We start from the raw sequence: 122,106 nt of genomic DNA on the forward strand, positions 1-122,106 counted from the left end.
CACTATAGAGGTCAGTATTGGTAATATTATATGGTCGTTATCTATGTAGGATCTACTCTGTTAATGACACATGAAAAGGTTAATTGTATGGATGTAAAATAAATAGAGAGAGGAGATAATTGGTGTATGAGTCAGTAGTGATTACTCATGAAGTAGTAGTTGGAATGTGGTTGACAAGCCCAGGAGAAGTATATGCCATGCTTATCAGACTTCGGCTCCAAGAGACTAGTCAACAACATCCAGACTAAAAAGTAGACTAATTAGATTCTAAAACCCATTAGAGCAGGGGAGTCAAACATCCGGCCAGCGAGGGGTTCCAATCTGGCCCGCGGTTGGTTTGAGTAAATGTTATATATATATGCATACATACAGTCAGGTCCATAAATATTTGGACATTGACCAAGTTATTATTATTTTAGCTGTTTACCACAGCATATTGGAGTTTAAATTAAATAATGAATATGAGCTGAAAGTGCAGACTTTCAGCTTTAATTTGAGGGTATTTACATCCAAATCGGGTGAACGGTGTAGGAATTACAGCACTTTTTATATGTGGTCCCCCCTTTTTAAGGGACCAAAAGTAATTGGACAATTGGCTACTCAGTTGTTCCATGGCCAGTTGTGTGTTAGTCCCTCATTAGTTCATTTACAGGTAAGCAGATAAAAGGTCTAGTTGATTTCAAGTGTGGCATTTGCATTTGGAATCTGTTGCTGTTAACCCTCAATATGAAGTCCAAAGTGCTGTCACTGCCAGTGAAGCAAGCCATCATTAGGCTGAAAAATCTAAACAAACCCATCAGAGAGATAGCAAAAACATTAGGTGTGGCCAAATCAACTATTTGGTACATTCTTAAAAAGAAAGAACGCACTGGTGAGCTCAGGAACACCAAAAGGCCCGGAAGACCATTGAAAGCAACTGTGGTGGATGACATAATAATTATTTCCCTGGTGAAGAAAAACCCCTTCACAACAGTTGGCCATATCAAGAACACCCTCCAGGAGGTAGGCGTATCTGTGTCAAAGTCAACAATCAAGAGAAGACTTCACCAGAGTAAATACAGAGGGTTTACCACAAGATGTAAACCATTGGTAAGCCTCAAAAACAGGAAGACCAGATTAGAGTTTGCCAAAAAAACATCTAAAAAAGCCTGTACAGTTCTGGAACAACATCCTATGGACAGATGAGACATAGACCAACTTGTACCAGAATGATGGGAAGAGAAGGGAAGGAACTGCTCATGATCCGAAGCATACCACCTCATCTGTGAAGCATGGTGGAGGTAGTGTTATGGCGTTGGCATGTATGGCTGCCAATGGAACTGGTTCCCTTGTATTTATTGATGATGTGACTGCTGACAAAAGCAGCAGGGTGAATTCTGAAGTGTTTAGGGCTATATTACCTGCTCAGATTCAGCCAAATGCTTCAAATCCCATTGGACGGCACTTCACAGTGCAGATGGACAATGACCCGAAGCATACTGCGAAATACTTTTTTACGGCAAAGAAGTGGAATGTTCTACAATGGCCAAGTCAATCACCTGACCTGAATCCAATTGAGCATGCATTTCACTTGCTGAAGGCAAAACGCCCCAAGAACAAGCAGGAACTGAAGACAGCTGCAGTAAAGGCCTGGCAGAGCATCACCAGGGAAGAAACCCAGCATTTGGTGATGTCAATGGGTTCCAGGATTTGCAACCAAGTATTAAAACTCACAATTTAATTTGATTGTTAGTTTGTCCAATTACTTTAGAGCCCGTAAAATTGGGGGGCTATGTGTAGAAATTGTTGTAATTCCTACACGGTTCATACAATAATTTTGACAAATCCCTTAAATTAAAGATGAAAGTCTACACTTAAAGCACATCTTGATTGTTTCCTTTCAAATCCATTGTGGTGGCGTACCTAGCCAAAATGATGCAAATTGTGTCACTGTCCAAATACTTATGGACCTGTGTGTGTGTATGTATATACAGTGGGGAGAACAAGTATTTGATACACTGCAGATTTTGCAGGATTTCCTACTTACAAAGCATGTAGAGGTCTGTAATTTTTATCATAGGTACACTTCAACTGTGAGAGACGGAATCTAAAACAAAAATCCAGAAAATCACATTGTATGATTTTTAAGTAATTCATTTGCATGTTATTGCATGACATAAGTATTTAATACATCAGAAAAGCAGAACTGAATATTTGGTACAGAAACCTTTCTTTGCAATTACAGAGATAATACGTTTCCTGTAGGTCTTGACCAGGTTTGCACACACTGCAGCAGGGATTTTGGCCCACTCCTCCATACAGACCTTCACCAGATCCTTCAGGTTTTGGGGCTGGCGCTGGGCAATACGGACTTTCAGCTCCCTCCAAATATTTTCTATTGGGTTCAGGTCTGGAGACTGGCTAGGCCACTCCAGGACCTTGAGATGCTTCTTACGGAGCCACTCCTTAGTTGCCCTGGCTGTGTGTTTCGGGTTGTTGTCATGCTGGAAGACCCAGCCACGACCCATCTTCAATGCTCTTACTGAGGGAAAGAGGTTGTTGGCCAAGATCTCACGATACATGGCCCCATCCATCCTCCCCTCAATATGGTGCAGTCGTCCTATCCCCTTTGCAGAAAAGCATCCCCTAAGAATGATGTTTCCACCTCCATGCTTCACGGTTGGGATGGTGTTCTTGGGGTTGTACTCATTCTTCTTCTTCCTCCAAACACGGCGAGTGGAGTTTAGACCAAAAAGCTATATTTTTGTCTCATCAGACATTACCTTCTCCCATTCCTCCTCTGGATCATCCAGATGGTCATTGGCAAACTTCAGACGGGCCTGGACATGCGCTGGCTCGAGCAGGGGGACCTTGCGTGCGCAGCAGGATTTTAATCCATGATGGCGTAGTGTGTTACTAATGGTTTTCTTTGAGACTGTGGTCCTAGCTCTCTTCAGGTCATTGACCAGGTCCTGCCGTGTAGTTCTGGGCTGATCCCTCACCTTCCTCATGATCATTGATGCCCCACGAGGTGAGATCTTGCATGGAGCCCCAGACCGAGGGTGATTGACCGTCATCTTGAACTTCTTCCATTTTCTAATAATTGCGCCAACAGTTGTTGCCTTCTTACCAAGCTGCTTGCCTATTGTCCTGTAGCCCATCCCAGCCTTGTGCAGGTCTACAATTTTATCCCTGATGTCCTTACACAGCTCTCTGGTCTTGGCCATTGTGGAGAGGTAGGAGTCTGTTTGATTGAGTGTGTGGACAGGTGTCTTTTATACAGGTAACGAGTTCAAACAGGTGCAGTTAATACAGGTAATGAGTGGAGAACAGGAGGGCTTCTTAAAGAAAAAAAAACAGGTCTGTGAGAGCCGGAATTCTTACTGGTTGGTAGGTGATCAAATACTTATGTCATGCAATAAAATGCAAATGAATTACTTAAAAATTATACAATGTGAGTTTCTGGATTTTTGTTTTAGATTCCGTCTCTCACAGTTGAAGTGTACCTATGATAAAAATTACAGACCTCTACATGCTTTGTAAGTAGGAAAACCTGCAAAATCGGCAGTGTATCAAATACTTGTTCTCCCCACTGTATATACACACACACACACACACACACTACATGACCAAAAGTATGTGGACACCTACTTGTCGAACATCTCATTCCAAAATCATGCTCATTAATATGGAGTTGGTCCCCCCTTTGCTGCTATAACAGTCTCCACTCTTCTGGGAAGGATTTCCACTAGAACATTGCTGCAGGCACTTGATTCCATTCAGCCACAAGAGCATTAGTGAGGCAGTCAGCGTTCCAATTCATCCCGAATGTGTTCGATGCGGTTGAGGTCAGGACTCTGTGCAGGCCAGTCAAGTTCTTCCACACCAATCTCGACAAACCATTTCTGTATGGACCTCGCTTTGTGCATAGGGGTATTGTCATGCTGAAACAGGAAAGGGTCTTCCCCAAACTGTTGCCACAAAGTTGGAAGCACAGAACCGTCTAGAATGTCATTGTATGCTGTAGTGTTAAGATTTCCCTTCACTGGAACTAAGGGGCCTAGCCCGAACCATGAAAAACAGCCCCAGACCATTATTCCTCCTCCATCAAACCTTACAGTTGGCACTATGCATTCGGACAGGTAGCGTTCTCCTGGCATCTGCCAAACACGGATTCGTCCATTGGACTGGCAGATGGTAAAGCGTAATACATCACTCCAGATAACGCGTTTCCACTGCTTCAGAGTCCGATGGCGGCGAGCTTTAAACTACTCCAGCCGACACTTGGCATTGAGCATGGTGATCTTAGGCTTGTGTGCGGCTGCTCGGCCATGGAAACCCATTTCATGAAGCTCCCGACGAACAGTTATTGTGCTGGCGTTGCTTCACACACAACAAATTAAGAACACCTTCCTAATAGAGTTGCACCCCATCAATTTTGTATGATATGTTACGAATTACAATGTGTGATATGTTACGAATTGCAATTCGTCAAAAATATGTTACGAATTTGCAAAACGTGTGATATGTTATCAATTCCAATTTGTTGTGGCTAACGTTTTTGGGGGGAAGCGATCTCAATATACTTTAAAATGACTCAAATTAAATCCAAACTATGTAGAAATGATAATGGACCTCTGTTCATACCGTTTCTTGACTGTCCAGCTCACTAATAATCACTAGACAGTCGGGGGACATCAAATATTCAAAAAACAATGGATAGAGCACAATTTTTTTGCACATTTTGACTGCAAGGAAATATTACATTTTACATTTTAGTCATTTAGCAGACACTCTTATCCAGAGCGACTTACAGTTTGTGAGTGCATACATTATTTTTTTATTTTTCATACTGGCCCCCTGTGGGAATTGAACCCACAACCCTGGCGTTGCAAACACCATGTTCTACCAACTGAGCTACATCCCTGCCGGCCATTCCCTCCCCTACCCTGGGCCAATTGTGCGCCGCCCCATGGGTCTCCCGGTCGCGGCCGGCTACGACAGAGCCTGGATTCGAACCAGGATCTCTAGTGGCACAGCTAGCACTGCATCGCATTAGACCACTGCGCCACTCGGGAGACAATGTGTATATAACACATTTTCAGTGCGGCCCTCCGGGGCAAAATGAGTTCGACACCCCTGCATTAGAGGTTGACTGATTTCCCCTTCCAATCTTCCTTGGGAGACTTCCTCCTTGAAACATCTTGACTGGGGGTTGAGTGGGGAAAGATTGACAGATTGCACCAGTTGGCCCAGCTCTTCTTGCGTAACCAACACATGTGACACACACACACAAACCATCAAGAGGCTAATAAAAGTACCCGGCCTTGGACTAACACTATTTAACACCCCCTATAGAGGACAATAATGACATTTCCTGCTCATCTCCCCTTCAACTATTCACTCCATCCCTCGTCACCAAAACCAATGTATAGACTTTTCTATGATCAATTGAGTAATAGTAGTAGTGATTGATTTAGCAATGCAGTTGAACAAGACTTTTGAATACATAAACATGGGGGTTCGGTTAAATGTAAAAAGTAAATAATTAAAAGCTAGCCAGTTTTGTGGACAAATCGTATAGGTTTCCTGTCGAAATCACTCTCAAAAGCCCTGCCATAAAGGCATTCAGAAATAACTCAAGCATACGCACCACATAGCCTACATAGCCTAAAAATAAATAAAAGCCAAGTAGTTTGGAGTTTGGGGCCCATATCATTATCTTCAGCCAATAACCCGTTTCATTCCATCTTTATCTTGGTCTTGGTCTTTATTGTTAGTCAGGCATCTGCCAGACTGCCACGGCACTGTAAAGCTGCTGGACACTTCCTCCCAGCCTGCTTTTTTTTATGGAGAATGTAAACTACATTTTTGCGCATGCCCATTAAGCATTGGAAGCCATGTTGAAGTTTCAGTGGAGGTTGGCTGTGATTTTCTGACGCTGTATGTTTCAAGGTTTGTTTTCGTCGATTTTTAGTATTGGTGACGTTCAACCATACCAGTTGGAACCATAAATCGGAGTTCTAAAGATGAATTCCAGCGTCGACCTATCCAGGCGCAATCCGCAGGAGGATTTCGAGCTAATTCAGCGGATAGGAAGCGGCACATACGGAGATGTCTACAAGGTAACTGCAGCAATAGCAACCAATAGCTAACTTGCTTAGCTATTTTGATACATTCTTACAATAAAACAACACGCACGTTACATTCATTGTTACGACGCAGAGTATTCAAATTTACCTAATGTCACACTAGAAAGCATACTACGGGGTTGACACTAAAAACCTGTCGCTCAAATGCTGGTGAGTACCTTTGCTTAGAGCGGTGGAAGGTACCTGGCCAGAATTTCATATCGCAATAGCTCTCAACAGATAATCCCTCTCTTGTTCTGTTTTGATCAACAGAATTACACAGCCCGTCGCCACCCTTGGTCATTGGGGGGCTTTGTTACAATGTTGCGTGCCTGTTTGTGACAGTGTCGTCTTTATGTTATGGTAGAATATCCCCGAAGGATTCAGTCTGGTTCCACACAACAGACAAGGCCCAACGCCTATAGGCGCAATCGGGCAGCAAGGGAAAGCTATGAATATTCCATTTAATTTTAGCCCTAAAAACAGTACATTGGATCTTATTTAATGAACTCAGTGATAGTTTTGCTGTTTTGGGACTTTACAATACAGTTGATGTACAATACAGTTGATGGTGTCATTACTGTCTTTCCTTTGTTGATTAAACCATTCACTCCTACTTGTTATAAATTAACCACAATATTGTGGTATTTCATTGTGGGAGGCAATGACAATCATTACAGATTAAATTGTCAAACACTGATTTATTATGCAGATTCAGTCAAATAAACAACTGGAATATTTAGCAATTTGTCTAGCTAGTATAATCTTCACTTCACCCAGAGTAGGGTAATTAACAGTCTTGTTGACATGATGCAGCTAGTGTAGGGATGGGAAACTCCAGTCCTCAGGGGCTGGATTGGTGTCACACTTTTTCCCCTGCCCCAGCTAACACACCTGACTCCAATAATCAACTAATCATGTTCTTCAGTTTAGAATGCAATTAGTTTAATCAGCTGTTTGCTAGAGATGGAGAAAAAGTGACACTACTCTGGCCCCCGAGGACTGGAGTTGCCCATCCCTAGTGGTTTGTCTAAGTATTTAGAGTATTGGATGACAGTTCATTGGATTAAAAGGAATTTGAAGAAGGGCTACAATGTGAAGACTTCAAAGTATTTGTTTACAGACTATGACCCTGACAAATGTAGCCCACAGACAGAGACATTTTAGCGTAATGACATTTGGCGCGCTATGCTTTTAAGAATGCAATTGTTTTCCCCCTTGATCATAGTGAATGCATGTGAAATGTGCATGGCACAGCTGGGAAGGCATGGTCTGGAATGCAGTGGTCCTGACTTCCTGTGTGTGTGCGTGTGACTGTGTGTGCGATCCATTGTTTAAGACTGATCCTTTAAAAGGAAGAGGTAGAGTAGAAAGCCTGGTCAGACCCTCAGCTGGATGTGTTCACAATTGTACCTTGCAGAACTGTCCGCAGTGGCCATCCTGTTTGGACCAGGATTGTTCTGTTTTCTTCTAGTTTGCTCATTAAAACTGTTGGACTTAAGCCCAAACTCAGTTTCGGCTATCTTCAGGGATGTTCCTTGTCTTTTTGTATCTATTGTACCAGTGTAATGTTCAGTACACAAGCATTTCGCTACACCCGCAATAACATCTGCTTAACACGTGTATGTGACCAATACAATTAGATTTGAGTAACAGCCTAATATGTTTTACCTTGGATTATCAAGAAAACACAACACACACTAAAACATACTGAGCCAAGCATTTCTCCTTCCATAAGGTAATGAAGTTGCTCATACAGCCTCAGTGTGGTGCGCCACTGTACTTAATAAATTGCGTAGTGTGCCGATTAGACCAGTGCTAGGTGTGGACAATGGGGAGAGAATCAGGAGATATGACAGGGTGGTGATATCTGCCTCCCGTCCCAATAAGAATGTGTTTGTTGTGGGCTACAGTGCGTCACTGTTGTTGTCTTGTCAGCTGTGTCGGACAGATAGCCGTGCTTCTCTTTCGAAATGATGTCACCTCAGTGTTATTGTCAATTCCATTCGTTAAGATGTTATAAAACATGCATTAATTAGTGTTTAATCCAAGGCTACCCTCCCCCCATAACAGCATTCCTATATTTGAATAATGAGGCAGTAATATCATCCTAGACTGCTGTGTTTTACTGCCCTGGTTCCATGCTTACTGTTTCTGTTTCGGAGGTCAGAAGTTCAGTAAGGTTTTTTTTGGGTTGGATTGGGAGCAGGACATTATAAGGTTGGCAGTGTAGACCATTTTAGTTTGTTCTATGCAGGTTAAGTAGGCCTGTTGTCTGTGAATGACAGGGTTAGCAGATGAGACACAGCAGGGGATTGTTTTCTTTGGGTTCCTCAGGAGTTTAGCATTTCCTTCTTTTCGGCGCATGTGCCTCTATTCACACACTGTTCTGACGTAGCGTCCACTTGTGAAGTGTGGGATATGAAACTTCACAGCCCAGTACAAGACTGCGAAGAGGGGGTTTTAGTTAGGCCATTCATTGTGAAGTGCTGTCAAAGAGTCTGCTGAATGCTGTCCATGTGCTGACCACTGAGCTGTCTGATTGGGTAAGTGTTCATGTGTTGTCCTATGTTATCAGTGCATGGTCCATGCTTTAATAAATCCTCAGTCTTAACTTGACTCTGCATATTGTTCTGGCCTTCCAATAGGTGATTCCATAGGTCTAGCAGCTGGTTTAGGATCTAGATATTAAGCCTGAACAAGCATTAGGAAGGAGAGAAACTAGAAACATGTCTCTAGCGCGCATGCACAGACAGCTCATTCCCTCCTGCCGCACACACTGAGACCAAGCTAGCATCTGCATGTTCCTGTCTTGCTTGTCAGATAGCATTTGTCTCCAGCCCTTAAGTGTTCTCTGTGGGGTGTGTGTTGGTGGGAGGACAGATCACCTGTTCATTTTCAGGGTCTACATATTTTTTTTACATTTTTAGTCATTTAGCAGACGCTCTTATCCAGAGCGACTTACAGGAGCAATTAGGGTTAAGTGCCTTGCTCAAGGGCACATCGACAGATTTTTCACCTAGTCGGCTTGGGGATTAGAACCAGCAACCTTTCAGTTACTGGCACAACGCTCTTAACCACTAAGCTACCTGCCGCCCTAAAGTCTAGTCTAGGGCTAGGAGGCCTATATGGCGGTGTTAAAGAGAAGGTGGTGCCAGGCCGGGGATATGGCTTTTAAGTGCAAATGTGATTCATTTAGTTAAAAGTGCAATTGTTGGGCCCTTTTTATTTATTTCCATTCAGGTTATGTTTATTGTTTGGCTCGTACACATTTGAGGTCCAATGACTGACTGTTGCGTGGTTGGTTTCTGTTTCTATGGCCTGGCTCAGTAGCAGGGAGGGGGAAAGTTCAGTGACCCAGTTTTCCCAGGATAAGCCTGGATTTTAAGGCTGTCTGCCTGGGCTGATAGAGGGAGCCAAACTTGCAGCCTGGATTTGAACCCTATACGGAATGAGCTCACAGACGCTGGGCATCATGGCTCTCGGTCCAATGGTGCCCACAATCACGAGATCCAATGACTTAAACCTTAATACTTACTGACACAGTTTATTGAAAGCTCACAGCCACAGATATGGATGTAGGCCTAGATCTAGATACTCAGCCCAGTGCAGTTCCACATTTGAATGGCAATATTCATATTTATTCTGTAGAGAGAGACCAAGAGAAAGAGGGTAAGCCAAATGCCTCACCGTTATTAAATTCAGTACGCTATACAGTGAGGGAAAAAAGTATTTGATCCCCTGCTGATTTTGTACGTTTGCCCACTGACAAAGACATGATCAGTCTATAATTTTAATGGTAGGTTTATTTGAACAGTGAGAGACAGAATAACAACAAAACATCCAGAAAAACGCATGTCAAAAATGTTATAAATTGATTTGCATTTTAATGAGGGAAATAAGTATTTGACCCCCTCTCAATCAAAAAGATTTCTGGCTCCCAGGTGTCTTTTATACAGGTAACGAGCTGAGATTAGGAGCACACTCTTAAAGGGAGTGCTCCTAATCTCAGCATGTTACCTGAATAAAAGACACCTGTCCACAGAAGCAATCAATCAGATTCCAAACTCTCCACCATGGCCAAGACCAAAGAGCTCTCCAATGATGTCAGGGTCAAGATTGTAGACCTACACAAGGCTGGAATGGGCTACAAGACCATCGTCAAGCAGCTTGGTGAGAAGGTGACAACAGTTGGTGCGATTATTCGCAAATGGAAGAAACACAAAAGAACTGTCAATTTCCCTCGGCCTGGGGCTCCATGCAAGATCTCAAGAGAACGGTGAGGAATCAGCCCAGAACTACACGGGAGGATCTTGTCAATGATCTCAAGGCAGCTGGGACCATAGTCACCAAGAAAACAATTGGTATCACACTACGCCGTGAAGGACAGAAATCCTGTAGCGCCCGCAAGGTCCCCCTGCTCAAGAAAGCACATATACAGGCCCGTCTGAAGTTTGCCAATGAACATCTGAATGATTCAGAGGAGAACTGGGTGAAAGTGTTGTGGTCAGATGAGACCAAAATCGAGCTCTTTGGCATCAACTCAACTCGCCATGTTTGGTGGAGGAGGAATGCTGCCTATGACCCCAAGAACACCATCCCCACCGTCAAACATGGAGGTGGAAACATTATGCTTTGGGGGTGTTTTTCTGCTAAGGGGACAGGACAACTTCACCGCATCAAAGGGACGATGGACGGGGCCATGTACCATCAAATCTTGGGTGAGAACCTCCTTCCCTCAGCCAGGGCATTGAAAATGGGTGGTGGATGAGTATTACAGCATGACAATGACCCAAAACACACGGCCAAGGCAACAAAGGAGTGGCTCAAGAAGAAGCACATTAAGGTCCTGGAGTGGCCTAGCCAGTCTCCAGACCTTAATCCCATAGAAAATCTGTGGAGGGAGCTGAAGGTTCGAGTTGCCAAACGTCAGCCTCGAAACCTTAATGACTTGGAGAAGATCTGCAATGAGGAGTGGGACAAAATCCCTCCTGAGATGTGTGCAAACCTGGTGGCCAACTACAAGAAACGTCTGACCTCTGTGATTGCCAACATGGGTTTTTCCACCAAGTACTAAATCATGTTTTGCAGAGGGGTCAAATACTTATTTCCCTCATTAAAATGCAAATCAATTGATAACATTTTTGACATGCGTTTTTCTGAAATTTTGTTGTTGTTATTCTGTCTCTCACTGTTCAAATAAACCTACCATCAAATACTTTTTTCCCTCACTGTATGTTCGCCATGTGTTCACTGCCCAGCATGGCGGTGCTCATGGCGTCGAGCCTCCCACACAAAGCACCATGTTAAGTACCATCATACCTTGAGTCATCACTGGAAATGCACCACCAGTGGAGGGCCAGACATCTACAAGAGGGAGAGAGCTAGAAAGGGAGGGAGGGAAGTGGATTTTAATCCAAGGATTATCCTAGGCCTACTACTACACACCTATCCAGCCAACAGTAGGGTTAAGTTAACCTATCAATGGAAAGGCTCACAGTCTACAAAGGCTTACATAACCTATAGGTCTTATATGTGTCTTGCGTCTTCAAGTGACTCATTAGCCAGGGACAAGTGGTAGCAGGCCTCTGCTGTGCAGAAAGATTAGGCCTATGTTTGCAACATAGCTATGTCTTTGATTACAGATGGCCCACAGACTGAAGTTTGTGTTCTCACTCTGCCTTCAACAGAGGGGTGCTTGTTCCTCTGGCGTCTGGGTGTAAACCTGGTATGCTGGGTGCGGATCAGGAAGTCTGAGCTGTAGCTTAAAGTCCCAGTGCAGTCAAAAACGTGATTGTCCTGTGTTTTATATACACAGTTTATTAGGTACGCCCATCTAGTACCGGGCCGGACACCCCTTTGCCTCCAGAACAGCCTGAATTCTTCAAGGTGTCGGAAACATTCCACAGGGATGTTGGTTCATGCTGACGCAATGGCATCACGCAGTTGCTGCAGATTGGATGGCGGTACATTATGCTGATGGCATCACGCAGTTGCTGCAGATTGGATGGCAGTACATTATGCTGCGAAACAACAGCCCGTTCCATCTCATCCCAAAGATGCTGTATTGGGTTGAGGTCTGGGGACTACGCAGGCCAATCAAGTAAACTGAACTCGCTGTCATGTTCCAGGTGATGTTTTTCCACTCCTCAATTGTCTATTGTTGGTGATCGCGTGCCCACTGGAGCCGCTTCTTGTTGTTTTTAGCTGATAGGAGTGGAACCCGGTGTGGTCGTCTGCTGCAATAGCCCATCCATGACAAGGATCGATGAGTTGTGCGTTCCAAGATGCCGTTCTGTATACCACTGTTGTACTACGCCGTTATTTGTTCTGGATCTGGCGCTCCTAGCACCAACGATTATACCATGCTCAAAGTCACTTGTTTTGCCCATTCTAACGTTTAATCTAACAGTAGCTGACGGCCTCGATGCCTGTCTGCTTTGTATAGCAAGCCACGGCCACATGACTCACTGTCTGTAGGAGTGATCCATTTTCGTGAACGGGGTGGTGTACTTAATAAACTGGCCGGTGAGTGTATATTTCCACATTGAGGTTGGAATATGAAATTATGAAAATGCCCTTTTAGTGTAAGAGCTGTTTGAAAAGATTGCCTGAAATTTCAGCCTGTTTTGGTGGAATGGAGACATTACCAGGCGGTACATTAATTGATCGACCAATAATCGAGTCCCAAACCTCTCTGCCAATAACTACTGGTTTTCAGTTTTCCCCTTCCCACTCAGACCACTCCCAGACAGTCCTAGCAAAATTCTTGCTTGAGAAACTGCTCTTTGCTAAGAAGCTATTTTAGTTGATAAAAAAAAAAAAAAACATTTTAATTGAAAACAATCACAGTAAGGTTCTTAATTGTTACCCAGAAATGCATTAGGCATTTTCAGGTGATATGCGCTCATAGCCCACCAACAGAGCTCAGCAAATGAACCTGTGAGTTTAGATCACAGAAACCTTTGAGACCACAGGAGGTTGGTGGCACCTTAATTCGGGAGAAGGGGCTTGTTGTAATGATTGGAAGGAATAAGTGGAATGGTATCAAATACATCAAACACATGGTTGCCAGGTGTTTGATGCCATTGCATTTGCTCCGTTCCGGCCATTATTATGAGCCTTCCTCCCCTCAGCAGCCTCCTGTGTTTGAGACACAGGACACACACACACCTTTCGCACCTAATTGAGTCTCTTCTCTCTCCCCCTCTCGAATGAGTGTGCTGTGTTTGATGTCTTGCTACACTTTCAGATTTGGCATTCACGCTCATGGGATCTATAGATTTAGGTCTAGGCTGGCAGTTAGCGTGCCTTCCAACATTGGCCTCCACTATAGCCTCTGCAGTCCTCTGCTCTGTCCAGCTAGGCCCATGTCTACTTTGTAGCCCTCACACAGCTCACTCTGCCTGGAGTGTCGGCCTGCTGCTTTCTTTCCCTTACAAAAGGTGTCTCCTTTTCCATATGGTAAATGCCTGGTTTTCCATGAACAAAGTTCCCAGTTTTCCATGTACCACATTGTGCTCCTTTTTTCCATCCCATGATGTCCCTGCACTCCACAAGCTTCATGAATATTGCAGCGCTGCAGTCCTAAAGCTGGTCCCCGATCACAGCTAGTCAGCTGTAATGCTACAACGGCCACCTCTATATTCAGAATAGACCCACTGCCGGGAAAAGGCAAGTTGGTTTCTGCAGTCTACATCAGTGTTCAGTGTATCTAGAGTACATTCCTGTCTATCTCCGCATCAATGATATGTGGCTTAGTGTAGATCTAGCTGGCTGTCCGTTGAGATTCTAATATTGATGAGAACTTGTCAGTCCCTTGTCTGTTGAAGTAGTTTTTTTGTAATCCTCTTTGTTTTTCTCTTTGTGCCTTGTCTTGTCCTCCCATGGGTGTATGGTGGGCTCTCTGTCTTTCCCTGTCTCGCTCTATCCCTCTCGATCTTTCTCTTTCTGTCATTGCCTCTCTGTGGTGACATCAGAACTAAAGCCTTTTAAGTCAGCCTGCCAACTATTCTGGGATGGTGGAGTCGTATAGTGCAGGGTTCGTATATATGAATATGGCTTTGTTCATTATGCTCAGTGAGCCCTCAGTGTTTGTCTGAATCTGAAGGCTGGTGAATCTAATAAGGCAGATGTTCCATGACTGGCTTCAGCTCAAAATAAGGGCCTTTATGAGAGGTTATAAATAATGTCACATGGCTTCTGTGGATGTCAGTCTTCATACTTTCTCCCACACTGTTTTATCTGTTCCTAGTTGTTCTGGTGTATTCCCATCCTGTCTGATCTTTATAAGTTTTCTGTCCCAGTTTGAAATAGGCTATTCTGACTATGTCGTCTAGGGGGTCTGTCTGTGTCCAGACGGGGTGTTCATCCATATAATTAGAATTGCGGGTCTCTGTCCAGACTGGGTCTATAGGCTCCTGCACCTAGCTGTCAGATCTCATTTAGTCTCTCTCAGGTTCCATCAGATCGTCTTTTACAGACACCATGTTTATCATTCTCATCCTCTTATATCCATGCTGTTACTGCAACGTCAAGGCTGCATTTGACTGTCCTGACTCCTGCATACAGGTGTCTTTCCAGAAGTGTGTCCCTCAGTGATGGAGGCTTCATGGTTTCAGTCCAGGAACAGGGTGGTGAATAGTAAATACTAGTGAGATGCAGCTTAACTTACTGTAAGGGTGACCCAGAAAATTGAATGTTTAGTGACAGCCTATGAACAAATTTACAAACCTGGAACAGATGTAGTCTCAGACCATTATGCTATATGATATAGTATAGTTTTCATTACTTTTTGACAGCAGATATTATATGATGTACTCTGACCCCCTTTGATTAGATGGAGATAAGTTTACTCTGTTAGAGTTCCTTGGCTGCCATGTCACTTGGCACAGACAGGCATTGTGGGTGTATCGATGGGAGGGGTGCATGATTAATCAAATTAAGTGGTTTTGCACCTCTAAAGTCATCTCTCTGTAAAGGAAATGGTTTATGATGGGGGGGTCGATACAGTTATATATAATATCGGCCAAAAATAATATATTGATATTTGACTCCCAAGTATCAATGTTTTATTTTTTGCTACTGTAGGTAGCGTTAGCGTCGGCTTTACCTGCGCCAAAACGCTGTTATTTTTCATCCTATAGCTTGATCTCCATCTTTTTAAATAGTGAGCCAACATTTTTTTATATTTTACTTCCCTGACTGTTCAAAACTAGTTTTCTCATGCTCTCTTGTCTCTCTGCAGCAGACATATAGTAAGCAATATGTTTGGAACATCAAATCGCAATATCGAATCGCAATACATAGAATCGCGAGAGTCTTGAGAACCGCAATACATATCGTATCAGCACCCAAGTATCGTGATAATATTGTATTGTGAGGTCCCTGGCAATTCCCAGCCCTATAAGACCGTTTTTTTTTTTTTTTAAGGAACTCAGTCCGGCTTTCAACTTACTCTTGAAAGGTGCAATTTCGAAATTGGGTAGTGCATCATCAGTTTTCCTCTTGTCATGTCAGTCAGTCATTGCATACCTTAGAGAGCTATTTATAAATTGTCAGAAATGTCCAGATCAACTAGCCCATGTCAGCTAATGTTTTTTTTAGATAGGTTTTTTTAGCCCATAGATTTTGTTGTAATATTTGAGTCACTCAAATATCACATGAATACACATTAGACATGGCAAAATGTATTGAATTGCAGGAAATAAGCTTTAAACCTGCAAAATTCTCTCCACCAACAAGAGGGGTGTGAACAGTTTGTGTCATGAACAGTGCTTGTGCCCATATAAATAATGGCGGCGTGTGTGCGCACGGGATGTTCCGCAATGCTGGAAGGGGGGCCTGAGTGAAAAAGCTTGGGAGCCCCTGCTATAAGAAACCTGCCACATGTATGTGGACACCCCTTCAAATTAGTGGATTCAGCTATTTCAGCCACACCCGTTGCTAACAGGTGTATAAAATCGAGCACACAGCCATTCAATCTCCATAGACAAACAGTGGCAGTAGAATGGCCTGTACTGAAGAGCTCAGTGACTTTCAACGTGGCACCGTCATAGGATGCCACCTTTCCTACATGTCAGTTCATCAAATTTCTGCCCTGCTAGAGCTGCCCCGGTCAACTGTAAGTGCTGTTATTGTGAAGTGGAAACGTCTAGGAGCAACAACGGCTCAGCAGAGTGCGTAGCGCGTAAAAATAGTCTGTCTTCGATTGCAACACTCACTACCGAGTTCCAAACTGCCTCTGGAAGCAACGTCAGCACAATAACTGTTCGTCGAAAGCATCATGAAATGGGTTGACATGACCGAGCAGCCACACACAAGCCTAAGATCCCCATGCACAAGCCAACCGTCGGCTGGAGTGGTGTAAAGTTTGCCGCCATTGGACTCTGGAGCAGTGGAAACGCGTTCTCTGGAGTGTAGAATCACGCTTCACTCAGACAGACGAATCTGGGTTTGGCAGATGCCAGGAGAACGCTACCTGCCCGAATACGTAGTGCCAAATGTAAAGTTTGGTGGAATGTAAAATAAGGGTCTGGGGCTGTTTTTCATAGTTCAGGCTAGGCCCCTTAGTTCCAGTGAAGGGAAATCTTAATGCTACAGCATACAATGACATTCTAGACGATTCTGTGCTTCCAACTTTTGACAACAGTTTGGGGAAGGCCCTTTCCTGTATCAGCATGACAATGCCCCCGTGCACAAAGTGAGGTTCATACAGCAATTGTTTGTTGAGGTCTGTGTGTAAGAACTTGACTGGCCTGCACAGAGCCCTGACCTCAACCCCGTCGAACACCTTTGGGATGAATTGGAACGCCGACTGCGAGCCAGGCCTAATCGCCCAACATCAGTGCCCGACCTCACTAATGCTCTTGTGGCTGAATGGAAGCAAGTCCCCGCAGTAATGTTCCAACATCTAGTGGAAAGCCTTCCCAGAAGAGTGGAGGCTGTTATACATTTTACATTTTAGTCATTTAGCAGACGCTCTTATCCAGAGCGACTTACAGTTAGTGAGTGCATAATTTTTTTTTTTCATGTATATTTTATAGCAGGGACCAACTCCATATTAATGCCCATGAGCAGGTGTCCACATACTTTTGGTTGTGTTGTGTACATGCCTGGTATAGCAAGGATACAGTCTATACCACAGGAGGTTGGTGGCACCTTAATTAGGGAGACGGGGTTTGTGGTAATGATTGGAGCGGAATTAGTGGAATGGTATCAAATACATCAAACGCATGGTTTCCAGGTGTTTGATACCATTCCAGTTGCTCTGTTCCAGACATTATTATGAGCTGTCCTCCCTTCAGCAGCCTCCACTGGTCTATACTGTAGTTATGGAAAAGGAGTACAATATACTGTACTTTGTTATAGGAAGGATATACCCCAACAGGCTCAAACCAGGTACCAGGATTTAAAGTAAACAACCAGTGTTGATGAAGGTGACGGTGAAGCCTCACTCAACTAAGGAGTTGAATCTGTAGCAATAGAGAGGGGATGAGCAGAGAGAACTGACTCTGCTGTCTGCAGTTTGTGCAGACTGTAAAAGCCAGAGCTCTGTAGAGGAAATGCATCCTTTAAACACTGTTTTTCCACCCAACATTCTGAGGCCACATACTTTCTTAATTATTTGTAATATATTATTACTCCTGCCACACTATTTCTAACACCACCATCCTACTAATATCACTAATATTGTGCATATTTTTTTCAGTGTCTTTCTCCTTGTCTGATGATGACCATTAGCCTATGTTATCATGTTATGATCATGTGTTGACTTTATTTATGGTTATAGTGTCATAGTTTAAGAATAGGAAGTAGGTCTATAGTGAATAGCCTAAAGATGTGTTATTTGTATGTCAAAATATTGGGGTATTTCTAGTATTCCAACCGGCCTCACAAACGCAGACCACATGTAACCACGCCAGCCCAGGACCTCCACATCCGGCTTCTTCACCTGCGGGATCGTCTGAGACCAGCCACCCAGACAGCTGATGAAACTGAGGAGTATTTCTGTCTGTAATAAAGCCCTTTTGTGGGGAAAAACGTATTCTGATTGGCTGGGCCTGGCGCCCCTGCCCAGTCATGTGAAATCCATAGATTAGGGCCTAATGAATTTATTTCAATTGACTGATTTGCATATATGAACTGTAACTCAGCAAAATCGTTGGAAAATGTTGCGCTTTATATTTTTGTTCAATATAGTTAGGGATGGGCATTTGACTTTTTTGGGGTGTTCAAGTACTCACAATTTTTTTTCGATTAGTCGAATAAAAAATCAGCTATTTTTTTAACAAGGGTGGCACTGGAAAAAGATATGTGCGCATTTAACTATATGCCAACAGTGAACAACAATGCCTAATTTATCATAAGAATTACAGATAACGGAACCTAATTGCTAAATTGCCGCATATATTCAGTCATATATTCAGTCAATAAAAAAAAGTGTAATTTAAGATTAATTTATTGAAACTGTAATATCAATTGAGTATAGTATATCGTGGAACACAATATTGAAAAAGGTAGTAACCTCAGCAGTGTGGCGCTTGCTTGTAGAAGCCTATGGCTGTGCAATGGCATAGACTTGTTTTGTTAATTTAGCAGACAAGACGCTCATATTTCCCAAGTCTTTATCACAGTCAAGACACCTATTTTCTAGTAAAAAACATTATGTAATATAACAGAATAGTGCGAAATGATTAAATTCTGGAACAGTTATTCTCTAAGAGTGACAATTTGAAACGGGGCTCAATTTGGCAAGTTGAAAGACAAAGGTTACAAACCAGAATCTATCTTTTCGATATACAGACATTCGATTTAGTTTATTATGCCTATTCTTTGGAATTTTCTAAATGGATTAACTATTCTACATTGAACACTGCATGGCGATGAATTATAACGAGGACATTTGTTTGGTGAGTAGGCCTAGGCTTAATGATTCTGATGAAAATATGCTCTTTGTCTTTATCAAACTAATGTTTTTGCATATTTTCAGCGTGGAACCTTTATGTTTAGGTGGGTAATAGCCTAGACCAGTGGTTCACACATTTTTTATAGTCCCGTACCCCTTCAAACATTCAACCTCCAGCTGCGCACCAGGGTCAGCGCATTCTCAAATGTTGTTTTTTGCCATCATTGTAAGCCTGCCACACACACTATACAATACATTTATTAAACATAAGTATGAGTCTGAGTTTTTGTCACAACCCGGCTCGTGGGAAGTGACAAAGAGCTCTTATAGGACCAGGGCACAAATAATAATAATCCATAATTTAGCTCTTTATTTAGCCGTCTTACATATAAAACCTTATTTGTTCATCAACAATTGTGAATAACTCACCACAGGTTAATGAGAAGGGTGTGCTTGAAAGGATGCACATGACTGCAATGTTGGGTTGTATTGGAGAGAGTCTGTCTTAAATCATTTTCTACACACAGTCTGTGCCTGTATTTAGTTTTCATGCTAGTGAGGGCCGAGAATTTACTCTCACATAGGTACGTGGTTGCAAAGGGCATCAGTGTCTTAACAGTTGTTTGTGTCGTCCGTTTCGGGAAAGTACCTGCTTAATTGCGCACCCAGCTCACTCAGGTGCTTCGCTATATCACTTTTGACATTGTCCGTAAGCTTGAGTTCATTTGCACACAAAAAAGCATACAATGATGGAAAGACCTGTGTGTTGTCCTTGTTAATGCAGACATAGAAGAGCTCCAACTTCTTAATCATAGCCTCAATTTTGTACCGCACATTGAATATAGTTGCGGAGAGTCCCTGTAATCCTAGATTCAGATCATTCAGGCGAGAAAAAAACATCACCCAGATAGGCCAGTCGTGTGAGAAACTCGTCATCATGCAAGCGGTCAGACAAGTGAAAATTATGGTCAGTAAAGAACTTTAAGCTCGTCTCTCAATAAAAAAAAAAACGTGTCAACTTTGCCCCTTGATAACCAGCGCACATCTGTATGTTGTAAAAGCGTTACATGGTCGCTGCCCATATCATTGCATAATGCAGAAAAACACGAGAGTTCAGGGGCCTTGCTTTAACAAAGTGAACCATTTTCACTGTAGTGTCCAAAACGTCTTTCAAGCTGTCAGGCATTCCCTTGGCAGCAAGAGCCTCTCGGTGGATGCTGCAGTGTACCCAAGTGGCGTCGGGAGCAACTGCTTGCACGCGCGTTAACACTCCACTATGTCTCCCTGTCATGGCTTTTGCGCCATCAGTACAGATACCAACACATCTTGACCACCAAAGTCCATTTAATGTCACAAAGCTGTCCAGTACTTAAAAAAGATCCTCTCCTGTTGTCCTGGTTTCCAGTGGTTTGCAGAAGAGGATGTCTTCCTTAATTGACCCCCCATAAACGTAACGGACATATACCAGGAGATGAGCCAGGCCGCAACGTCTGTTGACTCATCCAGCTGTAACGCATAGAATTCACTGGCTTGTATGCGAAGCAGTAATTGTTTCAAAACATCTCCTGCATTGTCACTGATGCGTCGTGAAACAGGGTTGTTTGATGAAGTCATTGTCTGTACCGTTTTTTTTGCCTTTTCCCCCAGCATTGTCCCAGCCATATCCGCGGCAGCAGGAAGAATTAAGCCCTCCAAAATAGTATGGGGCTTGCCTGTCCGAGCCACTCGGTAGGCCCTTCTTATTAATGGTATTTGTTGCTTTTATACATGTCTTACTACTCGAAAGTCGTCTTAATTCTCGCTCAAAAAACTCCCGTGGCTTATTTTTCAAATTGGCATGTTTCGTTTCTAAATGTCTGCGCAAGAGTGAATGTTTCATCAAGTTGTGAGATAGTACTTTTGCACATATAACACACTGTGGTGGAGGAAAGGCACTACTTCCAATAAAAGTGAACCCCAAATCAATGTAGTTCTCATCATATTTGCGCCTCTTCGATGGTCCAACGTCTCTGTCTGTTGTTCGGTGCTTTCCCGTGTAAGGGAGCAGTAGCTCTTCGGCTGCATCAGATTCACAACTGTCAGTGTCCATGCTAGCTGGGCTATCAACAAATGTAGAATTACTGATGCTAGAATTGGATGTGCTCGTGGAAGCAGAACAACTTGTCGTCGACAGGTGCAGGTGAAGTACTGCAGGTAGTAGCAGTACTACCAGTAGAGCTGGTATGTGTCTCTATGGACGCGGGCCTTATGTTTTTTTAACCATATATCAATTTTCGAGCAAACGGAATGAGCAGCAGCTAAGTTTGGCTAGTTAGTGAAATTCCCGCGAGAGAGTAACGGTTAATGTGATTGGATGTTAATTATTTGACTAGGCTACCTGTATTTGACATTGTGTTGTTATTTCGCTGAACAGTAGATGGTTTCATTTGGCAGGGAAACTACTCAGGCGAGAAAAATACATCACCCAAATGTATAGCCCCGTTGGAAAATCTAAATGGACTGTTTGAAAATGTGAATCATATTTTTATTTTGCGTACCCCGGATAGCATTACCCAGTTTGGGAATAGCCGGCCTAGACTGACTGACTTCTAAATGCCACTAGCAGTTCGCAAAGTAGGTCGTCACTAACGTTAGTTACCACAGCCACAAAGTCATAAACCCTGCCTGGTTCTACAATTTCGCTTCTTAAAATCTGATTTGAAACCTAACCATTAACCACACAGTTAACCTATAACGATATAACCCATTTTGACTTTGTGGCTGTGGTATCTAGTGACACCCGCAAAGTAGCCTGTAAACTGAAAATGACGCGGTTATTTCAAAACTGCAGCTCATTGTTGGAACAAATTTCCCTACTTCAATCAACCAGTCCATTTAGTATTTGTGATAAAACTGTCATAATTTGGCAAGGAATGTAGCTTGTGTATCCCATCAGTTAGATACGTTTTTATAGGCATTTATTTATGTAGGCGCACACAGCACCCGTGTGTAGAGGGAGCGGTCAGAACGCAATTGAGTGAGTGAGACACGGAGGGGAAAGGGGATTTCATGATGGTGCAATTCTCATATGATGGAGAAATGGTCTAGTAACTAAGACATTGTGACAATTCTATAAAATAATTATGGCTGTCAAACTATTAAAAAGGTCCCAATGGTTAAGTAGGCCTACTCCCTCTTATTGATGTTCTTGAAGTTTAACATTTGCGTCTGCACACACACACACATACTCAAGTACTGGTCCGCCCGCAGGTGGTGAAGGTAGGAAACAACATCTCCACTTCGCTGATCCTCAACACTGGGGCCCCACAAGGGTGCGTGCTCAGCCCCCTCCTGTACTCCCATGACTGCGTGGCCAAGCACGCCTCCAACTCAATCATCAAGTTTGCAGACGACACAACAGTAGTATGCTTGATTACCAACAATGACGAGACAACCTACAGGGAGGAGGTGAGGGCACTGGGAGTGTGGTGCCAGGAAAATAACCTCTCACTCAACGTCAACAAAACAAAGGAGATGATCGTGGACTTCAGGAAACCGCAGTGGAGAAGGTGGAAAGCTTCAAGTTCCTTGGCATGCACATCACTGACAAACTGAAATGGTCCACCCACGCAGACAGTGTGGTGAAGAAGGTGCAACAGAGCCTCTTCAACCTCAGGAGGCTGAAGAAATTTGGCTTGGCACCTAAAACCCTCACAAACTTTTACAGATGCACAATTGAGAGCATCCTGTCGGGCTGTATCACCGCCTGGTACGGCAACTGCACCACCCGCAACCGCAGGGCTCTCCAGAGGGTGGTGCGGTCTGCCGAACGCATTACCGGGGGCAAACTACCCGCCCTCCAGGACACCTACAGCACCCGATGTCACAGGAAGGCCAAAAAGATCATCAAGGACAACAACCTCCCGAGCCACTGCCTGTACAGGTGCATCAAATCTGGGACCGAGAGACTGAAAAACAGCTTCTATCTCAAGGCCATCAGATTGTTAAATTGACTTCACTAGCACATTAGAGGCTGCTGCCTGTATACATAGATTATAAATCACTGGCCACTTTAATAAATGGAACACTAGTCACTTTGATAATGTTTACACATCTTGCATTACTCATCTCATATGTATATACTGTATTCTATACTATTCTACTGTATCTTAGTCTATGCCGCTCTGACATTGCTCGTCCATATTTGTATATATTCTTAATTCCATTCCTTACTTAGATTTGTGTGTATTGGGTATATGTTGTGAAATTGTTCGATATTACTGCACTGTCAGAGCTAAAAGCACAAGCATTTCGCTACACCCGCAATAATATCTGCTAAACACGTGTATGTGACAAATAAGATTTGATTTGTTAAAACTTCAGGCATTCTAAAAATGTTCTCCCAATTTCTAATTGGAGGGTTGACTATAGGAAAAAATAAGTGTCTCTTTGGATACCAAGAACAGCGAGCTTTTAAACCTGTCCAACAATGTTATGAATTGCACAGAAGATAATACCATATCAGCCAGGTCTGACTAAAGGTAAAATATAATAAAGCTATAAGATCTAGCATAGGCTACTTATCTATGTTCTTCAACATGAAGTAGTCACAAGCTGCTACTAGTAGAATTGGGATCATTAGCTTAAATATTTTGGCCTCAGAACTACAACAACCACAGTAGCTAAATGGAATGGATGTCCTGTTCTGATTTAATATCATTGTGGGAAGTTGGTTGAATCAAGAGGCATTCATACGTGCGCTTAAAATGATCCGTGCAGTGACGAAATGGAGATGCGATTAATGGCATTTTAAAAAATGTACGCCATAAATGTCACACGTTAACTTTGACAGTCCTAAAAATAATGCCATTATAAACCATTGCATGACAGTCATGTTTTTCAATAAAATGATTAGAAAACATCTTTATACGTAGTGTGATTAGTGACATTTGCCATTAAACCCAACCCAATGCCATTGCAAAACACTATACATTGTTGTATGGGACTTTTACCATTTGAAGACCTTTACAGATCATAAAATTGAAACCATTAGAGCTGCAGTAGCTTAATGGTTTGCTTGTTCACCAGGAATGGTCTAACTAATCCAGACCTTTTTTTAAGGGAGTAAACCGTGCACATATGGGCTGTTTCCTGGACACAGATTAAGCCTAAGAGAAGGACGAACTGAATTGCTTTCATGGAGGTCTGGCTTGAATTGTGAGGATGACCACACAATTTATTTTATCATGAACAAAATCTATTGGTTTTCTACCCAAAGTTGCAAAGAAAATGTTATGATCCATTTAATACACACGAGACCAGCAAAATAGATTAAATTATGTGGCAGTAGCAGGAACAGCGGCATCTAGTGGAACATTTTCCTCATGTCTTACTCATTGTTAAGAAGAATGATGGTACAAATCGGATGTTCGGTAAGATTATATTAATCCTATAAATTAAAATGGCCAATTTGGGTGCAATCAATTAGCTTAATTTCTCAGATCAATTTATATTCCAACAAAATATTTTTTCAAGAATGCTAATCTTATCGTTTCTAACTACAGAAACAATTTCAGCACAATCTGAGATGGTGGGTGTCAATTTTATTTTCTTGTGCTTTTTGAGGTGGAATGATCCTTATGCCGCCTCATACTGGTTCATAAGAAGTGCGGCTTAGTCTTTAGCAGTGACTATGTCACTTGCTTCCCTGTAATTAGTCCAGTGATCAGTATTCCTGGATGCTCATGCTGTTTTCTCTCCTCTGATGCTGGGAGCATGCATATGATATGTAAATGCTGCCCCCCAGTGATGGTGCTAGCTGAGCACTGACCTTGCGATTGACTTGCTCAGTGCTCCCAAGCAGTGTTAGCAGAGTGCTGATAGGGTTTACTGCTTGACCAGTCACGCATCCCCGCTTTCTGTAATGAGTGGATTCAAGTGAACACGGTTAGGAGGAGTAATGTGTAGTCACTCCATTACACAGTCCCTGTGTGTGTGTGTGTGTGTGTGTGATGTTTGATAAGACTTGATCTGGATACTGCAGCACAGGGCTGGGCTACTGGAGCTACCCTGAGAGTATATGTATAGCATCAAAGGATCAGCTTCCAAGAGGGAAGGGGAGAGTGAGAACGAGACTGGTAGAGAAAGGAAAGGAGGGAAGGAAAGATTAAAATGATTGAGGTTAGCTAGCTTGAATGATGATGATTACAGGGGGCTCAGTAGAGCTCAACGCCGTTGTGCATCGTTCAGATATATCATGTAGAATAGTCTACATCAAAGGAATCCGCTCCATTCATTAGTTATAGCTGCAGCGTTCAGTATGTGGCACACTCCAGAACGTGACCTTGATGTTGAACTGACAGACAATAACAATCAGTGTGTCAGAGAGATGGAGGGGTGGGCAATGAAATTATGCGTCGTCAGACCAGAAGACTAATGAGATCTTGGATGTATATTACAGGGTTGATAAGATTCTCCTCCTTCCTCCTAGCTGTTCCTAAATTAACTCTAATCTATTGTTTGTGTCCAGTCTTAACTGCATTAGGCCTAAGCCAGGATGTGTGATGGGGGAATAACATCTATCAATTTTGCTCATCAAACTCTCACAAGATTTGAATCAACTCTCTTCAGACAGAGAAGCCTGACTATGTGGAGTTTGAAAAGACTGACACAGAGAGTGAGTCATCTTGCCTACTCTGGTGTGCTGTGTTGATGAGTTAGAATTATAGTCAAAGGGAGTGTTTGGAGTGGCTTAGACATTTGACATAAGGGGATCAGTCACCATAACCAGGTTCCCATCCAACCTTGTTATGCGAGTAAAGTACGTTGGATAAAAATTGCCACACATGCCTGATGGATGTAAACGTTCCAGATGTTGACAAAACAAAATCCGTTAGACAAGGTGGGTTCTTTTTGTCTGTAAAATAAATGATGCGAGAAATGGCTATGGGAAACACCTTTTTAATGCGCGAATATTGATATAATAACCATCTAGGGCTGTGACGGTAATTGAATAACCGTGTAAATGATGGTTAAGGATGAAGACCGTCATGAAAATAAAATAACCGTCAAATGTTTATAGGCCTACATTCATTTTTTTTGGATTTCTTTTTTTTATTAACTTTATTTTAATATAGATAAACTTTACCTAATAGTGTTTACTAATGATTATAAGCAATTGTTTTACTAACTTAGTCTGTCTATTAAACTGTCTACATCTCCTCCTCTTTACAACTGTCGTTTTATGTTTGAGCAGCTAAACCGCTAGATGTGCAGGGGTGTATAGTGCTATAGGCTATGTCACTTTAGTAAAAAAATGTTTGTATGGACTTTGTTTTATACAATGTACATTTTCATTGCTTGCTAGTAAATAAATAAATCGGTCTTCTTCAAAAAAAGGTTGGATTTGTCTGACTTAATTAATTGAGGTCTATAATGTGCTGCTGTTGTGTCAAATGGACAATGCACCAATCCTCGCCAACCTGGCATGGTATAATTTGATACTTTTCTTAATTTATAGACTAATCAACTCTGATCAGGCCCGGTCCTGGCCGATATGCCGCCCTAGATGATACAAATAAAATGGCCGCCCTCCTATCCCCGCAATGTAGAATAGTAGCCTAGGCTATACAGTGTCGGGCCGCAATGCACTTTTATGAATGCCCATGTGGTAGTCTACTGTTTCTAAAACAGGCAATTTACCATTAATCCCTGTCATTTGGTTACATTAATTAGTGTTAATGCATGTATTAATTACAGTAATTTACCATTCTCATTCTCGCAGTAGAAACGTTGTTTGTAGAGTTCACAACCTGCTACATTTGTGAGAAACAAGTTTTTTGATTTATTTCATATCATTTACGCGCTCCATGTGAACAACGAGCAAGTGTCTGGTTTCTCTGTCCTGTTAATATTGATGGAGCGCTTGCGCTTGAACACGCATAGAAGTACCTGGCCTGCTTCTCGCGAATATCAAAATGTAGGAAAGTGTCCAGCTGGGCTTCTCAGTAATTTTTTTCTTCACCTCACAGCCAAGAGGAAAGTCTTTGTCCTCAGGCCTGGAGGGAAGCCAAAGTCATTCCGCTACCCAAGAGTGGTAAAGCGGCCTTTACTGGTTCTAACAGCAGACCTATCAGCTTGGTGCCAGCTCTAAGCAAACTGTTGGGAAAAAATGGTGTTTGGCCAAATACAATGCTATTTTTCTGTAAACAAATTAACAACAGACTTTTAGCATGCTTTTAGAGAAGGGCACTCAACATGTAGTGCACTGACACAAATGACTAATGATTGGTTGAAATAAATTGATAACAAGAAGATTGTTGGAGCTGATTTCAGTGCAGCATTTGATGTTATTGACCATAACCTGTTGTTGAGAGAACTTCTGTGTTATGGTTTTTCAACCTCTGCCATATCATGGATTCAGAGCTATCTATCTAATAGAACTCAGATTTCATCAGACCAGAGAATCTTGTTTCTCATGGTCTGAGAGTACTTTAGGCGCCTTTTGGCAAACTCCATGTGGGCTATCATGTGCCTTTTTACTGAGTAGTGGCTTCTTTCTTGCCGCTCGAACATAAAGATCTGATTGATGGAGTGCTGCAGAGATGCTTGTCTTTCTGGAAGGTTCTCCCATCTCCATAGAGGAACTCTGGAGCGCTGTCCGAGTGACCATCGGGTTCTTAATCACCTCCCTGACCAAGGCCCTTCTCCCCCCGATTGCTCAGTTTGGCCGGGCGGCCAGCTTTGGAAGAGTCTTGCAGGTTCCAAACTTCTTCCATTTAAGAATGATGGAGGCCTTTGTGTTCTTGGGGACCTTCAATGCTGCAGAAATGTTTTGGTACCCTTCCCTAGATCTGTGCCTCAACACAATCCTGTCTCGGAGCACTACAGACAATTCATTCGACCTTATTGCTTGATTTTTGCTCTGACATGCACTGTCAACTGTGGGACCTTATATAGACAGGTGTGTGCCTTTCCAAATCATGTCCAATCAATTGAATTTACCACAGGTTGACTCCAAGTTGTAGAAACATCTCAAGGACAATCAATGGAAACAGGATGCACCTGAGCGCAATTTTTAGTCTCATAGCAAAGGGTCTGAATACTTATGTAAAGGTATTTCTGTTTTTTCTAAAAACCTGTTTTTGCTTTGTCATTATGGAGTATTGTGTGTAGATTGAGGGGGGGGAAACAGTTTAATCCATTTTAGAATAAGGCTGTAACATAACAAAATGTGGAAAAAGTCAAGGGGTCTGAATACTTTCCGAATGCGCTGTAACTCCACCAGTCCTACTTATGATCTCGTTTAAAAAAGATAATGTAGTTTTTTTAATCTCCAAAAATAAATAGTATATTTGAGTTTAACCATAATATTTGTTGTAATATTTCTCCTGTCTATTCTGGTCGATGTAAACTGAAATTGCAACCAACTTTCTATGGCTTGTTTTAAAAATAGCGAGATTTTAGAGATTTCATTTTCAAATAACCAAAAGTGGGAAGTGGTCATCTGAATAAAGGGAAAAAGGCCATTCTTGAACACAGGGTGAACAATTCTTACTAATCTGCTAGAGAACCATTTCGGATTGAAGTATAGCTTTTTTATGACTAAAGCCTTTAGTCAGAGGTCTAACGCTTTAATATTTAATAATTTCTGCCCTCCGAATTCATATTTATTATATAAATAGGCCCATTTAAATTTGTCTGGCTTGCCATTCCAAATAAAATGGAATCTTTTTTGCTCATAATTTAAAAAAACAAGTCGATAGGTGTAGGCAGAGCCATAAGCAAATAGGTAAACTGGGATATGACTAAAGAGTTAATCAGGGTCATTTTTTTCCACAAATAGACAGGTATTTTTCTTGCCACGGTAGCAAGATCTTATCTATTTTTGCCAACTTTCTATTAAAATGTATTGTAGTGAGATCATTTCTTTCTTTCGGGATATGAATACTGAGTATGTCCACTTCACCATCAGAACATTTTATTGGTAAACTACACGGTAATGTACATTTTTATTTTTATCCAATACATAATATAGTACACTTATCATAATTTGGTTGTAATCCAGAGAGGTTAGAAAAAGTATCTAGATCATCTATGAGGTTGTGGAGGGATCCAAATTGTGGATTTAAAAGAACATGAATCATCACTGTAAAATGACACCTTTTTGTTTTTAAGCCCTGGATTTCAAGCCCCTTGATATTATTGTTGGATCTGATTTTAATAGCGAACATTTCGATGGCCATGATAAATAAATATGCCGATAGTGGACAGCCTCGTTTTACTCCTCTTGACACTTTCTGAGAAGTAGCCATTATTTACTATTTTACACACAGGGTAACTATACATAACTTTTATGTAGATTCTCCAGAATTGAAATATTCCAGGCATTTTTATATCAATTCCAGTCATACTTTATCAAAAGCCCTTTCAAAGTCAGCTATGAATACCAGGCCTGGTTTCCCAGAGTTTTCATAGTGTTCTATTGTTTCCAGTACTTGTCTTCTATTATCTCCAATGTATCTTCCATGTAAAAAAAAACCTGTCTGATTAGGATTAATAATATCCGACAATACCTTTTTTAATTCTACAGTGAGGGGAAAAAAGTATTTGATCCCTTGCTGATTTTGTATGTTTTCCCACTGACAAATAAATGATCAGTCTATAATTTTAATGGTAGGTTTATTTGAACAGTGAGAGACAGAATAACAACAACAAAATCCAGAAAAATGCATGTCAAAAATGTTATAAATTGATTTGCATTTTAATTAGGGAAATAAGTATTTGACCCCTTCTCAATCAGAAAGATTTCTGGCTCCCAGGTGTCTTTTATACAGGTAACAAACTGAGATTAGGAGCACACTCTTAAAGGGAGTGCTCCTAATCTCAGTTTGTTACCTGTATAAAAGACACCTGTCCACAGAAGCAATCAATCACATTCCAAACTCTCCACCATGGCCAAGACCAAAGAGCTCTCCAAGGATGTCAGGGAAAATATTGTAGACCTACACAAGGCTGGAATGGGCTACAAGACCATCGCCAAGCAGCTTGGTGAGAAGGTGACAACAGTTGGTGCGGTTTATTCGCAAATGGAAGAAACACAAAAGAACTGTCAATCTCCCTCGGCCTGGGGTTCCATGCAAGATCTCACCTCGTGTAGTTGCAATGATCATGAGAACGGTCAGGAATCAGCCCAGAACAACACGGGAGGATCTTGTCAATGATCTCAAGGAAGCTGGGACCATAGTCACCAAGAAAACAATTGCTAACACACTACACCGTGAAGGACTTAAATCCTGCAGCGCCCGCAAGGTCCCCCTGCTCAAGAAAGCACATATACAGGCCCGTCTGAAGTTTGCCAATGAACATCTGAATGATTCAGAGGAGAACTGGGTGAAAATGTTGTGGTCAGATGACACCAAAATCGAGCTCTTTGGCATCAACTCAACTCGCCGTGTTTGGAGAAGGAGGAATGCTGCCTATGACCCCAAGAACACCATCCCCACCGTCAAACATGGAGGTGGAAACATTATGCTTTGCGGGTGTTTTTCTGCTAAGTGGACAGGACAACTTCACAGCATCAAAGGGACGATGGACGGACCATGTACCGTCAAATCTTGGGTGAGAACCTCCTTCCCTCAGCCAGGGCATTGAAAATGGGTATTACAGCATGACAATGACCCAAAACACACGGCCAAGGCAACAAAGGAGTGGCTCAAGAAGAAGCACATTAAGGTCCTGTAGTGGCCTAGCCAGTCTCCAGACCTTAATCCCATAGAAAATCTGTGGAGGGAGCTGAAGGTTCGAGTTGCCAAACGTCAGCCTCAAAACCTTAATGACTTGGAGAAGATCTGCAAAGAGGAGTGGGACAAAATCCCTCCTGAGATGTGTGCAAACCTGGTGGCCAACTACAAGAAATGTCTGACCTCTGATTGCCAACAAGGGTTTTGCCACCAAGTACTAAGTCATGTTTTGCAGAGGGGTCAAATACTTATTTCCCTCATTAAAATGCAAATAAATTTATAAGATTTTTGACATGCGTTTTTCTGGATTTTGTTGTTGTTATTCTGTCTCACTGTTCAAATAAACCTACCATTAAAATGATAGGCTGATCATTTATTTGTCAGTGGGCAAACATACAAATCAGCAGGGGATCAAATACTTTTTTCCCTCACTGTATACGCTATGCATTTTGCTAGAATTGTTGCGTCACAACACTGAAGTGGAAGAGCCATCCAATTTTTTTAAATGGAATGGATCTTTATATTTACCACCTGGGTCCTCTTTCAGTAATAGTGACATCAGACCTTCTTGTTGAGTATCTGATGATCTACCATTTGTATAGGAGTGGTTAAAACATGCTAATAACGGTCCTCTGAGTACATCAAAAAATGGTTTGTTATACCTGAACTGGTATGCCATCCCAACTCTGGAGTTTTCCCAGAATTAAAGTCTTTAATTGCATCAAGAAGTTCCTCTTCTGTAATTTGGCCTTCACATGAGTCTTTCTGTACAGCTGTTAATTTTACATTATTAATAGCAAAAAAGTCCTTACGATTAACTTTGGTTAGTGGAGATGGAGGAAACTGAAACGAAAATATATGCTTAAAGTACTTTTGCTTCCTCTTTCAAAATATAGTTTGGTGAATCATGGGTGACTGTAATTTGTAAAAAGTTTCAGTAAATAATTTTTGGTAGCATTTCTATAATTTGATAATTTTTTTCTCATATTCCTTCCAGTTCGCTTAATTTTTTATAATATGTTACACTTGATCTTTCTTGATTAAGTTCCTCCAGTTCTTTTTGTTTTTCCTTTAACTTATTCTGTGCCTCTATGGTACAGTTTTTATTGCTATCTATCTGTACTGTTAGTCCCTCTATTTCCTTTGTTAATATGAACTGTTTTGACCTAAATTGCTTTTGTTTTACAAATGAGTATTGAATTGCATGCCCTCTAAAGGCACATTTAAAAATTTCCAATACGATAAGGGGATCTGCTGTTCCTATGTTATGTTGGAGAAAGTCAGTTATAAATGATTCTGTCCTGGTTAAAAACAAGTTGTCATCCAATAGGCTTTAATTACATTTCCAATATACTCGCCTTTGCACACTCTTGGCATACTCTCAATCAGCTTCACCTGGAATGCTTTTCCAACAGTCTTGAAGGAGTTCCCACATATGCTGAGCACTTGGCTGCTTTTCCTTCACTCTGCCGTCCGACTCATCCCAAACCATCTCAATTTGGTTGAGGTTGGGGGATTGTGGAGGCCAGGTCATCTGATGCAGCACTCCATCACTCTCCTTCTTGGTCAAATAGCCCTTACACAGCCTGGAGGTGTGTTGGGTCATTGTCCTGTTGAAAACAAATGATAGTCCCACTAAACCCAAACCAGATGAGATTGCGTATCGCTGCAGAATGCTGTGGTAGCCATGCTGGTTAAGTGTGCCTTGAATTCTAAATAAATCACAGACAGTGTCACCAGCAAAGCACCCCCACACCATAACACCACCTCCTCCATGCTTTACGGTGGGAACTACACATGCGGAGATCATCCGTTCACCCACACCGCATCTCACAAAGACACGGCGGTTGGAACCAAAAATCTCAAATTTGGACTCCAGACCAAAGGACAAATTTCCACCGGCCTAATCTCAATTTCTCGTGTGTCTTGTCCCAAGCAGGTCCCTTCTTCTTATTGATGTCCTTTAGTAGTGGTTTCTTTGTAGCAATTCAACCATGAAGGCCTGATTCACACAGTCCCCTCTGAACAGTTGATGTTGAGATGTATCTGTGACTTGAACTCTGAAGCATTTATTTGGGCTGCAATTTCTGAGGCTGGTAACTCGAATGAACTTATCCTCTGCAGCAGAGGTAACTCTGGGCCTTCCATTCCTGTGGCGGTCCTCATGAGAGCCAGTTTCATCATAGCGCTTTATGGTTTTAGCAACTGCACTTGAAGACATTTTCCGTATTGACTGACCTTCATGTCTTAAAGTAATGATGGACTGTCATTTCTCTTTACTTATTTGAGCTGTTCTTGCCATAATATGGACTTGGTCTTTTACCAAATAGGGCTGTCTTCTGTATACCCCCCACAACTGATTGGCTCAAAGGAAATACATTCCACAAATTAACTTTTAAGAAGGCACACCTGTTAATTGAAATGCATTCCAGGTGACTATCTCATGAAGCTGGTTTTGGTGGGCGGCTCTCTCTTGGCAGGTTTGTTGTGGTGCTATATATAATAATGGATTTAATGGTGCTCCTTGGGATGTTCAAAGTTTCTGATATTTTTTTATAACCCAACCCTGATCTGTACTTCTCCACAACTTTGTCCCTGACCTGTTTGGAGAGCTCCTTGGTCTTCATGGTGCCGCTTGCTTGGTGGTGCCCCTTGCTTAGTGGTGTTGCAGACTCTGGGGCCTTTCAGAACAGGTGTGTGTATATATACTGAGATCATGAGACACTTTATTTAACTAATTATTAAGGTAATTGGTTGCACCAGATCTTATTTAGGGGCTTCATAGCAAAGGGGGTGAATACATATGCATGCACCACTTTTCGGTTATTTATTTATTTCATTTCACTTCACCAATTTGGACAATTTTGTGCATGTCCATTACATAAAATCAAAATAAAAATCAATTTAAATTACAGGTTGTAATGCAACAAAATAGGAAAAACGCCAAGGGGGATGAATAATTTTGCAAGGCACTGTATACACACACACACACACATAAATACATATACAGTATCTCACAAAAGTGAGTACACCCCTCACATTTTTGTAAATATTTGAGTATATCTTTTCATGTGACAACACTGAAGAAATGACACTTTGCTGCAATGTAAAGTAGTGAGTGTACAGCTTGTATAACAGTGTACATTTGCTGTCCCCTCAAAATAACTCAACACACAGCCATTAATGTCTAAACCGCTGGCAACAAAAGTGAGTTACACCCCTAAGTGAAAATGTCCAAATTGGGCCCAAAGTGTCAATATTTTGTGTGGCCACCATCATTTTCCAGCACTGCCTTAACCCTCTTGGGCATGGAGTTCACCAGAGCTTCACAGGTTGCCACTATTAATATATCTTTATTTTGACTCCGTTAATGTTGTCAACACAAATGCCACATCCTTTCCAACCTGGCATTTGTTAATTTAATATTTATGAATAATAATGAAATGCCATGAAAATAAAGAAGTGTAATGGCTTGTTTCAGATATGTTTTATTAAGAAGCATATCCATGTAAACAAGTCTACAAACAAAATTGTGACACCCCCCCAAGTAAACTTGGAGTCACGTGATGATACTGTGTGGTCCTTCCGCTACGACTCGGGAAAGCATGCCTTTTTATTAGGCTACAGATTAAATAAGATATGATGAACTTCACAGGGTGGTGAAAGTGCACGGTGATGAGGTTGATACTCCAATAAATATTGATGGTCTTATTCTGGTGACATGATAATCGATGCTTGGCTGCCGTTTGACAAATTAAAATAATCTTGCTCTTTTTGTCCATAATAATCTCATCATGTCGGCTATACCCGCACTGTATCTGCGAGCTGTTGGCTCGAGCGCACGTCCCAAGACCAGAGTGGAAAATGCGATGGAAACCCATTGAACAGTTTTTTTTATTCGATACATGGGAATTTAACCGCAAATATAATTTTATGTGCACTACGTCATCACCGCATAGAATTTTACTTGCAACAAATCAATTTGATGGAAACACTTCTGGTTGGAAAATGTACATATATTTTTTAATGAGGATTTTAGAATATTTGCATGAAAATCTGTCGCCAATTAGATGGAAACATAGCTCATGTTAGATTTTTCTGAGGCAGAAAATATTCCTTGAATTTCAGTCTCAAGGAATGACAATGTTTTCAGTCTGTTTCATTCTGTTTGGGTTTATTTTTCATTTAGGTTGGGTGATTGTGCAACGACTGTAACACATTCTCACAGTCTGATGGTTGGAATGCAATACGCTTCTGTTTGAATTGGTAACTGCTAACAGATTAAGTGTTGTAATGTCTTTGAATTTATTTTGCTTTTCAAAGGTGAATCATCCATCTTCAGTAATATCCATGTTCAAACGAATTTGTTAATGAATGTTTACTTGCCTCTTGAACTCACACACATCTCTTTGTATAGATGCTGGCTTAAGCTACAATAATATATTATTCTATTATCATACAATACTTTGGACATGTGCTAGTGTTGTTTAGTGTTGTTAGCCTGCAAGGCCAGTTGGCAGGTAAGCCATGTTATCCTACAGTAGCAGCCTACTTACGGATCTAGCCTACACTTTCTCAGGCTTAAAAACAGTGTTGGTCTGACAGAGGCCAGTCCTCTCTAAAGCCCAGTGTGTTACCCCTTACTGACAGCTGGCTAATAAATGCTCTCTCCTTTTTTGTCTCTCTCTCATCTCTTCTCCAGGCCCGTAATGTCAACACTGGGGAATTGGCTGCCATTAAAGTCATTAAGCTGGAACCTGGTAAGCCCTCTTCTCTCTCTGCCATGTGTCATCATCACTAATGTTTCCCTCTCCCTACTTCTCCCCTTTGTCCCTTTCTCCTTTCTCTTTTCTCTTGTCTTTTATCCCGGTCTGTCTTCCACTGTTACCCAGGTTTTCGCCAGTCTTTTACGAACCCATTTACAGTAGGCCGTCTCTTGTCGTCTTCTGTTGCAGAGGCATAATCACGTTTATTTTGTTAATCTCACCAGCAGCTGAATCTAATTATCCCTTAGAAAGACAAGGTCTTGTCTCTGTCTTAGTGAACAATTTAACAGTCAAATGTATGCCTTTTATGGTTTTCTCTCTCGTTATCTGTCATGATTTCCGCCCGGATGTTGGTTCACAGTACACTCAATTAATTATTTAGTTGGAACTATAAACATTGATTTGATGTTTTTGCTTTTAATTTATGAGCATTGTCATTCAAACACATCTCTCCTCTAAAGAGTTGATTTTCTGCCTATATTTAATTATTGAGTGACATTTTCAAAGCCCTTTAATGGAAGTGTATGGTGGCTGGTACATTCCGATCCGTTTCCAAAGTCTAGAGCACAGCTCGAGGGCCAAAGGAAATATCATGCAGCATGTGCAAACTCTCACACGCAGTGTCCCAGTTTCTGCTTCCTCCTTCATATACCTATCTTCAAACAAATGACGCTGCCACCTAAATATGTGTGTTTGCTTGTTTGAATGCATGTTGCCTGTTGAGTTTATTTTTGTTGCACACTGTAAATATATTTTTGTTGAGCACATGAATCTTCATTCATGCATCACAAAGAGGATTAGGCTAAGTTTACAAGATAACATCCTGATCTCAGTTTTTCAGTTCAAGTGGACTAAATCTCCTCTGAGTATTGTGATGGCATGATCCTCTTAAGTGATGCATCTGTAGAAGTGAGGGAGTAGCCTTGTCTGTCTACTGTACCAAGATGCTTTTTAGACTCTAAAGCTGTGTCTCTATTGCCTGTATGTGGGCCTTGTCCCATGATGTGCATCTAACCTGACGAAAGATGTTCACTCATTGAGATTTATATTTTGATATAGTCTAGCTTTTAAATTGCTATGAATTTAATCTGAAGGAAAGAATGAGCTTTGCCACCTAATGTCTCTGTTATAGGCCTAATAGTTAAAGATTAAACATTAAGAGAGATCAGGAATTGGAATGCACCCAATGTATGCTAGGTACCAGATAAGACATTAGGAACACATGGAATGCTTCCCACATTGTTTTAATTGGCAGTGAAATCCATTTTTAAAAGGCTGACACATGGAGAACGGTATGGTCTGTGTCCATTTGTATCAGCCCCTGAACTAATATCAGTCAATCAAATGTATTTATAAAGCCCTTTTTACATCAGCAGATGTCACAAAGTGCTATACAGAAACCCAGCCTAAAACCCCAAACAGCAAGCAATGCAAATATAGAAGCACGGGCATGTTTATTGGTATTTTTTTAAGGGGGGTCAAAAGAAACCAGGAACTCTGGCTGATGTGACGTGCTCACGCTGGGAGCGATTACAGTGATGCCCCGGTGGAGTCAGGCCTGTCTCAGCTGATTTGATAGGGACAGCTCAGTCTCAGGCCTGCAGAGAGCATTAGTGCAGTGTTGAATATACTCGCTACACAGACACACACACACACACACACACACACACACACACACACAAACCAACTCTCCCTTCTGCATCATTGCTTCCCACCTGAGGAGACTGCAGTCACATACAGTTTGTGCAGGTAGACTGACCACCACATGGGTTCACCTCTCCCTTTTAAAACCTGCTTGGAAAGCCCTGCTCACCTGCCCCTGGAGGTATTCTCCTGGTTGGAGAATATCTTATTGCTGACTGTATTGGAGTGCAGCCTGTGTAGTTGTCATGCCCAGCTGAAACCCTAGAGTCATAACCTAAATGTGGGAAAAGAGCTGACAGCCAGCGGTTTTCAATAGCATTACGTTTGATATCTTAGCCTAATATTACATACTGTCTAGACGGGCACACACGTGTGTCCGCCATCGCGCGCATGTTGATTTTGTACATCCACACCAGACTCAATCCAGACAAGCAGGTTGAAATATCAAAACGAACTCTGAACCAACTATGTTAATTTTGGGACAGGTTGAAACATAAAATATTCATGGACATTTAGCTAGCTAGCTTGCTGCTGCTAGCTAATTGTCCTGGGATATAAACATTGGGTTGTTATTTTACCTGAAATGCACAGTCTTTTTTTTCAGGATCTTTGTAGAATTTTGACCCATTTTTAAGTCACAAAAACATTGTGTTCTCTACTCCGACAATTAATCCACAGATAAAAGGGGAAACCTAGTTAGTTTCTAGTAATCTCTACTCTTTCAGTAGTAGACGGCTTCTTCTTCTTCTGTGGACCTCAGTTTATCTTTCAATCACCCACGTGGGTATATGCTCCTAAAAACCAATGAGGAGATGGGAGAGGCGGGACTTGCAGCGCGTCAAAAGTCAAAAATAGAACCAAGTTCTATTTTAGCGCCTGGCTATGCAGACGAGCGTGAGCAGTTTAGATGAAATTATTGAATAACATGTACAGTGCATTCGGAAAGTATTCAGACCCCTTCCCTTTTTCCACATTTTGTTACGTTACAGCCTTATTCTAAAATTGATTAAAAAATCAATCTACACACAATACCCCATAATGACAAAGCAAAAACAGGTTTTTCAAAATCATCCTTGATGTTTCTACAACTTGATTGGAGTCCACCTGAGGTAAATTCAATTGATTATATAAGGTCCCACAGTTGACAGTGCATGTCAGAGCAAAAACCAGGCCATGAGGTCGAAGGAATTGTCCATAGAGCTCCAAGACAGGATTGTGTTGAGGCACAGATCTGGGCAAGGGTACCCAAAGAATTCTACAGCATTGAATTTCCCCAATAACACAGTGTCCTCCATCATTCTTAAATGGAAGAATTTTGGAACCACCAAGACTCTTCCTACAGCTGGCCGCCCGGCCAAACTGAGCAATCGAGGGAGAAGGGCCGTGGTCAGGGAGGTGACCAAGAACCTGATGGTCACTCTGACTGAGCTCCAGAGTTCCTCTGTGGAGATGGGAGAAACTTCCAGAAGGACAACCATCTCTGCAACACTCCACCAATCAGGCCTTTATGGTAGAGTGGCCAGATGGAAGCCACTCCTCAGTAAAAGGCACATGACATCCCACTTGGAGTTTGCCAAAAGGCACCTAAAGGACTCTCAGACCATGAGAAACAAGGTTCTCTGGTCTGATGAAACCTGGATTGAACTCTTTGGCCTGGATGCCAAGCGTCACGTCTGGAGGAAACCTGGCACCATCCCTACGGTGAAGCATGGTGGTGGCAGCATCATGCTGTGGGGATGTTTTTCAGCAGCAAGGACTGGGAGACTAGTCCCAGTTAAGAGGGGAAAGATGAACTGTGGTTTGTTGTTGTTCTCTCTCTGTGTTGTCACTACGCTAGCTGTCAGGCTGATTGTTCTGTAAAAAGGCCATTGCGGATGCACACTCCATGGAAATATAGTTGTCACAGTCGGAGGATTGTGTTATTGTTCACTAGCGCAATAACTTTATTTATATTTTTCTCTGAAGGGTGTTCGAGAATGTACTCACATTCTTTCCAATGTCTCTGTTCCCTCTTGCGTGTGTGTGAGCACGTTTTTCAAATGGCTGTGCTTCTAAGTAGGTTTGTCACGATGTGGGTGTATGTTTATGTTTGGTGTGTGTTACCCTCACTCTGTATTTATATAATGGGATGACTACAGCACAAGTTTATGGAGTTTGGCTTCAGGAGATATGGAAATGTCATACTTCACACTTGTGCTTTTTCTTACATGTTTCAAGGTTTCTTCTCAAGCTTCCCTTCTGTTGACAACTGAGTTGCTTAGCTTTGAGAAAAGGTCTTTAGCTTTGATGACTTCAGACAGTTCTCAAACAGTAAGCTGGAATAAGCAGCTGAAATGGGGTGTTTTTCACATCCATCCACGTTTACGTATGCAAATCCTTACATGTCTGACTGCCCCAAAAACACAGCTGCCACACTTTTTATTTAGAAGAAAGTTAGACTTTTTGTTTTGACTACTTTGTCAGGAGGCAGGACTTGTATTACCTAATGTTCTTCTACCTGCAGCAGCATTCTGAAGTGAAACTGCTAATGGTATTTGACTGATTAAACATGAGTCCCTATGGAACCATCAGGGTGTTCTGTATGTTTTGCTGTTTGGACTGGAGCACCCATCAGAACATGTCAGGATTGACTGTCTTAAATAATAATATGCCATTTAGCAGACGCTTTTATCCAAAGCGACTTACAATCATGTGTGCATACATTTTTACCTATGGGTGGTCCCGGGGATCGAACCCACTACCCTGGCGTTACAAGTGCCATGCTCTACCAATTAAAGCCCGGGTTCTTGAATAACAAACTAGTGTGTGATAAAGATCTATTTTAAATCCTCACAGTGAATAGGCTACTATCGATTATAGGTGAATCCAGTACTATACGGGCCACAGGGTCGTTCCATGTCATTTCAGAAGGCCATGACACGCACCATCTCAGATTGTTCTGAAATCATTTCTGTAGTTCGAAACATAAGATTAGCATTCCTGCAACATTATTTTGTTGAAATATAATTTGATCTCTGAGAAATTAAGCTAATTGATTTAATTTATAGGATTCATAGAATATTCAATAAATATAGTACCTAACATCTGATTTGGACCAAACTTTTTTCTTACGATGGGTAACTTATGAAGAATCCAAAGAAATTGACAAGAGCCACCCACGGACCCCCCCACACCCCATGCCAATCCCAACCCAACAATGAGTATACAGTATTAGTTCTCTATGTCTGACAAGTAGTGTGGAACTGCGGCTCGATGTATTGTTTATTCATCCTATGTAACGTATTCTGAGTGAATTTGGTGATGTTTTTTTCCCCCCCTTGTTCAGAGAAATGTCATTGAAGTTGTTAGGTTTATGTCCCATCCTACATCCTGATATTACCAGCTTCTGACCAATAGATGGTGGTGTTCCTGCAATGTTAAAGTGATAGTTCACCCAAATTACAAAATTAAATTGGTTTCCTTACCCTGTAAGCAGTCTATGGACAAGGTATGACAGCAACCCATTCTTTGTTTTTGTTTACCTAGCCACTGTTTCAAATGCTAACTTTTTAGCATTTTTGGCACAAATCCAATGCAAGTCAATGGCACCTATTAGCATTTTTGCGCTTCATATCCAAATCATCTATAAATAACATCCATTGAGTTACACAATCCATTTTTAGATACTTTAGGATGATTTGGACATAGTGTGAAAATGCTAACATGGGTACCATAACCAAAGCATTGGTTGCTGTCATACCTTGTCCATAGACTGCTTACAGGGGAAGGAAATCAATATGTAAATTGTGTGAACTGTCCCTTTAACATTGCTGGAACAGCACCGTCTTGTGGTCAGAACCTGCTAATTATCAGGAGGCCCCACAGGGGTCCGTGCTCAGCCCCCTCATGTACTCCCTGTTCAGCCATCAACACAGCAATGGTAGGCCTGATTAACAACAACGACAAGAGCATTCTGTTTGGCTGTATCACTGCCTGGCATGGCAATTGCACCGCCCGTAACCGCAGGGGTCTCCAGAGAGTGGTGCAGTTAGCCCAACTCATCACACTGCCTGACCTCCAGAGTCCAATGGCGGCGAGCTTTACACCACTCCAGCCGACGCTTGGCATTGCGCATGGTGATCTTAGGCTTGTATGCGGCTACTCGGTCATGGAAACCCATTTCATGAAGCTCCCAATTAACAGTTATTGTGCTGACGTTGCTTCCAGAGGCAATTTGGAACTCGGTAGAGTTGACATACTGACTTGTTGAAAGGTGGCATCGAAAGTCACTGAGCTCTTCAGTAAGGCCATTCTACTGCCAATGTTTGTCTATGGAGATTGCATGGCTGTGTGCTCTATTTTATACACCTGTCAGCAACGGATGGGGCTGAAATAGCCAAATCCACTAATTTGAAGGGCTGTCCACATACTTTTGTGTATATATAGTGTATCTCCAGGCCATCCGACTGTTAAACAGTCACCACTAGCCGGCCTCCGCCCAGTACCCTGCGCTGAACCTTAGTCACTACTTGCCGGCTACCACCCGTTACTCTACCCTGCACTTTACACTGCTGCCCTATGTACATTGCATTCGGAAAGTATTCAGACCCCTTGACTTTTTCTTAATTTTGTTACGTTACAGCCTTATTCTAAAATTTATAAAAAATATACAAAAATCGCATCAATCTACGCACATTACCCCATAATGACAAAGCAAAAACAGATTTTTAGAAATGTTTGCAAATTTATAAAAATTAAAAAACAGATACCTTATTTACATAAGTATTCAAACCCTTTGCAATGAAACTCGAAATTGAGCTCAGGTGCGTCCTGTTTCCATTGATCATCCTTGAGATGTCTCTACAACTTGATTGGAGTCCATGTGATAAATTCAATTGATTTGACATGATTTGGAAAGGCACACACCTGTCTGTATAAGGTCCCACAGTTGTCAGAGCAAAAACCAAGCCATGAGGTCTAAGGAATTGTCCGTAGAGCTCTGAGACAGGATTGTGTCGAGACACAGATCTGGGGACGGGTACCAAAACATTTCTAAAGTATTGAAGGTCCCCAAGAACACAGTGGCCTCCATCATTCTTAAATGGAAGAAGTTTGGAACCACCAAGACTCTTTCTAGAGCTGGCCGCCCGGCCAAACTGAGCAATCGAGGGAGAAGAGCCTTGGTCAGGGAGGTGACCAAGAACCTAATGGTCACTTCCAGAGTTCCTCTGTGGAGATGGAAAATCTTCCAGAAGGACAACCATCTCTGCAGCACTCCATCAATCAGGACTTTATGGTAGAGTGGCCAGACGGAAGCCACTCCTCAGTAAAAGGCACATGTCGGCCTGCTTGGAGATTGCAAAAAGGCACCTAAAGGACTCTCAGACCATGAGAAACAAGATTCTCTGGTCTGTTGAAAACAAGATTGAACTCTTTGGCCTGAATGCCAAGCGTCACGTCTGGAGGAAACCTGGCACCATCCCTACGGTGAAGCATGGTGGTGGCAGCATCATGCTGTGGGCAGGTTTTTCAGCAGTAGGGACTGAGAGACTAGTCAAGATCGAGGGAAAGATGAACGAAGCAAAGTACAGAGAGATCCTTGATGAAAACCTTCTCCAGAGTGCTCAGGACCTCACACTGGGGTGAAGCATGACCTTCCAGCAGGACAACGACCCTAAGCACACAGCCAGGACAATGCAGGAGTGGCTTGGGGACAACTCTGAATGTCCTTGAGTGGCCCAGCCAGAGCTCGGACTTGAACCCGATCTATGATCTCTGGAGAGACCTGAAAATAGCTGTGCAGTGATGCTCCCCATTCAACCTGACAGAGCTTGAGAGGATCTGCAGAGAAGACTGGGAGAAACTCCCAAAATACAGGTGTGCCAAGCTTGTAGCGTCATACCCAAGAAGACTCAAGGCTGTAATCGCTGCCAAAGGTGCTTCAACAAAGTATAGGGTCTGAATACTTATGTAAATGTGATATTTCCGGGTGTTTTATTTTTTATACATTTGCAACAAATACTAAAAACCTGTTTTAGCTTTGTCATCATGGGGTATTGTGTGTAGATTCATTTCAGAATAAGGCTGTAACGTAAGAACATTTGGAAAAAGTCAAGCGGTCTGAATACTTTCCGAATGCACTGTATATAGAGTCATTGAACACGGGTCACTTTAATAATGTTTGCATACTGTTTTACCCATTTATTTGTATATATTGTATTCTAGTCAAGGCTCATCCTATATAACTACTGCTGTACACACCTTTTTCTATTCATATGATGTCCATACTGTCTACACACCGTTTTATATATATATATATACAGTACCAGTCAAAAGTTTCATTCAAGGGTTTTTATTTTTTAAAACTATTTTCTACATTGTAGAATAATAGTGAAGACATCAAAACTATGAAATAACACATATGGAATCATGTAGTAACCAAAAAAGTGTTACACAAATCAAGAAATATTTTATATTTGAGTTTCTTCAAATAGCCACCCTTTGCCTTGATGACAGCTTTGCACACTCTTGGCATTCTCTCAACCAGCTTCACCTGGAATGCTTTTCCAACAGTCTTGAAGGAGTTCCCACATATGCTTAGCACTTGTTGGCTGCTTGTCCTTCACTCTACCGTCCGACTCATCCCAAACCATCTCAATTGGGTTGAGGTCGGGGGATTCTGGAGGCCAGGTCATCTGATGCAGCACTCCATCACTCTCCTTCTTGGTAAAATAGCCCTTACACAACCTGGATGTGTGTTGGGTCATTGTCCTGTTGGAAAAACAGATAATAGTCCCACTAAGCCCAAACCAGATGGGATGGCCTATCGCTACAGAATGCTGTGATAGCCATGCTGGTTAAGTGTGCCTTGAATTCTAAATAAATCACTGACAGTGTCACCAGCAAAGCACGCCCACACCATAACACCTCCTCCTCCGTGCTTTACGGTGGGAACTACACATGCGGAGATCATCCGCTCACCCACACCGCGTCTCACAAAGACACAGCGGTTGGAACCAAAAATCTCCAATTTGGACTCCAGACCAAAGGACGAATTTCCACCGGTCTAATGTCCATTGCTCGTGTTTCTTGGCCCAAGCAGGTCTCTTCTTCTTATTGGTGTCCTTTTAGTAGTGTTTTTTTTTTTGCAGCAATTCGACCATGAAGGCCTGATTCACACAGTCTCCTCTGAACAGTTGATGTTGAGATGTGTCTGTTACTTGAACTCAGTGAAGCATTTATTTGGGCTGCAATTTCTGAGGCTGGTCAGTCATGGTGTGGGGTGGCATTTCTTTGGGGGGGCCGCACAGCCCTCCATGTGCTCGCCAGAGGTAGCCTGACTGCCATTAGGTACTGAGATGAGATCCTCAGACCCCTTGTGAGACCATATGCTGGTGCGGTTGGCCCTGGGTTCCTCCTAATGCAAGACAATGCTAGACCTCATGTGGCTGGAGTGTGTCAGCAGTTCCTGCAAGAGGAAGGCATTGATGCTATGGACTTGCCCGCCCGTTCCCCAGACCTGAATCCAATTGAGCACATCTGGGACATCATGTCTCGCTCCATCCACCAACGCCACGTTGCACCACAGACTGTCCAGGAGTTGGCGGATGCTTTAGTCCAGGTCTGGGAAGAGATCCCTCAGGAGACCATCCGCCACCTCATCAGGAGCATGCCCAGACGTTGTAGGGAGGTCATACAGGCACGTGGAGGCCACACACACTACTGAGCCTCATTTTGACTTGTTTTAAGGACATTACATCAAAGTTGGATCAGCCTGTAGTGTGGTTTTCCACTTTAATTTTGAGGGTGACGCCAAATCCAGACCTCCATGGGTTGATAAATTTGATTTCCATTGATAATTTTTGTGTGATTTTGTTGTCAGCACATTCAACTATGTAAAGAAAAGTGTTATTTTAGTGTTCCCTTTATTTTTTTGAGCAGTGTATATAAACGGACTCTGACATTGCTTGTATTACTACACTTTTGGAGATTGAAACCCAAGCATTTCTCAGCACTTGTGATAACATCTGCAAATCTGTGTACTCGACCAATAAACTTTGATTTGATTTGACATAAACCTAACAACATCGATGACTAATTTCACATCCCCAAATGTGGGTGGCATTTTACCATTTCTTTGCATTCATAATGTCTAAGTAATTGTTAGAAAAAAGTTTGGTGCAATTCGGATCTTAGGTACTATATTTATTGAATATTATATGAATGCTATAATTTAAAATGGCCAATTTGGGTGCAATCAGTTAGCTTAATTTCTCAGATCAAATTATACAGTATTTCAAATTATATTCCCACAGCATTTGTAGCTACAGGGTTTATTGATGTATACATTGAACGGTCCCTTATAGTAGTGTATGTATGTATGACAGAACAAAGTGTTTAGTACTGTTTTGGCTTAGTCTTCAGTGATTGATTGTCTGGAATGTTAGTTATGCAGGACGGAGCGTCTGATGGGCTGGGTATGGATTTCAAAGGCAGGAACGGAATACCTGAACCCTGCAGTGAGGATTATCAATCCTCCTGAAATGTTGATATTTCATGTGAAATACTTCCTATCCAATTGAATTCTCTTTTTCTCTCTGCTCCTCTCAGTGATTATGAACTCTCCCACTGGTAAGCTGTGTATCATTACCTTGACATGCTTTTTAAAGACCTTGAGCTTCGTTTGATAAGCCTTTGCACCGGTGCACCTGTCATTTTCAGCAGGCATTAAAAGACAACAATCGAAGCCTAAAAATACGGCACTGTGTTTGCACATCATCTTCAGATTTATTTTACTTCTCCCAGGGTTGAGTCCAAGGAGATCCGCGTGTACAACTCCAAATGTTCATGGCAAGATCTTATTGACATCAATGCATGATTTAGGCAAAAGCCTGTAAATGGCAATTGGATCTCATTCAGGATTCGCCCCACAATCCTTATTTTACCTCTGTGCTGTAACCTATGATTTTCCCTTATTTTCCCTTTTGTGTTGCCCTTTGTTATGCTTGAGAGGTGACCTATCAGAGCCATTTCTGACACAGAGCCAAGTTGTGATGCTGCAGCTTCGGGGTGTAAACACTGTGGTGTAGCTGGAGGATATACAGTACCTAGAGAAATTATTCACACACCTTTACTTTTTCCACATTTTGTTGTGTTACAGCCTGAATTAAAAATTGATTAAATTGAGATTTTGTGTCACTGGCCTGCACGCAATACCCATAAAAAGCTGAAATGTCTTGAGTCAATAAGTATTCAACCCCTTTGTTATGGCAACCCTAAATTAGTTCAGGAGTAAAAATGTGCTTAACAAGTCACATTAAGTTGCATGGACTCACTCTGTGTGCAATAATAGTGTTGAACATGATTTTTTAATGACTACCTCATCTCTGTACCCCATACATACAATTATCTTTAAGGTCCCTCAGTCGAGCAGTGAATTTCAGACACAGATTCAACCACAAAGACCAGGGAGGTTTTCCAATGCCTCGCAACGATGGGCACCTATTGGTAGATGGGTAAAAATAAAAAGCAGACATTGAATATCCCTTTGAGCATGGTGAAGTTATTAATTACACTTTGGATGGTGTATCAATACACCCAGTCACTACAAAGATGCAGGTGTCCTTCCTAACTCAGTTGCCGGAGAGGAAGCACCATGTGGCCAATGGTGAATTTAAAACAGTTAGAGTTCAATGGCTGTGATAAGAGAAAACCGTGGATGGATCAACAACATTGTAGTTACTCCACAATACTAACCTAAATGAGAGTGAAAAAAAGGAATCCTGTACAGAATAAAAATATTCCAAAACATGCATCTTGTTTCCAATAAGGCACTAAAGTAAAACTGCAATAAATTGGGCAAAGACATTAACTTTGTCCTGAATACAAAGCGTTATGTTTGGGGCAATTCCAACAACACATCACTGAGTACCACTCTTCATATTTTCAAGCATGGTAGCTGCATCTTGTTATGGGTATGCTTGTCATCGGCAAGGGAGTTTGTTAGGATAAAAAGAAACATAATAAAGCTAAGCACAGGCAAAATCCTAGAGGGAAAACCTGGTTGTCTGCTTTCCAACAGACACTGGGTGACAAATTCACCTTTCAGCAGGACAATAACCTAAAACACAAGGCCAAATATACACTGAAGTTGCATATCAAGATGTCATTGAATATTCCTGAGTGACCTAGTTACAGTTTAGACATAAATCGTCTTGAAAATCTATGGCAAGACTTGAAAATGGCTGTCTAGCAATGATCAACAACAAACTAGACAGAGCTTGAAGAATATTAAAAAATAATACTGTGCGAATATTGTATAATCCAGGTGTGCAAAACTCTTAGATTTACCCAGAAAGACTCACAGCTGTAATCGCTGCCAAAGGTGGTTTTAACTTGTATTGACTCGGGTGTGAATAATTATGTAAATGTGAAAGTTCTGTATTTCATTTTCAATACATTTGCATAAAAAATCTTTTTCACTTTGTCATTATGGGGTATTGTGTGTAGATGGGTGAGGGGGTAAAAATGATTTAATCCATTTTGAATTCAGACTAACACAGCAAAATGGGGAATAAGTCAAGGGATATGAATACTTTCTGAAGGTACTGTAGCCTAGCCTACCATGTCCCAGTGACAGTGTTCGCACTTAGCAAGCTGTGTGGCTGCTTGACAGCTCAGGGCACTAGAAGGATATAGGTGGTTATTCTGGGATTTGCATGGATTAATCATTTGGCTACTGACCCACATTAATGTATAGCATGTTTTAGTGACTGGAAAGGGTTAAACCTCTTCATACATAACATTTTACATTTTAGTCATTTAGCAGACGCTCTTATCCAGAGCGACTTACAGTTAGTGAGTGCATACATTTTTCATACTGGCCCCCCGTGGGAGTCGAACCCACAACACTGCCGCTGCAAGCGCCATGCTCTACCAACTGAGCTACAGGAGGCCTAGTTTATAAGGCTTATGTGAATGATTGTAGATGTGTCCTAGCATGTATGCCTTTTTGTCGACTGTGCTTCTACACTTCCTGTCAATAGAGCTGCTGGGGGCCTCGGGTCAGACTCCTTACCATAGTAACAGAGATTTGCCTTCGAGATATGGGTCAGGAAGGGCACTAATTCGCTCAGACATTCACAGATCTGAAGGACTTGACAGTGACAACCAGATAAAGACTGAGATCCCAAGCCAGGGTATCCATCAGACAGTATAGCTTCACCTCGGGGTCAAAGGGTATGATGACAGTAAGGGGGCTATGTAGGCCTACAGTTGAAGTCAGAAGTTTACATACACCTTAGCCAAATACATTTCAACTCAGTTTTTCACAATTCCTGACATTTAATCCTAGTAAAAATTCCCTGTCTTAGGTCAGTTAGGATCACCACTTTATTTTGAGGATGTGAAATGTCAGCTTTTATTTATTTAATCACATTCCCAGTGGGTCAGAAGTTTACATACACTCAATTAGTATTTGGTAGCATTGCCTTTAAATTGTTTAACTTGGGTCAAATGTTTCGGGTAGCCTTCCACAAGCTTCCCACAATAAGTTGGGTGAATATTTTTAGCCCATTCCTCCTGACAGAGCTGGTGTAACGGAGTCAGGTTTGTAGGCCTCCTTCCTCGCACACGCATTTTCAGTTCTGCCCACATTGTCTATAGGATTGAGGTCAGGGCTTTGTGATGGCTTTGTGTTGTCCTTAAGCCATTTTGCCACAACTTTGGAAGTATGCTTGGGGTCATTGTCCATTTGGAAGACCCATTTGCGACCAAGCTTTAACTTCCTGACTGATGTCTTGAGATGTTGCTTCAATATATCCACCTAATTTTCCTTCCTCATGATGCCATCTATTTTGTGAAGTGCACCAGTCCCTCCTGCAGCAAAGCACCCCCACAGCATGATGCTACCACCCCCGTGCTTCACGGTTGGGATGGTGTTCTTCGGCTTGCAAGCCAACCCCTTTTTCCTCCAAACATAACGATGTTCATTATGGCCAAACAGTTCTATTTTTGTTTCATCAGACCAGAGGACATTTCTCCAAAAAGTACAATCTTTGTCCCCATGTGCAGTTGCAAACCGTAGTCTGGCTTTTTTATGGTGGTTTTGGAGCAGTGGCTTCTTCCTTGCTGAGCGGCCTTTCAGGTTATGTCGATATAGGACTCGTTTTACTGTGGATATAGATACTTTTGTACCTGTTTCCTCCAGCATCTTCACAAGGTCCTTTGCTGTTGTTCTGAGATTGATTTGCACTTTTCGCACCGAAGTACGTTCATCTCTAGGAGACAGAACGCGTCTCCTACCTGAGCGGTATGATGGCTGCATGGTCCCATGGTGTTTATACTTGCATACTATTGTTTGTATAGAAGAACGTGGTGCCTTCAAGCGTTTGGAAATTGCTCCCAAGGATGAACCAGAATTGTGGAGGTCTACAATTTTTGGCTGATTTCTTTTGATTTTCCCATGTTGTCAAGCAAAGAGGCACTGAGTTTGAAGGTAGGCCTTGAGATACATCCACAGGTACACCTCCAATTGACTCAAATGATGTCAATTAGCCTATTAGAAGCTTCTAAAGCCATGACATCATTTTCTGGAATTTTCCAAGCTGTTTAAAGACACAGTCAACTTAGTGTATGTAAACTTCTGACCCACTGGAATTGTGATACAGTGAATTGTAAGTGAAATAATCTGTCTGTAAACAATTGCCAAAACTATAGTTTGTTAACAAGAAATTTGTGGCGTGATTGAAAAATGAGTTTTAATGACTCCAACCTAAGTGTATGTAAACTTCCGACTTCAACTGTATGTGTGGATATGCCAACTACAATATTCACCCACATCCATTCTGACTGTTGTCAAAGATGGTTCTGAGTTTGGATGGATGTGAGTGTATTGTATGTGGATGTGGATGTGTGTGTGTGTGTGTGTGTGTGTGTCTCACAAGTTTCACTTTAAAAGTGTTTACAGCATATAGATGGTCCTGTGTGGCTCAGTTAGTAGAGCATGGTGCTTGCAATGTCAGGATTGTGGGTTCGATTCCCACGGGGGACCAGTATGAAAAAGTATGAAAAGGTATGCACTCACTACTTTAAGTCACTCTGGATAATAGTGTCTGCTAAATGACAAAAATGTAGATGGAGCAACCGAAATAGACATTTAAATAACATATATTTCTAAGCTGGTACCCCACTGAAATAGTCCATTAGCTATTTTATCCATGCTGAGATGTGCTGTCATTTCATATAAGCCTGGGTTCTTAGTCATGTCCCAGTGTTTTGAAGGCATCCTAAAATAGCGGGATCTGATGCAGTTAGCGCTGCAGTGCCTTCACTTCCTGCATCAATATATTTACTGTAGACACTACAGCCTCCACCAGCACACAGCCTAATAGTGATCAAAACAAGTTCTATCATGTTTACCATCTGCATGAATTTGAAATGATGTAATGTGTTGGTGTCTATATCCTGAGATTAAAATCGGCAGTATTGGCCTGGTAGCCATGTCTGTTTCTGCTTAAGCTACCATCTCTATTGTTGTACAGCATGACAACAACATGTCAGAGGCGTTGGCTAAAGCACAAACAGATCTAGCCACCAGGCTAATTCTTTATGGCTTGATCATGTATCTCAACCGGCCGTGATCGGGAGTCCCGTAGGACGGCGCACAATTGGCCCAGCTTCGTCCGGGATAGGGGAGGCTGGGGTAGGCCGTCATTGTAAATAAGAATATTTTTTGGTTTTTTTAAATGTAATAATGAACATGGAACTGATCGGCTGACAATGTGATTGACAGGTGAGGACTTTGAGGTGGTGCAGCAGGAGATCATCATGATGAAGGACTGCAAACACTCCAACATCGTGGCCTACTTCGGTAGCTATCTCAGGTAAGACTGACATACTGATAGATCAGGTATGGATAGACAATACATCTCTCTGTAGTTGGACTAAAATAATACAGCTATTTCAGGTTGCTATGCCAGAAATGGACTATGTTGTAATTTTCGGTGGAGCAAATTTTCAAGTACAGCTAAAACGTCCATCTTTGGTCTAATCGAGTCCTGTTGTCTGACCTGATGCTGTGAGTAGGGCTGGGCGATATGGCCTAAAACTCCTATCTCTATTTTCAAACTTATGGGCGATTCACGATATGTATCTCCATTATTATTCTTTTTTAATGATTTCTCTAAATAAGCTTTGTTGTACAATTAAAGGTCAAATACACTGCATTTAAAACAGGTCAGCAATAATCTAATGAATTCAGAGTTTGTGAAATTATACCTAGGCTGAATATATGCCTTCCACAAACATAAGACCCACAGATAATGTAATTATTTTATCAAAATAGTTGTACATGCTTTTTTTGCAATAATCACTGATCTGGCTTTCAGGTCTGTCTATAAAAATGACATTTTTGTTACAAATTTAACCAGAACCATGCATAATGCACATTCACTAATAATGTACCAGGCATTATAGAAAATGAACACGGGTCTCATAAGCAATCTCTCATAAGCTGGCTACTCACTAGCCCACGTGCTAGTGAGTAGCCAGCTAATATTTATATTTAAAGTTTAGCCAACTTAGATCTAGGTATAATTTCACAAGCTCTGAATTCAGCTAGCAAGGCAAACCAGTTGAATTGTTATGAACACAACCTCATCTTTGTTGTTGTGAGTGGGAGGAGCTTGGGAGAAGGAGGCGAAGCGAGAGGTTTCACTCTCGCAAAAATCGGTCCAAAATAAGCCCAATGCGTTTCTATGGGCTTATTTTGGACCTAAGCGTGTCGCCTGCCTTCCCAGCTTTGGGACAACGACTCCCATTGTTAGGGCGGAGACATGAGCATCTTGTCATCATATTCAGATCTCTGGTGTAAATGGGAAGGTGCACAGCACACAAGGAGCAAACGAGACGAGACCAAAAAGACAACATAAGAACAAGAGGACATAAACGCTCATAAAAAAACGAAAAATACAAAAAACCTTGATTATGCGATACAGGCATTTGGAATATCGCGCAAAAACATACATTCTAATTAATCGAATTAATTTGATATATCGTCCAGCCCTAGCTGTGAGTCTTGCATTCCCTGTCTTGTGGTCTGTTGAGGGATATTTACAGTGAGTGTATCACTTCCCTTCTCCAGGAGAGATAAATTATGGATCAGCATGGAGTACTGCGGAGGAGGATCTCTGCAGGATATTTATCATGGTAGGATACACACACAGTCTCTCAAGCACACACACATTCCCACACTCACAAACTTGCTGTGTTTTCATCTAAAAACAGACCATGAAGCACAATAAATGAAAGCTTGTTGCAATCAATATCCACTCTTTTCACTCTCCCACTTAAGCCATCATAGCCAGCTAGCCAGAACAGTAAATAACACTCTAAGTGAAACAACTGGTGTTAAACTCTAAATTATGTATGAAATGCTTGAGATACATTGGATTGCTCTTAAACTCTGCCCTCATCTCTTCCTCCCTCCTCTCCCTCCTGTCCAGTGACTGGGCCTCTGTCTGAGTCTCAGATTGCGTATATGTCACGGGAAACCCTTCAGGTGTGTTTTTTTCCTTGCTGCCAGTGCCATGTGAATCTATGGGTCAGATCGAATAAGAATGTGTTTGTGATTTGTTTATTTCCTTACTTACAGGGTTTGTACTATCTCCACAACAAAGGCAAAATGCACAGAGACATTAAGGTAAGGCCATGTCAATGATAGTAATAAGCTTTTAAGTAGAGATGATTTCCTTTCACTCCTTACTCATCTTTACAAAATATCTCTGAAATGTTGATGTTAATTTTTGCCTGACCCTATTACCTTTCCTCATAGGGAGCAAATATTCTATTGACAGACAACGGCTATGTGAAATTAGGTAAGGCCATGGACAACCACTACTTTCCCCTCAACCAGAGTTCCCAAAGCCTCACCTTGACTATCTATTAGAATGAGATCTCACAATACTTCTTATTTTTTGCTCATTTTCCTTCTCTCCCTCTCGCTCCTTAGCGGACTTTGGTGTATCTGCACAGATCACTGCCACGCTGGCTAAGAGGAAGTCCTTCATTGGAACTCCATACTGGTGAGCTTCTCCCCTGGTCCCTCCCCTCAGTGTCATACTCTGGATAGGCTCTGACATAATGTTATGGTTTATTGACTTATTGATCTAAGGATGTAACAGACCATTCATATTGCTTTGGACAGTGTTATGATGGTAATTTATTGACTTGAATGATTGTTGGTCTATGACTGATGTTATCTCCGAGTGGCGCAGTGGTCTAAGGCACTGCATCGCAGTGCTAGCTGGGCCACTAGAGATCCTGGTTCGAATCCAGGCTCTGTTGTAGCCGGCCATGACCGGGAGACCAATGGGGTGGCGCACAATTGGCCCAGCGTCGTCCAGGGTAGGGGAGGGAATGGCCGGCAGGGATGTAGCTCAGTTGGTAGAGCATGGCGTTTGCAACGCCAGGGTTGTGGGTTCGATTCCCACGGGGGGGCCAGTATGAAAAATAGAAAAAATAATGTATGCACTCACTAACTGTAAGTCGCTCTGGATAAGAGCGTCTGCTAAATGACTAAAATGTAAATGTAGAAATGTTAAGTACTCTTTTTTCCTTTTGTCTCTCTCGCCTCGCTCCCTCCCTCCTCTCATCCTATCAGGATGGCGCCAGAGGTGGCAGCCGTGGAGAGGAAGGGGGGCTACAACCAGCTGTGTGATATCTGGGCCGTGGGCATCACAGCTATCGAGCTGGCTGAGCTGCAGCCTCCCATGTTTGACCTGCACCCCATGAGGTGAGTCTGTGCAGGGGGATGTGTGAATGAAGCCTTGTGACTGTGATGCTGGATATTTATTTAAGCAAAAATGCACGAGGCGGTGTGGTATATGGCCAATATACCACGGCTAAGGGCTGTTCTTAGCTGTTCTAAGGGATGGATACAGCCCTTAGCCATGGTACACTGCTCAAAAAAATAAAGGGAACACTAAAATAACACATCCTAGATCTGAATGAATGAAATAATCTTATTAAATACTTTTTTCTTTACATAGTTGAATGTGCTGACAACAAAATCACACAAAAATTATCAATGGAAATCAAATTTATCAACACATGGAGGTCTGGATTTGGAGTCACCCTCAAAATTAAAGTGGAAAACCACACTACAGGCTGATCCAACTTTGATGTAATGTCCTTAAAACATGTCAAAATGAGGCTCAGTAGTGTGTGTGGCCTCCACGTGCCTGTGTGACCTCCCTACAACGCCTGGGCATGCTCCTGATGAGGTGGCGGATGGTCTCCTGAGGGATCTCCTCCCAGACCTGGACTAAAGCATCCGCCAACTCCTAGACAGTCTGTGGTGCAACGTGGCGTTGGTGGATGGAGCGAGACATGATGTCCCAGATGTGCTCAATTGGATTCAGGTCTGGGGAACGGGCGGGCCAGTCCATAGCATCAATGCCTTCCTCTTGCAGGAACTGCTGACACACTCCAGCCACATGAGGTCTAGCATTGTCTTGCATTAGGAGGAACCCAGGGCCAACCGCACCAGCATATGGTCTCACAAGGGGTCTGAGGATCTCATCTCGGTACCTAATGGCAGTCAGGCTACCTCTGGCGAGCACATGGAGGGCTGTGCGGCCCCCCAAAGAAATGCCACCCCACACCATGACTGACCCACCGCCAAACCGGTCATGCTGGAGGATGTTGCAGGCAGCAGAACGTTCTCCACGGCGTCTCCAGACTCTGTCACATGTGCTCAGTGTGAACCTGCTTTCATCTGTGAAGAGCACAGGGTGCCAGTGGCGAATTTGCCAATCTTGGTGTTCTCTGGCAAATGCCAAACGTCCTGCACGGTGTTGGGCTGTAAGCACAACCCCCACCTGTGGACGTCGGGCCCTCTTACCACCCTCATGGAGTCTGTTTCTGACCGTTTGAGCAGACACATGCACATTTGTGGCCTGCTGGAGGTCATTTTGCAGGGCTCTGGCAGTGCTCCTCCTGCTCCTCCTTGCACAAAGGCGGAGGTAGCAGTCCTGCTGCTGGGTTGTTGCCCTCCTACGGCCTCCTCCACGTCTCCTGATGTACTGGCCTGTCTCCTGGTAGCGCCTCCATGCTCTGGACACTACGCTGACAGACACAGCAAACCTTCTTGCTACAGCTCGCATTGATGTGCCATCCTGGAGGAGCTGCACTACCTGAGCCACTTGTGTGGGTTGTAGACTCCGTCTCATGCTACCACTAGAGTGAAAGCACCGCCAGCATTCAAAAGTGACCAAAACATCAGCCAGGAAGCATAGGAACTGAGAAGTGGTCTGTGGTCACCACCTGCAAAACCAGTCCTTTATTGGGGGTGTCTTGCTAATTGCCTATAATTTCCACCTGTTGTCTATTCCATTTGCACAACAGCATGTGACATTTATTGTCAATCAGTGTTGCTTCCTAAGTGGACAGTTTGATTTCACAGAAGTGTGATTGACTTGGAGTTACATTGTGTTGTTTAAGTGTTCCTTTAATTTTTTTGAGCAGTGTATATTGGCCATATAGGTGCCTTATTGCTGTTATGAACTGTTTACCAACGTACTTAGAACAGTAAAAATAAATGTTTCGTCATACCCAGGGCTCGAAGCACCCAGTTTATAATGTACTTTGTTCTAGAAACTAAGTCTGTTTTCTTTCTTCCCAGGGCCCTTTTCTTGATGACAAAGAGTAATTTCCAGCCGCCCAAATTGAAAGACAAAGTGAAATGGTAAGGGTTCACCTCTCCTCTGTGACTAGTGAGGAAAGTGTTTAAGTCTCAGTTTAACCATTTTCTATTCATATTATAAACATAAATGCTCTAACATGTATCTATCTTTTCTATCTCTTCCTATGAAAGGGGAAATAATTTCCATCATTTTGTCAAATTGTCCCTGACGAAAAATCCCAAGAAGAGGCCAACAGCAGAGAAACTATTACAGGTACTCCCAGTCTAGAGGGAAACACTAGAAATGAGTCTCTGTCAAGAAAACATGTTCATCTGCCAATCATTGATTAGCAGTTCAGAGCAGTGGAAATGTAATGGCAATCCTGTAGGCTGTGACCTCGCGTCCCCTTCCTGTGTCCACAGCACCCGTTTGTGTCACAGCCTCTCAGTCGAACCCTGGCCATCGAGCTGCTGGACAAATCCAACAACCCAGACCACACCACATACAACGACTTTGACGATGACGACCCAGAACCAGAGGTAGAGTCACCCCCCACCCTAACCTACAACTCCAACCTCTATATCTCTTCAGGTTTCTCAAATCTAATAGCAGGATGAAGACTGACACCTGTCCTCATTGCTCTCGACGCATTCAGTTCGTACAATCATGCTGATCTCTTAACTGTCAGAGTTCTACATCTTTCCTCTCTCGTTCCTCCCTCCTCCATTACCCCTCTCTCTGCTCTTCTTCCTCCTCTTCCTCAGTTTAAATATAGAGGCCACTTCCTTCCCATCAGCCCTGGTGCTCGGCGAGCACCTCACTTTGCCATGCGCAAGAAGGTACCAGTGTGGCCTACATTAGAACTGCACCAGTATCACCGTGATCAGTACCTGTAGTAACAGAGAACTAACTAACACCGGTCTGTGTGTGCTCAGATAGACTGGACTGGGTCTTGTCATTGAACCCCGCTTATGGAGTTGCTGTTACTTCATTTGTTAAATGTATCTGCATGTGGGATTTTGAAGTGTTTTGGGTGTGTTTTAGGCATGAGTAGGAACACAGTTAAACTGTGAGAATAAGTTAAGATGAAAAATGTTTTGTTTGTGTTTGTTACATGCATATCTTCTATTATGTATGTACATTAGTTTGTTAAAGCTAATGCTAACAAGCTTGTGATTTGTCTAGCTAGGCCAAGGGTGTGTGTAGTGCATAAACATACATATAGAAACTAGAGCTTGTTTGGTATGCCGAGGTGAGGTCAAACTGAGGTGACAAATGGTGGCACACCACTCTTCTTTTCACCTCATTTGACACGAGATGTACTTAACAAAAGGCACATCTCAATAGGTGGTCCAGGTATGCCATGACATGGCACAAGTGGGGGGTGGGCCTTTCCTCTTTTGTTCTCTATTGCTCCTCTATTGTTCATCAAGCAAGGGGGAAGCTGATGACATCACGACTTCCCAACAAGCCAACTCCTTGAATGCCCTACTCCTTGAAGTTTGCAGTTGTCTAAAAAACACTATTTTGCACTTATTTTTATTTACCCTTTAGTGTGTGTAATTTACTTTATTTGCACTTGGGATATCGCTTTTCAACAGGAAAGGTTAAAAAAAATCACTGAAGGATGTCTTTAAGTACAGTGGGGAAAAATGGTATTTAGTCAGCCACCAATTGTGCAAGTTCTCCCACTTAAAAAGATGAGAGAGGCCTGTAATTTTCATCATAGGTACACGTCAACTATGACAGACAAAATGAGATTTTTTTTCTCCAGAAAATCACATTGTAGGATTTTTTATGAATTTATTTTCAAATTATGGTGGAAAATAAGTATTTGGTCACCTACAAACAAGCAAGATTTCTGGCTCTCACAGACCTGTAACTTCTTCTTTAAGAGGCTCCTCTGTCCTCCACTCGTTACCTGTATTCATGGCACCTGTTTGAACTTGTTATCAGTATAAAAGACACCTGTCCACAACCTCAAACAGTCACACTCCAAACTCCACTATGGCCAAGACCAAAGAGCTGTCAAAGGACACCAGAAACAAAATTGTAGACCTGCACCAGGCTGGGAAGACTGAATCTGCAATAGGTAAGCAGCTTGGTTTGAAGAAATCAACTGTGGGAGCAATTATTAGGAAATGGAAGACATACAAGTCCACTGATAATCTCCCTCGATCTGGGGCTCCACGCAAGATCTCACCCCGTGGGGTCAAAATGATCCAAGAACGGTGAGCAAAAATCCCAGAACCACACGGGGGGACCTAGTGAATGACCTGCAGAGAGCTGGGACCAAAGTAACAAAGCCTACCATCAGTAACACACTACACCGCCAGGGACTCAAATCCTGCAGTGCCAGACGTGTCCCCCTGCTTAAGCCAGTACATGTCCAGGCCCGTCTGAAGTTTGCTAGAGTGCATTTGGATGATCCAGAAGAGGATTGGGAGAATGTCATATGGTCAGATGAAACCAAAATAGAACTTTTTGGTAAAAACTCAACTCGTCGTGTTTGGAGGACAAAGAATGCTGAGTTGCATCCAAAGAACACCATACCTACTGTGAAGCATGGGGGTGGAAACATCATGCTTTGGGGCTGTTTTTCTGCAAAGGGACCAGGACGACTGATCCGTGTAAAGGAAAGAATGAATGGGGCCATGTATCGTGAGATTTTGAGTGAAAACCTCCTTCCATCAGCAAGGGCATTGAAGATGAAACGTGGCTGGGTCTTTCAGCATGACAATGATCCCAAACACACCGCCCGGGCAACGAAGGAGTGGCTTCGTAAGAAGCATTTCAAGGTCCTGGAGTGGCCTAGCCAGTCTCCAGATCTCAACCCCATAGAAAATCTTTGGAGGGAGTTGAAAGTCCGTGTTGCCCAGCGACAGCCCCAAAACATCACTGCTCTAGAGGAGATCTGCATGGAGGAATGGGCCAAAATACCAGCAACAGTGTGTGAAAACCTTGTGAAGACTTACAGAAAACGTTTGACCTGTGTCATTGCCAACAAAGGGTATATAACAAAGTATTGAGAAACTTTTGTTATTGACCAAATACTTATTTTCCACCATAATTTGCAAATAAATTCATAAAAAATCCTACAATGTGATTTTCTGGATTTTTTTTCCTCATTTTGTCTGTCATAGTTGACGTGTACCTATGATGAAAATTACAGGCCTCTCTCATCTTTTTAAGTGGGATAACTTGCACAATTGGTGGCTGACTAAATACTTTTCCCCCCCACTGTATGTAGTATGTAAATGTCTATGTGTTTGGTCTCAGAAGAAGACTGGTAAAGGGAACGTCCACTAAAGTGAATTTGAGCGCTCCTTAATCTGCATTTGTTGTTGTTGCTAAGACATCGCTTGCTGCTTTGCGTTGCCATGGTTTAATTGCCTGTTTTCAATGTGGTCTGTCTTTGTTGTGTTCTGTTGCTGCCGTGGAGGTTGTTGTGACTGTCTGGGTCATTGTTCTCATTTTCCCTGACTCATACACTATATATACAAAAGTATGTGCACATCCCTTCAAATTAGTGGGTTCGGCTATTTCAACCAAACCCGCTGCTGACAGGTGTATAAAATTGAGTACACCGCCATGCAATCTCCATAGACAAACATTGGCAATAGAATGGCCTTACTGAAGAGCTCAGTGACTTTCAACGTGGCACCGTCATAGGATGCGTGGTCCTCTGTAGCTCAGCTGGTAGAGCACGGCGCTTGTAACGCCGAGGTAGTGGGTTCGATCCCCGGGACCACCCATACACAAAAAATGTATGCACGCATGACTGTAAGTCGCTTTGGATAAAAGCGTCTGCTAAATGGCATATTATTATTTATTATTATGCCACCTTTCCAACAAGTCAGTTCGTCACATTTCTGCCCTTCTAGAGCTGCCCCGGTCAACTGTAAGTGCTGTTATTGTGAAGTGGAAATGGCTAGGAGCAACAACGGCTCAGCCGCGAAGTGGTAGGCCACACAAGCTCACAGAACCGGACCGCCGAGTGCTGAAGCGCGTAAAAATTGTCTGTCCTCGGTTGCAACACTCACTACCGAGTTCCAAACTGCCTCTGGAAGCAATGTCAGCACAATAACGGTTTGTCGAGAGCTTAATGAGATGGGTTTGCATGGCCGAGCAGCCGCATACAAGCCTAAAATCGGTGTGGAAGAACTTCAACAACTTTGGAAAGCTGACTGCGAGCCTGGCCTAATCGCCCAACATCAGTGCCCAACCTCACTATTGCTCTTGTGGCTGAATGGAAGCAAGTCCCCGCAGCAATGTTCCAACATCTAGTGGAAAGCCTTCCCAGAAGAGTGGAGGCTGTTATAGCAGCAAAGGGGGGACCAACTCCATATTAATACCCATGATTTTGGAATGAGATGTTCGACGAGCTGGTTTCCACATACTTTTGGTCATGTAGTGTAGGTCAGAGGTCAGAACGGGTTAAGTCCCTTCTCACCCTAAAAAACAGATTGGGTTTGAGACTCCTGTAGATTATGAAAACATACAGTGTATTCAGAAAGTATTCAGACCCCTTCCCCAGCCTTATACAAAAATAATAATAATCCTCATCAATCTACACACAATACCCCACAATAACAGAGCGAAAACAGGTTTTTAGAATGTTTTTGTACTTTATTAAACATTTAAAACAGATACTTTATTTACACAAGTATTCAGACCCTTTGCTATGCGACTTGAAATTGAGCTCAGGTGCATCATGTTTCCATTGATCATCCTTGAGATGTTTCTACAACTTGATTGGAGTCCACCTGTGGTAAATTTGATTGATTGGACATGATTTGGAAAGGCACACCTGTCTATATAAGGTCCCACAGTTGACAGTGCATGTCAGAGCAAAAACCAAGTAATGAGGAATTGTCCGTAGTGTTCCGAGACAGGATTGTGTCGAGGCACAGATCTGGGGAAGGGTACCAAAACATTTCTGTAGCATTGAAGGTCCCCAAGAACACAGTAGCCTCCATCTTTCTTAAATGGAAGAATTTTGGAACCACCAAGACGCTTCCTAGAGCTGGCTGCCCGGTCAAACTGAGCAATTTTGGAAGAAGGGCCTTGGTCAGGGAGGTGAACAAGAACCCGATTGTCACTCTGACAGAGCTCCAGAGTTTGTCTTTGGAGATGGGAGAGCCTTCCAGAAGGACAACAATCTCTGCAGTACTCCAACAATCAGGCCTTTATGGTAGAGTGGCCAGATGGAAGCCACTCCTCATTAAAAGGCACATGACAGCCCACTTGGAGTTTGCCAAAAGGCGCCTAAAGACTCAGACCATGAGAATCAAGATTATCTGGTCTGATGAAACTAAGATTGAACTCTTTGACCTGAATACCAAGCTTCATGTCTGGAGGAAACCTGGCACCATCCCTACGGTGAAGCATGGTGGTGGTGGTGGCAGCATCATACTGTTGGGATGTTTTTCAGCAGAAGGGACTGGGAGACTAGTCAGGATTTGAGGGAAAGATGAATGGAGCAAAGTACAGAGAGACCCTTGATGAAAACCTGCTCCAGAGCACTCAGGATCTCAGACTGGGGTGAAGGTTCACCTTCCTACAGGACAACAACCCTAAGCACACAGCCAAGACAGCGCAGGAGTGGCTTTGGGACAAGTCTCTGAATGTCCTTGAGTGGCCCAGCCAGAGCCCGGACTTGAACCCGATTTAAAATCTCTGGAGAGACCAGAAAATAGCTGTGCAGCAACACTCCCCATCCAACCTGACAGAGCTTGAGAGGATCTTCAGAGAAGAATGGGAGAAACTCCCCAAAGTAAAGGGCCTGAATACTTATGTAAATGTGATATTTCCGTACATTTTTAATACATTTGCAAAACAAATCTAAAAAACTGTTTTTGCTTCATCATTATGGGGTATTGTGGGTAGATTGATGAGGGGGAAAAAACAATTGAATCAATTTTAGAATAAGGCTGTAACGTAACAAAATGTGGAAAAAAAATTAAGGGGTCTGAATAATTTCCGAATGCACTGTATCAAATATATATTTTCGAGACAGGAATATCTATTGGATGATCAGTACTCTCCTTTCCTCTCAATGAGAGAGATGTTTGATGTTTTTTGTTGTTTATTTTACTATGAAGCGAAGTTTGCACAGGAATTAATAAGACTACAGTTATTGGACTGAGGGTTGCATTATGAGTGGGGGAAAGGTTATTTGTGCGTGATGATGATCTTGGCTGTTAAGGTTGTATGTTTTGTTTTCTTCCTGACAGTCTCCAGTGTCTGTTCCCCATCGGATTCGCTCCACCAGCAGGAGCACCAGGGAAGGGAAGACGCTGTCTGAGATCAACTGTAAGTTTCTATATGTGTGGCTAAGGGCTGTTTTCCCGGACCCAGATTGAGCCTACTCCTGGACTACAAATCATGCTTAGTGGGGAATCATCAGGACACACACACACACACACACACACACTCCCCTGTTAGAGCACCTCGGCGCTCTCACTCATCTCTCTACCTGCAGCTGTACAGTTAAACTTCAAATCCTATTAGAACACCAGTCAGCTCAGACAGGTTAATGTTCCTTACTAAAGTGCATGGCTGATGTTCCTCTCTCTTCCTCTCTTTCCCCTCTCCCTCCCTCCCTCTTTCTTTCTGTCGTCTCCCCTCCCCCTCCCTCTTTCTTTCTGTCATCTCCCCTCCCTCCCTCTCTCTCTCCCTCCCCACTCTATAATTGTCTCTCTCTCTCTCTCTCTCTCTCTCTCTCTCTCTCTCTCTCTCTCTCTCTCTCTCTCTCTCTCTCTCTCTCTCTCTCTCTCTCTCTCTCTCTCTCCCCCCACTCTATAATTGTCTCTCTCTCACTCTCACTCTCTCTCTCACTCTCTCTCTCACTCCCCCCCCATCAGTTGGACAGGTGAAGTTTGACCCTCCGCTCAGGAAGGAGACAGAGCCCCATCATGAGCCGGTGAGTAACCTGGTACTGCAGTGTCCCCCTGATACCACTGTGGCTGAACCCTGTGTGTAGGGGACAGTGCCTTAACAGGGGAAACCCCCATTGACAGGCCCCCTTAGTTGAGACTCTGCTGCAGTTTAAATCACAGTCACAATTCCTGCATATCTCATGTCATCCATATGATCTATCTCCCAGTGTAGCATATTTCTTGACTTTGTCTCCTAAATTTGTCTGAATGCGACTCACTCTGGTACTAACCTGCACCCCTGGCTGATGTTTCAGCATGGCCACCCCGCTTCTCTCCCCCCACTCTCATCCCTCACTTCCTACCTCTCTTACCCATCCTCCTCTCCCATGCTTTAATCCCTTTCTCTGATTGGATGGCATTAACTTTGAATTAACGAGTCTTTCTCATTCTGCCTGCTGAACAGCCCGACTCTGACCCTTTTTTGGACTGTGCAGAAGAGCTGTACTACACTGCGAGATCTAATCTGGTATTTTCCCACAACTCTCCATTTCTTCTTCTGGGTCGTCTCTCTGCTTCTTAACGCTTAACCGTCCTCTTTCAGTTCGCCTTTCTTGTCTCTTTCGTGGTTCTTTTCAGTGACTACGTTTATTGGATGTCAGTAACTGTTTGTGCATTTGCATCTGTGAAGCTGTCTTCGCCTCATTGGCCGGTGTTGTTTTCATTGTTATTCCTGTCTTATGTTGTTTTTACTGCATGGCCTTTGGAGGGATTTAGGGACAGGGATATCTCTGTATAGCATATGGGTGGATGAACCTCTTCTTGGGGAAAACCTGTGTGACTGACTTGGACCCCTGAGGCCATGGCCTATTAGAGCAGGAACAGATCAAGCCCTAAGCTGCCATTACCGGTCCCCCCCTTTCTCCTTCTGCCCAAATATTATCACTGACTCAGACGACTGACTCTAGTCACAGTTAAACTTAGACCTCTTATTCCTTTGTCTCATATACATACTGGGGAATTTATTGATGTGATGTGAGGCAGCAGGATATGGCAGTTTTTCAGCATAAGTAAGAATATGTTAGCCGAGCTCTCTTTGGCTCAATGTAGTATGGATATGTCAGTTTGCGGTGTGTTGGCCTATAGGAGTCAGGGTCTGTCACTTGGCTGTGAAGGGTGAATAGGGGTATCTATATCCTCGCTGGAAAATCAATATGTCCACTGAGCTGATGGACCCGCAGTGTCAGCCAATGACACTGTTCAGTAAAGTCAGTCGCATTGCTGCAGTGCGCACACACACACACCATAAAACCCACCCATACCTTTGCAACTAGTTCGTCTGAGATACTTCTGTATGGCCCCTTGCACTACTACACCTTCACATAGTGTTTATGTTTTCCATTCATATCATTCACATGGCATATTCATCTAGTCATGGACGGCATGTAGCCTAGCGGTTAGAGCGTTGGGCTAGTAACTGGCTCCAGGGTTGCCATTGATAATGGCAGACCTTGGCCGCCATTCTCCGAGGGTGTCTCAGGGAGAGTTGGGATATGCAAAAAAAACATTTACAATTCACATATGCGTACACTTGTACAATAGGACAGAAATAGGAGAAATATAAGCACCCACCAAATTATCATTAATCTATTTGTTACAGATCCATAATGCATAATGCTGTCATATCCACTTTTATCACACATGCACATTAGAAACATCTATCGTAAATCGAAGTAGTGTTTCTCTAAGCAGCATCAGTGGTGACCTGTAGTGTCCTCGGCTCTCTGTGGGCGCTGTCTGCCAGCCCCGAGGTTGTTATTCTCACGTAGTCAAGGTCCTGTATGACCTGTTCATGAGTGTTATCAATGTGACCTGGGAGTCATTGAGGTTACACCACTCTCTGCCTTCTCTCTCCAGTGTTTTCTGGTGTTTTTAGGTGTGGTGTGGATGTGTGTCTCAGCTGTAATATAGTAGATGCCGTACTGTAGGTAACCTCAGCCATGGTGCCTTTCCACATTGAGTGTGTGTCATTGTGTTTCAGAAACAATCATGTAATTTTGATGTGTGTCTCTCTAGGATCTTCAACTGGAGTATGGACAGGAATCTCCAAGCCTAATGGGAGGAAACAAGTAAGTCACTTATTCTGGGTTTATACTTCTGATCCTCCCTCTCTCCGCCTTTCCTCCCCCTCCTCTATTCTTCCTCCCCCTTCCCTATGCTTTATCATCTTTATTCCCTATCTCCCCTCTCTACATCTCCTCCCGTTGTCTCTACATTTCTCCTCTCTTCTTCTCTCAAATCTCCTTGCCTCCCCACTCTCTCCTCTCTTCTTCACATTCTATTTTCCTCACCTCCCCCGCTCTCCCTTCCTCCGGCCTTGGCCTCCCCCTCCCCCTCTCCTCTCCTCCTGTCTTATCTGTATAAAGGGATTAGCCCGAGCAGATGGTGGTGTGGTACTGAGACGTGGCTTCCTGTCAAGAGAAAGGCGTCTGATCATTTATTCATGACACCTTTCTTGGAACGCAGCTCAGCTCAGAAGAAGTGCGCTGTAAGCACTTTGTGTGAAATGACAGAGACAAAACTCGCTGCTGCTTAAACCATGTGTGTTTAGAATGATCTGCTCCATAAGCAGGATGCGGTGGAATGATAGATGGTTTGTTTTCATAAGAGTGTATGGAATAAATCAGGTGAGAGGATATTGAGAAGCCACTCAATACACCTGTCAGATTTGAGGCACTCTTAATCTTACTTACTTTGATCCCTGAACAATTTATGTCCACATTCCTTCACCCTTCTCTCACTGGACAGCCTCATAGGGTTTATATTCTCCATTTCTCTGTCATTCACGCCCACCTGCATACACAAACACAGTTGTATACACACAGCTGACCTGACAGCTTCACACATCCCAGGTGAGTGTACAGCTTTGAGTAGCTAAGGTCAATGTTGGATGGGTTGTGATATCCACTCGGCTGGGATGAAACTCACGTACTCTCACACACGCCAACACGCTGAATGTATCTTCTGTGGTTTCCATGTGTTTTTGTCCTGTAGCATTAAAGAATGTCATGTTAACTTAGGTCAGAACCCCCCTCTGAGAAATACCGCCTTTACTCATGTCATGTGCGATTCTGCCGCTGAGTTATTTTATTTCTCCTCTCTTCTTCACTACTCCCTTGTTCATTTGACTCCTTATCTGACAGGAGTCTTCTCAAATCAGTGGAGGAGGAGCTTAAGCAGAGGTGAGTTAGGCCATGCCCTTCAGGGCTCCACCGGCAACTGCTCTGGTTTTTGATTCGCTGACGCGCCCTAACCGTGCCCCCACCCCATCAGCCAATCAGTGTTAACGCAGGACTAATCCAGCCAATCAGTGTCACGCAAAACTAATCTGCTCTGACTGCTGCAGTTATGGTTTGACTCGGCTTTGTTTTGTCCATTGCTGTTCAATGCTTACAAACAGGACCGGCTATGCTGTGTGATCACCAGACACAGTGCACTTCGACAAAGCATGGCTTATACACTGACTTAATCACTTAGTCTAAGCCTTATCTAGTTACGCAGTCTATAGTGAAATCACCCAGCCCTATAAGTAAGATGAGTAAAATTAGCGAAATATAGCATTTAGGTTTAGTTAGCCCTATTCCTATTACGTTTATTTCTATAGCCATGTAGTTCTTTCAACTCTACCTTTATGTAGTTTGTGTTGTTATTTTGTTCTGCTAGTAATGTAGATGAGGTAATTTCCCCCAGTGTCTCCTCTCCCAGTGGGTAAAAGAAGAGAGCAGCTCTGACTTTCCCTCTTTGCCTTGCTGTGTGTCCCACTGAGCCGCTGCCCCCCCCACCGGCACCAATCTATCTCCATCTCCTCAGGGGTCATATGGCACATTTAGAGACCGATGAGGATGATGATGGTGATGAAACTCAACAGTAAGTCCTTCTCGTGTTCTAGTCTAGCCGCCCTCTCTGAGGAGTAGGGGGGAGGAGGAAGGCTACCTCCAGTTTCATTCACGCATCTTCATGCCGCATGCCGCACCATCACACCGTGCTGTGCCTTAAGTGCCCTCCTGTTCTCCCTCCCTTACCAAAGACCCTGTCTCCGTCTTTCTCTGCGCCTCCGGTAGCCCTGCTTCCTCCCACAGATGACTTTGAGCTTTGGACTCAGACATGGGTCTTGTTCATTAGCTACATTAAGCAGAACTATGTTAAAGGTTCTGATGCATTTCAGGTTGTTTCCCCTAAGCAGTCTGGCTAACTGTGCTCCCATTTGCTTACATCTGTGAGATGATGAACCGTTGTCATGTTTGGGTTCAATGCTCACCATCTGTGCATCGCCGTGACCCCTGAGCCCTGCCCCCTGCCATTCCTTCTCTGTTTCTTGATGTGTGTTCATCATTCTGTGCCACCTGCTTACATGCTTGCTGATCTCAGTGTGTGTTCATAGCGCCTGTTTGCCATCTGCTCCCGATGTGTGGTTCTCTCTGCTTGTATCCACACCCCTCTGTCGCCATGGTTGTCTTGGGGTCCGTCCAACCCTCTTGGTTTAACCCTTTCCACCTGTTTAACCCTAGTGCCACTCTGAGGTTTGTGTTCTCTCATGGTGACTTGAACTTGTGACTCCATTTGATTGGTGCCATGTCTATGTCCGTCATGATTGAGGGGTTGATAGTGGTTACTGATTGGATCATACTGTACATACACATCACATTGGGCCTTCTGGATATCCTGTTCAAGGGAATGCTAACATTTTGTGTCAGTTGTCCTGTCAGTTGTGGTGTTTTCGGTGGTTGACGGACGCCTTTTGTTGTCATGTCCAACACTTGTCTGTTGTCTAACACTGTGTTGTGTGATATTAGACACTCCTAGGTTTGTAGTAGTCGTCTGTCACTGTTTGTCACTCTGCAATGTGACACTGTGTGTTAACACTTTTTTGGAAAATATGTTTTGTAACTGTCTATGTGGAACCTTGCCACTGTCTAACAAACCTAACCCACCTCAATCTCTCCCTCAAGCAAACACAGCACCATCATGAGGCCGAAAGTCCCACCCCCACTGCCCCCCAAGGTAGGACCACTAGCATATTATCATACTGCAGCGTTTTGGATCACAATCAAACAGAGACTACTATTTAGTGGAAAGGACCCTCAAGCAAAATTCAGAGTTGTAAACACCAATATTTTCTCTCGAAGCTAATTTAAACTATTGATATTAAATGTTTTATTTGTAAGATGGGAAACAGAGGTTGACAAAAGAGTAATAATAGGGCAAGCATTAATCAACCTCTAGAGATTGTTGTCAACCTTTTGTCTGTTTTTCTCTCTGTCTGTCTGTCTGTCTCTCTCTCTCTCTCTCTCTGTGTCTCTCTCTCTCTCCATTTTCTCTCCCTCCCTCCAGCCCAAGTCCATCTGTCTGCCCCAGGAGAGCCCGTCCCAGGGAGAGGATGATGGGGGGGGGGGACCATCAAGCGCTGCCCCGTACCTGAGAGCCCTGCCCGACCCACCTCCTCAAACGTACCCCCACGCCCTCCACCCCCACGCCTGCCCCCCCACAGACGCAGTAGCCTAGGTAACGAGAGCACACAGAGCCAGGCTGGCTCAGAGCCTGAGGGGAATGATGATGGGAGCTTTAGGCATTTCTGGGAGTGGCTTCATGCCCCGCACACAGAAGAGGAGTTGGAAGAGGTGTTGGATGGGTTGGAGGAGGATGATGATGAGCAAGAGGAGGATGAGAGTAAGGCCGGCCGATTGGTAGCCCCATAGCCTATCACCCTTCCCTGATTGGTTGTTAGTCCCATCAATCAGCGTCCGTAGAGTCTCGCGCCACCTCCCCATCCGTCCTTCCCTTCCTCCTTTCTTCTGTCCATCTGTGGATGTACATAGTGCAGTGTTGTTGCTGCAGCCATGTGACCCTGTCTGTTACCAAACGCCTGCCTCCTTCTCCCATTGTTGATATCACATGTTCACATGAAGCAATCAAAATGTAATCGAACTCTGAATGTAATCAAGCATTGGGAATGTGATGCACCATTCTCAGTCAGTGTGTTCGCATGGTCAAATCATTTAGTTTGATTACTGTTGTAATCCTATCAAAACATATTCCATTATTGATTAGTAGTGATTAGATTTGAGCATATACTGTATGTGTGTACATCTGTCAGTAGAACACTTACACCATTGATCTACTGTATGTCTAGAACTCTCACGCACATACACACAGTAGAACACAACACACACACGCACACACTCACCAAGATATGTGTAATAAACATGTTTCCCGCTGCAGGTAATGGATTGAGCTCTCACCAGAATGGAGAGAAGGACAGTGCTACTGAGAGGCAGTCCACCATGCCCCCTAGTGTCCCCATACGGAAAGACAAGAAGGACATTACGGTAATGCCACCTGATCCCGCACACTCACCTTATTAACAGTGACATTTCAATACATTCCCTTTCCTTTCAATCAATCAATCAATTTTATTTTATATAGCCCTTCTTACATCAGCTAATATCTCGAAGTGCTGTACAGAAACCCAGCCTAAAACCCCAAACAGCTAGTAATGCAGGTGTAGAAGCACGGTGGCTAGGAAAAACTCCCTAGAAAGGTCAAAACCTAGGAAGAAACCTAGAGAGGAACCAGGCTATGAGGGGTGGCCAGTCCTCTTCTGGCTGTGCCGGGTGGAGATTATAACAGAACCATGCCAAGATGTTCAAAAATGTTCATAAGTGACAAGCATGGTCAAATAATAATCAGGAATAAATCTCAGTTGGCTTTTCATAGCCGATCATTAAGAGTTGAAAACAGCAGGTCTGGGACAGGTAGGGGTTCCATAACCGCAGGCAGAACAGTTGAAACTGGAATAGCAGCAAGGCCAGGCGGACTGGGGACAGCAAGGTGTCAGCATGCCCGGTAGTCCTGACGTATGGTCCTAGGGCTCAGGTTCTCAGAGAGAAAGAGAGATCGAGAGAATTAGAGAGAGCATACTTAAATTCACACAGGACACTGGATAAAACAGGAGAAGTACTCCAGGTATAACCAACTAACCCCAGCCCCCCGACACATAAACTACTGCAGCATAAATACTGGAGGCTGAGACAGGAGCGGTCCGGAGACACTGTGGCCCCATCCGAAGAAACCCCGGACAGGGCCAAACAGGAAGGATATAACCCCACCCACTCTGCCAAAGCACAGCCCCCGCACCACCAGAGGGATATCCTCAACCACCAACTTACAATCCTGAGACAAGGCCGAGTATAGCCCACAGAGGTCTCCACCACAGCACAAACCAAGGGGGGGCGCCAACCCAGACAGGAAGATCACGTCAGTAACTCAACCCACTCAAGTGACGCACCCCTCCTAGGGACGGCATGAAAGAGCACCAGCAAGCCAGTGACTCAGCCCCTGTAACAGGGTTAGAGGCAGAGAACCCCAGTGGAGAGAGGGGAACCGGCCTGGCAGAGACAGCAAGGGCTGTTCGTTGCTCCAGAGCCTTTCCGTTCACCTCCAGAGCCTTTCCGTTCACCCTTTCCCACTACGGCATCACCACACGGATCATTATTAAAGCTATTCATCAGTGACCATTCATCTAAAACGAATGTAGTCCAGTGATCATCGACCTTATCTGTCTCTCTCTGTATGTATCTCCCTCTCTTTTCAGAAGCCTATCAGTAATGGCCTCCCACCCACACCTAAGGTCCATGTGAGTATGATGCCTCCTTCTCTACAGACACACCATGAACTTACTGAAACATTATGAACCAAAGTCAAATAGGGGTTGCCCCCTAAAATTAAGCTTTCAAGACGAGAGCTTTGAAGAAAAATGACTATTGTGTTTGGCTTCCCTCCAACTTTCCAACCTCCATTCTCCTTGCTACTTAGATGGGGGCCTGTTTCTCCAAGGTGTTCAACGGCTGCCCGTTGAAAATCCACTGTGCCACGTCCTGGATCAACCCAGACACCAGAGGTAGGAAACTGGGAAAACAACGTAGTTTCACTTTTTACATCTTTATTATCATGACTTATTACATTAATCGTTGCCATTAAGATTATTTGGATTAACATGACTAATAGGCTCTTTCTTTTGTCTTTGTTTCAGACCAATATTTGATATTTGGTGCCGAGGAGGGAATCTACACTTTAAACCTGAATGAACTGCATGAGACGTCAATGGAGCAGGTTTGTTCTGGTTGAAGTAGCATCTGGTTCACAAGGTTTTATTTCTTCAGTGGAGGATTCTGAATGTTGTTATCAAATCTTCAACGGCTCTCTCCATCCCCTTCTGTCCCCAGCTCTTTCCCCGGCGATGCACTTGGCTTTATGTTATGAACAACTGCCTGCTCTCTATATCTGGTAAGACTATCTTGGACCTGTAGTGTCTTACCTTGCTGTTTGTTCTGTATCTAGTAATGGTTTTGCAGTATTTGACGTTTCTCTGCCAAAAAGGTTAACATTGAAGAGAGGTACTTACCTTTAAAACCTTGTCTCTGGAAAATTTGGAGGCAGGAATTTCTGTTTAAAAGATGTCTGCCCTTTCTGAAAATATAATCTTACCATGTGAAGTGTGTTTTGGAGGCAGACCTTTTCCCTTTTATTTTCTGTGTCATAAATTACCCTTTAAAGGTTTAGAAGTCTAGCTGAGAATATTATTTTGATATTGCTTTCAGGAAAAGCCTCCCAGCTCTACTCTCATAACTTAGCTGGTCTATTTGAGCATGCCCGGCAAATGCAGAAGTTACCCATGGCCATTCCCACACACAAACTCCCAGACAAAATGATTCCAAGGTATGATATCTGAGGCCTTTTCATTCATTTGGGTTTGAACTTGGGGGTGGGGGTTTAGGGGATACATAGAAAACTGATTTCTTGTTCCTTATGATCCTTATAGAAAGTTTGCCATATCCAATAAGATTCCAGACACAAAAGGGTGCCAAAAGTGCTGCGTAGGTGAGTGCTCATGAGCGTGGATCACCCATACGAAAATGTATGCACACACTACTGTAAGTTACTTTGGATGAAAGCGTCTGCTAAATGTATTATCAACTGCTGCATGGCATCATTCTTGACTTACGGTACAACTGAATAAGAGAAGTTGAGGATAGTTCTGAATAATGCACAAGACATCATATTGATAGAATATAGCTCAGAGTTCAGAGAAAGATTGTGAGAGACCTTGAATGTGTTTGTTCGTGTGCAGTGAGGAATCCATACACGGGTCACAAGTACCTGTGTGGAGCGTTCCAGTCCAGTGTGGTTCTGCTGGAGTGGGTGGAGCCCATGCAGAAGTTCATGCTTATCAAGGTAAATCAGTGTTTGGGTCAGTTCAGGTCATTCTGGGGCGAACAGACGATTACTAGCCCACGCTGAAAGGGGTTAGAATGGGACCTATCTTGTTTGGATCAACTTAACACAGTCCTGTTTAGAAAGCTCATTCGATTAGCTACAGTAGCATGCTAACGTTGCTTGTCTCTAACAGGGTTCAAATTATTAATGTCATTACATAATAATGTGTAATTTCTTGTGTAACAGGATGCTTAATCTATCTCATCTGGTCTCTCCCGTAGAACATCGACTTCCCCCTGCCCTGTCCTCTGGAGGTGTTTGAGATGCTGGTGGTGCCGGATCAGCAGTACCCGCTCATCTGTGTGGCCGTCAGCAAGGGCACCGAGCTCAGCCAAGTGGTCCGCTTCGGCACGGTCAACCCCAACTCAACCTCCTCCTGGTTCACAGAGGCCGGTCAGTGGAACGTGGTCACAACGACGATGATGATGATGATGATGATGATGATTGATCCTGATGATGAGTTGTTTTTCTGTCCACTCAGATACGCCCCAGACTTGTGTCATCCACGTCACCCAGTTGGAGAGGGACACCATCTTAGTTTGTCTGGACAGTATGTTTTGCCTCCCACCATCCACTGAACTAACCCAAATAATAATTGTATTCTCAATCAAAGGAGAAATTCCAGCTTGTGCATATGTTACTGCAACCATTATGCAGACCATTAACTATTTTCTGTGATCAGGGTGTATAAAGATAGTGAACCTACAGGGAAGGTTGAAGTCAAGCAGGAAGTTGTCTGCTGAGCTGACGTTTAACTTCCAGATTGAGGCGATAGGTACGTTTTCATAACCACGGCATTCACACTTCTACCCAGCCCAAAGAAACCAAAGACAGGGTTCTTATTTTTATATAATTCTTTATTTTTTATTATTATTTTTTATTTCAAAGACAGGGTTCTGTTGTGCTAAAGTTGGATATTTCCATCTAATGTGTATAGATCTCTATGCAGAAAGATAATTCGATATCCTGAGAATGTTTTTCCCGTGAAGCATTTATCTCAGCTCCTATCTGTGCTTTTTATGGTTCAGTGTAACACCCACATGTCTTTGCAGTGTGTCTCCAAGATAGCGTTCTGGCATTTTGGAGGCATGGTATGCAAGGGCGGAGTTTCAAGACCAATGAGGTAAGCTGAGGACGTGTAGGTGTGTGTATGTCTGAAAGGAGTTGTCTGTTTCTTTGTGTACACTGAGGGTAAAATAAATGCCCTGTCCCATCCCGGTCCTGTTTATAACTAAAAACCATTTCATTCTGTTGTATGTGTTTGAAAATGATCTAAAGTGTTCCTTTGTCTGTCTACACCCCAGATCACCCAGGAGATCTCTGATAACACACGGATCTTCAGACTGCTGGGATCTGACAGGTGAGTAAGGGGGTCTATGATGCTCAAGGTCACCTTATCTGACACACCTGTCTCAAGACATACTTACACACACTCACATACTTTTACCCCTTTCATTTTTACGCTGGCAATGATATTTTAAATATATATTTGACTTTTAGCTGTTTCACTTTTACACTGTCAATAATATTAACATGGATGTCGTCGTGATGCCCAGTTTGTTTTTTAATGGTCTACTGCAGTAGTATATAATCCTGATTGCCTGAAGTCTTTGGTGTTAGTTGTTGGTTGTGTTAGTTGTTGGTTTTATGCATGCTTGCTTGTCTCTTAATGGCTTGTTTGATTTTGTGAATGAAGAAACTCTCAGCACGACAGTTCAGGGCAGGAGGGAGCCGCCAATCTGCCCAGGTATACTCACTGCTCCCTGGGTCACTCCAGGCCTCGTCTAGCTTACAGGCTTTCTGATCTATGGATGTCCCCTGTGGGGACCCTGGATTTCATCCCATCTGTATGAGTGTGTGTATGAGTGTGTGTGTGAGAGTGTGGGTGCGTCCTGGGACTCTAATGCTCCTATTTTGTATCCCACCCATTGGTTTGGTGTTTGTGATGCCATCTTCTTGTTTTTAAGACATTTGGTAAACACACTTTAAAGTCCAATTGTCCACTGTTTCCAGAATTTATTAAATATTACCTATAATTAATTAAAATATGAGTGAAATAGTTTTCCTTCCCAAAAAATTGTAATTCAGTATGTTAAAAAGCAGTTTTTCTGTGATTTGAATGGTGTGGGCGTATACCGGTCGTTAAAAATATAGGCCTCCCGAGTGGCGCAGTGTTCTAAGGCACTGCATCGCAGTGTTAGCTGTGCCACTAGAGATCCTGTTTCGAGTCCAGGCTCTGTCGCAGCCGGCCGCGACCGGGAGACCCATGGGGTGGCGCACAATTGGCCTAGCGTCGTCCAGGTTAGGGGAGGGTTTGGCCGGCAGGGATGTTCTTGTCCCATCACGCACTAGCGACTCCTGTGGCGGTCTGGGCATTGTGTCAAGAAGCAGTGCGGCTTGGTTGGGTTGTGTTTTGGAGGACGCATGGCTCTCGACCTTCGCCTCTCCCGAGTCCGTACGGGAGTTGCAGCGATGGGACAAGAATGTAACTACCAATTGAATACCACGAAATTGGGGAGAAAGAAATATAGATATTAATGCGAGTATACCACTGATTTGCCAGCTCATCCTCAATGAGGAAATAGCAAGCATTTTTTTAGTGTTTTTTTCCCCTCCAAGTTATGCTTCTGCAATATTAAAGCTGATCTACCCCCTAATAAAGAATACAAAAGTTATGCTTTGGTAACAAGTATAGGATTAGTATAGGATTATTCAACAACATTTTGTTGGGTATGAGTTAACAGAATATTAACTTTTAAAGTTAGATTTTCACTGGACAGTTACTTTAACACATCTCCCTCGATGTTGCCCCCTGCTGGATTACTCTGGTAACACCTCCTACTGGGAATAAACCTATGATCGAGGAAAGGGTACTCTGGTGGCCAGTGCATGGAAGTGTCAGGGTTTCTTTTTTTTATTTTATTTAGCCTTTATTAAACTAGGCAAGTCAGTTAAGAACAAATTCTTATTTTACAATGTCGGCCTACCCCGGCCAAACCCTCCACTAACCCGGACGACGCTGGGCCAATTGTGTGCCGCCCTATGGGACTCCAGATCACAGCCAGGGTAGGCGTGTGATATAGCCCGGGATCGAACCAGGGTCTGTAGTGACGCCTCTAGCACTGAGATGCAGTGCCTTAGACCGCTGCGCCACTCGGGAGCCCTAATTCATATTCATAGAGTTGGAATGGATGCTTGGCAAGCTTACTGTTTTCTTGGGTCAGTCAACTACTTTGTTTCAGCACTTTGACCTTCTTAACACATATGGAATTTGTCAATAGGCTTGAGTAGGCTATTGGTAGGATTTGGGATGGTGTCTGTTGGTGTGTGAAAATGTGTTTTCTGTTTGTGAGGCTTACATTCGTAATCCTCCTGGTCCCCTCTGGGACATATACTAGCACAGTGTGAGTCTGAACTGAACCTGGCCTTGTGTGTTTCAGAGTGGTGGTGTTGGAAAGCCGGCCGACAGACAACCCCACAGCAGCCAGCAACCTCTACATCCTGGCTGGACACGAGAACAGCTACTGATCACATCCTGGGATCACAAGTCACTACAGACAGACACTACTGCTTTAGCTTCCCAGAAGACTGATCCTTCGAGGGTCAGCGTCCAACTTGCCTCTTACTTCCTTTAACACCTTTATTTATTGTGGCATGTAACAAAGACCCGGATGACTTCTCTATGATTTCATTTTAAAACGAAGTGTTGCCATCACTGCATCTTAACCCACACCACACAAGTGCTTAATTGACCTCTATTTAATTGTAAATATAAATGTAGTATTTTTTCGCAGAAAGGGAACCTGGCTACTCCGGGGTTGTACACTAAAGACTGGTCATGTAGATACGTGTGCATAGGTGTTCTGTACCGGTATGGAGACTGTAAAGATTTAAAGGGGTGGTTCAGGGGGTCAGTCTGAGCACTAAAAAGGACTTCCTGTTCTCTGATCATTAAAAATGACTTCCTGTTCTCTGATCATGTGATGAGGGACAGGATTTTAACCCCTCTCTGAGGTTTGGCTAAGTCTGAGCAACAAGGAAGTACCACTTACTGGTAATGTCATTCTGCACGCATCGTCATCCCAAATGTGGGAACTCCCTTTATAGTTTGCTTTGAGAAATATCTAATGGGAGATCAACAGTTTAATTCTTAGCTTCCATTTGTAACTCTGAGATGAACATTTCAAACTGTTTTAATTGCAGGCTTACCTCCCAGCTTAGTTGTATGCTTTTTTTAATACTGTGGAATCACTGGTGTTAAAATTTGCACAAAAAGGTATTTGAAAAGAAATGTGATGTTGTATGTAACTGTGTATGTGCGTGTAAACTTTAAGTATACATACATATGTTCTCACAAGCTGTGACACAGGGGTTGCATTAGGATATGTATAATTATTATAGAACACTCACTGAACATTACTGAAATACTATAATGAGACCGTGGAGGGAGAAATGTCAAAGGTCAAACACTTAAACAGGCTCCAGCGGTACTGTTTTAATCACCACAGTTTCATCATGTAATTCTCAATGATAATATCGATCATATACACTATAGTCAAATGGAGAAAACAAAACATTCCTTACTGTAGGGCTCAGTGAAGATGTAAAAATAATATAAATGTTACATTTTTTTATGTAATGCCAAAATGTGTTCTCGATTTATGGCCAAAATTAGTACAGTGTCTCTACCTCGTGCAATGTTAGGAGAAAAAAAAAGAAACGAGTTGTGTAGAAGAAGAAAAATAAGTAAAAACACTACAGGATTCATGTTGGTTTTAATTTACACAGTAAAAATGTGTACAAACTAACTTCCTTTCTGCCGCATTACCATTTTCATATTGCAATGCACATTATATGTATATAGTGTAAAATAAAATCTGTTGGTTTTACATACTGTATAATTGCCTATATTTTGTTTCAAATGTGTAACAGATTTATGAAACAAGTTAACGCATTAAAAGAAGGAACTGGAGACTATTGTGTCTGTTTGTCGTAGAGAAATATTGATGGAAATGCAAAAGAAATGTTGAATATGTTTCGCATTGTATGGTTTGCAAGCTTGGTCAATAAGTGAAACATTTTTCAGAAGGAAGAACTGCTAGGCAGGCAATCTAATTTGTGTGATCGTTTTCAGACATTCTTGTTTGGTTATGATGTGGTATAACAAATATTGATTACAACGTAGACTTGTCTTGATTGTCACAATTTCATTTATTTACAAAAAATAATTCCACATTAAAAATGAACATTCTTCTATTTTGATTTGGGGGATCGAGATTTTTTCCAATGATCATCTTGATGGCATTTTTTTTTTTCTTTACCTACATTATTCCAGTTAATGAGTATACCGTATGCAAAATATATTTTCTCCAAGGATATTTAAGAGACTTCAAATTGGAAGCTATTACTAATTCAAAAATAAAGATACTAAACCTATACAGCATTTTTTCAGTAGTTAAATAAGAAATGAGTATGTCAATGTCTCTGTCAGTCTTCCAGCATGTTTTATATACATAAACAGATTGTATTGCACTGTGCACTGAGTGTACAAAACATTAGGAACACCTTAATATTGGGTGGCACCCCTTTTGCCCTCAAAACAGCCTTAATTTGTCGGGGCATGGACTCTACAAGGTGTTGAAAGCGTTCCACAGGGATGCTGGCCCATGTTGACTCCAATGCTTCCCACAGTGGATGTCCTTTGGATGGTGGACCATTCTTGATACATGGGAAACTGTTGAGCTTGAGAAACCCAGCAGCGTTACAGTTCTTGACACACTCAAACCGGTGCGACTACTACCATACCCCATTCAAAGGCACTTAAATCTTTTGTCTTGCCCATTCACCCTCAGAATGGCACACACACAATCCATGTCTCAATTGTCTCAAGGCTTAAAAATCCTTCTTTAACCTGTCTCCTCCCCTTCATCTACACTGATTGAAGTGGATTTAACAAGTGACATCAATAAGGGATCATAGCTTTCACCTGCTCAGTCTGTCATGGAAAGTGCAGGTGTTCCAAATGTTTTGTACACTCAGTACGTGCGTCTATATACCCTATAATTTCACTGAGAAGTGTGTGTGTGTGTGTTATCAAGGCACCTATTTGAAGCCTTTCTCAGAGCAATGTGTTTCTCTGCTGGTGACGCTCTAGTCACACTTTTCACACGGCAGTCCCACGTTCGATGCCTAGGTGGGCGACTCTTGGGGTCTTGCCTGCCTCCTGGTCACTGGAGTTCTGGCTTTCTGTCTTATCTTTGTCCTTGTCCTTGTCTCCTCCACCTGACCTAGAGGACACACCGTAATAATGAGGTTACTACACCGCTAATAGGCCGAAAAAACTTGATACAGCATTACTTGAGTAATTCCATCATGTGTTTGACAAACATTGTTTATTCTTAGCTACTTTAAATGAATGGTGTTGTAAAATGCTGCTGATAACTGACATTTTGGTCAGCAGATACAGCGTATTTTACTTTTTCTTGAAGAGCTTCTTGAAGGAACTACGGAAGCCTCCCTTCTCCTGTTTCCGGCTCCTCTCACTGAAGGGGGTGTGGTTATTCCCCTCAGCCTTCCATTTTGGCTCCTCCCCCCAGGGTGGGATCCCAGAGTCCTACGTAAAGGAGTAATATTTGTTGTAAAGACACCCAGAGGTCTATAACAATATCACACACATAGTACATACTAGTCACAAATAGCCCCCGAACTGAGACACACACACACACACCTCCCAGCAGTGCTTAGTAATCTCATATTTATTTATATGGCTGACCCACCCATTTCCCATCTAAAAATGAACAACCATCTTATGGCTTCTCATAAACTCAACCCCACTGCTTGTTAACTGTGGGCTCCATCCAGCCACTCCCTGATGCCCACCTTGTTGTTATGCAGCTCCTCGTCAGTGGATGCTATCTGTCTCTCTGGCTCTGCTCTGTGCTGCGGGGGGCTGATGGGGTTGTTGTTGCTGCTCTGGCCCTTGCTGCTGCGTGGGTGATATTTATTACTAGATTGCCTCTCCAGCTTGGCGTGTTGGTGGGCCCCTTGGCCCCTCAGGTGGTCAGACAGATGTCCAGGGCCACTGTCCCCACTCACAGTGCTGTCCAGCTGTAACCCGTTCAAGGACTTGCTCTTACGCTGAGCGGCCTGCAGGGGGCGGTGGTGGTGAGCTTGCATCATTCGGGCCTCGTCTGGCGACACGCATCCCCGGCCAGGCAGCTGCTTGTACCTGCTCCCCCGGCTGCCCCCGCTGTTGTAGACCTCACGGACAGCTTGGTGGCTCTTAGGGCAGCGCACAAAGGCGATGTCGATACTAGAGTCGGAGGAAGCGCTGGAGTAGTGGTCGAACATGGACACGTTGTGGAGAGACGAGTCCGCATCCTCATACAGCCCCTCCAAGCCTGGAGGGTCCCCAGAGAGAAAGAACTCCCCTTGGGCATCGGACAGGGCTGAGCCCGGGGGCAGCCGTTTGCCGGGCAGCTGCTCTGATGACCCCATCTCAGGGATACACTGCAGGCCTGGGGGTTTGAGGCGAGGGTTGGTGTCAGGGGAGAAAAATGGGATGGGGGAGTCGGAGTGATGGGCCTCGCTCTCCCAGTCCTGGAAGTGTCTAGACTGGATCTGCTCCAGGAGCCTCTGCTTGCTGCGTTTCACCTGGTTGGCATGCTCTCTGTAAGGCGAGAGGGGGAGACTGTCAGTGGGTCAGAGAGTTAGTGCATAAATAAATGCATTAATGACTAATATGACTGTCTGAGTGTAGTCAGAACATAACTCACAGTATTGCATTGCTGGTGGAGTAAGGGGAGCCCATCTCATTGGCTTGCATAATGTTACCACAGTCCACGTTTTTGAAGAACTGCTTCATAGTTGACCTGTAACAAGAACAAGATAGGAACTATATTTGTGCCGCGTTCACATGATAGTTGGAACTAGGAAACTCGACTTGCTAACTGGTTGTAGTTATACATGTGCCGCGTTCAACCAGTTAGCAAGTCAGACATTTCAGAGTTTCCTAGTTCCGACTAGCACATGAACGCGGCATAAGCCTCACAAAGAGTTCTTCTTTATTTGGTCATATTCACAGCAGAATGTCTGGAAAGTATATCATCACAGTTCATTGTCCTCAGACCAGTCCATCTGAATCCTGTTCCCCATCTGCACAATCTTACCAAAACACCAAATCTGAGCCTGGATCAGAAGCTGACCTCTTGAGCTCTTTGCGGTTGTGCAGGAGCAGCTCTTCGCTGTGCTGCAGTAGGTGGGCGTATTGGGTGGTGAAGGCTCTGAACTGCTGGATACACACCAGCAGCAGGTAGTAGTCAGGGTGCTCTGCATCCGTCTGCTTCAACAGGGTCTGAAACCAAACCAGGCCACACAGGAATGCTATGGACTTATCCCAGCTAGCGCATAATGTTCAGAGAACCATATGTTGGTGAGAGTGTGGTTATGGTTATTTTGCATACAACCTTCCCACAACTTTCTGGGAATAGTGCAGGATAGTAGCTTGGCTTTTGAACATTCTCAGCACATTTTTAAGAAACTTGACAAAAAAATAATATTTTCTTGGTATTTAATTACTTTAACAGAATGTTTCCTAAAAGTTCAAACATGGTTACATTTAATTGAATTTCTGGTCATTTTCTTGGAACATTCTCCAACTGGTTTGATATTCGTAATGTTCTCAAATAGTTCCGCAAATGTTAAGAAACAATGTTCTTCTGTAGGAATTTCAGTACTTCCACAGAACATTCCACACAAGTTCCCATGTGGTTCTATTTAATGTCATATTTTTACTACATTCTGGGAATGTTCTATAAAATGGTGTAACTTAAGCAATGTTCTCAGAACATTCAGAGAATGTATGGTTCTCTTTAATGTCAGTTCTTGGTAATATTCTGGGAATGTACAAAACAAATGGAATTCTACATATTAACATCAATTAGCTCTAAATTCCGTTCTCAGAGCATGAAGAAAATGTTCCATCAAAAACACAAGAAAACTTTAGTAATGTAAGGAAAACATTCTAAGAATGTTATTTAAAAACATATACATTCTGTTCTAAGAACATGAAGAAAACTTTCCATAAAAAACAAACATTTTACATTTCATTCTCAGGGTCAAGAAAACTCTCTCTATCCTCTATCTTGTTAGGTGTGTTCAGGTGTGTTGGCCACACCCACTAATTTTGCCAAACCTGATGAGTGCTTGTTTCCTTTGAAATGGGGTTTGGTTGAATACCAAAAAAAATTAAACATGGCATGCTAGCTCCATCCTGGTGGCGCAGTGAACTAATTCCAGGGATAGAGAACAGAAGATCATAGGTTTGAATCTTTCTGATGCCATGTCAAAATCAGTGGTGTAAAGTACTTAAGTAAAAATACTATAAAGTACCACTTAAGTAGTTTTGTGAGGTATCTGTACTTTACTTTAATATTAATATTTTTGACTACTTTTACTTCACTACATTCCTAAAGAAAATAATGTACTTTCTACTCCATACATTTCCCTGACACCCAAAAGTACTTGTTACATTTTGAATGCTTAGCGGAACATGAAATTGGTCCAATTCATGCACTTACAGTGAGGGAAAAAAGTATTTGATCCCCTGCTGATTTTGTACGTTTGCCCACTGACAAAGACATGATCAGTCTATAATTTTAATGGTAGGTTTATTTGAACAGTGAGAGACAGAATAACAACAAAAAAATCCAGAAAAACGCATGTCAAAAATGTTATAAATTATTTTGCATTTTAATGAGGGAAATAAGTATTTGACCCCTCTGCAAAACATGACTTTGTACTTGGTGGCAAAACCCTTGTTGGCAATCACAGAGGTTAGACGTTTCTTGTAGTTGGCCACCAGGTTTGCACACATCTCAGGAGGGATTTTGTCCCACTCTTTGCAGATCTTCTCCAAGTCATTAAGGTTTCGAGGCTGACGTTTGGCAACTCGAACCTTCAGCTCCCTCCACAGATTTTCTATGTGATTAAGGTCTAGAGACTGGCTAGGCCACTCCAGGACCTTAATGTGCTTCTTCTTGAGCCACTCCTTTGTTGCCTTGGCCGTGTGTTTTGGGTCATTGTTACATTTACATTTTAGTCATTTAGCAGACGCTCTTATCCAGAGCGACTTACAGTTAGTGAATACATATAAAAAAAATATATACTGGCCCCCTGTGGGAATCGAACCCACAACCCTGGCGTTGCAAACGCCATGCTCTATCAACAGAGCTACATCCCTGCCGGCCATTCCCTCCCCTACCCTTGGCCAATTGTGCGCCGCCCATGAGTCTCCCGGTCGCGGCCGGCTGCGACAGAGCCTGGATTCGAACCAGGATCTCTAGTGGCACAGTTAGCACTGCAAAGCAGTGCCTTAGACCACTGCGCCACTCAGGAGACATTGTCATGCTGGAATACCCATCCACCACCCATTTTCAATGCCCTGGCTGAGGGAAGGAGGTTCTCACCCAAGATTTGACGGTACATGGCCCCGTCCATCGTCCCTTTGATGCGGTGAAGTTGTCCTGTCCCCTTAGCAGAAAAACACCCCCAAAGCATAATGTTTCCACCTCCATGTTTGACGGTGGGGATGGTGTTCTTGGGGTCATAGGCAGCATTCCTCCTCCTCCAAACACGGCGAGTTGAGTTGATGCCAAATAGCTCGATTTTGGTCTCATCTGACCACAACACTTTCACCCAGTTCTCCTCTGAATCATTCAGATATTCATTGGCAAACTTCAGACGGGCCTGTACATGTGCTTTCTTGAGCAGGAGGACCTTGCGGGCGCTGCAGGATTTCAGTCCTTCACGGCGTAGTGTGTTACCAATTGTTTTCTTGGTGACTATGGTCCCAGCTGCCTTGAGATCATTGACAAGATCCTCCCGTGTAGTTCTGGGCTGATTCCTCACCGTTCTCATGATCATTGCAACTCCACGAGGTGAGATCTTGCATGGAGCCCCAGGCCAAGGGAGATTGACAGTTATTTTGTGTTTCTTCCATTTGCGAATAATCGCACCAACTGTTGTCACCTTCTCACCAAGCTGCTTGGCGATGGTCTTGTAGCCCATTCCAGCCTTGTGTAGGTCTACAATCTTGTCCCTGACATCCTTGGAGAGCTCTTTGGTCTTGGCCTTGGTGGAGAGTTTGGAATCTGATTTTGATTGCTTCTGTGGACAGGTGTCTTTTATACAGGTAACAAGCTGAGATTAGGAGCACTCCCTTTAAGAGTGTGCTCCTAATCTCAGCTCGTTACCTGTATAAAAGACACCTGGGAGCCAGAAATCTTTCTGATTGAGAGGGGGTCAAATACTTATTTCCCTCATTAAAATGCAAATAAATGTATAACAGTTTTGACATGCGTTTTTCTGGATTTTGTTGTTGTTATTCTGTCTCTCACTGTTCAAATAAACCTACCATTAAAATTATAGACTGATCATTTCTTTGTCAGTGGGCAAACGTACAAAATCAGCAGGGGATCAAATACTTTTTTCCCTCACTGTATCAAGAGAACATCGCTGGTCATTCCTACTGCCTCTGATCTGACGGACTCACTAAACACACATGCTTTGTTTGTAAATTATGCCTGAGTGTGCCTCTGGCTATCTGTAAATAAAAATATATAACAAATAAAATGGTGCCATCTGGTTTGCTTAATATAAGGAATTTGAAATGATTTATACTTTTACTTTTGATACTTAAGTATATTTTAGCAATTACATTTGCTTTTGTTACTGAAGTACATTTAAAACCAAATACTTTTAGACTTACTCAAGTAGTATTTTACTGGGTGACTTTTACTTGAGTCATTTTCTATTAAGGTATCTTTATTTTTACTCAAGTATGACAATTGGGTACTTTTTCCACCACTGGTCACAATAACAAAATAACTGTTTGTATGATTAACGCCTACGCAAATTAATTTCCATGTGTCCTATTGTATCTGTGCTTGGAGTTCAAAAGAGTTAACCCAAAATAAGCTAGCAGTGTTATTAAAAGCCTTATTGATACATTCAGTGAAAGTTGTAAGTTATTCAAAAACCTTCAAATAACCTTTAAATTTAGTTATGTTAAGTGTTAAGAAAACCACAACAAAACTTTCACAACATTTCGAGAATTTTCTCAGAATGTTAATTAATTACCTTCAAATAACCTATAATTTCCATTTCTCAGTGTTAATAAAACCTCAAATTTCAGGGAACCAGAGTGAAACGTTCTCAGAACCTCCCTGCAACCTAAAAATGTACATTCCCAGAACAGGCTAAATGTTCACTTCTGTTCTCAGAATGTTAAAAAGAACGTTCAGTTTTACCGGTCAGGAAAGTATGGCTTTGTTCTACAACCAATATGAAAAAACATACCTTCCCACAACTTCCAACGAACCAAATGTGCTAGCTGGGATGTGAACCTGCCACTAACCTTAACAGTTTATACAGTCACCACCACTCTGATTTGAGATAAGATACTATGATGGTGAAGGCTCTCTTTTCTAAATACCTATGTTGTGTTGGTGGTGTACTGTATGTATCAGATGTGAGTGTCATGGAGGGGAGGGAGCCTGACCTGCAGCAGCTGAAGGTACACAGGGATCCTTTGTACTGGCTGGAGAAGCAGAGTGTAGAGAGAGGGGCGTGTCTCGTCCCCGATGATGTCACCCTGGAACATCAGACAGTCAATCAGAGAAGAGACAGTCAGTTGACACAAGTCTCCACAGAAATCATGTGAAATCAATTGTACAAAATGTTTATCGAGTAATAAAGACTTGGGATAAGATGTCATAAAAAAAACTAAGTCATAATAAACTTCACTCAGGTCTACTTATCATGTGCTCTTTGTTAATCGAAATGTCAATAAAGAGAATTACTAAACGATAACTGTCAATAGTAACAGGATTTCCTGAAATAACCCTTTCTTTTTGGATAACTGCACTACTGTGAATAATTCTCTGTGGGTAGCTCTATGCAGTGAATGGGGAGGTAGGGGTGCTGAGGATGCTACAGCACCCCCTGATAAAAAAAACGAGTTCTTTATTACTCCTGTATGAGCGGAGTAACCCAACCCAAAACACCCCCAACTCATAAAATCTTCCCATGGCCATGATTGCGGTCAACACTGCCTGGTTGGTCAGCGTTCTTAGTTTACCTCAAAAAGGCCGGCTGCTTTTAGTGAGGTGGTGGTCAACATGCTGACCACAGACAGACATTCAGGCAGCTCCTTCAGATATGACACGTAGAAGTCCAGGAAATCACTCTGTAGAAGACAGACAAGGTGGAGAATTAGAGACAGAGACAGACAGACAGACAGACAGACAGACAGACAGACACAGTCAGTCAGTCATTGAAACTCAGTAGATAGGGTCATAGTCTAGAATCTAGACAGACAGAGAAATTATCTGGAACATAGACAGAGACTAAATCTATCCTCTCTCCCCAATCCCCACGCCTCTCCTAAGTGTCAGATGTGGTCTTTGTGATTCATTTTAAGGACTCCACATGTGATGGTGTAATTGGTGAGGAGAGGCACTGCCTCACAGCGGAGCGGGCCCGGTTCCACGAGGGGAGAAAAAGGGGCTTAGCCCCATTAGTTGAAACTTGTGCCCCCCTATATAAAAATAGCAAAAAAGTTCAAATCATTAAATGACAGGTTGGCGCAAAATCTGTATCTCCGCTGCGCTGTGTCAGCACAATGGACAGAGTGTGTGTAGGGGGGCTATGGAAAACCAATGGGTGGTTAGGTATGACTCCTTTGGGTTTCCATAGAAAGCGTGAAAAAACACTTCTCATCTGTGGTAGGCTAAGTGAATAACGTGATGTGCCTCTGCCTGTAATATTTGATTTATAAGGGCGGGTTAAAGTTTACAGTTGAAGCTGCTTCACTTAACTCTGCCTCACGCCCCACCATAACAGAGTTTAGTTAGCTTCTTAGCTAGCTGTAAAAAGTGTTAGTGTTATTAGCCATAGCCTATTTAGCTAGCTCGAACCAGCTAATCTGTCACTGCCATGATGGATATCAGAAATTGGCTTTGCCAAAGTACCCAAACAAAGGAGAAGGAGAACAATGAGCAGCAGCAGAAGCATCAAACCATCAAGGCCGCCGCCAAGTTCAACAGCGATGATGCTGCCGAGCTCCAGCTAGCTCCGTGTGCAGAGCCTACCCACCCTTCCACAAGCGCCGCCAGGACAATAGCTACACAGCCCCCCTCCACCTCTGACTGTTCCTGACGATCTTGGAACAGAGGAGCCAGCCCAGGTTAGCCTAGAATCCTACACTAGCCGCAGGTTTTCTGTCCAAAAACGTTAATTTAATAGCAACTGGTTCATAGGAAAGGGAAAGGAGATACAACTGAATGAATTCAATCTAAATGTGTATTTAACCCAACCCCTCTGAATCAGAGAGGTGCGGGGGGCTGCCTTAATCGTCATCAGCCGCCAGGGGAGCAGTTGTTGTTGGGGGTTAAAGGGATTTCATCATCTCCAGCATGACCCCAACATCAATATATGTGAAAATTGTGTGTTTCTGTGTTTTGTAGTAAAAATATAGTGGAAGATAAGTGTTTCCAATGACATCATTGGTGTGCATCGTGTGATTTTAACCAATTATGAGTAGGCATTGCCTACTAATTGGTTGATGATGTCATTGGAAACATTTATCTTCCTCTATCTTTTTTACTACAAAACATAGAAACACACAGCAGAACTGCAGATTTCTCCACCCTGCCAGCTCAGGGATTTGAACCAGCAACCTTTTGGTTACTGACCCAACAATCTTGACCGCTAGGCTACCTGCAAGGGCTTGAATACTCGATTACTGCAGAATTCATTATAATTCCAATGCAAGAACCCAAATGACGCCCCTGGGTATAGCTACATATCATTTTACATTTACATTTTAGTCATTTAGCAGACGCTCTTATCCAGAGCGACTTACAGGAGCAATTAGGGTTAAGTGCCTTGCTCAATGGCACATTTATGTCATTTAGCAGACGCTCTTATCCAGAGCGACTACAAATTGGTGCATTCACCCTATAGCCAGTGGGATAACCACTTTACAATTATACTATTTTATTTTATTTATTTATTTTTTGGGGGGGTAGAAGGATTACTTTATCCTATCCCAGGTGTTCCTTAAAGAGGTGGGATTTCAAATGTCTCCGGAAGGTGGTGAGTGACTCCGCTGTCCTGGCGTCGTGAGGGAGCTTGTTCCACCATTGGGGTGCCAGAGCAGCGAACAGCTTTGACTGGGCTGAGCGGGAACTATGCTTCCGCAGAGGAAGGGGAGCCAGCAGGCCAGAGGTGGATGAACGCAATGCCCTCGCCTGGGTGTAGGGACTGATCAGAGCCTGAAGGTACGGAAGGGCCGTTCCCCTCACTGCTCCATAGGCAAGCACCATGGTCTTGTAACGGATGCGAGCTTCAACTGGAAGCCAGTGGAGTGTGCGGAGGAGGGGGGTGACGTGAGTATGTTCATCACAGAAATAGATACATTCTATTATGATTTTTTTGGTAGCCTATTGGTTTTCATGGTTGTAAATGGAACTCTATGTATTGGAAACATGTTTATGGTAGGCTATTATTGCTTAATTGATTACTTGGGTCGAATTTGAATTACAGAAGTGTATTGTGCCATATCACAATGTGTTGCTGAACTCCATGTTTGAAGCGGGCCTATAGGCCTATTTGTTTGGCAAGACAGCTGTGCATGGCTGCATCTCACTGTAGTAGACTGTAGGCTATGTTTTGGTTATTTGGATCTCCATTCACCTTTTGTTTACTGCGTTTGTTTACTGTTAATGTAACTAGCCTAAATATAGATTGTGTCATGCCTTCATTGATCTGATATTTTGTTACTAGGCCTACTTGGTACCGCTGTTTTGTTCTGTTTGCATTAATTCATTCGCAGTTGTGTCGGTATTCTAAGCCAAACTGCTATTCAGTATTTTTGAAAGCATGCATAAATAACTAGGCTACTACTTTCAGCATTTAGTTTGCATTATTTTGGTAAGACAGCTGTGTGTACGGCTGCATTCACATATGCTGTTTGTAATAGGTGAACTACCTTATCTATCTTTTAGCCTAAATGCATTAGCAAAACGTCCTTGCTTTAGTGCAGGGGTGTCAAACTCATTTCACATTTCACGGAGGGCCGAGTGTCTGCAGGTTTTTATTTTTTTCATTTCAATTATTTTTTTCATTTCAATTAAGACCTAGACAACCAGGTGAGGGGAGTTCCTTACTAATTAGTGACCTTAGTTCATCAATCAAGTACAAGGGATGGAGTGAAAACCCGCAGACGCTCGGCCTTCCATGGAATGAGTTTGACATTAGTGCTGTAGTGTGTAAGGCATTGTCCATTGTGCTGATACAGCGGAGAGGAGTTAGGCTACAGATTACGGGTCAACCTGCCACTTCAAAAGCACTCAATCAATATTCTCGGAGTCTCAGCATTTGAACCTTATGTTTAGTGTGGTATAGTGTGATATAAGCAGAATTCAATATAATTCCAATGCAAGAACCCCTCAAAATTGTGCCCCCTCACTGATTTCAATTCCCCACCTTTGTCACTGTATCCTAGATCCGGGTCTGAGTCACAGCCTTCCCCCTGGACAGTCTCCTCTGGGGCCCCTAACTGCTAACCCCACCAATCAATTAAATTCCCTCTTTCAATCAGTCCCACCCACTTAAACACACATTGGTCCTAATACAATAAGCACATAATAGGCTGGATACTGTATGTGAGGGGTTATGTAGTTACATTTTACATTTTTAGTCATTTAGCAGACGCTCTTATCCAGAGCGACTTACAGTTAGTGAGTGCATACATTTTCATACTGGCCCCCCGTGGGAAATGAACCCACAACCCTGGCGTTGCAAGCGCCATGCTCTACCAGCCTGTGACACCATCACTAGAGTAGAGCCCTGAGTTTCTCTAGGTCAGTTTACGTGGACAGGGAAAACTCAAGGCCCCTTTCCATGACTTCATGGGGAATTTGTGCCTGTGAAAAATGAAAACCTCTTTGCTGGTGAGCCTCATGAATACATCTCCCATGATGCCCTGCCACTGGCACTTGAGCACCCTCTCCTGCAGGGTGTGGAGCAGCTCCAGGTGTTGCTGGATGAGGAAACGTAGAGAGCTGGGGAATGGCCTGGAGAGAGACAGAGGAGATCGATGTAAAACACATCACACCACATTACACTGCGAGGAGAGAGGTACAGAACAGAGGAACAGACTAGGGAGCAGTTTAAAGAGAGGAGGCAATCATTTTTATGGTAACGGACAGAATGGTGAGAAGGAGAGGGGGGAGGGCAGGGGCCACCGGGAAGGCAATGCATTGAGGTGGGAATAATATTGAGAAAACAAACAGATAAATCAGAGAGTGAAAATGTACACTGTACAGGTGGTGGTGGTGATGAGGGTGGTGGTGGTGGTGGTGGGTGATTAAAGGCTCAAACAGAAATGTGAAAAGATGGAGACTGGATGGATGAAAGAGAGAGGAAAATAGATGCGGATACTACAGAAAGAGACAAAGGAGACGACAGAGTTGAAATTATGGAATTGGAAGATGCATTTAAACATTATGGTGTTAGTAGACAGAATACTGAGGTAAATGGACCAATGACAGTTTTTGTTATAATAGTGGAAGGAGTCTAGTAATAGTAATTGCAGTGTAAGTAACAGTCATGGCATGCTGATAGTAATAGAAAGTTTCGCAGCATTATTTTGTATTTTGCAGCAGTAATTTATCTTTCGTTGTTTATGAACCAAACCTAAGGGTTCTACCAAGGTCAATGTTGAGAGCAACTGTTATAATTACATCTGCTTCCATGAGTCATAGTGCACTATTAAACCCTAACCCTGAACCCTAAAGCACTGGCCCATTGTGACAAATTTATGAACCTCATTTAATTGGCTCCTACGAAGTTTATACTTATGTAATAGTGGTCCGGTGGCTCTGTTGCTGTGAACTATAACAAAACAGTTCAGCCACAGTGCGGCGACTACATCTCATATAAATGTGTAAATAATACCCGTCAGTGGTACAGTACCGTTTGGCTTTGGTGTGGAGGGCCTCTGAGCTGTTGAAGGTGATGTTGGCTTTCAGCAGGAGAGACAGGTAGGACACATACACCCTCTCTGACTCCAACAGCTCTAGGGCAGCCACCTGCCTCTTACCTGACACACACATACACAAAGTGAAAAGAAGCAACACACTGACTTATATACTGTGGTTCTGTTGGCTGGTATTCTCTGACTACCAGAAGGGCCCAACATAGGCTATTATTCGTATATAAAGCACTTCTCAAGAAACTCCCATACTACCTCACCTCACTTCTAAACTTGAAATTGAGTAACTATAAGACTCGCTTTCAAGACAGGTTGGTACTAGAGGGTCCACGGGTCTCCTCTGAGTTAGGGAAGACAGCTTTCAGTCCCTATGCCCCTCCGTCCTGGAATGACCTACAGGGCACTCTAAAACTTGATTCTTTGGACCCAAAATGTGAATTTAGGGCTCTGATAAAAAATGTGACCAATAAAAACCGCACTTGTTTTGATTGATTTTAGATATTTGTTGCAACTTTTTTTTTTTTACTGCCCTTTTGAATGTAATGTAATTTTTTTGAAATGTTGTAACTGTAATTTTGTAGTGATCATGCTTGAATTGTTGCTCATATTGTTTGAACTGTTGTTCTCAGGGCACCATTGGAAATGAGACGCTGGTCTCAATGAGTTCCCCTAATTAAATAAATGTGAATCAAATAAATATGCTTTTTACACAGCTGTGACCCATTAAATGGGAATTAGTCTATTGACTACAAAATAATTTAATGTAGGGCTCTGTAATGTAACAAGGGAATAAGTCACTTATGTGTGTAACGTCAGCGGTGATGTCACTCACTGTTTTCTGGGGCGCTCTGTGCATCCGTGTCGTCCCGGCTCTCTTTCCATTCTCTCCACACTGGAGACTTAGACTGACCCCTCTGGGGCTGGCCACTGGCTGCCTCCTGCTCTGAGTTAGAGGCTGCACCACACACAGTACACACACAGGGAGAAAACACAAGCATTTGTCAATGCGATTCACTGTCTCTGATTGATTTCATGTGCTATAAACATCCCTATACAGCTGCCAGGTATTTGCATCAGCTAAGGCAATTACGTTCAATGGCTTTCATGAACAGATCTTTACCTACTGGGCACACACTGGTTGAAGCAACGTTTTACCACGTCATTTCAATGAAATTACGTTGAACCAACGTGGAATAAACGTTGAATTGACGTCTGTGCCCAATGGGTAAGAACCAGCTAGTCAGTACATCAATGACACACATACAGGATCTTCTATGAGTGGACATTGTCTGTCCCTCAGAGGCATAACTAGTCTCCTGAGTGGCGCAGTGGTCTAAGGCAATGCATCGCAGTGCTAGCTGTGCCACTAGAGATCCTGGTTCGAATCCAGGCTCTGTCGCAGCCGGCCGCGACCGGGAGACTCATGGGCAGCGCACAATTGGCCTAGCGTTGTCCAGGGTGGGGGAGGGAATGGCCTGCAGGGATGTAGCTCAGTTGATAGAGCATGGCGTTTGCAACGCCAGGGTTGTGGGTTCGGGGGACCAGTATGAAAAAATGAATAAATAATGTATTCACTAACTGTAAGTCGCTCTGGATAAGAGCGTCTGCTAAATGACTAAAATGTACATGTAAATGTAATAACTCACTCTGTGTCGAGGCTATGCTCCTGTGTGGAGAGCTGCTGGGCAGGCTGGCAAAGTAATGCTGGATGACGTTGAGCTCTGTCTGGTTGGAGAGACGCGCATGGCCCTCCCCAGGGCAGTCCCCTTTGGAGCTTTTTCTGACAAAACCAAGGGGAATGGTGAGTTCATTTCAGGAAATGAAAGTGTGTGTGAATGTTTGTGCATGCAATGTGTGTGTGTCACACACCTCTGTTGAACGGGCCGGATCTCTCTGCCGGTCTCTGATTGGAGGAGCTCCAGGCCTTTCTGTAGCTCTTTCTGTCTGCTGCTAACCTCTTTGATCTGGGTTAGAGCACTGCTCAGGTCCTCCTGAACACAACCAGGGCATACACTCAGTGGCCAGCTTATTAGGTAAATCACCCCGTTCATGAAAATTGTTTCTATCCTACAGACAGTGAGTCACATGACTTTGGCTTGCCATATAAAGCAGGCAGACAGGCATCGAGGCATTCAGTTACTGTTCAATTGAACGTTAGGGCAAAACGAGTGACCTAAGCAACTTTGAGCGTGGTATGATTGTTGGCGCCAGGCGCGTCTGTTCCAGTATCTCAGAAACGGCCGGCCTCCTGGGCTTTTCACGCACGACACTATCTAGGGTTTACAGAGAATGGTGCGACAAACATCCAGTCAGCGGCAGTCCTGTGAGCGAAAACAGCTCGTTGATGAGAGGTTGAAGGAGAATGGCAAGAATTGTGCAAGCTAACAGGCGGGCCACAAACAGGCAAATAACGGCGCAGTACAACAGTGGTGTGCAGTACAGCATCTTGGAATGCACAACTCGTCAATTGTTGTCGTGGATGGGCTATTGCAGCAGACGACAACACCGGGTTCCTCTCCTATCAGCTAAAAACAAGAAGAAGTGGCTTCAGTGAGCACGCGATCACCAACACTGGATAATTGAGGAGTGGAAATACATTGCCTGGTCCGACGAATCTCAGTTCCTGTTGCGTCATGCTGATGGCAGAGTCAGGATTTGGCGTAAGCCGCATGAGTCCATGGCCCCATCCTGCCTGGTGTCAACGGTACAGGCTGGTGGTGTAATTGTGTGGGGAATAATTTCCTGGCACACGTTAGGTCCCTTGATACCAATTGATCAACGTTTCCATGCCCCTAAGAATTCAGGCTGTTCTGGAGTCAAATGGGGGTCCGATCCGGTACTAAATGGTACCTAATAAACTGGCCGCTGAGTGTATAGCACAATCACATCACTACGATATCTAGCTACATTCACAATACATGTATCAGATAGCTACATACTGTAATACTATTTTTTGTGTTAAGCATCCTGCTTGAATTGCTATAGAATGTTACTGGTTTTACTGTAGTCCACTTCTATGGTATGAGCAGAATGACAAACAGGCAAATATTTGTCTATCAGATATCAGTGAGGTTCCATTAGGTCATGTGGGACGTGAGGTACCTTAAATGTGTTGAGGTAGTTCCTGATTCCCATGATCCTGTCATCCAGGTCTCTCTGGTGTGTCTGAGCCCTCTCTTCCAGACTGCTGTTTCTCTGCTGCAGCGCAGCCACGTCCTGTAACACCCCCTGCAGCCCCGTATGCAGCTCCGCCATCAAGGACTGCAGCTGGAGGACCAGGTCAGAGGTTGGGGGTCAGAATGTAACAACCATTACTACAGTGATATGATTGTTTGTGACATTACTAATCGCTCCAGAATGTCCAGAACATACAGTGGGGGAAAAAAGTATTTAGTCAGCCACCAATTGTGCAAGTTCTCCCACTTAAAAAGATGAGAGAGGCCTGTAATTTTCATCATAGGTACACGTCAACTATGACAAACAAATTGAGAATTTTTTTTCCAGAAAATCACATTGTAGGATTTTTTATGAATTTATTTGCAAATTATGGTGGAAAATAAGTATTTGGTCACCTACAAAAAAGCAAGATTTCTGGCTCTCACAGGCCTGTAACTTCTTCTTTAAGAGGCTCCTCTGTCCTCCACTCGTTACCTGTATTAATGGCACCTGTTTGAACTTGTTATCAGTATAAAAGACACCTTTCCACAACCTCAAACAGTCACACTCCAAACTCCACTATGGCCAAGACCAAAGAGCTGTCAAAGGACACCAGAAACAAAATTGTAGACCTGCACCAGGCTGGGAAGACTGCATCTGCAATAGGTAAGCAGCTTGGTTTGAAGAAATCAACTGTGGGAGCAATTATTAGGAAATGGAAGACATACAAGACCACTGATAATCTCCCTCGATCTGGGGCTCCACGCAAGATCTCACCCCGTGGGGTCAAAATGATCACAAGAACGGTGAGCAAAAATCCCAGAACCACACGGGGGGACCTAGTGAATGACCTGCAGAGAGCTGGGACCAAAGTAACAAAGCCTACCATCAGTAACACACTACGCCGCCAGGGACTCAAATCCTGCAGTGCAAGACGTGTCCCACTGCTTAAGCCAGTACATGTCCAGGCCCGTCTGAAGTTTGCTAGAGTGCATTTGGATGATCCAGAAGAGGATTGGGAGAATGTCATATGGTCAGATGAAACCAAAATATAACTTTTTGGTAAAAACTCAACTCGTCGTGTTTGGAGGACAAAGAATGCTGAGTTGCATCCAAAGAACACCATATCTACTGTGAAGCATGGGGGTGGAAACATCATGCTTTGGGGCTGTTTTTCTGCAAAGGGACCAGGACGACTGATCCGTGTAAAGGAAAGAATGAATGGGGCCATGTATCGTGAGATTTTGAGTGAAAACCTCCTTCCATCAGCAAGGGCATTGAAGATGAAACGTGGCTGGGTCTTTCAGCATGACAATGATCCCAAACACACCGCCCGGGCAACGAAGGAGTGGCTTCGTAAGAAGCATTTCAAGGTCCTGGAGTGGCCTAGCCAGTCTCCAGATCTCAACCCCATAGAAAATCTTTGGAGGGAGTTGAAAGTCCGTGTTGCCCAGCGACAGCCCCAAAACATCACTGCTCTAGAGGAGATCTGCATGGAGGAATGGGCCAAAATACCAGCAACAGTGTGTGAAAACCTTGTGAAGACTTACAGAAAACGTTTGACCTGTGTCGTTGCCAACAAAGGGTATATAACAAAGTATTGAGAAACTTTTGTTATTGACCAAATACTTATTTTCCACCATAATTTGCAAATAAATTCATTAAAAATCCTACAATTTGATTTTCTGGAGAAAAAAAATCTAATTTTGGCTGTCATAGTTGACGTGTACCTATGATGAAAATTACAGGCCTCTCTCATCTTTTTAAGTGGGAGAACTTGCACAATTGGTGGCTGACTAAATACTTTTTTTCCCCACTGTAACTATGAAATGCTACATTGGTTCTGTATGTGGGGGTGAATAGATTACTTGGAATAATGTGCAGCTGTTTTAACAATAGTAATAATAATTTGGTAGGTGTCCTATTTCACACATGTACAGTGGGGGAAAAAAGTATTTAGTTTTATTTATGCTTCACAGTAGGTATGGTGTTCTTTGGATGCAACTCGGCATTCTTTGTCCTCCAAACACGACGAGTTGAGTTTTTACCAAAAAGTTATATTTTGGTTTCATCTGACCATATGACATTCTCCCAATCCTCTTCTGGATCATCCAAATGCACTCTAGCAAACTTCAGACGGGCCTGGACATGTACTGGCTTAAGCAGGGGGACACGTCTGGCACTGCAGGATTTGAGTCCCTGGTGGTGTAGTGTGTTACTGATGGTAGGCTTTGTTACTTTGGTCCCAGCTCTCTGCAGGTCATTCAGTAGGTCCCCCCGTGTGGTTCTGGGATTTTTGCTCACCATTCTTGTGATCATTTTGACCCCACGGGGTGAGATCTTGCGTGGAGCCCCAGATCGAGGGAGATTATCAGTGGTCTTGTATGTCTTCCATTTCCTAATAATTGCTCCCACAGTTGATTTCTTCAAACCAAGCTGCTTACCTATTGCAGATTCAGTCTTCCCAGCCTGGTGCAGGTCTACAATGTTGTTTCTGGTGTCCTTTGACATCTCTTTGGTCTTGGCCATAGTGGAGTTTGGAGTGTGACTGTTTGAGGTTGTGGACAGGTGTCTTTTATACTGATAACAAGTTCAAACAGGTGCCATTAATACAGGTAACGAGTGGAGGACAGAGGAGCCTCTTAAAGAAGAAGTTACAGGTCTGTGAGAGCCAGAAATCTTGCTTGTTTGTAGGTGACCAAATACTTATTTTCCACCATAATTTGCAAATAAATTCATTACAAATCCTACAATGTGATTTTCTGGAAAAAAAATTCTCAATTTGTCTGTCATAGTTTACGTGTACCTATGATGAAAGTTACAGGCCTCTCTCATCTTTTTAAGTGGGAGAACTTGCACAATTGGTGGCTGACTAAATACTTTTTTTCCCCACTGTACAAGTGTATTAATAGGCATGCGTGAATTGGAAATTTTTGCATATCCCACTCTCCCTGAGACACCCTCGGAGAGTGGGGTCATGGCCAGGGTCTGAAATGATCAACAGTAACCCTGGAGCAATTAGGGTTAAGTGCCTTGCTCAAGGGCACATTGACAGATTTTTTTTCCTTGTCGGCTCAGGGATTAGAACTAGCAACCTTTCGGTTACTGGCCCAACGTTCTAGAGGGTTCTCCTATGGGAACAGCCCAAAAAGCCTTTTTTCTAAGTGTATCAGAGGTCAGCTAGGTCACAGGGTTTGTTTCCTACAACGCTCTCCACTGAGTCACATTATCCTCGTTATCTTATTCATTGTTGTCGTTTGGAGAGTGTCCCAATTTTTTCCCTCCTTTAGTGTAGCGGCCGTTCTTAGGATGTTGGGTTATTGAATTTAGTCAGCAGAGATAAGTGAATCAGCTCATGTGAACAGACAGGGATTCAAGCTGCTGCGAGCCCTTATCATCTTCTCTTCACTCCTCCACTCTGTGGTTACAGTCATGTGAAAGCCATCAGGCTGCAGATTCATTAGGGCAGCTGCCATTCTCTACAGATGTACAGATCTAATCTCTGCGTTACTGTGCAATACCTTGCCTCTGCTCACTACTTTAGAGTACATAACAGTACATACACAACACATACCATACAGCAGTGCAACATCTGTGTATTATATTTTACTTTACAGCTGTCCGGTACTGTTACAATATTTGACATATCTGTAGCATTTTGTTAGAACATACTGTATACTAGTCCATTGATATGCATTTACATACAATAAGATTAGAGACAAGCCGTAGCCAAGGCTATTTCCGTTTCTCTGGCAGTGTACATACTGTACATAGGCAGCGGTGTCTCTTGGAAAGGGACTGTCTATAGAGCTGGTTACCTGAGCAATCTCTAGGTTGGCCTCCTCCATTTCCTGGTCTTGTTCTAGAAGTCAAGGCCATCAGTTAATTACACATCTATATGGATTTACAGTAGCTCCCTGTCACTCACACATCACTATGGAGATAATCCTCAGTTACTCAGACACAGCTCCCAATTATACACAAACCATTCTTTGGAGATACAGAACAAAATAGACTATGATAAAGACAAATCATATAGTCATGTGGGATGTCCAACACAACGTCTTACTATGCAGCCTATGCACAGTAAATAATGTAAGAGTAAACCCTTATAACTTACCCAAACACTGAAATTCTACATGTAATGGTAAGGTAGACAAGGCTTATGTGTCATCAAACAATCAAACAGTTGTACCATAATGGAAATACCCTACTGTACTGAGTCTGTTTCTGTTCAAATGCCAAATGTCCAAACTGCGAGCACCATTGTAAAGGTCATTTTAAATGTCTGCTTATCATACATTATGCATTTGAGCTTGTGTTGGAATTACATATTCTGAACAGGAATACTTTATAGCAACGTTCTTGAAAGAAGAATACTGTAAAAGAAAATTCAAGACAACCAATTTGAACCAAATTTGAAGTCTTCCAATGGTTGTATCATACATAGGAGTTTTTCCACTTAACCAGTTCATAAGAGATTGAACAGTCAGATAGTCATGTCATGCTGAAGAGCATTGAATGAGAAGTTCAAGCACACTAACTTTGTTTCAATATCTTTCCCAGAACTGTCCATCAACAACAGGTTTCATCAAAAGTGTAAATTTGTCCATGTAACCAGTTTAAAAGACATACAACTATCACTGTTACTCACAGCACACCTAAGCTATTCAACAGCAACAACATTTTTTTTTTTTACTGTAGCATCTATAAACCATGTGACTACCAACAAATCTGAAAAACACAAAACCATCAACCAAAAACCATGTTGGTGAGACCTGTAGTCTGGGTGACATCTTGATTATAGAACCAGAATTTACCTTCCGTCTTGCTGTTTTCCAAGGTTCCTGTGCCCACCTACCTAGTCCACAAACAGGGTTGTGTAGTTTTAGCGTTCAAGGAACTCCTCTGTTCTGTCCTCCTGTGAAAACTGTCCTGCGATCTCTCGCTCTAAACCATGTGAGTCTGATGATCCTCTACACAAAAAGGGCCTTTGTGTACAGTAAGTGGAATGATGGTGGGAGAAGCCAGACAGAGAGAGAGAGAGAGAGAGATGGAAGAGAGGGATAGAGCTTGTGGGCTTTTGACACTCCTTCATGAGGAGACAATTGGACAGCTGATTCGATTTCCCCGTGACAGGAATGCCCAATTTCGTTGGAAAGATAATAAAACAGAGCTGTGACACAGGTTTTGGTCTGCTCAGGAGGGTGACATGCAAAAGGTAGTCAGGATATGGCGCTATTTTAGTCATTGTACATTTTCTCTGTGATTCCATACCGTTTTTGGCCAAGTTTAGTTGATGACTGTGTGTCGGTATGTTACTGTTAGAAACAATGATGCATGATGTGCTTCAATGTGTGTGTTATGCACACAATTAAGTAGGCATACTGCACTTGATGCTGTAGTATATTTGTACATCAGCATGTTTGTGCAGTGTTTCTACTGTATAGTGGGTATGTGTTTTGGAGTCACCAATAGACACATTCACACAAGGATTCACATTTCCCCAATGTTGTGTAAATCAAGGATTCTTTTTTTTTGTTAGTGTGTGGGTATCTATGAATGAGTGTGTCATTGGTGTCAGACTCTCTAGTAGGGTTAATGTTTGTACTGTATATGGTGATGATATTCTGCTCCTCCACACCCCCAGGACCAAGCTCCACTCTTTGGGGGATCAGGCTTTCAGCTCCTTTCTCTTTATGAAGGCTTTCTGTTGATAGCTGTGCTCCTTAGTGTCCTTGTCCCTTGTAGCGTCAGCTGTGTTCTTTGTGTCAGATGCCCTGTCTATTTGTGTCCATTATTTATTTGTATTTTTTATTATGCACTTTGAGATTATTCTGTATAATGAAAAGTGCTGTACAAATGTAATACATTATTATTATATTCTCTGTCAGTGTTGTGTGAGTCAGTGTGATTAGCCTTTTACTGCAGTTGGCTAAATCAGGGTCACACAGAGTGATTCTTGGTAGTCTTAAACAAATCTACTTTGAAACAAAAGTATATACCTCACACAAATGGTTATGTGCTTAACAAAAAGAAGACACCTGTACCATGACAACTATAGAGTTGAAATGTATTCAATTCTGAGTTTGCATCCCAATATTAGACTTTATATACATCACAGAAGACTGAAATATAGGATTTCCGTCAGGTTTTTAGAAATAATCTTTATTAATTATGTAATTATGAAAAATATTAATAACTGCGCTTTTGGTCATTGACTGCAGGAAAGGGCTACGTGCCTATGTGATGTCAGCGGGCACAGTTTCTCAGATCTCAGAACTCCGATCACTCCTTCCTCAGCTTGTGGTCTTCCAAGAAAACAGGAAGTTGTGTGTGTTGCCTCTCCTTATGTTGCGTAGCCTTATTACCAATGTCACAAGTTCTGGCCTTGTGCTTGGAAGGCTGCAGCACAGAACCACTGGAGATGAAAAGCTAGTTCAGATGTTCAACAAAGGATGTGTGTTTCAATGAAGAGCATACTATTCCCACAAATCAAGGCCTTCCTGTGAACAATGTTCTGATTCTTTGTGTGTTTGTGGAGTGCTGTCCTAGCTCACCCTGATAAGCGTATGGAGGTATGGGAATGTTTTCCACTGATCTGATACGCTGGATGGGTGATGCAGTACATGCGCCATGCTATCTCCCACCCCTCCAACCACAAACCACACAAACCACCCCCAGCCGTCCCCTCAACACCCATATCAACAGACCCAGGCACTCCAGGCTAGCTTGGGGTTGGAGGGGGTGACAGGGGGAAGGACCAACATCCGTGAACGACAAATGGACAAGGGCAGGCGATGCTCTGACCTCTGCTTGTTCAGTCAGAGGTGTAAAAAATATCTCAATCAAAATACGCAACTCCGAAAGAAAAGGAAACACAGCTCTCTATGCCCTCTCAGCAGATGTTTGATGATTTACTGAAGACACTTATGGACATAACCAACGCTCATCTTATTGAGGAATTCATCACATAACTGTATTTGTTGAACAAAGTTAACACCAGATGCACACATTAAGCATAAGCACTGTATACACTGTATAAATTATAGCACACACAGATTTGTACGCTGTTCATGAACAGTTAAAAGATTCCAAATAAACTGTAGTATAAATAGTTTTAGCCTAACACTGTAGGTTAACTGAGGCACACACTGACTGTGTTTCAGCATCTCCACTGAGGACTCGGCTATGTGACTCAAAGCAATGACTCATTCATTGCACGGTGCCATGAGGTGTTCACCACACTGTCATACACTGACTACTTCAAAGTCTTTGCTACAGGTAGAAGAGACCAGGAGTTTATGGGAAGAAGGACATTGTATGTTTCGTTTCATTTGGTGCCTTTAAAATCTCTCTTTCACTGGAGTCTAATTTTGTTCTTTTTAATATATTTTCTATCTATATTCAATAAATGCTCATAAAATGTCAAAGAAATTAGTTATGTTGTCTCACATCATGTCATGGGTTACATGTTGAGTTTAAGTTTCAAGCCAGGAGCTGCCTTGTTGTGGAAGCCTCCAATCCAAACAAGTCCCTGAGAGTCTGTGAACTCCCCGTCGCCCTCCAACCTATAAAAACAACAACAATAGAGCCATCATTAGCTAGCCATCGGCCTAGCCTACTATTCACTAGCCTATATCTAAATATGACAGGAAAAAGTTAACACGCTAAAGTCATGAGTTCACCTGTTCTTGCTGAAGCTGCCGCAGTATTTGGTCCCATCAGGGAAGCTGTATGTCCCTGTGCCGTGGTACATGTTGTCTTTAAAGTCCCCTTCATACAGGGCCCCAGAGGGATGCTCCAGAGTCCCTCTGCCATTCATCTGGAATAGAGGGAGCACTGGTCACTCACAGCAGACACATCCCAAAACCATCAACTCAACTATGACCCTCTAATCCAAATACCAATCCCTATCAATTCTATCCTAATATAGTCCTACACCCAGCCATGCACTCGCACGCACCCGCACGCACACACACACACACACACACACACCTTGTCATCATGCCACTCTCCAGTGTAGGTGACCCCACTGGCTGAGGTGTGTTTGCCCATACCACTCCTCACCACAACTGCCTCTGTGGACCTGCAGCACTCTCCTTCTGGTGATGACAGCCATAATGCAGCTGGTTATAACAGTTAGAATAATTAATTTAATGTTACTGTGTCAATATGAGCACTTACCATATCTGTCACCATTTGGGAAAATGTAGGATACTTGCAAACTCCCTTCCTCTGAAAAGAAATATGTGAGTGGAGTTTAAGACTGTTACATAGGCTAATAGTTAGCCTAAAGCACAAACATACAATATCTGCACACCAAAAAAATCAAATGTCTTGAGATGTCCAAGTCTGGTCTCTGCCTACCTTTGCTTTCTGTGACCTTTCCTTTTTTCTTCTCTGCAGGAAACACACTTTATTAATAATGACATTATGTTGTAGCTCGCTAACTAGCTAGATATGCTATTTCTGAATTATGCTGGCTATACAGTATGGTAACTGGCTAACGTTGGCTACTCACCTGACATTTTAGAAATGCTTTGTCAAATTGAATTTACTCTATAGCTAGAGTTATTAGGTAACTGGCTTGCTAACTTTAGCTGGCTGTCAAGCTAGTCTATTTCGGATTTGTTGCTAGTTCAAACATGACTATAGCTATATCATATTCTATTTTTTCGTGCTGGTCCAGCTGATATTGTTGCGCTGCACTTCCTAAACGTTATATTACCATGGCAACTCCACACAGCCTTTACCGGAAAATAAACTTTGACCTCTGATAGATTTACCAATGAGAGAGAAGCTGAAGTTGCTGGTGGCTCATCAGCTTTGTAAATATTCTTCGGTCTCTGGCTAAATAACCTATTATCTGTTTCTCTTATGTATTCTTTTTCTCGACAGTTATTAGGTAGTACGTTTTTTTTTTATAGCAAAAGCTTTTTACTCTTGCCCATACAGAAAGAAACAATGTGGCGCCCGATCTACTGATAGATGTAGTTAGCATGGCTACTGGCTAGCAAGCCTCAGTCCTAGCTGGCTGTGATAATGTACTGAAAGTGGTCATTCTGGTCAATTATTTAGCTTGGCCGACAACCCAAGAAGTTATGAACTAAACACGATGTAAACTTGTGTCTTGTCAGCCAGAAAGTAAAATTTTAGCTAGCCTGTTCCTACTACGTTCAAGGCACCGACACCGTGCCTTGCATAAATTATGTCCACCTGCTCTACTGTCATCTGAACTGAAAACTGAAGTCCAGAGTAGGAAGTGAAATGAGCAACTGCAAAATAACCGAGTGCTACAGTAATGCAAGTAGTATGTCTGACGCATAATCCACATAACATAGTTGGCTGGCAATGCTATTGAAAAGTCTGACTTGTTGCAACCTATGGGTTTTATACTGCACTCCCCTTAAGATAATTAGCTAGCTATTAGCTCTGATCCTTTGAACTGTGGAATAAGCCTGAATAATTAACTTATTTCTCTCATCTCTCTTTCTCTCTCCACAGGCCCACCTCAGGCAAATAATTATATTATTAAAGGAAGGGGAGGGGGTGGCCGGGGAAGCGGTGGTGCAGGCCGGGTTAGCAGAGTAGGAAGGGGAAGGGGCACTGGTGGAGGAAGGGGCACTGGTGGAGAAAGGGGCACTGGTGGAGGGAGGGGTAGAGGTGGCAGAGATGATGGGCAATCTGCCCATGCAAAATATAATTACCAATAAGAACCAGGAGCAGGTGAAAGAGCTGCAGACCCAGGACTATGACAACAAGCCTTATGAGTGAGTGTTCTCATAACATAGGAAGAGAGCCTGTATACTGGAGTGCCTTCAGAAGACTGGGGGTCTCTGTATAATATTGGAAGAATTGGAAAAGGTGTTGGTGTTCAAGGATGATGTTTTCTTCTCTGCAGAGGTTTGTTTAGTTGCACTGGGATGTATTAGGTATCACTCACCTTTTTGACCTGAACAGACTAATAACATCACATGATCTTAACCCACCTGTTCTTTCTCAGTGAAGAAGCAGAGGAGTATGATGAAGAGGAGTATGATGAGCTGGATTACCGGGAGGAAGGGCAGTTCTGGAACCTGATGAGCCTGTGGAGAGTGCAGAGAGCCCCGTCTATGATCCTAACTCAGAGGACGAACGGCAGCCCACACCCGAGCCAGTCATAGGACTGTTTGCCATAGGAAAGTTCTGCAGGTATCAGCAGGAGGCTCTGGCCCTTACCACCATCTACGGCGACCGTTTCACCGAGCGTATCGCCAACAGCGTGTGGACCATCACTCTGGCCCCCGACTTCCAGGCCGACATCGCGGGAGGAAAACAGAATGCCTCCGCTAGCACCGGCGGCCCCCGTTCACTTTTGGGACATCTGCCAGCTGCAGGTTTGGAGCCAAGTGCAAGTATAAGCACCAGATACCCACCAAGGGGAAAGCCTCGGGCCCAAGACCCAGTGGGAGCCAGCCAGCCTGAGTTCAGCTCTCCAGAGTATGAGCTGGAGGTCTGCTTCCCCAAAGGGAACTACTACCCCTTCTAGGCCCTGTGGTGGCCTTCTGCTCTAATAATGAGACAATAGGGCCCGCAGCAAGGCTGAGTGTAACAGAGCATCTGTTTGGGGCCCGTGGTCTACACCTTGATCACATGCTGCGAGGACGAGGCCACCATGAAGGAGCTGCTGTCAGTGAGCCATTATAAATACAGCTCCCCGCACCCTGTGGTAGTGCCTCCGCCCCCCGTTGCCATGACAAAGAGCAGGAGTGGGAGGAGCAACGGCATCATCAAATGTGGAGAGCAAGAGTAGTACAAACACCAACAGTAACCGTAGCACCAACAACAGAACTACCCCAACTAACAAAAGCACTGCCAACAGCATAACTACCTCAACTGTCAGCAGAAGCAGCAGCCATAGGCCACAGAAGACTTGGAAGAGGAGGAGGAGGATGATGATGAGGAACTAGTGGTTGTTCCTGAAACAGAGAGCTATGTCAACCGGAGGAAAAAGATGGGGAAGAAGCATGAAGGGAGGACAGAGGGCAGTCAGCAGGAGAACGCCAAACTGTGTCGAGAGTTCAGGAGAAAACAGGTAGATCAACACATTTCTCCATGGAGCTGAGAGACATTTTTGTAGTTTTAAAGCTAATTTCCTGCAATTGTACGCATTTTCCCAGGCAGCTGAGAGAAAATGTTGCATTTTTAATGACATTTTCCTGCGATTCTACATATTCTGCCATGAAGCTGAAAGAACATTTTGCAGTTTTTAAGCTAATTTCTTGCAATTCTAAGCATTTTGCCATGGCTAATGCTGTGTTCTTTTGCTCAAACATAATAACAAAATCTAGATTGCTAAATTAATATTTTTGGAATTTTCAATTCTCCCTGACTGTCTAGCTTTTATTTTGGTGTTTGTTAGTTCTCAAAGATATAATTGAAAAAAATATATAGGTCCATTATCATTTCAACATACTTTATATCATACTCTAACCGTTTTTCAGTCCAGAAAATACATGGACAAGTTTTTGGGGACTTAGGCGACACGAAAAAACGCTTAGGCGGCCTGCCCAAGGATTTCAATAGCAGAATAAATCCCTGACTACAGTACGAGACATTTAAACAGCCTTTCTTATGCTATTTAGGGCCATATATTAGTGGTATGGGAGACTTGCGATTTATCAGTCCTGTCCAATACTAGTCATGCCTGTAACCTTACTGCTAAAATCATGAGGGGTCATGTCCCTTGTGATGATATGCGAATGTCTGTTTGCTCCAACTAATCCCCTGTTACTGTTCCTCTCTCTGCCAGTCATCCAGGCGCTTCACCTCCATGCTGCATCAGAGACAGAAGCTGCCTACCTGGATTGAGAAGGAGAACATCATGGACCTGCTGGTGTGAAATGTCACAGATGTTATTAGATTTGTTGCATGCTACAGTGTTCTATGTTTGAAGTTGTATCCACATAATTTTCCTTCCTCATGACGTACAGGCCTCCTGTAGCTCAGTTGGTAGAGCATGGCGCTTGCAACGCCAGGGTTGTGGGTTCGATTCCCACGGGGGGCCAGTATGAAAAATGTATGCACTCACTAACTGTAAGTCGCTCTGGATAAGAGCGTCTGCTAAATGACTAAAATGTAAAATGTAAGTTAACTTGGTGTTAAGATCTGATGTCTTTGTGTTGGTCTTCTACAGGTGTGGTAAGACCACCCAGATCCCTCAGTTCATTCTGGATGCGTCTCTGATTGGGCCTGCCGACCAGGTGGCTAACATCATCTGCACCCAGCCCCGCCGTATCTTTGCCATCTCCATGGCTGAGAGGGTGGCACAGGAGCGGTACAGAACGCCTCTGTAACTCCGGGGCTACCAGATCCGCCTGGAGACCGTCAGGGTCAGTGGAACTCAATGTTGCACACATGCTCACATGCATAACCTTGCATTCTAGTTGAACTTCAATTAAACTTGCGCTCTCTCTCTCTCTCTCTCTCTCTCTGTCTCTCTCTCTCTCTCTCTCTGTCTCTCTCTCTCTGTCTCTCTCTCTCTGTGTCTCTCTCACCCCCCCCCCCTTCCTTCCTCCCTCCCTCCCTCTACCAGGCTGCTGTACTGCACCACACCACAGGAGTGCTGCTGAGGAGGCTGGAGGGGGAGGCAGACCTCACAGGGATCTCTCATATCATAGTGGATGAGGTACACAAGCGCACAGAGGAGGTGAGATCACACACTCACACATTGTGAGGACCTCTCCTTATAAGTATGCATAAGTACCTCCTCGTAAGCCAAAAGCATACGGACTCGCTCACTATTGTGGCAGTTGTCTCATCCTGATTTTTTCTCTCTCTCCGTCCCGCTCTCTCTCTCTCTCCGTACCTCTCCCTCAGTGACTTCCTCCTGCTGGTGTTGAAATATCTGTTGGTCCAGAGCCTAGACCTGAAGATCACCCTGATGAGTGCCACCCTCAACGGCACACGTCTTCAGTGTCGGCATACAGTTGAAGTCGGAGGTTTACATACACCTTAGCCAAATACATTTCAACTCAGTTTTTCACAATTCCTGACATTTAATCCTAGTAAAAAGTCCCTGTTTTAGGTCAGTTAAGATCACCACTTTATTTTAAGAGTGTGAAATGTCAGAATAATAGTAGAGAATGATTTATTTCAGCTTTTATTTCTTTCATCACATTCCCAGTGGGTCAGAAGTTTACAAACACTCAATTAGAATTTGGTAGCATTGCCTTTAAATTGTTTAACTTGGGTCAAATGTTTTGGGTAGCCTTCCACAAGCTTCCCACAATAAGTAGGGTGAATTTTGGCCAATTCCTCCTGACAGAGCTGGTGTAACTGAGTCAGGTTTGTAGGCCTCCTTGCTCGCACACGCTTTTTCAGTTCTGCCCACAAATGTTCTATAGGATTGAGGTCAGGGCTTTATGATGGCCACTCCAATACCTTGACTTTGTTGTCCTTAAGCCATTTTGCCACAACTATGGAAGTATGCTTGGGGTCATTGTCCATTTGGAAGACCCATTTGCGACCAAGCTTTAACTTCCTGACTGATGTCTTGAGATGTTGCTTCAATATATCCACATAATTTTCCTTCCTCATGATGCCATCTATTTTGTGAAGTGCACCAGTTCCTCCTGCAGCAAAACACCCCCACAGCATGATGCTGCCACCCCCGTGCTTCACGGTTGGGATGGTGTTCTTCGGCTTGCAAGCAACCCCCTTTTTCCTCCAAACATAACGATGGTCATTATGGCCAATCAGTTCTATTTTTGTTTCATCAGACCAGAGGACATTTCTCCAAAAAGTACGATCTTTGTCCCCATGTGCAGTTGCAAACTGCTTGGAGCAGTGGCTTCTTCCTTGCTGAGCAGCCTTTCAGGTAATGTCGATATAGGACTTGTTTTACTGTGGATATAAATCATTTGTACCTGTTTCCTCCAGCATCTTCACAAGGTCCTTGTTCTGAGATTGATTTGCACTTTTCGCACTGTGACGACCCTCCCACTCTGTCTGCCGTATTCTCTCTTTGCTCTTGTTTCCTTATTAGGATGCCGGTGGGCGGAGTTGGGGGGGTCGTCAGCTACATGGGAAACACCTGGGCCGGGTGTGTCCCAGGATAAATGGACCTCTTCCACATTCATTGGGGAGACTCTCTCCAGGCAGATACTTTGATTTTGGTTGTGATATTTTTGTGGCTTTTTTGGGTTGTTTGCTTTGGCACTTATCAACACTTTTCTATATTACATTTATGCAAGCAAACACTCACTTACACTACTGATTACTGATTACACACCCCATTGTTATTTCAGTTAGTTAATTTAATTAATAAATATATACTTTGAGTACTCCTTGTCTCCACGTGTCTCCCTTTTGTTACGAACTTGAGCCGGTTCGTGACAAGTGGGGGCTCGTCCGGGATCTTGAACTGGTTGTGTTTGGGAGAACGTGGAGTTAATGTCCAATTCTGTAGGGTCTTTCGTTGTAAATTTTGTTAGTTTGGTTGAGGTTGATAGGCCAGTATTGGTTGCCTTTGGGTTTTGTACTGCGTTGGAGAGAGTACATTGGTTAGTTTCCAGTCCCTGCCCAGCCTGGAAACTCTTGCTCTACTCGCTGTTGGGACATCGGTCTGAGGAGGTGAGTACAATCGGCTGTGTACCTCAGTGGGAGATTGGGTAGGGTAGTGACATTTGCTACCCGGAGCTATAGCTTTTTCCCCTGATAGGCTTAGTGACGTGTTTTGTTTTGGGATACGTTGGGCATGGTTAAATGTTTGTTATTTTTGTGTGGTGTCAGTGGACTGAGCAGTTGTCTCGGGGGCACATCCGTGGCTTGGGGAAATCTACCAGCGTGCTGGGGGTTTAATTCCTTGCCAGCGGGCTACAGTGCGTAATTACCCACCGCAAATCTGCACGAAGACTAGGGTTGAGTTATTGTAGGTTTTGGGGAAGCTCCATATCCCAGCTCTTTTCTGTGGTGCTCGGTGTGATTGTATTTCTCTTGTGTCTGGTGTGCTCAGCAGAGGGGTTGAGCAAGATTATTATGATATATATATATTTAATTTTTTTTTCCCCTGATTATGGCGTCTAATGTAGACGAGTTCATTCGCTTTCCATCAGAAGAACTGTTAGAATTATGTACTAAAGAACAGCTGTTGAAGGTTGCTGAACACTACAAGGTTGAAATTAGTGATAAACGTCTAAAAAATTCTATTAGGTTAATATTGAAGGCCAATTTGATGGAGAGTGGTATTCTGGATGTTACCACTGGGGCAGCCTCTGCTGAGGACACGTTGTCTCCCCGATATATTACAATGACCGTTCCATCGGTTAGTCATAGTAGTCTTCTTTTTGAACAGCAGAAAGAACTGCTTCTGTTACAGCTAGAGCATGAACAAGCTAAAATGGAGCATGAACGAAATGAACAAAGAGCTAAAATGGAGCATGATCGTGTAAAATATGAAAGGGAATTGGAATTTAAACAGGATATGGAGCGTGCTAAAATCAAGCTGCAACAAGAGCGACTAGAGTTGGTTAGGGAAGGAAAGCTCTCAGGGGAGAGTTTGCTCTGGGAAGGTGACCCAGAGTTACCTAGGGGTCGTTCCTCTTTTGGTCGTAATCCAGAGACATTTGATGTTGTAGGGAATTTACGGTTGTTGCCCCAGTTTAATGAAAAGGACCCGGAAACATTCTTTTCGTTGTTTGAGCGTGTTGCTGACGCTAGGAGTTGGCCTGATTCTGATCGCACTTTGATGTTGCAGTGTGTGCTGACTGGTAAAGCGCAAGAAGCATATTCAGCTCTTAGCGTAGCAGACAGTGTTAATAATGAGAAGGTTAAAACGGCTGTGTTACAGAGTTACGAATTGGTCCCTGAGGCTTACCGCCAACGATTTAGAACTTTAAAAGGGATGATCAGCAGACTCATGTTGAGTTTGCGCGAATATTATCTTCACAGTTCAATCGCTGGTGTTCTGCCTCTGCAGTTATGACTTTCCAAGGGCTGTGTGATCTGATTATGTTAGAACAATTTAAGGACACAATCCCTGATCGTATAGCGACGTACATTAACGAACGAAAAATAAAGACTGTTGCTGAAGCTGCGGTTTTGGCAGATGAATATGTGTTGACTCACAAAAATGTTTTTGCAGAACCCCGTATTCGGAGTGAGTGGGGGCGTTCGCAGAGATTTGGGCCTCGCTCGCCGAGATACTTCGGTTCCCGGGCAGAGTTTCATTCAAATAGGGTTGAGCCTGATACCCGTGGTAAAACTGACGTTGGTCAAGAGTGTCACTACTGTCAAGAATTAGGTCATTGGAAAAATGAATGTCCGATTCTTAGATCTAGGGGTAAATTCAGTACAGGTGCTTATGGTAAATCGAGGCCTGCAGCGTTAGCCGCGCCTGTTCCACATCAGTTCACTCATGACGCATTGTCTCCTGCCCGGAGCCAGGTGAAGGGTTATATTGATCCCGACTATTTACCTTTCGTTACGGAGGGTTTTGTGTCTATGGTAGGAAGTAAGAACCTAGTGCCAGTAAAGATCCTAAGAGACACAGGTGCCTCTGAATCATTTGTGTTGGAGTCTGTGTTACCCTTCTCTGCGGAGACTGATTCGGGGAATAGTGTTCTAATCAGGGGAATAGGTTTGAACACTCTGTCAGTTCCATTGCATAAACTGATGTTGGATTGTGGACTGGTGAAAGGTGAGGTTGTTGTGGGGGTGCGTCCTTCATTGCCTATTGAGGGTATTGACGTGATCCTTGGAAATAACTTGGCTGGGGAGCGTGTGTGGCCTATCGTGTCTCCATCTTTAGTGGTTTCCACTAAGCCGTCAATTGTAGGGATTCCTGATGAGAGTGCGCAAGATTTCCCAGAGGTGTTTTCTGCGTGTGCAGTGACGCGTTCTATGATCCATGACGACCTGGTCACGGAGCTGGCTAACGAGAATACCATAAAGAAGTCTGTTACTGTTTTCCCTGTTATCCCGTTAGCTGTATCCCGCTCCGATTTAATCGAGGCGCAACGGACTGACCCTACATTAGAAGAGTTGCGGGACCAAATTGTGTCTGTGGAACAGTTGGGAGATGTCGCACAGGGCTATTTTCTCCAAGAGGAGGTCCTGATGAGAAAGTGGATGTCTCATGGTAGTTGTTTTTTTGGGGAGGCGATTAGTCAGGTTGTGGTACCAGTTAAGCTTCGTGAGTTGGTGCTGACAACTTCTCACAACGACGTTGCTGGGCATATGGGTGTGAGAAAAACCTACAATCGCATATTACGAAATTTTTTTGGCCAAGATTAAAGAGGGATGTTTCTGATTTCATCAAAACTTGTCACACCTGTCAATTAACTGGTAAACCTAATCAAGCTATTAAGCCGGTACCACTGTTCCCTATTCCTGTACTCAGTAACCCTTTTGAGTATCTGATTATTGACTGTGTTGGTCCTCTGCCTCGTTCCAGAAAGGGTAGTAATTATTTGTTGACTGTGATGTGTCAGACCACTAGGTTTCCTGCTGCCTATCCTCTCAGGTCTATCACGACTAAGTCTGTGTTAAAAGCTTTGACTCAGTTTTTCTCACTGTTTGGAATCCCTAAGGTCATTCAAAGTGATCAAGGATCTAATTTCACCTCTAATCTCTTTGGACAGGTTCTCCAACAACTCCATATTAAACACAACTTGGCTAGCGCTTATCATGCCCAAAGTCAAGGAGCACTGGAACGTTTCCATCAAACGCTTAAGTCTTTGTTGAGATCTTATTGTACTGAGATGGATAGGGATTGGGAGGAGGGGTTGCCTTGGTTACTGTTAGCTGCTAGGGAGGTTTCACAGGAGAGCACAGGTTTTAGCCCAAATGACCTAGTGTTTGGACATAAGGTGCGTGGGCTTTTATCTGTTCTCCAGGATGACTGGAAGTCTCCCGAGCCTCCTCAGTCCCTGTTATCATATGTGTGTGATTTTCGGCGACGCTTGTATGCCGCTGGTGAAATGGCTAAAGAGAAGCTATCATCTTCACAGGACAGGATGAAGAGCATATATGATCGGCGAGCTGAGCCTCGTCACTTTAGTCCAGGTGATCAGGTTCTGGCTCTGCTGCCAATTGTTGGTTCTCCTTTTCAAGCCAAGTTTCAAGGTCCATATACAGTGGTGCGCCAGGACACTGAGCAAAATTATCTAGTTGCCACTCCAGAACGGAGGAAAGCACATCAACTGTGCCATATAAATTTGTTAAAACCCTATTATGCACGTTCCTCTGAGACTGAACAGGGGGAGTCTACAGAGGACGGTAAGGCGGTTCTTTTGGCTGATACTGTTTATTCCCTGGATTCTGGTCATGCTAGGTCTGTGCAGGAGCAGGAAGATGTTTCTGGTCCCGACGATTGCATACTGCAGGGTAGATTGAAGAATTCAGAGACACTGGAGATTTTAGATAGTCTTCTTACTCATCTACCTGTTGATGGGCGGAAAGAGTTGGTGGGTCTGATTCGGAGATTTCCAGGGTTGTTTTCTGATACACCAACACGTACAAACTTGATAGAACATGATATTGACATTGGAGATGCTGACCCCATTCGTCAACGGTTCTATAGAGTTTCTTCAGAGAAACTGCGTTGTCTGGATGCTGAGGTCAGGTACATGCTGGAGAGTAAAATAGCAGAGCCTTCTTTCTCCAGTTGGGCTTCTCCCTGTATCTTGGTCAGTAAATCGGATGGAACAAACAGATTTTGTACGGACTACCGTAAGGTAAACGATGTCACTAAGCCGGATTCATTTCCTCTTCCTCGGATGGAGGACTGCGTTGATCAAGTCGGCGCAGCTAAGTTTGTGAGCAAATTTGACCTGTTAAAGGGCTATTGGCAGGTGCCACTGACGAGTAGGGCACGTGAAATCTCTGCCTTTATTACACCTTTTGGTCTGTACTCGTATTCGGTTATGAGTTTCGGGCTGCGTAATGCGCCTGCAACTTTTCAGCGACTTATGAACAGGGTTGTCTCTGGTCTGGCCGGGTGCGCTGTTTATCTGGACGATGTAGTGATATATGCAGATACTTGGGAGGAACATCTGTCCCGTATTCAAGCCTTGTTCGAACGTCTGGCTGCGGGTCGTCTCACGATAAATTTGGCTAAATGTGAGTTTGCTCAGGCGACTGTGACATACCTTGGAAAGGTGGTTGGGCAGGGTGAAGTGCGTCCTGTTCGGGCTAAAGTGGTAGCTATTGATGCTTTTCCACTACCAACTACTAAAAAGGAACTGATGCGTTTCTTGGGAATGATTGGGTATTATCGTGGTTTTTGTAGGAACTTCTCTACTGTGGTCGCTCCCTTGACAGATTTGCTGAAAGCTAAGGCTGTGTACGTATGGTCTTCTCATTGTCAACAGGCTTTCGAAGATGCAAAGAGGTTGCTAACTTCAACTCCGGTACTGGCTGCTCCTCGTGTGGATTTGTCATTTACCTTGCAGGTGGATGCTAGTCATGTGGGGGCGGGTGCAGTGTTGCTGCAAGCAGATGTGGCTGGGGTTGAGAGGCCTGTTAGTTTCTTTTCCAAAAAGTTTAACCATTATCAGTTGAACTATTCTGTCATTGAAAAAGAAGCATTAGCACTTATATGGGCGCTACAACACTTTGAAGTGTATGTTGGGTCGGGTGTAGTACCTATTGTGGTTTACACCGACCATAACCCTCTCACATTTTTGAGGTCCATGAGGTGTCCTAATCAGAGGATAATGAGATGGTGTTTATTTTTACAATCTTTCCATCTAGATGTGCGGCACATCCGGGGGACTGATAATGTGATTGCTGATGCGCTCTCTCGTGCGCCCTGTTCATGAATATTGATGTGACCCGACCAGTGTTTGATTTTGTCATGTTCTATCTTTCCTGTTTGTCCCCTCCTAGTCTTGTGTTTTTCTTTCCTCTTAAAGGTTGCTTCCTGGGTAAAGGTTGCTGAGGTCTGGAGAGGAGGATGATGGGTGGGGCAAGTGGAGGGGTGAACATGTACAACTTGTCGGTTTGGGACGCAGGGGGCTGAGTACGTTGGGCCGGGGTCCTTGTTGGTCCCCGGTCTTATGGGGGGGGGTGTGACGACCCTCCCACTCTGTCTGCCGTATTCTCTCTTTGCTCTTGTTTCCTTATTAGGATGCCGGTGGGCGGAGTTGGGGGGGTCGTCAGCTACATGGGAAACACCTGGGCCGGGTGTGTCCCAGGATAAATGGACCTCTTCCACATTCATTGGGGAGACTCTCTCCAGGCAGATACTTTGATTTTGGTTGTGATATTTTTGTGGCTTTTTTGGGTTGTTTGCTTTGGCACTTATCAACACTTTTCTATATTACATTTATGCAAGCAAACACTCACTTACACTACTGATTACTGATTACACACCCCATTGTTATTTCAGTTAGTTAATTTAATTAATAAATATATACTTTGAGTACTCCTTGTCTCCACGTGTCTCCCTTTTGTTACGAACTTGAGCCGGTTCGTGACAGCACCAAAGTACGTTCATCTCTAGGGGAGAGAACGCGTCTCCTTCCTGAGCGGTATGACGGCATTTCCTGAGGTCTTGGCTGATTTCTTTTGATTTTCCCATGATGTCAAGCAAAGAGGCACTGAGTTTGAAGGTAGGCCTTGAAATACATCCACAGGTACACCTCCAATTGACTCAAACTATGTCAATTAGCCTATCAGAAGCTTCTAAAGCCATGACATCATTTTCTGGAATTTTCCAGCTGTTTAAAGGCACAGTCAACTTAGTGTATGTAAACTTCTGACCCACTGGAATTGTGATACAGTGAATTATAAGTGAAATAATCTGTAACAATTGTTGGAAAAATTACTTGTGTCATGCACAAAGTAGATGTCCTAACCGACATGCCAAAACGATAGTTTGTTAACAAGAAATTTGTGGAGTGATTGAAAAACTAGTTTTAATGACTCCAACCTAAGTGTATGTAAACTTCCGACTTCAACTGTACATATAGGTAGGGGTAAAGTGACTCGACAACAAAATAGGTAATAGACTGAGCTGTAGCAGCAACGTGGTGGAGCAGTAGCAGCAGCGTGTGTGTGTGTGGTGTCAGTATGCATATGTGCGCATGTTGTGTGTGTGTGTGTTGCGGTGTGTGTGTTGGGGTGTCAGTGTGTTGGGGTGTCTCTGTGTGCATAGAATAGAGTCAGTGCAAGAGAGTTAGTTCAAAAAAGGGTCAATGCAGGTAGTCCGGTTAGCCATTTGATTAGCTATTTAGCAGCCTTGTTTAGCAGTCTTATGGCTTGGGGGTAGAAGCTGTTCAGGGTCCTGTTAGTTCCAGACTTGGTGCACTGGTACCGCTTGCCGTGATAGACAGTTGGTGGTCTCTGGAGCCGCTGAGCCGGAGGAGAGCATATTAATCCTGATCTATGATTCATTGCGGCCAGCAGGTAAAACGAAAAACAAAAATGAATGTGTCACTCAGAAAAAGGAATCGTGACTCTCGAGTCAGTAAAAAGTAGTTAAAAAATAACAATTTCAAAGATTTTACTGAGTTACAGTTCATATAAGGAAATCAGTCAATTGAAATAAATTCATTAGGCCCTAATCTATGCATTTCACATGACTGGGAATACAGACAGATACAGATGTTGGTCACAGATACCTTAAACAAGAAAGGTAGGGGCATGGATCAGAAAACCAGTTAGTATCTGGTGTGAGCACCATTTGCATCATTCAGCGCTACACATTTCCTTTGCATAGAGTTGATCAGGCTGTTGATTGTGGCCTGTGGAATGTTGTCCCACTCATGTTTGGCGGGAACTGGAACAAGCTGTCGTACACGTTGATCCAGAGCATCCCAAACATGCTCAATGGGTGACATGTCTGAGTATGCAGGCCATGGAAGAACTGGGACATTTTCTGCTTCCAGGCACGACAATGGCCCTCAGGATCCCGTCACGGTATCTCTGTGCATTCAAATGGCCATTCATAAAATGCAATTGTGTTTGTTGTCCGTAGCTTATGCCTGCCCATACCATAACCCCACCGCCACCATGGGGCACCCTGTTCACAACGTTGACATCAGCAAACCGCTTGCCCACACGACGCCATACACGCTGTCTGCCATCTGCCCGGTACAGTTGAAACTGGGATTCATCTGTGAAGAGCACACTTCTCCAGCGTGCCAGTGGCGTTCAAAGTTGAGCATTTGCCCACAGAAGTTGGTTACGACGCCGAACTGCAGTCAGGTCAAGACCCTGGTGAGGACGACGAGCACACAGAGGAGCTTCCCTGAGAGGGTTTTTGCAAAAATTATTCTGTTGTGCAAACCCATAGTTTCATCAGCTGTCTGGGTGGCTCGTCTTAGACGATCCCGCAGGAGAAAGAAACAGATGTGGAGGCCCTGGGCTGGTGTGGTTACACGTGGTCTGCTGTTGTGAGTCCGGTTGGACGTACTGCCAAATTTCTCTAAAATGACGTTGGAGGCGGCTTATGTTAGAGAAATGAACGTTAAATTAGCTGGCAACAGCTCTGGTGGACATACCTGCAGTCAGCATGCCAATTGCACGTTCCCTCAACTTGAGACATCTGTGGCATTGTGTTGTGACAAAACTGCACATTTGAGTGGCCTTTTATTGTCCCCAGCACAAGGTGCACCTGTGTAATAATCATGCTGTTTAATCAGCTTCTTGATATGCCACACCTGTCAGGTGGATGGATTATCTTGGCAAAGGAGAAATGCTCACTAACAGGGATGTAAACATATTTGTGCACAAAATTTGAGAGAAATATGCTTTTTGTTTCAGCTCATGAAACATGGGACCAACACTTTACATGTTGTGTTTATATTTTTGTTCAGTATATGTACCTGAGCTAAGCCATTGTTTCCCTGTGCTAGGTGAGGTCTCCTCATGAGAAGTTCAAGCAGACCAGCAAAAGGAGCGGTGAAGATGCAGCCCAAAGCAGACGAGCTGCGCTACGTGACCAAGAATGACGGCTGTGTCCACGTTCATCCCACCTCCGTCAACTATAATGATTTATAAACTGTTTGTCAATCAGCTCTGTGTTCCTGACCTCCTGTGTGTGCATGCAGGTGGCAGAGCTGGTGAAGGAGCTGGGAGCAGGACCAGCTCCTGGAAGATAAGATCAGAAACCCCAGCATGGACCTGTGTACTTGCCCCCGAATCATCCACATGATCGTCAATAAAAATGGGTTATTTAACTAAAATGGTAATTTGCCATTGTGTGTATAAACTCAGCAAAAAAATAAACGTCCTTTCACTGTCAACTGCGTTTATTTTCAGCAAACGTAACGTTTAAATATTTGAATGTACATAACAAGATTCAACAACTGAGACATAAACTGAACAAGTTCCACAGACATGTGACTAACAGAAATGGAATAATGTGTCCCTGAACAAAGGGGGGGGTCAAAATCAAAAGTAACAGTCACTATCTCGTGTGGCCACCAGCTCCATTAAGTACTGCAGTGCATCTCCTCCTCATGGACTGCACCAGATTTGCCAGTTCTTGCTGTGAGAGGTTACCCCACTCTTCCACCAAGGCACCTGCAAGTTCTCTGACATTTCTGGGGGGAATGGCCCTGGTCCTAGCCCTCACCCTCCGATCCAACAGGTCCCAGACGTGCTCAATGGGATTGAGATCCGGGCTCTTCGCTGGCCATGGCAGAACACTGACATCCCTGTCTTGCAGGAAATCACGCACAGAACGAGCAGTATGGCTGGTGGCATTGTCATGCTGGAGGGTCATGTCAGGATGAGCCTGCAGGAAGGGTACCACATGAGGGAGGAGGATGTCTTCCCTGTAACGCACAGCGTTGAGATTGCCTGCAATGACAACAAGCTCAGTCCGATGATGCTGTGACACATCGCCCAGACTGTGACAGACCCTCCACCTCCAAATTGATCCCGCTCCAGAGTACAGACCTTAGTGTAACGCTCATTCCTTCGACGATAAACACTTATATCACCCCTGTTGAGACAAAACCGCGACTTGTCAGTGAAGAGCACTTTTTGCCAGTCCTGTCTGGTCCAGCAACGGTGGATTTGTGCCCATAGGCGACGTTGTTGCCGGTGATGTCTGGTGAGGACCTGCCTTACAACAGGCCTACAAGCCCTCAGTCCAGCCTCTCTCAGCCTATTGTGGACAGCCTGAGCACTGATGGAGGGATTGTGCGTTCCTGGTGTAACTCGGGCAGTTGTTGTTGCCATCCTGTACCTGTCCCGCAGGTGTGATGTTTGGATGTACCGATCCTGTGCAGGTGTTGTTACACGTGGTCTGCCACTGCGAGGACGATCAGCTGTCTGTCCTGTCTCCCTGTAGCGCTGTCTTAGGCGTCTCACAGTACGGACATTGCAATTTATTGCCCTGGCCACATCTGCAGTCCTCATGCCTCCTTGCAGCATGCCTAAGGCACGTTCACGCAGATGAGCAGGGACCCGGGGCATCTTTCTTTTGGTGTTTTTCAGAGTCAGTAGAAAGGCCCCTTTAGTGTCCTAAGTTTTCATAACTGTGACCTTAATTGCCTACCGCCTGTAAGCTGTTAGTGTTTTAACGACCGTTCCACAGGTGCATGTTCATTAATTGTTTATGGTTCATTGAACAAGCATGGGAAACAGTGTTTAAACCCTTTACAATGAAGATCTGTGAAGTTATTTGGATTTTTATGAATTATCTTTGAAAGACAGTGTCCTGAAAAGGGGACGTTTCTTTTTTTACTGAGTTTATATATTTTGTTGTCACATTTCATGTATGGGAAACTCAAGTTGCGTTTTTATCATAGGTTGTGTCTTTCTTGCACACAAATAAAAATATAATTTCAGTCCATATTGGAGTTGTGTACTTAAAATTGTTTCACATTTCTTATGTGTTTTGTGTGTATAACTAATGCATGATTGACTGACTATGAGATCTGACTAGAGCTCCATGAGCTTCTGCATATTGTCTTTCTGTACATTTACAGTACCAGTCAAAAGTTAAGACACCTACTCATTCCAGGGTTTTTCTTTATTTTTACTATTTTCTACATTGTAGAATAATAGTGAAGACATCAAAACTGAAATAACACATACAGTGGGGAAAAAAAGTATTTAGTCAGCCACCAATTGTGCAAGTTCTCCCACTTAAAAAGATGAGAGAGTCCTGTAATTTTCATCATAGGTACACGTCAACTATGACAGACAAAATGAGAAAAGAAATTCCAGAAAATCACATTGTAGGATTTTTAATGAATTTATTTGCAAATTATGGTGGAAAATAAGTATTTGGTCAATAACAAAAGTTTCTCAATACTTTGATATATACCCTTTGTTGGCAATGACACAGGTCAAACGTTTTCTGTAAGTCTTCACAAGGTTTTCACACACTGTTGCTGGTATTTTGGCCCATTCCTCCATGCAGATCTCCTCTAGAGCAGTGATGTTTTGGGGCTGTCGCTGGGCAACACGGATTTTCAACTCCCTCCAAAGATTTTCTATGGGGTTGAGATCTGGAGACTGGCTAGGCCACTCCAGGACCTTGAAATGCTTCTTACGAAGCCACTCCTTCGTTGCCCGGGCGGTGTGTTTGGGATCATTGTCATGCTGAAAGACCCAGCCACGTTTCATCTTCAATGCCCTTGCTGATGGAAGGAGGTTTTCACTCAAAATCTCACGATACATGGCCCCATTCATTCTTTCCTTTACACGGATCAGTCGTCCTGGTCCCTTTGCAGAAAAAAAGCCCAAAAGCATGATGTTTCCACCTCCATGCTTCACAGTAGGTATGGTGTTCTTTGGATGCAACTCAGCATTCTTTGTACTCCAAACACGACGAGTTGAGTTTTACCAAAATGTTCTATTTTGGTTTCATCTGACCATATGACATTCTCCCAATCCTCTTCTGGATCATCCAAATGCACTCTAGCAAACTTCAGACGGGCCTGGACATATACTGGCTTAAGCAGGGGGACACAGCAGGATTTGAGTCCCTGGCGGCGTAGTGTGTTACTGATGGTAGGCTTTGTTACTTTGGTCCCAGCTCTCTGCAGGTCATTCACTAGGTCCCCCCGTGTGGTTCTGGGATTTTTGCTCACCGTTCTTGTGATCATTTTGACCGCACGGGGTGAGATCTTGCATGGAGCCCCAGATCGAGGGAGATTATCAGTGGTGTTGTATGTCTTCCATTTCCTAATAATTGCTCCCACAGTTGATTTCTTCAAACCAAGCTGCTTACCTATTGCAGATTCAGTCTTCCCAGCCTGGTGCAGGTCTACAATTTTGTTTCTGGTGTCCTTTGACAGCTCTTTGGTCTTGGCCATAGTGGAGTTTGGAGTGTGACTGTTTGAGGTTGTGGACAGGTGTATTTTATACTGATAACAAGTTCAAACAGGTGCCATTAATACAGGTAACGAGGGGAGGACAGAGTAGCCTCTTAAAGCAGAAGTTACAGGTCTGTGAGAGCCAGAAATCTTGCTTGTTTGTAGGTGACCAAATACTTATTTTCCACCATAATTTGCAAATAAATTCATTAAAAATCCTACAATGTGATTTTCTGGATTTTTTTTTCTCAATTTGTCTGTCATAGTTGACGTGTACCTATGATGAAAATTACAGGCATCTCTCATCTTTTTAAGTGGGAGAACTTGCACAATTGGTGACTGACTAAATACTTTTTTTCCCCACTGTATGGAATCATGTAGTAACCAAAAAAGTGTTAAACAAATCCAAATATATTTTATATTTGAGATTCTTCAAAGTAGCCACCCTTTGCCTTGATGACAGCTTTGCACACTCTTGGCATTCTCTCAACCAGCTTCATGAGGTAGTCACCTGGAATGCATTTCAATTAACAGGTGTGCCTTGTTAAAAGTTAATTTGTGGAATTTCTTTGGCAAGAACAGCTCAAATAAGCAAAGAGAAACGACAGTCCATCATTACTTTAAGACATGAAGGTCAATCAATCAGGAAAATGTCAAGAACTTTGAAAGTTTCTTCAAGTGCAGTCTCAAAAACCATCAAGCGCTATTATAAAACTGGCTCTTTTGAGGACCGCCACAGGAAAGGAAGATCCAGAGTTACCTCTTGCAGAGGATAAGTACATTAGGGTTAACTGCACCTCAGATTGCAGCCCAAATAAATGCTTCACAGAGTTCAAGTAACAGACACATCTCAACATGAACTGTTCAGAGGAGACAGCGTGAATCAGGCCTTCATGGTTGAATTGCTGCAAAGAAACCACTATTAAAGGACACCAATAAGAAGAAGAGACTTGCTTGGGACAAGACACATGAGCAATCTGGGATCTCAGGTAGCTTAGTGGGTAAGCTACCTGTGGGTAAGAGCGTTGTGCCAGTAACCGAAAGGTCGCTGGTTCTAATCCCCGAGCCGACTAGGTGAAAATCTGTCTGTGCCCTTAAGCAAGGCACTTAACCCTAATTGCTCTGGATAAGAGCGTCTGCTAAATGACGTAAATGTAAATGTTAGACCAGTGGAAATCTGTCCTTTGGTCTGATGAGTCCAAATTTGAGATTTTTGGTTCTAACCGCCGTGTCTTTGTGAGTCGCAGAGTAGGTGAAGGGATGATCTCCGCATGTGTGGTTCCCACCGTGAAGCATGGAGGAGGTTGAGAGAATGCCAAGAGTGTGCAAAGCTGTCATCACGTCAAAGGGTGGCTACTTTGAAGAATCTCAAATATAAAATATATTTTGATTTGTTTAACACCTTTTTGGTTACTACATGATTCCATATGTGTGATTTCATAGTTTTGACGTCTTCACTATTGTTCTACAATGTAGAAAATAATAAAGAAAAGCCCTGGAATGAGTAGGTGTGTCCAAACTTTTGACTGGTACTGTATATAGAATGTAAAAAAATAGGAAATGAACACGCTGATGTGAAAATCATGCCATCACTATTAAAAGGGATCATTGAAATGTAGACTTTGGTTAAGAGTTGCCAACGAATTTATAAACAATGTCTCAACAGCTTCAGTGACTAACTTTAGTCTGATTTAATATTACAACTGAAAATATAATACAACAAATAACAAGTTATGGGGGTGAAATGATGAAGTGTCTTTTTTTAGTTGTTCATTGAATTGTTTAATCACAATCATGTTTTAGGCATCATTGTTACAGTTGAAGTCGGAAGTTTACATACACTTAGGTTGGAGTCATTAAAACTCGTTTTTCAACCACTCCACAAATTTCTTGTTAACAAACTATAGTTTTGGCAAGTCGGTTAGGACATCTACTTTGTGCATGACACAAGTAATTTTTCCAACAATTGTTTACAGACAGATTATTTCACTTATAATTCACTGTATCACAAATCCAGTGGGTCAGAAGTTTACTGTGCCTTTAAACAGCTTGGAAAATTCCAGAAAATGACGTCATGGCTTTAGAAGCTTCTGATAGGCTAATTGACATCATTTGAGTCAATTGGAGGTGTACCTGTGGATGTATTTCAAGGCCTACCTTCAAACTCAGTGCCTCTTTGCGTGACATCATGGGAAAATCAAAAGAAATCAGCCAAGACCTCAGAACAAAAATTGTAGACCTCCACAAGTCTGGTTCATCCTTGGGAGCAATTTCCAAACACCTGAAGGTACCACGTTCATATTTACAAACAATAGTATGCAAGTATTAACACCATGGGACCACGCAGCCCTCATACCGCTCAGGAAGGAGACGCGTTCTGTCTCCTAGAGATGAAATCATCACCACCAAGCTGCTTCTGGGGATAGTCTGACACAAAGTAGTACAGCATATGACAAGTGCGAGTGTTAGTTTACAAAAGGCACGTTTTTTAATATGGGGGGGCTGTGGAATTATTTAAGTTACTCTTTGAAGAGGTAGGGTTTCAGATGTCAGGGGGGTGGGAGGGCCAAGAGACCAGAGGTGACAGAATGGAGTACTCGGGTTGGGG

At 43.3% G+C, this 122,106-nt stretch overlaps 3 protein-coding genes and 1 long non-coding RNA gene across 6 annotated transcripts; 2 read left to right on the top strand and 2 right to left on the bottom strand.

Annotated features, from left to right (window-relative positions):
• The first annotated feature begins 5,878 nt into the window (after positions 1–5,878).
• LOC121571963 (mitogen-activated protein kinase kinase kinase kinase 3) lies at positions 5,879–76,992 on the top strand. Its single transcript, XM_041883837.2, is given in 35 exon segments — positions 5,879–6,104; positions 35,440–35,497; positions 50,919–51,009; positions 52,269–52,333; positions 52,630–52,685; positions 52,779–52,826; positions 52,959–53,001; positions 53,136–53,208; positions 53,787–53,918; positions 55,809–55,871; positions 56,001–56,082; positions 56,232–56,348; positions 62,046–62,124; positions 62,676–62,734; positions 63,154–63,216; positions 64,764–64,816; positions 65,891–65,929; positions 66,558–66,614; positions 67,697–67,748; positions 68,079–68,133; positions 68,136–68,249; positions 68,967–69,073; positions 70,339–70,380; positions 70,560–70,644; positions 70,777–70,856; positions 70,970–71,030; positions 71,345–71,462; positions 71,566–71,624; positions 71,875–71,978; positions 72,242–72,413; positions 72,502–72,570; positions 72,703–72,795; positions 73,073–73,143; positions 73,325–73,380; positions 75,461–76,992. Coding segments are annotated over 35 exon segments (2,700 nt in total). The 5' UTR covers positions 5,879–6,008; the 3' UTR covers positions 75,549–76,992.
• Positions 76,993–77,991: 999 nt separating this feature from the next.
• LOC121571950 (rho guanine nucleotide exchange factor 33-like) lies at positions 77,992–98,273 on the bottom strand. Of its 2 annotated transcripts, none has more exons than XM_041883763.1 (15): positions 98,055–98,273; positions 97,053–97,096; positions 93,181–93,345; positions 91,948–92,069; positions 91,725–91,858; positions 90,911–91,033; positions 90,060–90,186; positions 89,026–89,158; positions 85,159–85,266; positions 84,580–84,672; positions 80,225–80,373; positions 79,796–79,891; positions 78,900–79,689; positions 78,497–78,633; positions 77,992–78,307 (listed from the first exon to the last, which is right to left on the bottom strand). In XM_041883763.1, the coding sequence occupies exons 2-15, from the start codon at positions 97,080–97,082 to the stop codon at positions 78,184–78,186; spliced, it is 2,331 nt and encodes a 776-aa protein (XP_041739697.1). In that variant the 5' UTR covers positions 97,083–97,096; positions 98,055–98,273; the 3' UTR covers positions 77,992–78,183. The 2 variants fall into 2 exon arrangements, with proteins under 2 accessions (XP_041739697.1, XP_041739690.1); XM_041883756.1 differs by having other exon boundaries at positions 80,189–80,373.
• A 1,171-nt stretch (positions 98,274–99,444) lies between these two features.
• On the bottom strand, positions 99,445–101,980 carry LOC121583397 (MORN repeat-containing protein 2). Of its 2 annotated transcripts, none has more exons than XM_041899581.2 (6): positions 101,759–101,980; positions 101,605–101,637; positions 101,422–101,472; positions 101,233–101,336; positions 100,923–101,059; positions 99,445–100,805 (listed from the first exon to the last, which is right to left on the bottom strand). In XM_041899581.2, exons 1-6 carry the CDS (start codon positions 101,763–101,765, stop codon positions 100,703–100,705), a joined length of 435 nt encoding a protein of 144 aa, XP_041755515.1. In that variant the 5' UTR covers positions 101,766–101,980; the 3' UTR covers positions 99,445–100,702. The 2 variants fall into 2 exon arrangements, with proteins under 2 accessions (XP_041755515.1, XP_041755510.1); XM_041899576.2 differs by having other exon boundaries at positions 99,446–100,805; positions 101,233–101,339; positions 101,759–101,975.
• A 1,805-nt stretch (positions 101,981–103,785) lies between these two features.
• LOC121583390 lies at positions 103,786–116,722 on the top strand. Its single transcript, XR_006003514.2, has 6 exons — positions 103,786–104,311; positions 105,029–105,112; positions 105,413–105,608; positions 105,812–105,925; positions 106,096–106,217; positions 116,079–116,722. It is a non-coding gene; the product is annotated as an uncharacterized LOC121583390 (long non-coding RNA).
• Positions 116,723–122,106: the final 5,384 nt, after the last annotated feature.

The sequence above is a fragment of the Coregonus clupeaformis genome, chromosome 1, assembly GCF_020615455.1.
Source record: "Coregonus clupeaformis isolate EN_2021a chromosome 1, ASM2061545v1, whole genome shotgun sequence".
Classification (NCBI taxonomy): domain Eukaryota; kingdom Metazoa; phylum Chordata; class Actinopteri; order Salmoniformes; family Salmonidae; genus Coregonus; species Coregonus clupeaformis.

Excerpts from the sequence above, each read along its gene's own strand:
- LOC121571950 (XM_041883756.1), bottom strand. The coding sequence starts at position 97,082 with ATGGAGGAGGCCAACCTAGAGATTGCTCAG. Across the intron at positions 92,070-93,180 it reads ACTACCTCAACACATTTAAG|GAGGACCTGAGCAGTGCTCT; the intron begins GTACCTCACGTC and ends GGTTGTGTTCAG. Across the intron at positions 84,673-85,158 it reads AAGCAGCCGGCCTTTTTGAG|GGTGACATCATCGGGGACGA; the intron begins GTAAACTAAGAA and ends CTGATGTTCCAG.
- LOC121583397 (XM_041899576.2), bottom strand. Across the intron at positions 101,340-101,421 it reads CCCAAATGGTGACAGATATG|AAGGAGAGTGCTGCAGGTCC; the intron begins GTAAGTGCTCAT and ends TGTCATCACCAG. Across the intron at positions 101,060-101,232 it reads GAGAGTGGCATGATGACAAG|ATGAATGGCAGAGGGACTCT; the intron begins GTGTGTGTGTGT and ends CCTCTATTCCAG.